Below are 101,440 nucleotides of genomic sequence, written 5' to 3'. Positions count from 1 at the left end.
CCTGTGCTGTTATGATACAGTACTACAATACCCAGCATGCAACAGTTGTGACGAGCATGCGCGGTAGCCCCTGGAAGTTGTTATTTTTTGTTTGTCTTTTTTATTTTTAAATTTCAACATTTACAAACAAACACACGAGAAACCCCAATCAAAAAAGGTACAAAAACAGTACAATAACAGTACAAAATAAAATAGCGCCAGGGGGTTGTAAAATTCTGCGATGAGATGGCAACTTATCCAGGGTATACCCGCCTTCCGCCCAATTGTTGCTGAGACAGGCACCAGCGCCACCCGCAACCCCAAAGGGAATAAGCGGTAGGAAATGGATGGATGGATGGGTTGTAAATTCAAAGTAACTAAAATAGAATACAAATATATATATATATATATATATATATATATATATATATATATATATATATATGTGTGTGTGTGTATAAATATATATATATATCTATATATATATATAAATATATATATATATATATATATATATATATATATATATATATATATATATATATATATATATATATATATATATATATATATATATTAGGGCAGCAAATCTTTCGATGTCCCACGATTCAATTCAATATCGATTCCTGGGGTAGCGATTTGATAATATATCGATTTTTCCGATTCAACGCGATTCTCGATTCAAAAACGATATTTTTCCAATTCAAAACGATTCTGTACTCATTCAATACATAGGATTTCAGCAGGATCTACCCCAGTCTGCTGACATGCAAGCAGAGTAGAAGATTTTTTTTTAAAAGCTTTTATAATTGTAAAAGACAATGTTTTATCAACTGATTGCAACAATGTAAATTTGTTTTAACTATTAAACGAACCAAAAATGTGACTTATTTTATCTTTGTGAAAACATTGGAGACAGTGTGTTGTCAAACTTATGAGATGCGATGCAAGTGTAAGCCACTGTGACACTATTGTTCTTTTTTTAAATTTTTATAAATGTCTAATGATAATGTCAATGAGGGATTTTTAATCACTGCTATGCTGAAATTATAAATAATATTGATACTGTTGTTGATTATATTCATTTTTGTTTCACTACTTTTGGTTTGTTCTGTGTCGTGTTTGTGCCTTGTTCTGTTTATTGCAGTTCCGAGTGTTGCTGGGTCAGGTTTGGTTTTGGAATTGGATTGCGTTGTTATGGTATTGCTGTGTAGTGGTTTGTTGTATTGATAAAAAAAAAATAGATAAAAAAAAAAAAATTTGAATCGATTCTGAATTGCAGAACGTATTTGATTCGATTTGTATTCGAATCGATTTTTTCACACACCCTTAATATATGTACAATATGAACAAAGTGAAAAAAACATTTGGCTCACTCAATTTCAGTAAATAACTTTAATTTGGTGATTGATTGATTGAAACTTTTATTAGTAGATTGCACAGTTCAGTACATATTCCGTACAATTGACCACTAAATGGTAACACCCGAAAAAGTTTTTGAACTTGTTTAAGTCGGGGTCCACGTTAATCATCTCACGTTAATCAATTCATTGGAACACAGCATCATCGTTTTCACTGCTTTTTTGTTTTTAGAGGTAGAGAGTGTTTTAATGTAGAGTTCTAAATCGTTTTTTAAAGGCACAAAAGACAGGTCGGGTATTGAGAAACTTACATTTATGAATATAAAATTTAGCTAATAGAATAATGAAGTTGCAAAGGTAAAATTCGTTTTCAGATTTTTGTTCATACAGTGTAAAACCAAATATCACATCTTTGAAACAAAACACAAATTTGTCATGAATATTGTCCAGGATGAAGCGACAGATGCCTTGCCATAGTGATCGAGTGCTTTCGGGAGTGTTGTTGTATATGTATGTGGCCGTGCAGGGAGCTAGCATGTGGTGAAAAGCACGCTGCGTGCGTAAACGTTAAGAACTCAGCCAACATGCCTGGTCTGCATTATTTACAAATAGACAGACAACACAGCCCCTACGTTTATATTTTTGATTCAAATTTCAGAATTTTAACTAGAATGAACGGAAGGTACACCAACCAAAAACACTTCAAACAAGTGTTTTTTTTTTTAATGTACTGATACAACCCATACATGAGAAACAGCGTCATCTGGTGTTTCGGGGCCCAGACATCCTTTTTTTTTTTTTTTTTTTTTTTTTTTTAAGCATTTATTTATAATTAGAGATGTCCGATAATTGCTTTTTTGCCGGTATTCCATACTTGCCAACCCTCACGGATTTTACAGGGAGACTCCCGAATTTCAGCACCTCTTCTGAAAACCTCCCGGAAGAAATTTTCTCCCGGAAATCTCCTGAAATTCACGCCCCCTCCAGCTCTATGCGGACATGAGTGGGGACAGCTGTTTTCACGTTCACTTTCCTGTTATATCAATCAATGTTTACTTATATAGCCCTAAATCACTAGTGTCTCAAAGGGCTGCACAAACCACTACGACATCCTCGGTAGGCCCACATAAGGGCAAGGAAAACTCACACCCAGTGGGACGTCGGTGACAATGATGACTATGAGAACCTTGGAGAGGAGGAAAGCAATGGATGTCGAGCGGGTCTAACATGATACTGTGAAAGTTCAATCCATAATGGATCCAACACAGTCGCAAGAGTCCAGTCCAAAGCGGATCCAACACAGCAGCGAGAGTCCCGTTCACAGCGGAGCCAGCAGGAAAACATCCCAAGCGGAGGCGGATCAGCAGCGCAGAGATGTCCCCAGCCGATACACAGGCGAGCAGTACATGGCCACCGGATCGGACCGGACCCCTTCCACAAGGGAGAGTGGGACATAGGAGAAAAAGAAAAGAAATGGCAGATCAATTGGTCTAAAAAGGGAGTCTATTTAAAGGCTAGAGTATACAAATGAGTTTTAAGGTGAGACTTAAATGCTTCTACTGAGGTGGCATCTCGAACTGTTGCCGGGAGGGCATTCCAGAGTACTGGAGCCCGAAATGAAAACGCTCTATAGCCCACAGACTTTTTTGGGGCTTTGGGAATCACTAATAAGCCGGAGTCCTTTGAACGCAGATTTCTTGCCGGGACATATGGTACAATACAATCGGCAAGATAGGATGGAGCTAGGCCGTGTAGTATTTTATACGTAAGTAGTAAAACCTTAAAGTCACATCTTAAGTGCACAGGAAGCCAGTGCAGGTGAGCCAGTACAGGCGTAATGTGATCAAACTTTCTAGTTCTTGTCAAAAGTCTAGCAGCCGCATTTTGTACCAACTGTAATCTTTTAATGCTAGACATGGGGAGACCCGACAATAATACGTTACAGTAATCGAGACGAGACGTAACAAACGCATGGATAATGATCTCAGCGTCTTTAGTGGACAGAATGGAGCGAATTTTAGCGATATTACGGAGATGAAAGAAGGCCGTTTTAGTAACGCTTTTAATGTGTGACTCAAAGGAGAGAGTTGGGTCGAAGATAATACCCAGATTCTTTACCGTGTCGCCTTGTTTAATTGTTTGGTTGTCAAATGTTAGAGTTGTATCATTAAATAGAGGTCGGTGTCTAGCAGGACCAAAAATCAGCATTTCCGTTTTTTTGGCGTTGAGTTGCAAAAAGTTAGCGGACATCCATTGTTTAATTTCATTAAGACACGCCTCCAGCTGACTACAGTCCGGCGTGTTGGTCAGCTTTAGGGGCATGTAGAGTTGGGTGTCATCAGCATAACAGTGAAAGCTAATACCGTATTTGCGCATGATGTCATCTTGCGGCAGCATGTAGATGCTGAAGAGTGCAGGGCCAAGGACCGAACCCTGGGGAACTCCACACATTACCTTAACGTAGTCCGAGGTCACATTGTTATGGGAGACGCACTGCATCCTATCAGTAAGATAAGAGTTAAACAAAGACAGGGCTAAGTCTGACGTACCAATTCGTGTTTTGATACGTTCTAATAAAATATTATGAGACGAAGTGGCTGGGGAGAGGGAAGTCTGGGTTTCCCTGCTTAGGCTTTTGCCCCCGCGACCCGACCTCGGATAAGCGGAAGATGATGGATGGATGGATGGATGGTATCGAAAGCAGCGCTAAGATCGAGGAGCAGCAACATGGATGACGCATCAGAATCCATCGTTAGCAATAGATCATTAGTCATTTTTGCGAGGGCTGTCTCCGTGGAGTGATTTGCCCTGAAACCGGATTGAAAGGTTTCACATAGATTGTTAGACGCTAAGTGTTCATTTAACTGCTCCGCAACAATTTTTTCGAGGATTTTTTTAAATAAAGGGAAGGTGAGACACCGGTCGGTAGTTTACCATGAGGTCAGGATCGAGGTTAGGTCTTTTAAGAAGAGGATGAATAACCGCTTTTTTGAATGCTAGGGGAACAGTGCCCGAGGAAAGTGATTAGTTTATAATATTTAGCACTGATGGACCTAATAATACAAAGAGCTCCTTGATCAGTTTCCCAGGAAGTGGGTCAAGTAAACGTGTTGTTTGTTTTATTCCATTTACACGTTGTAACAATTCCTCTAATGTTATTTCCTCAAAACGAGAGAAACTATTTTGGAGGGCAGTATCCGCCGTATATACAATCGTGTCAGTGTTAATAGAACCCCGTTGTAGCTGGGACGCATTGTCTTTAATCTCCTTTCTAATGACTTCAATTTTTTTACTAAAGAATTGCATAAAGTCATCAGCTGAGTGGGTGGAGCTACTGGAAGGAGTCCCTTGTTGGGTTAGCGATGCTACCGTACTAAACAAAAATTTAGGATCGTTTTTATTACGGTGAATGAGATTTGAGTAATATTTAGCTTTAGCTAAGGTAAGCATGTGTTTATAAGTTATTAAACCATCACTCCATGCTTGATGGTGCACCTCAAGTTTAGTCGTGCGCCATTTGCGTTCCAGCTTTCTACATAATAATTTCTGAGCTCTAGTTTCTTCTGTAAACCATGGGGTACGCTTTTTTGGAGCCTTCTTTAACTTTAGCGGTGCTATGTTATCAATGGTTTCGCGCAGGGCGTGGTTAAAGTTGTTAGTGAGGTTATCAATAGAGCCCACATACTTTGGGAATGGTGCCATTACCGAGGGCAGTAGGTCAGCAAGAGTTGTCGGTGTGGCCGTATTAATGTTGCGGCTGCTATAGCAGTTATTATTATTATTAGTTTGCCGAAAATGCGTCTGAACCTCGAATTTTATAAGGTAATGATCGGACAATACTTTAGTATACGGGAGTATCGTAACTTTGGAAGCGGTGATACCCCTGACAAGCACTAGGTCTATCGTATTACCGTTGCGATGCGTGGGTTCATTTATTATTTGTGTGAGACCACAGCTATCAATTATAGTCTGGAGCGCTACGCACGGTGGGTCCGATGGGGTATTCATATGGATATTAAAGTCCCCCATTATGATTATATTATCGGCGTGTGTCACTAGATCAGCAACGAACTCTGAGAATTCATTGATAAAGTCCGAATAGGGCCCTGGGGGGCGGTAGATAACAGCCAGGTGTAGAGGGAGCGGTGTGACAGACCTCATAGTAAGCACCTCAAACGATTTATATTTATTATTTATGTTAGGACTAAGGTTAAAGTTTTCGTTGTATATTAGTGCGACCCTCCCACCCCTTTTCAGAGGACGGGCAATATGCGCATGTATAAAGTTAGGAGGACATGCCTCGTTTAGCGCAAAAAAGTCGTTTGGTTTAAGCCAGGTTTCGCTGAGACCGATGACGTTAAGATTGTTGTCTCTGATGATATCATTAACTAACAACGTTTTGGGAGACAATGATCTTATGTTTAAAAAAACTATATTATAGGTAGTGGGCTGTTTTAGTAGCAATATTAATAATGTTGTGTTTATTATGCCAAGTGCATTTAGTATAATTACGACCATATCTAGGAATTGATACGACGGGAATTTTCCGATTGTTTGTTTGTTGCTTTGATAAACTGCACGCATCATAGTTAGCCACCTCAGTAAAACACATGTCCAACTCTGAAACACTCAAAGCAGAAATTTTTTTTTCTAATTTAACTGACTCCTTACCCAGACCAGTAGTCTCGCATCTTCCATTTAAATCCGGCTTCAGGATGGAGGGAAGTGGTGTTCTGTGGGCATTAGCCTTCTGCTTTGTTTTTAGCCCCGCTCGGCATCCGCGTTTCCGATCACACCACTGGCGTCTGCTCCGTAGACGGCCCCCGCTGCTACTATACTCATATACTGACTATATTATACACCCCCACCCACCTCAACCGACGCACGTAAGGGGGGGGTGGGGGGGGGGGGGGGTTTGGTGCTAGCGGGGTGTATAATATAGCCTGAAAGAGTCATGGATGCATAGCATTCTGGGTAATTGTTATGTTGCGTTTATAATGTGTTACAGTGCGGATGTTCTCCAGAAATGTGGTTGTCATTCTTGTTTGGTGTGGGTTCACAGTGTGGTTCATGTTAGTAAGAGTGTTAAAATTGTTTATATCACAACCTTCAGTGTACTCTGTGTCACCCAGTATGCCTTGCAGTCGTATACGTGTATCTGCGGAAGCCACATACAACATCTTCCTGTACTGGCAAGCTTTCTGTACATGTTGTAGAAGGCGACAAAGGCAATGGCTTCATGACACGCCCTTATTACTTTTATATGGGTGACCACCAACAGATATTCGCGAGAATGATTGCGGCTCCCTTTATCTTCTTTAATTTGTGAAATGTGTCAAAATGGCTCTTTGAGTGGTAAAGGTTGCCGAACCCCTAATATATATATATGAAATATATATGAAATACTCGAGTTGGTGAATTATACTCGTCCCCTCTTAACCACGCCCCCAACCAAGCCTCCTCCCCACCCCCGACCACACACACCCCACCTCCCGAAATCGGAAGTCTCAAGGTTTGCAAGTATGCGATATTCAATGTATCATTGTTTATTTGTATAGCCCTAAATCACACGTGTCTCAAAGGGCTGCACAAGCCACAACGACATCCGCGGTACAGAGCCCACAGAAGGGCAAGGAAAAACCCACCCCAGTGTGACGTCGATGACAATGACTATGAGAAACCTTGGAGAGGACCGCATATGTGGGCAACCAATGTGTTTATAAAGGTGTCTAGTAACATGTTCTAAAAAGTTGAAATTCAACTCCTGGGGGAAAGTTCGTAAAAAACTGCACAAAGTCGGGTACCATTAACCGATTTTCGAAATTGCGAAAATGCTTAATTTGGCCTTAAGTAACTTGCTAGGGGTCAAACTAGGGGTTCTTCAATATTCTGAGTTCATTGCAAGTATTTATTTTTCACCAAACCACTCCCTGGTGGAAAAATGGCCACACCTCCTTTCCCAGGTCGTTCAACCCGACAATGCCCCCCACTCACACATACCATGCAGGGTATATGTAAAAAATAATAATAATAATAATAAAATTATAAAATAAAAAAGATAATAGTTTATTTTTTAATGTTTGACATGATGAATGGGCCAAATCAGTGTTTAGTGATGGTTGCTGTAGTTGATTGGTATTTCAATGTGAGGACGTTATGAGTTTAACATTAGCACCAAACATGCTGGATTCATTTGGATCCCTTTTCTTTGTTGAACATGGGTGGACACAATATACTGCTTTTAATGTCAGCTATGTAAGTATTATTGAAATCTTTTTCTATCAATTTGAAATGTTTCACTTCACTGCATTGATTATAAGGTTAGAACTAAATGTTGTCATTACTAGTATTAATAATTCCCTAAGCTCTATGTTTAACAATTCTGTTTTAATCTGCTTTTTTCTAAGAAAGAGTGTCCCTTTGATTTCTAAACTGATGTGTTTTGAGGGTACAGTAGTTGATTGCTCATTTTGTTGCACCTGCAGTTAAATTGATTAGTGATTTTTTGCACCTGTACTAGGGAAGTTTTTGTCACTGTCATTCTTTCAGTTGTTGTGCAGAGAAAAGCAGCTTTATATACAGCTAAAATCATCACATATGCTGCATTACTTTTCAGTGTGTAATCGTCCATTAGAAGTAAGTGTTGTTTCTTTCCTTCTTTATGTAATTTGTTTGAATTTTAGTTATAATTAGCCTATTAAGAATGTGTTTGATGTTTAATTGAAACTGTGAAATTAATGTTACTAAATATTATATCTTTATTTTCATTCTACTTTGCTTGCTTATGATTGGGCTATAATTGCAGTACTATGGAGGAAAATGTTACTCCAGCTCTGCTCAAGTGTTTCATATGTGAAGTCCTGGAAACGCCAGCTGAGAGGCTTATTCCAGTAACTCCTAAAGGCTTTTCTACTTTATTGAGACATGCAGAAGCAGTTGAAAATGTTACAATTTTGGAGCGTATGAAAGAGGATGAAAAAGAAGTTAGACTTAGGAACCACAAAAAGTGTAAAGATTATTTGTACAACAAGTTTGTCGAGGTCACCAAAAAGTCAGCTCAAGCATCAAAAGCAGAGAAAGAGTCAGCAAAGCTGCAGAGAAGACGCAGTTCATCAACTGTGACCAGTACTACAAGAAGGTAGGCAAGGTCACTATAGTGACGTTCGATCTTCCGATATGGCTGAAGGCTGTGGATATTATTAGGCAGGCCAATCTACCCATCATTCCGAGGTTGGGCGGGTTTCATCTGCTGAAGTCCTACCTTGGATCCATTGGTAACATCATGGAGGATTCTGGACTACTAGAGCTGATCCAGCTGATTTATCCGGGGAGTACCACAGCTAGCCACATCCTGGATGGAGGGTGTTTTGACAAAGCAATTCGTGCTCACCTCCTCATTAGTGCAGCCATGTATCAGCACATCATGAAACATGCCTTCACTGAGGAAGAGCTTGTTGGAATGAGGACCTTTATGGAGATGGTAGCTGATGGGAAGATGGGAGCCAGTCACACAGAGCCAGTGGTAGTACTGTTTGAGCAGAGATTTGAAGAAACCTTCAAAAAACTCGCCAAAGGGGAACGAACACCTGCACTCTGGGTGCAGTACCACCACATGGTAAATGTTATTAAGATGTTCATCCGAACTGAGCGGCTTGCAGACCACAATGGGCACCTGTCCTGCATTGCTACCTGGATGCTGGACATCTTTGCAGCTGCAGGCCATCATCAGTATGCCAAAGGTGCACGACTGTACTGTCAACTGATGAAGGAACTGGAAACTTTTCCTGGTTACAAAGAGACCATCGAACGTTTCACTGCCTATGGGAACCATGTTGTCCGGTATTCCAGCCACGATTGGTCTGGCACCTGGTGTGACATCTGCATTGAGCAGACGTTAATGAAGGCAGCCAAATCAGAAGGTGGACTGAGCAGAGGGAGGATGAGAAGCTGTGATGCTGGCCACAAGTGGTGGGTGATCACCCTCAGCCACTTCTCTAATATCAACAAGCATATGAAGGAAGGTGTAAACCAACATGCTCCACCCCACCGAGACCTTGGGAAAACCCAGATGAAGCGTGATGCAGACGCAGTTAAACTTGCCCTCCAGTAGTTCGAGGAGAACAACACGTTCGACCACGAACGCAACAAAGAGATGCTTGTATCTTTCTCTACGGGATTCACAAGCACAGGAGATGACGCAGTCAATGCTGAGAGAGCAGCGAAAGTAGGGAGAGAGATGCAGAAAAAGCTGGATGGACAGTCAGCAACATCAACCATTGAGGTGAAGTCAAAGGTGCAAGCCCTCTCATCTCTGAGAAAGATTCTTAAGATCAATAAAAAGAAGATAAACCTGGACTCACTCAAGTTGTTCAACAGACTAATCATTTTTGCCCAACGGGATATGACGGTTGAGACAAGCTTGGAGTATGAGCTGACTCCTGTCCCATTGTCTCTACATCTACCATGGACCAGGTAGTACTCTGGGTGAAGTTCGATGCAACATCTTCTCACGTAAGGCAGCGGCTGGGCTGATCAAACCGGAGACTCTACCTCCAACAGAGGGTGCAGCAGCACAGCATTCACTCCGTGCCTACCTACAGACTCGGGACTGGTTCCTTCTACAGAGCATGTCTCAGGACCCCAGTGACTATGGATGGACAATAGGTGTTCTTGGTTATGAGCCAGTTCCAACTCTAGACCCCATGGCTCCTGAAGAGCTACTCCAGTTCACAAGCTGCAATTGCTATGGAGATTGCAGCAGCCGGCGATGCAGCTGCAAAAAGAATAGTGTCAAGTGCATCTCAGCTTGTGGAGTTTGTCAAGGCATTACCTGCAAGAATGCTATTCATGATGATGGCATTTATGATGAACACTCAGAGGCAGACATTGACTAATAAAGCATTCCACAAGGGGGATCACTTTTTGCTCTGACTAATGTGAAACAAATTGTAATAAATGCAACTTTATGTAAATGCAAAAAATGGTGTGGCAATTGTTCCACTAAGGAATAGTTGTAGTGAAAAACAAATGCTATAAATGAACTCAGGATCATAAAAAAAACCCTAGTTTGACCCCTCACAAGTTACTTAAGGCCAAATTAAGCATTTTAAAATTTTCAAAAATCAGGTATTGGTACCCCGTCTTTGTGCAGTTTTTTATGAGGTTTACCCCAGGAGTTGAATTTCAACTTTTTAGGACATGTTATTAGACACCTTTAGAAACCCATTGGTGAAGAGATTTCTTGGTAACGATTTAGTTCCCAGATTTTCAGACGCTTCCCTTACTAAACATACTGTAGTTGCCGCGATTAGCAGAGCTCATACTCTCATCATTTCCACGAAATGCAAGCTGCTGTTTGGCGAGGAAGCAGGTCGCATTGATGATATCTTTTAAAATCTCTCGTTTCTCTTTTACCTTAGAATTGTGGACACTGATGTTGAGTCGCCGCTGTTCATCTAAAGCCAATTCTATCCTCGTCATCCCAAACGCTTTCAGGGCAATCTAGCTTTAAATGTGAGCGGCCGACCACTCATGTTTGGTGAGGCTTCTTTGCAAATTCTTTTAGGCCACAAAATCCCATTTTAGTCCACACAGTTCCACAGGTTGAAAAAAGAAGGCAAGGAAAGCAGAAAAGGCGGTTACTAGCAGAACATCCACAAAGCCAGTCTTTTCACGTATACCACTCCGTTTGGAAAGAGCGAGTAAATTTCCGTCCTGCTGATTGAAACAAACCATTCAGCTCCGGCGTTGGTCATCCTTTAGTAATTATCTCCTGCTTCGCTTGAAAGTCCACTTTAGAAAACTGTGTAAGTAAGGAAATGTAGTCATACATGTTCAAAGTAGGGGTGCACAAGTCGGAAAAAATAAGTCGCTGCGGCACTTACTCGCTGAGGCCACCGTAGGTCTGGGATCATGAGCGCCCCGACCCTATCGTGAGGCACGAGAACTGTTTGCCTCACCTCAGACTTTTTTCTCTGCTGTTTTGATGGCTCAACCAACACACAAAACATGTTACTTGCTGCAGCTTACGTCACCGTATGTCTCTGATCATGAGCGCCCCTATGGTGAGACTATGGTGAGACACAAGAACTGTTTGCCTCACCTCAGACTTTTTTCTCTGCCGTTTTGAACGCTCAGCAACACACCAGACAAGGACGCGCTCTGGCCGCACGGCAGACAGAGAAGTTTACGAGGGATTGCAAAAATTCAGCGATTTTGAAGAAAAAAATCATCCAAATTGGTGAAGCTAAATGACAATTAAAAACTAATTACAATTATTTAATCATGATATATTTTATTTCTTTGCATGATCACAGGTGAGGCACTACCTCCCCTGCCTCCCCTGACCGCACGTCACTGGTCCAGTCCATAGTGGATCCAATATCATAGCGAGAGTCCCGTCCATATCCGATATTCCGATATTGTCCAACTCCTAATTACCGATTCCAATATCAACAGATACCGATATATACAGTTCAGTTCAGTTCAGTTTCAGTTTATTTCGAACTTGCATAAGATAGAATGTAATGCATCACACATTTCCAGTTGTTTCATTACAGCACGTCCGAAAAGAAGCAGAGTTTATTTAATCCTACCCCTTTTCATACCATAGCAATTTAATCCAATGTCCTGGTTCTCTGTAACAGAACAGCGAACAAATAAACAATAAATAATATGCCTTAGTAAACAAACAAATATATATCTGTATGTGGAATTCAATTATGGAATGGATTAACCAAAAAAATCAAACAAAGCACTAATATGATTCAGTTTAAAAGACTGTTCAAACTACAAGTGTTATAATAAACATCTTCAACCCTTTTTTTTTTCTATTGAGACTAAAATGATCTGCGTGGAATTAACACATTATTGTGCCTAATTTTGTTGTGATGCCCCGCTGGATGCATTAAACAAAGTAACAAGGTTTTCCAAAAAAAGGAGAACAACTTCAACTCAAGTTATGGAAAAAAAAAGTGCTAACATGGCACTGCCATATTTATTATTAAAGTCACAAAGTGCATTATTTTTTTTTAACATGCCTCAAAACAGCAGCTTGGAATTTGGGACATGCTCTCCCTGAGATAATCCTGATACCTACTACGACTATGGGAAATACAGTACTTTGACTTTCACAAAGTGCATTATTTTTTTAACATTTTTTAAACATGCCTCAAAACAACAGCTACAAAAACAATGAAGCCACACAGCTTCAGTCCAGAGTATACTAGAGTAATAAAGTAAACAATACCAAAGTCCTCCTTTAGTAGACTGCCTGGCATACTGTATAACAGGAAATTATAAACTGGGCTCAATCTGCCCTGCTCTAACATATTTGTATGAGTAACACAAAAGTGCTGCAAGCTAGTGGTGAGCGCTTGAAGTGGCCTACCAGTCAGCCAGAGCTTCTGAAATGCTGCGTTGAGACAGGGCACCTCTGTTCACTGCAAGCTGCTTTCGGTGTTTGCTTTTCATCCATCTTCCGCTTGTATTCATCGTGTGTCTCCGTATGATTCTTGAAGAGGTGGGAGATCAAATTGCTCACATTAAAAGAAGACGTCTTGGTTCCTCCTCGCAAAACCAACTTTTTGCAGTCATTGCAAATTGCCAGTTTTTTTATACATCAGACACACTTTGAAATAATCCCAAACCATAGACATGGTGTCGTTAGTCAGTCACCGAGCGAGCTCACTAGTTAACCACGGCTACAGCACCGGCGACAACACACTCTTGTTGTTATACTGCGCTCGCGGCGGTTTGAGGAGGTCATCAAGCGTCGCCAGTAAACCTCTAATGCCGCAGTCGTGCTGCAACTCCTGTGTTGTGTGTGAGAAAGGGGAGAGGAGAGAGGGTAGGGGCTGCTGACTGGAAGAAGCAACTGCTCTGTACTGCTCCCTACGTCCGTGTTTTACCGTACAGCGGCGTATTAAAAAGTCATTACTTTTCAATTTATTTTTTCCAATTTACTTTTTGAAACCAATACCGAGAATTTCCGATATTACATTTTAAAGCATTTATTGGCATCTCTATTTATAATATTCAATATTTACATACAATCAAATAAATAATAATAATCAAAACAAGTACAGAAACAGTAAAAAAAAAAAAAAAAACAGTACAAAGCAGCACCAGGGGGTTGTTAACTTAATAAAGCAACTAAAGAAAAATGCAAAAGATATATACTGTAAGTGCAAAGCCATAGGCTCACAGAAATTCCGTAAATAATCCAAATTTGGAGCACAGTATCATAGTTTTCACAGCTTTTTGGTTGTTAGAGGTAGAACGCGTTTTAACGTCTTAAGGCCCAAGCTATTTGTTTACATGCTTTTTTTAAATTTCTCTTTGTTATTTTGGTTTATTAGACCCTGATTAGAATAAAAACTAAAAATCATATTTTGATGGATAGACAGACGGACGGACGGACGGACAGAAGGAAGGATGGAGGGAGGGATGGATGGATGGATGGATGGATAGATAGATAGATGGATAGATAGACAGACAGACAGACAGACAGACAGACAGATAGATAGATAGATAGTACTTTATTGATTCTTTCAGGAGAGTTCCTTCAGGAAAATTATAATTAAAATTGTATGAGATAGGCTCCAGCGCCCCTGAAGGGAATAAGCGGTAGAAAATGGATGAATGGGTGATGTACTTAGTCCATAAGTACACAAACGTGTACTTCATGTGTAGTGACAAGATATTTCTAATTTTTACACTTTTTTTTTCCAAATTCCATTGTATGTTATACTCTTCTGAAACCACCAGATGGCAGTATAAGTGTCCACATAAGCGGCCAAAAGACCCCAATTCAGCAGAGCAGGGGTCTCAAACTCAATATACCTGGGGGCCACTGGATGCAGAAACTGAGTGAGGCTGGGCCGCAAGAAAAGATTTCTTTAAAAATCTAACATGCACCTTTTAATGTATTCACCTTCTTTGAATGGTTTTCCCGCCCACGCAACATACTTGCCATCCCTCCCGATGTTTCCGGGAGACTCCTGAATTTCAGTGCTCCTCCCGAATTTGTGCCGATTTTCACCCTTCCAACAATATTAAAGGCGGGCCGTGATAGCACTACTTTTAACGTCCTCTACAACATGTCATTGCGTCCACCTTTCCATCACACAAACAACGTGTCGGCCCAGCCACATGTTGTATGAGGCTTCTGCAGATTTGTGTAAGTGACTGCAAGGCATACTTGATCAACAGCGATACAGGTCACACTGAGGGTGGCTGTATAAACAACTTTATCGCTGTTACAAATATAGGCCAAACTATGAACCCACATCAAACAAGAATGACAAACACATTTCAGGAGAACATCTGCACCGTAACACAACATAAACACAACAGAACAAATACCCAGAACACCTAGCAGCCCTAACTCTTCCAGGCTACAATATACACCACCTCAACCAACACAAGGGTGTGGGGGGGGGGGGGGGGGGTTGGTAGTAGCGGACGTGTATATTGTAGCCTGGAAGAGTCAGAGTTGCATGAACATTGTTGATTGGTTGAATAAAATCGTCAAAAATTCAAGAGAATGGTTGCCCTGAAATTCGGTAGCCTGAGGCAAATATTATGCTGTCAAGCGCCATTCATATAAAACTTGCAGGCCGCTCTAAAATTAAATGTTCATATCAAGGTGTGGGCCGCAAACTAACGTCTCGCGGGCCGCAATTGGGCCGCGTGTCTGAGACCCCTGCAGTAGAGTACACAATTTTGGAAATAAGAGCTAAAAGGTGCTGTCCACGCATGTGGCCACTAAGGCCTTTAGAGGTTTTTAAAAATAAATTTATCATTTTTTTTTAAATGCACAAACACAGGTCGGGTATTGAGAAACTTCCATTTATGAATATAAATATAAGCCAATAGTATAATGGGGTTGCAAAGGTAACCTGAGCCAGGTGTTCGTGCAGGATCTGGCCGGGTGACGTCAGAGTCAACTCGCTCATTAAATGGCAATAAAATCTTCAAACGTGTTTGCGTCATGTACAAAACGGTGTCTCTACGTGCAAGTTACGTCATCACCAATGTCATTGTTGGGCATGGTTCCCCTGTCATAATAAATACTGCACTGCACTCACGGCGTGTGATTGGACGCCCAGGCGATCACGTGATATCTACAAGCCCCGCCCCCTCTCGATGTAAAAGCACTTCCGCCAAGATGGTCGTCGGCGCCTTCCCCATCGCCAAGCTCCTCTACCTCGGAGTGAAGCAGATGAGCAAGCCCATAGCGAACCGGATAAAAGCAGGAGCCCGGAGCAGCGAGTTCTTCCGAAGCTACGTTTGTTTGCCGCCAGCACAGCGTGAGTTAGTTGCCCGGTTTAAGGCGGCCTGGTGACCGCTAGCTTTCGGTGTCGGACACCCGGACCCAAGTTAACGAGGTCCTTCAAGGACCAATAAGATTACACTTGTGAAAATGTATTGTCCAATAGGCGTCGAGTATTCCCTTGACTGTCCAATCGTGGACGAGCATGGGTGTAGGGGGGCGGGACTAGGATGTCTCTTTTGCTAATGTTAACCTCTCAGGGCGAGCCTTCGAACACTCCACAATGACTTGAATAGTGATTATAATATCCATAATTATACACATAATATCTCGTTTAAGCTATTAAAAAGCCGCATGTTGTAACATGGACGCCGATGTCATATTAGTTGTTATCTAACTAATAGCGTACAAGTAAACAGTCTTAAACTGGAACGTAATCGTTCATTAACTGATAAGTACGGTGGCCGACAGCGGCCAATGCACAGCAACGGTCAAAAGGCAGAAATGATCTAATCAGCCTAAAACACACAAACATCATGAAACTAATGGAACGTTTCAAATTAACATTGCTGCGATGAGATGAAGTACTCCTTTTGCAAATGCCAAAAATACATAAATTAATAGTCAATTAGTTTTTTCCCCTTGAAACCAACACAAACAAACCCATCTGTCATTTCATTATTGTGTTTTAGGTTGTAAAATAAATAAATAGATTTTTTTTTCTTCGTTTTAAACATATACTTGTCCAGAGTCTACACAGCCTTCCGCCAGAATGCAGCTGAGATAGGCTCCAGCGACCCCAAAAGTGACAAGCGGTAGTGAATGAATGGATGATGAAGATGGGGCAGCACGCAGGTACAGGGGTTAGTGCATGTGCCTCCCAATACGAAGGTCCTGAGAAGTCCTGAGTTCAAACCCGGGCTCAGGATCTTTCTGTGTGGAGTTTGCATGTCTCCCCGTGACTGCGTGGGTTCCCTCCGAGTACTTCGGCTTCCTCCCACCTCCAAAGACATGCACCTGGGGATAGGTTGATGGTCAACACTAAATTGGCCCTAGTGTGTGAATGTGAGTGTGAATGTTGTCTGTCTGTGTGTGTTGGCCCTGTGATGAGGTGGCGACTTGTCCAGGGTCCAGCAACCCCCGCGACCCCAAAAAGGGACACGCGGTAGAAAATGGATTGATGATGAAGATTATAACAAGCGTGCAAACAAAATGTTTGCATCTTCCTTTGATGCACCAGTTTTATCCGGATGGAGTTTTACGTGGACTCAACAAACCTAGAAGAAGACAGAGGACATGACTAAGATTTAGATTGAAGTTATCCAGGATCTCGTCTTTGTTTTCCGTGTCAATCAGAACAAACCTTGACTATTTTTTCACGTTTGTGTACGTTTGCGCGTGTGTGTGTGTGTGTGTGTGTGTGTGTGTGTGTGTGTGTGTGCACGACCTCCCGTTCCACTACGCGAAACTCAGTGTCAAAATACACAAAATAAAGAAATTTGACTAACGCTAGCATACAAGTTGAAACATTTCAAAGGAGCAGCGACTTTAGTGACACACTTTACTTTTACTATGTGCTCACCAGTAATACGGCCCTGAATGCGGACTTGCAGGCACTAACAGGAGTCTATATTGGTCCCGAATGAGAGAAATAAAACACACCCACTAATTTATTTGGAATGAGGCATTTTTATATCTAAATATAAGAATGTTTCAAATTTTTGTTAAAATGTTATAATCAAAATTAATGGTGTTCTAAATTATTGACTTAAGGCAAATATTCCACTTTGAAATTTTTTTGGGGGGTGGGAATATTGCATATTTTTTGTTTTTGCCATTAACAAAAACAAAGTTTTCCATGACAAAAACACCAAGAAATAAAAAAGAAAAACATTGAAAAATAATACAAATTTGTTATTGAATTTTAGTGAGATTTTTTTTTTTTAGTTACAATTCAATAATTAATCAAAATTATGGGTTTTATGAATTATTGACGAATTTGAGGCACTAATTGATCAATCAAATATTCCACTTTGAAATATTTATGGGCCAAAACATTGCATATTTTTTGTTTTTGCCTTAAAAAACAAAAATAGCGTGGAATAAAAAAAAAACATTAAATAATACGTGTGACGTCACGGACTGTTAGGAAGTATGAGCGCTGCACACACACACAACTATAAGTCGTCTGCTGTAACGGCATAATTACACAGTATTTTGGAAATCTGTGTTGCTGAATCTTTTTCAATTGGTTCAATTAATATTGGAGAAGTCAAGGTAGAAAGATGGAGTTGGGAAGTTTTAGCCTTTAGCCACACAAACACACGGTGATTCCTTGTTTAAAATTCCCAGAAGTGAAACTTTACTATGGATCACAGCGAACATGGATCCCGACCGAATGTAAACCAGCAGGTTTCGGTGAGAAAATTGTGGTAAAAATTCGCTTCTTACTGGAGATCAGCTGAGCTTGTACTGCCCATAAAGCTGCCGTCGACTTCCCTGAGACACTGGCGTCAAGACACCCGTGGACATACACCTCTGACTATCAGGTACTGTTAAACTCACTAAAACACTAGCAACACAATAGAAAGATAAGGGATTTCCCAGAATGATCCTAGTAAAAACATCGGAATCCGTCCCAATGCAATCACGTTTTTTTTTTCCTTTTTTTTTTTTCCTCTAGTCCATCGCTATCAATATCCTCAAACAAGAATCTTTCTTCCTCGCTCAAATTAATGGGGAAGTTGTCGTTTTCTTGGTCCGAATAGCACTTTTTGTTGGAGGCTTCCATTAAAAAACAATGTGAGGATGTGATGAGCCATCAACATGTGACGTCATCGTCTGCGACTTCCGGTAAATGCAGGGCTTTTCTGTTAGCACCAAAAGTTGCGAACTTTATCGTCGATGTTCTCTACTAAATCCTTTCAGCAAAAATATGGCAAAATCGCAAAATGATCAAGTATGACACATAGAATGGACCTGCTATCCCCGTTTAAATAAGAAAATCTCATTTCAGTAGGCCTTTAAGACTGAAGCAATCGACCCTGTCAGGTTTGAAGTAACGTGACACAGGTCTTTCAAAACAGCATAAAAAAGCAGCTTACTGGGCTCCCTCCCATCAATTGATCAAATATTCCACTTATAAATATTTTTTAGGAAAATATAGCATATTTTTTGTTTTTGCCATTAAAAAAACAGGGTGTTTATCAAAGAGGACAGAAGACAAAAAATGTTTTTAACTTTTTATTGACGGATCTGAAGATGATCTAGAGATTTAGACGTTAAAAAAAGTTTATTCATGACTTTATTTCTCAACAAGACATGTTCCTGATGCCAAAGTTGAGGGGAGCCCAAAAAGATTTTAAAATATCAATATATTGTGTTGGTATTGAAAATGAAAAATCTCAAAATGGCCCCCGCCTACTCTGATTTTTCAGCGTGCCGCCCTCAGTGAAGACAGTCAGGACCCTCTGTGGTAGTGTTGTTGTAGCGCATAACCATGTGTATGTCCTCATTTCAGTTTACCACTGGATCGAGATGAGAACAAAGATGCGTATCATGGGCTTCCGGGGGTCCACCATAAAGCCGCTGAACGAGGAGGCGGCGGCGGAGCTGGGGGCGGAGCTGCTGGGAGAGACGGTGGTCTTCCTAGTGGGCGGCGGGTGCATGGTGCTGGAGTACAGCAGGCAGGCGGCCAACTCGCGCCGCAAGGAAGAGGAGCTCAGCGAGACCCTCAGTGGCCTCCAGACTCAAATAGCAGAGCTGACCTTCACCACAGAGACGCTGAGCGCTCAGCTGCGAGAAGTCAACAGGCAACTGCTCTCTTTCCCCACACCCACTAAAAAGTGATCTGGACACCTTCTCGCCACACTTAAAGCCTGATGTGATGGCGGCCACTCCGCTCACGGAATATTCTGTTTTCTTGTGGAGGGAAGATGGCTGCGTTTTGTAATCAAGTCACATGTGGAGCGACCACGTAGAACTGCTGTGATGTTCATGGTGTGTTCAGGGTCTCCATGTTGTTGAGGGTCTCCATGTTGCATGCTCACTACAAGATGGACTCTGTAACGCCTTCCAAAGTAATATATTTGATAACAGCGTTAACCTGAGGGGGCTTCATTTGTCTTTGAAGTTCAATGTTGTCCAATCTTTGATGTTCAATAATGTCCAATTATTGATGTTCAGTAATATCCAATTATTGACATTCAATGTTGTCCAATCATTGATGTTCAATATTGTCCAATCATTGACGTTCAATAGTGTCCAATCTTTGATGTTCAATATTGTCCAATCTTTGATGTTCAATATTGTCCAATCATTGATGTTCAATATTGTCCAATAATTAATATTACATTTTCCAATCATTGATGTTCAATATTGTCCAATCGTTAATGTTCAATGTTGTCCAATCGTTGATGTTTAATTTTGTCCAATCATTGATGTTCAATATTGTCCAATCATTGACGTTCAATATTGTTTAATCATTGACGTTCAATATTGTCTAATCATTGACGTTCAATGTTTTCCAATATCGGTATGAATTTCAGTCAAAATCACTGTTAACACCATGAAGGTTTAAGTGATCAATGAAAGATTATAGGTAATAGTGTAAGCTTTAATAAATGAAATCAAATATTTTTGAATACATAGTTTTTATTGTTTGATGCCTAAAAATGTTGACACAAAACTTATCAATTAGTTGTTTTTTTAATTGACCAAAAGATCACACAAACGATACAAAAGTCAACATCTTTATATTAACAAAACGTGTTAAAGTAAGAGATAATACAAATAGAATACAATAAAATGTATGTATGAATATCCATACATCTTCTTTTGCTTATCCAAAGTGCGGTCGCAGAGGCAACAGCCTAAGCAGAGGAGCCCAGACTTGTTCCCAGGCCAGCCGGGAGACTTAAAGTACTCTGGCTTCCTCCCACATCCAAAGACATGCACCTGGGGATAGGTTGATTGGCAACACTAAATTGGCCCTAGTGTGTGAATGTGAGTGTGAATGTTGTCTGTCTATCTGCGTTGGCCCTATGATGAGGTGGCGACTTGTCCAGGGTGTACACCGCCTTCCGCCCGATTGTAGCTGAGATAGGGGGGCGCTGGTGCCTATCTCAGCTACAATCAGGCGGAAGGCGGCGTACACCCTGGACAAGTCGCCACCTCATCGCAGGGCCAACAGAAAGACAACATCCACATTATATGTGTATGTATATGTGTATATATATATATATATATATATATATATAATTATGTATATAATATATATGTGTATATAATATGTATGTGTATAAATAATATATATATATCCATCCATGCATTATATTTATATATGTCTATGCATTTTATACCGCTTATTTCCTTTGGGGTCGCGGGGGGCGGTGGTGCCTATCTCAGCTACAATCGGGCGGAAGGTGGCGTACACCTTGGACAAGTCGCCACCTCATCGCAGGGCCAACACAGATAACAGACAACATCCACACTATATATATATATATATATATATATGTGTATAATATACATATATATGTATATCTATGTGTATATAATATATATGTATATAATATATGTATATATATATATATACAAAGGGAATAAGGTGGCGACTTGTCCAGGGTTTACACCGCCTTCCGCCCGATTGTAGCTGAGATAGGCGCCAGCGCCCCCCGTGACCCCAAAGGGAATAAGCGGTAGAAAATGGATGGATGGATGGGAATAAGCGGTAGGAAATGGATGGATGGATGGAAATGTAGATATATATATACATATGTGTGTGTGTGTGTATGTATATATATATATATATATATGTATATATATATATATATATATATTCGTGTGTGTGTATATATGTGTATATATGTACGTATTTATATATATCTTTTTGTATATATATATATGTATATATAAGTATGTATATATATACATACGTGTATATATATATATGTATATATATATAATATATATGCATGTATATGTGTATATATATAGGTACACTTCAACTGTGAGAGACAGAATGTGAAAAAAAAATCATCCAGGAATTCGCATTGTAGGAATTTTAAATTTATTTGTAAATTATGGTGGAAAATAGGTATATGGTCACTTAAAGCGAGGAAGATCTCTGGCCCTCACAGACCTGTAACTCCTTCTTAAGAAGCTCTTCTGTCCTCCACTCGTTACCTTTATTAAAGGAACCTGTTTGAACTCGTTATCTGCATAAAAGACACCTGTCCAGGGCCTCAAACAGTCATACTCCAAACTCCACTATGGCCAAGACCAAAGAGCTGTCGAACGACACCAGGAAAAGAATTGTAGACCTGCACTAGACTGGGAAAAGTGAATCCAAAATAGGCAAGCAGCTTGGTGTGAAAAAAATCAACCGTGGGAGCAATTATCAGAAAATGGAAGACATACAAGACCACTGATAATCTCCCTCGAGCTGGGACTCCTCGCAAGATCTCATCCCGTGGGTTCAAAATGATCATGAGAACGGTGAGCAAAAATCCCAGAACCACAATGGGGGACCTGGTGAATGACCTGCAGAGAGCTGGAACCAAAGTAACAAACGTTACCATCGGTAACACACTACGCCGACAGGGAATCAAATCCTGCAGTGCCAGACATGTCTCCCTGCTTAAACCAGTGCATGTACAGGCCCGTCTGAGGTTTGCCAGAGAGCACATGGATGATACAGCAGAGGTTTGGGAGAATGTCATGTGGTCAGATGAAACCAAAATAGAACTTTTGGGTATAAACTGTTTGGAGGAAGAAGAATACTGAGTTGCATCCCAAAAACACCATACCTACTGTGAAGAATGGTGGTGGAAACATCATGCTTTGGGGCTGTTTTTCAACTAAGGGGACAGGACGACTGATCCGTGTTAAGGAAAGAATGAATGGGGCCATGTATCGTGAGATTTTGAGCCGAAACCTCCTTCCATCAGTGAGAGCTTTGAAGATGAAACGTGGCTGGGTCTTCCAGCATGACAATGATCCCAACCACACCGCCCGGGCAACAAAGGAGCGGCTCCGTAAGAAACATTTGAAAGTCCTGGAGTGGCCTAGCCAGTCTCCAGACCTCAACCCCATAGAAAATCTGTGGAGAGAGTTGAAAGTCCGTGTTGCTCGGCGACAGCCCCAAAACATCACTGCTCTCGGGAAGATCTGCATAGAGGAATGGGCCAAAATACCAGCTACTGTGTGCGCAAAACTGGTAAAGACCTATAGTAATCGTTTGACCTCTGTTATTGCCAACAAAGGTTATATTACAAAGTATTGACTTAAATTATTGTTAATAACCAAATACTTATTTTCCACCATAATTTACAAATAAATTATTTAAAATTCCTAATATGTGAATTCCTGGATGTTTTTCTTCACATTATACTGTCTATATATATATATATATATATGTAAGTATATACACATATATATAAATGATAAATGGGTTGTACTTGTATAGCGCTTTTCTACTTTCAAGGTACTCAAAGCGCTTTGACACTAATTCCACATTTACCCATTCACACACACATTTACACACTGATGGAGGGAGCTGCCATGCAAGGCGCTAACTAGCACCCATCAGGAGCAAGGGTGAAGTGTCTTGCTCAGGACACAACGGAGTTGGTACTAGGTGGGGATTGAACCAGGGACCCTCGGGTTGCACACAGCCACTCCCCCACTGCGCCACGCCGTCCATATATACATATGTATACATATACACATATATATATATATATGTGTATATACTTATATGTACCTGTTATATATATATATATATATATATATATATATATATGTATATATATATATATACATGTATGTTTGTATATATATATACACATACATATTAGATTAGATTAGATAGTACTTTATTTATTCCGTCAGGAGAGTTCCTTCAGGAAAATTACAATTTTCAGCACAATCCCATTCAAGATCAGACAAACATTACAGGGAGACAGAACAGGATCGCTGACGGGTCTGCCGGCTTCCAGCGCACCTTACAAAAAAAACATGAGATACAGGTAAACAAGGGGGGAGAAAAAAATAGAAGATTAAAATAAAATAAAAAAATCGGTCTTAGCCTGGGCCCTGGAGAGGGGGTGCAGACTGAGGCCAAGGGGAAAAAAACAACAACTCATAGCCATAGTACACATCCCTCTTCCATGTGTGTAAGAGGGAAACATCAAAGAACACAGAGGACATTAAAGACTTTAAAGCAGCAGATACAACCAGACACTTCTACATACAGCTATGAATAAAAAGTAAAAGAAACATATCCACTGTGGTGGCCTCTGCGGTGTTCCACGCCATCGTCCGCTGGGGTGGAGGGAGCATGGCCAGAGACAGAAGCAGACCCAACAAAGCAACCAAGACAGCCGACTCCACTCTCGGCCAGTGTCCAGTCCGCATGGATGAGCGATGATCCGTCCAAGGTGACTGAGGTGTCCGACACCTGCTCACACAGCCAAGACACCGCGAAGCCTCTCCGTCCTAGCGCTATATATATACATGTATCTATTTTTATTATTAATAGTAAGCTATAGTAGATGAGTGGTGCCCAAAGTGCGTCCTTGGGGTCATTTCTTAACAGTTAAAATGTAAGAAAAAAAGAGCAATCAAATCAGTATTTATTGAGAAAAAGATTAAAATGTCATACTAATGATTAATAATGGTATATGTAAGTCCCTCTATAACTCTTAGTTGACACAAAGTTTCGTCTTAAAAGGCCTACTGAAATTAGATTTTCTTATTTAAACGTGTCATACTTGATCATTTCCCGATATTGTCATATTTTTGCTGAAAGGATTTAGTAGAGAACATCCACGATAAAATTCGCAACTTTTGGTCGTTAATAGAAAAACCCTGCCTTTACTGGAAGTCGCAGACGATGACGTCACATGATGACGGCTCCTCACATATTCACATTGTTTTTAATGGGAGCCTCCAACAAAAAGAGCTATTTGGACCGAGAAAACGACAATTTCCCCATTAATTTGAGCGAGGATGAAAGATTTGTGTTTGAGTATATTGATAACGACGGAATAGAAAAAAAATTAATAAACGCGATTGCATTGGGACGGATTCCGGACTTTTTTAGACACATTTACTAGGATAATTCTGGGAAATCCTTTATCTTTCTATTGTGTTGCTAGTGTTTTAGTGAGTTTAACAGTACCTGATAGTCGGAAGTGTACGTCCACGGGTGTTTTGACGCCCAGTGTCTTAGGGAAGTCGACGGCAGCTGTACGGACGGCACAAGCTCAGCTGATATCCGGTAAGAGGCGACTTTTTAACCACAATTTTCTCACCGAAACCTCCTGGTTGACATTCGGTAAGGATCCATGTCCGCTTGACCGCGCTCTGATCCATAGTAAACTTTCACCTCCGGGAATTTTAAACAAGGAATCACCGTGTGTTTGTGTGGCTAAAGGCTAAAGCTTCCCAACTCCATCTTTCTACTGTGACTTCTCCAATATTAATTGAACAAATTGCAAAAGATTCCAAAGTTGACCAATAAGAAATATAATACTTCTTACCATTAATGCATTTAGCTGTGTGTGTGCGCAGCGCTCATACTTCCTAAAAACCCGTGACGTCTTGCGTACACGTCATCATTACACAACGTTTCGAAGACGAAACTCCCGGGAAATTTAAAATTGTAATTTAGTAAACTAAAAAGACCGTATTGGCATGTGTCGCAATGTTAATATTTCATCATTGATATATAAACTATCAGACTGCGTGGTGGGTAGTAGTGGGTTTCAGTAGGCCTTTAAATATGTGTAATATCTTTTTGGAACATTTATTCCAGAAAAATGTGGAAAGCGAGCTCATGCGACATACTCCTGTGCAATAGGTGGCAGCGTGTCACTTTCCAAGTTACCCGCCAGCAAAAGTCAGAGAAGAAGAAAGACTTCCGGCGTGAAGGTCGCTGGCGGCAGGGGGCAGTAGTCGCTGTTCCATCTTTGCCCGCGAGACTCGCTGAGAAGAGAAGGTAGGCCCCGACTTTCAATTGTTTGCACTATTCGCAGAATAAACTTCTTATTGCGCACGCAAACAGTGCGACAAAGCAAGACTCGTCGGCAGTAAACAATGCATGTGTGCTAGAACGCTGAACTACTGTATTATACTTGCAATGTTCGCTAGCTAAGCCCTAAACAGGGCTAAGCTAGCTCGGCAAGTAGACGTGTGGATAACTTCACTCCCGTAATATCTTGCTCAAATAATGACACTTTTTTTGTTTCATAGCCGTTTTATGTACACTTTTCGTGGAGGTTTATAAGTGCGTCGCACACGCGTGTTTGATTTTATTGGACATGCTAGCTAAATTAGCCACTTAGCTTAGCGCCGCCGTGGGCGCGCAGAGACTTTGAGCGGAAAAAAAAATCAATAAATAAACGCAAACTTTCCCCCGTTTTTCTCGCTTACTCCCTGCAGCAAATTGCGCCGAAACGCTCGATCACAAGAACCGCCATGAGTTTGGACGTGAAGAAACTGAAAGTGAACGAGCTGAAGGATGAGCTCCAGCGGCGCGGCCTGGACACCAGAGGCCTCAAAGCGGACCTGGTGGAGCGGCTGAAGACGGCCATGGAGGAGGAGGAAGCCCTGGCGGACACCTCGGAACAAGGCGAGCACGGCGACGAGGGCGCCGAGTACATGGATGACGACGGCGGGGATGAAGCACTGGAGGATGGCGACGAAGCGCAAGAGCAACCAGGTAAACGCAACATTTAACACTTTATTTTTTTCCACCCCTCAAAGTTATCACTAGAGTGGCCGACATCTCCAAAATCTAACCGACTGTTTTTAACTCACTTAAACACTGCCAGATAAAAACAACAACAAAAAAAATGCTGCAATTTTATATATATAAAAAAAAAATCCCAGAAGTTCACAGAACAAAGTGGAAGTTAGCCGGGGCGCCAGACCCGAGGGATACGTTTTGTCTTGTCGCAAAAGATTCAGCAACACAGATGTCCAAAAAACTGTATAATTACGCCGTTAAAGCAGACGACATTTAGCTCTGTGTGTGCGCAGCACTCATACTTCCTAAAAACCCCTTGACGTCTTGCGTACACGTCATCATTACATGACGTTTAGAAGACAAAACTCCCGTGAAATTCAAAATTGTAATTTAGTAAACTAAAAAGGCCGTATTGGCATGTGTTGCAATGTTAATATTTCATCATTGATGTATAAACTATCAGACTGCGTGGTGGGTAGTAGTGGGTTTCAGTAGGCCTTTAACACTTTTTTTTTTCCACCCCTCAAAGTTATCACTACAGTGGCCGACAGCTCCAAAATGTAACTGACTGTTTTTTTACTCACTCAAACACTGCCAGATAAAAACAAAACGATAAAATGCTGCAATTTTATAAATAAAAAAAAATCCCAGAAGTTCACAGTTAGCCTGGGCGCCAGACCAGAGGGATACGTTTTGTCTTGTCGCAAAAGATTCAGCAACACAGATGTCCAAAAAACTGTATAATTACGCCGTTAAAGCAGACGACATTTAGCTGTGTGTGTGTGCAGCGCGCGTACTTCCTAAAAACCTGTGACGTCTTGCGTACACATCATTACACAACGTTTCGAAGACAAAACTCCCGGGAAATTTAAAATTGTAATTTAGTAAACTAAAAGGCCGTTTTGGCATGTGTTGCAATGTTAATATTTCATCATTGCTATATAAACTATCAGACTGCGTGGTGGGGAGTAGTGGGTTTCAGTAGGCCTTTAACACTTTTTTTCCCCCACCCCTCAGTTATCTATACAGTGGCCGACAGCTCCAAAATCTAACCGACTGTTTTTAACTCACTCAAACACTGCCAGATAAAAACAAAAGGAAAAGAAAATGTTGCAATTTTATAAAAAAAAAAAAAATCCCAGAAGTTCACAGAACAAAGTGGAAGTTAGCCGGGGCGCTAGACCCGAGGGATACATTTTGTCTTTTCTCAAAAGGGATACGTTTTGTCTTGTCGCAAAAGATTCAGCAACACAGATGTCCAAAAAACTGTATAATTACACCGTTAAAGCAGACGACATTTAGCTGTGTGTGTACGCAGCGCTCATACTTCCTAAAAATCCCTTGACGTCTTGCGTACACGTCATCATTACACGACGTTTCGAAGACGAAACTCCCGGGAAATTTAAAATTGTAATTTAGTAAACTAAAAAGGCCGTATTGGCATGTGTTTCAATGTTAATATTTCATCATTGATATATAAACTGTCAGACTGCGTGGTGGGTAGTAGTGGGTTTCAGTAGGCCTTTAACACTTTTTTTTTTCCACCCCTCAGTTATCTTTACAGTGGCCGACAGCTCCAAAATCTAACCGACTGTTTTTAACTCACTTAAATACTGCCGCATAAAAACAAAACGAAAAGAAAATGCTGCAATTTTATAAATAAATAAAAAATCCCAGAAGTTCACAGAACAAAGCGGAAGTTAGCCGGGGTGCCAGACCCTAGGGATACGTCTTGTCTTGTCTCATAGTATTGTTAGTGTACAGGAGTTTTTCTTGTTTTTGTTTATAGAGTATTGTTCTTGTATTATATTGTTTATGTTAAATGTGGAATAACGGAGAGAGGTTGGGGTATTATTAGGGTTGAGTATCGATTGGAACCGGGACTAACTTTCCGATTCTTCCGGAATCGTTCAAAAGTTTAAATTTCGTTTCCTAGTTTCGATACCCAGTCCGTTGACCCAGAAGAAGAAGGCGCTGAACACCAACGAAGAAGCGCCCACCGCCGGAAGTGTTAGCATAGTCGAGCCTATGTTGCCGAGCGAGTCAGTCAGGCATGGATAGCGGGCGTTGACGGTCGAAAGTGTGGCTTTATTTTACTAAATAAAATGAAATATCAGCGAAATGTAACACGTGCGACAGGACTTTTTCGTGCTTAGGTGGGTGCACGTCGAACATGATGAAGCACCTCCGAGTTCATGGAGTACAAATAAATGCGTGTCCCGTCTTCGACAGGAGACACTATCTGTCCAGAACGCTCACGCGTCCTGCCTGAGAAGGCGGATATGGTCATTTTCCTAAACAACAACTGTCTCTGATTTTATACTGTACCTGCTGCTAATCTGGACTGGGTTTTGCAAGTTGTTTCTTATTGTTTATTTGCTTTTCTGCACCAGGTTAGCCCCTCAGTGGGAGCACGGTAACATGTTTAAGTACCTAAAGCATCATACACTTGTGTGTGTAAATGTGTTTTCGTGAGGTTTTCAAAAATAATATTTATATTCAAGTTCATAGATTTGATATTTATATTCTAATTGAAAACAGCTCTGTGAGGAATTTATAGTAAAGTTCATAAAAAGTTAATAGAATTAAAATTTATGGAGAATGTCAGAGTATTTCATTCAGAAAGACTGTAGGTTAGCTAGCTCATTTAAAATATCCTAAACTATTTTTTGACCCTGCCTTTTCTTTTTTTTTTTTTTTAAGAAAGAATCGGAATCGAGAATAGTCAGGAATTGGAATCGAAACAAAGAATCGGAATCGTTCAAATTCAAACGATACCCAACCTTAGCTATTATAAGCATCTGCTTCATCCAACCCCTTTTCAAGCCTTGCATAAATATCTCTGCCAAAATGTAAAAAACATGTGTTTAATTGTACTGTGCAGGTTTAAAATAAATGTTTCAATTCATATTCATCTTCACGTAATTGAGCGGAATAGATAGATCAGTGGTTCTCAAATGGGGGTACGCGTACCCCTGGGGGTACTTGAAGGTATGCCAAGGGGTACGTGAGATTTTTTTAAATTTTCTAAAAAATAGCAACAATTCAAAAAACCTTTATAAGTATATTTATTGATTAAATGATAAATGGGTTGTACTTGTGTAGCGCTTTTCTACCTTCAAGGTACTCAAAGCGCTTTGACACTACTTCCACATTTACCCATTCACACACTGATGGGGGGAGCTGCCATGCAAGGCGCTAACCAGCACCCATCAGGAGCAAGGGTGAAGTGTCTTGCTCAGTAGACAACGGACGTGACGAGGTTGGTACTAGGTGGGATTGAACCAGGGACCCTCGGGTTGCGCACGGCCACTGCGCCATGCCGTACTTAAAGAAAATATTTATGTAAGTTCATAAACTGTGGAAAAAAAATACAACAATGCAATATTCAGTGTTGACAGCTAGATTTTTTTGTGGACATGTTCCATAAATATTGATGTTAAAGATTTCTTTTTTTTGTGCATAAATGTTTAGAATTAAGTTCATGAATCCAGATAGATCTCTATTAGGGATGTCCCGATCCAGGTTTTTGCACTTCCGATCCGATGCCGATACTGTTTTTGCACTTCCGATCCGGTACCGGCCGATACTGACCTATCCGAGCATGTATTTAAGTTTAAAGTTATTTAGCCTACTTAGTTGTCAGATTCATGCTGAAAAGGATTTTAGTACTTTTGATAACAACTAGCCAGCTGAATTAGGTGAGTTTGAATAATACACAATAGTTGGTATTCAAGGATAAACACAAAATATCAAAAATTATACATGACCAACAGAAATGGCATCATTAAACAGTAAAAAAGTGAACAGGATAAAGTGCAAATAATGCTGTAAACATTATTTTAAAAAAGCAAAACACACAAACAACCTGAGTGGGATAAAATGTCTATAACTCAGCATCAATACTTGCTCTTGAACAAGTGTAAACTTAAAAAATATATATATATATATATATATATCTACACACTCCTTTCAATTGTTTTCCCCAGTCAGGGGGGGGCAAACAATTGAAGTCCAAACATAATGGGGAGATTCTAACAAAGACGAGCACTTCAAGATGCTCAGGTGTCAGCCTGCTCCTGTGTTCATCTATGATGAATGCTAAAAAGCCTCTCACTCGCAAGAGTCATTAAAATGTCTTACAACTTTACCACCACGCTTGACTTTATTGTGGCATGTTTTACACTCCACCTCTTCATCTTTTTCGCTTTGTAGGGTAAAATAATCCCACACAGCTGACATTTTAACTGTAACTTTTAATTCACACGGCCGTCTGAACGGTTAGAACGCAGACCTGTGGATGTTTTGAAGGTGTTCTGGAAAATGCGGAATGGAGTTTAGGGAGCAGCAGAAGAGTGGAATGTATTATTTAAACCGGTGTGTTGGAAAACACGGACCAAGGTTTTTTTAAAAACTGGATCTGGATCGGCATTTTCCCATCCCTTGCCGATACGCATTTTTTGGTAAATATTGGCGGCCGATCCGATCCAAATATCGGATCTGGACAACCCTAATCTCTATTACAATCCCCAAAGGGGGAACTGTAAGTTGATTACTTCTATGTGTAGAAATCTTTATTTATAATTGAATCACTTTTTTATTTTTCAACAAGTTTTTAATTGTTTTTATATCTTTTTTTTCCAAATAGTTCAAGAAAGACCACTACAAATGAGCAATATTATGCACTTTTATACAATTTAATAAATCAGAAACTGACGACATAGAGCTGTATTTTACTTCTTTATCTCTTTTTTTCAACGAAAAATGCTTTGCTCTGATTAGGGGGTACTTGAATTAAAAAAATTTCACGGGGTACACCACTGAAAAAAGGTTGAGAACCACTTAGATAGATAGTAGAAGTGTAACGGTACACAAAAATTTCGGTTTGGTACGTACCTCGGTTCTGAGGTCACGGTTCGGTTCATTTTCGGTACAGTAAGAAAAAAACAAAATGTACATTTTTTGATTATTTATTCAAGAAATTTGCTAAATCTTCCACCAAAAATATTTTTCTCAGTGGAATATTTGATGCGAAGTAATGGGAAACTTGGATAGGTCAATAATTCATAATAACATTGATTTTGATTCAATGTTATGTTTTGAGCAATGACAGTTTTGTAACACTACGTGTTGGACATGATTTAAGCCTTTGTCATGTCCGGAAAATGACAGTTTGCCTTTTCTGTGGTATTAATGGGATTTAAAGGACTATTGTTAGTCCCATGTTGATGTGATAACACCTCTTTCTTGTTTGGAAGATACACGCAATTGTAACTGTTATTTCTTCCTGCACAAAACATATTTATAAAGTGTTTGTATGTATTCATCAATGTCAAATTTTAATTAAACATAATATTGACTGAAAATGTGATTCAACAGAATATTTTGATATTTACTAATCACATATTTTACTACAATACCTTTATGTACATTACATATATCAAAATCAAGTACCTACTGCACTGTTGTTGAAATAATCTTCAAATAAATTTTTGGCAGCAACAAAGCGGTCGCTTGGGTAGATATTTGCTCTAAAAGGGTATTTCAACCAGTAAACAGTAATGTAAGTACTTGATTTTGATATATGTAATGCCCATAAGGGTGTTCTAGTAAAATATGCAGAGATGTGTTAGTGGTCCTTGTCAGCCAGAGAACCTTAATTTTGTGGCAGCATCAATAAAGTTTAGATCCATGGAAGAAAGAAGAAAGTAAATGAATACTTATAACTGAATACATTTACATAAGCATAACCATTTGTTTTCTTTTGTATAATTTTTTAAATGAAATATGTAATGTTCATGACAACCTTTTTCCAAAACAATATATATGTTTGAATGTCGGATATATATCCGAGTTTGAATGTTGGATTTTCTCTTTGCCAACCATCACTTCTTTATTTGTGAGATATAACAGGATAATTCAGTGTTTCTCAAATGGGGTTACTTAAAGGTACGCCAAGGGGTATGTGAGATTTAAAAAAATATATATTTCTAAAAATAGCAACTATTCAAAAATCCTTTATAAATGTATTTATTGGATAATACTTCAACAAAATATGAATGTAAGTTCATAAACTGTGAAAAGAAATGCAACAATGCAATATTCAGTGTTTACAGCTAGATTTTTTGTGGACATGTTCCATAAATATTGATGTTAAAGATTTTTTTTTTTTGAAGAAATGTTTAGAATTAAGTTCATGAATCCAGATGGATCTCTATTACAATCCCCAAAGAGGGCACATTTAAGTTGATGATTACTTCTATGTTTAGAAATCTTTTTCTGTAATTGAATCACATGTTTATTTTTCAACAAGTTTTTAGTTATTTTTATATCTTTTTTTCCAAATAGTTCAAGAAAGACCACTACAAATGAGCAACATTTTGCACTGTTTTACAATTTAATAAATCAGAAACTTATGACATAGTGCTGTATTTTATATCAGTTATGTTTTGTTATCATCTTAGTCAACATGCATTTGTATTGATTCATTCTTAATTTCATGGAAGGATCTCCTAGTTTGTATTTGATTCATGTGCTGTAATGCCAAAGCAATCGTCAAATTCTGTACAATGTCTCTTGTTTACATCTGCAGAGGACTACGGTGAAGATGAAGGCCCTGCGCTTCTAGAGGAAGACGAGGGCAGAGATTCAGGTGGTTACTATGAGGAAGAGGAGGCGGACCAGGAGGCTGAAGTCGAGCCTCACGAGAGTCAGGCGGCGTCCGATGCTCCCAAACCCGTCGTGACCGCTGAGGAAACCAGCAAACCTGAAGTGAAGCCGAGCGTGGACATTAAACAAGGTGACTGATGGTTTAATTCCAGACCCACCCTGCCGTTTTTTTGTGGAAAGATCTTTTAGTTTCCTGCTTGATCTTGCAGTCGTCAGTTAACTTATTAGTAGACACCGTCTGTCCACGCTCACTTTTCTTCGCCGTCATTGCAGAAATTAAAGAGGATATTAAAACTGAAGATGACCCGGAGGCCGCTGGGGACGCCGGGCGGGAGGCCCGCGGGACAGAGCCACAGCGTGGCGCCGAAGTGAAGGTGGAGTCTGACAGGGGACACTACAGCCGAAAGAGACCGCACGAGGAGAGCAGAGGCTACAACTCCTATGAGCATCGTGAGGAGAAAAGGTACAGTAGAAGTCTATCTGTGTGGACTGCAATGTACCTGTGGCATTGGGTAATGAAAAAATACAGTACAGGCCAAAAGTTTGGACACACCTTCTCATTCAATGTGTTTTCTTTATTTTCATTACTATTTACATTGTAGATTGTCATATCAAAACTATGAATGAACACATGTGGAGTTATGTACTTAACAAAAAAAGGTGAAATAACTGAAAACATTAAAGTTAAAATGAAGTAAAGTACCAATGATTGTCAGACACACACTAGGCGTGGCGAAAGTATTCTCTGCATTTGACCCTTCACCCTTGATCACCCCCTGGAAGGTGAGGGGAGCAGTTGGCAGCAGCGATGCTGCGCCCGGGAATCATTTTTGGTGATTTAACCCCCAATTCCAACCCTTAATGCTGATTGCCAAGCAGGGAGATAATGGGTCCCATTTTTATAGTCTTTGGTATGACTCGGCCGGGGTTTGAACTCACGACCTACCGATCGCAGGGCGGACACTCTAACCACTAGGCCACATGTTTTATATTCTAGTTTCTTCAAAATAGCCACCCTTTGCCCCGATTACTTTTTGGCAAAATCTTGGCATTCTGTTGATGAGCTTCAAGATGTAGTCACCTGAAATGGTTTTCACTTCACAGGTGTCATAGTTTTGATGCCTTCAGTGACAATCTACAATGTAAATTGTCTTGAAAAGAAAGAAAACACATTGAATGAAAGTGTATTCATGTTGTTTCCTGGGCTCCGTTGTTTTCAAGATAATTCAAATTTCATTATACATCTGGTTTATAATTATATTCATGAATAGATGCGTCATTGTGCGCAACCAAGACACCTGTTGTATGTCTAGATGCAGGGTTACATTGCCAACAACTGTACAGAGTTTGAACAACAAGCCACACACACCATCCCATTATATATGCACATTTTTGCCTCCAAAAATAAATGAAACATGGGTAAAGACTGTCCTCTTATCAGAAAAGGTGTCTGTTTAAATCTGGTATACTTAATTATTGTGTCACCAGACAGAATTCAAACTGCTGATAGTCCCTCCCAGTCTCTTCCTCTCTGGAAGTGCAGCTCTACGTGCACACGTGTTGATAGTCTAAAGTTGCATGGAAGGATCCCCTAGTTGAGGGGTTGGCAACCCGTGGCTCCGGAGCCGCATGCGGCTCTTTGATCACTCTGATGTGGCTCAGCTGCTAATTTGCAGACCCCAACGATTATTCCGTGAGGTTTCCGGATTTTAGTGCCTCTCTCTCTCTCAGAAATCACCCTGGGATAACATTCTACAATTTTCACCTGGACTTCGATATTGAGGGTGTGCAGTGATAGCAATGCTTTTAACCTCCTCCACATGTCGTCGCACCCGCTTTTACACCACGCGATCTGCCTGCAGACTGATCACATTTTATATTCAGCCTCTGTTAACACACGAAAGCGACTGCAACGTGTACTTAATCAACAGCCATACAGGTTACACTGAGGGTTGTAATATAAACAACTTTAACACTCTTACTAATATGCGCCACACTGTGAACCTCCACCAAACAAGAATGACAAAAACATTTCGGGAGAACATCGGCACTTTAACACAACATAAACCCAAAAGAACAAATACCCAGAATCCCATGCATCCCCAACTATTCTGGGCTACATTATACACCCCCGCTAGCACCATCTCAACCAACGCATGGGGGGAGTGGGGGGATTTGGTGCAAGCGGGGGTATATAATGTAGCCCGGAAGAGTAGGGATGCATGGGATTCTGGGTATTTGTTCTTTTGTGTTACAGTGCCGATGTTCTCCCGAAATCTGTTTGTCATTCTTGTTTGGTGTGGGTTCACAGTGTGGCGCATATTAGTAACAGTGTTGAAGTTGTTTAAACGGGCACCCTCTGTGTGACCTATATGGCTGTTAAACAAGTATGGCTTGCAGTTGTTTGCGTGTATCTGCAGAAGCCTCATACGACATATGACTGGGCTGATTGAACGTGTTGTAGAGGGCTTCAAAGGTAGCGCCTTCGTAGGATGACCTTATTATTGTTGGTCGAGAGAAATCCTGTAAACATTCGTGAGACTAGTTGATCTGACACTGTAGTCTCTCTGAATATTCGGGATGGTTTTAAGTGTGATGCTGTCAAGTGGAATTTATATAAAACTCGCAGGACCCGCTATCATTACATTTTCATATTAAGGTGCGGGCCACGTGTCTGAGACCCCTGGTTTGTACATAGCACAAAGTAAAAAAAAAAAACCTCTTTAAGCAGTGTTATTTCATTTTAAATTTCAAACGAGTTTTGTGGCCCCTATTGTTTTCTTTATTTTGTGAAACGGGTCAAAATGGCTCTTTGAGTGGTAAAGGTTGCCGACCCCTACCCTAGTTAGTATTTTGTTGCAGTAACACACGTGGCTAAATGAAGCAGTAGATGACCTCTCCAGAAGGAAAACGGCCAATCAGGCATCCAAAGTTAGTCCAAGACTGGGCCGCAGTGTCTTCCATCTTTAATACGCCAGACCAATATTTATCCGGGTTTTGGCTCTTTTTTTGTTTTTTAGACGTGCAGCGTTTTTCTTTTCTTTCTCTGATTTATTTTTAATTTTTTTAGCAGTATATGATGTTACATCAAGCGCAGATATTGTGAACCTCCAGGTGGAAACAATTTTCACACGCTTCACAACATACCACCTTAGCCAACAAGGAGGCTCCTTAATCGTCTCTGCTCACCCCTCTTTTCTCTAAATCCTGTTGTTGGATCTGGAGGTATTTTACCATCATAGAGACACATTACATTGTCTTCCGGGATTTTATTTACTAAAATACTTAATTATAAGGCACAGACAGCACGCAGACGTACAACTTTTTTCAGAAATGATTACTGTTACGATAAACTGCAGAATGCTAATATGATTTTTTTAAAAATGTTAGAGTATAACTTAGGTACCCCAGCTTTAAGTCGACATACATAAGTTTAGTTAAAAAGTTAAAGTACCAATGATTGTCACACACACGCTAGGTGTGGCAAAATTGTTCTCTGCATTTGACGTATCACCCGTGATTACCCCCTGGGAGGTGAGGGGAGCAGTGGGCATGGTCAACATCCTTTGTAGACATCATTTAAGGACCAAAGTATTAATTTCTATTAAAAAAAAGTTAAAGAATATACCGTATTTCCTTGAATTGCCGTAGGGCATGTAGTTTGCGCCTGCCGGGTCAAACTCGCTTCCCAAAATAATTAGCGCATGCTTAGTATTACCGCCTGGTCAAACTCGTGACGTCACGAGTGACACTTCCCCTGTCATCATTTTCAAAATGGGGGAGGTTTATTTCAATACCGGTAATTTGAAATCGAATAAAGGGAAGAATATTAAGAGCTATTCAGTAAGATTCAAGGTCCAAGCTTACATCAAACTCAAATTTTTTACTGCATACCTTTGGTAAGTGCCGGAGTGAGAAGAGGTTTTAAAATAATTAGCGCATGCTTACTTTTACCGCATACCTTTGGTAAGCGCAGGAGTGAGAAGAGGTTTTAAATTAATTAGCGCCCCGGCGGCAATTCAAGGAAATACGGTAACTTGGGTACCCCAGCTTTAAGTCCGACATACATGGTCAACCTCCTTTGTACACATAATTTGAGAACCAAAGTCTTAATTTCTATAACATAAAATGTCAGTGTTACATGTTTAAAAGTTACAGGCTTTATCAGTAATGTTGCTGATCAATTTATTGAGTTTATTTTAAATTTTCAGTATCAACATTTTTAAGTCAGTCAAAAAATGGTTTTCGTTTTATGATTGCATTTTTATTTTCTGGCAAATTTATGCATTTTCAATATTTTCACTAAAAATTTTAGTTTTCCGTCGTAATTCGATTTAAAATGTGTTTCCTGGTAATATGTTATGTTAATAATGATACACTGTTATGCTGGTGTGTACTTACAACAATTTTATAGACAATTGATAGTATTTATGTATAGTTGCGGTGCAAAATGTGCACAATGCTACTTCCTGTTCAGTGCAAAATAAGTTTCAGAATAAAGTCATGGCAAAATTATTAAGATTATGCACCAATTCCAGAAAAGCATGCCAACAAGTTGCAGTAGGTTAAAACAAAACATTTTGTGCGCACAATGACTAGGGGCAGCATGGCTCATGCCATAGAGTATTTATCTACCAAACTGAAGGTTGCTGCTTCTTTATCAGTCTCTCTGTGACCATTTTGAAGTATCTTTGGGCAAGGCACAGTTGCTCCTGATGCTGACGTCGGTAGGTGAGTGCAGTAATGACTACCTTTAAGATAGAAACGCGGTATACAAGTAAACTCCATTTTCAAAACAGGTTCCATTGTGTTTTATCGTCATGCATACAGTTGTTTATATATTGTCTGACGGCACATTTCTTTTAAAAAAAAGTCCTGTTGATGTGTAACAATTGTCATAAAGTGGACTCACGTCAGTGCACAGCAATGATATTCAAAGTTGGGCACTGTCTTTGAACTTTGACCTCCTGGGCCAAACTACAGTGCTAAAGAGAGAAGGCTTGTTCATAACAGGTTGCTCGTGTCAAAGCAAGCCATAGCCCCATTCCACACCTGCCTGTCCTAAAACTGCACCTGGGCTGACTTCTCTGTGTGCTCTTTAGATCCCGCACTCCACAGCCACCCGCAGAAGACGAGGAAGAGAACATTGATGACACTCTGGTCACTATCGATACTTGTAAGTGTGACCACAACCCTACAAATGTCTTATACCATTTGCAGCTCAAGTTTTGTTGGCCCGCAGTAAATGGTTGAAATAAAATCAAACAAAACAAGTAACAATACAAAAAAAAACAGCAAAAAGACTTAATATAGTGAGGAAAAAGCTAAAATTTTAATACTAATAACTAGGTGGATATGATATCGATATCGATCCGATGCAAACAAAATATCAAATATTCTATTGGCGCAAACTCGACATACCGTATTTTTCGGACTATAAGCCGCAGTTTTTTTCATAGTTTGTCCGGGGGTGCAACATATACTCCGTAGCGATTTATGTGTGAAATTATTAACACATTACCATAAAATATCAAATAATATAATTTATCTCATTCGCGGAAAAGACTAATAAAATGTCAGGAATCGTCACACACACACGTCAGCAATCGTCACATACACGTCAACCAATAAGAATTCGGGGGTGTGGGGTCATGACAGAAGTACACTGTGGGTCATGGAATGCTATATGCTACTTCCGTAGCTATTAAAATGGATCATTTCATCGTTAGCGGTAACTTATGAAAACTGAGAAAGGCTTGAACAAAAATTGGACCGAAAAGTAAATGATGTACTGCAGATTACAAGCTGGATGTAGTGAAATATGCAGCAGAAAACGACAAGATGAAGCGGTGCATACCTTTGGAGTTGGCAGAGTTGTTTAGATGCGACATCGAGGAAGGAGATTTCATCGGATTTAGCGATTAGGAGTGACAGATTGTTTGGTAAACGTATAGCATGTTCTATATGTTATAGTTATTTGAATGACTCTTATTATAATATGTTACGTTAACATACCAGGCACGTTCTCCGTTGGTTATTTATGCGTCATATAACGTACACTTATTCAGCCTGTTGTTCACTAATTCTTTATTTTAAATTGCCTTTCAAATGTCTATTCTTGGTGTTGAATTTTATCAAATTTCCCCCAAAAATGCAATTTATACTCTAGTGCGATGTATATATGTTTTTTTCCTTCTTTATTATGCATTTTCGGCCGGTGTGACGTATACTCCGGAGCGATTTATAATCTGAAAAATACGATACATAATTAGTGTCCTTAAGTGACAAGAGCCAAGCACACACACTAGATATAGTGTCCTTAATTGAACAATATTACAGTCCAAAATACGACACTTGTCAATATAAACAAGTATGGAATATTGCTATATAAAGATTCAAAGTCTGCAAGTCAGCAGCGTATTAAAATTGTATCCAGTAACAAAGGTGTTCGCATAACTCCATTTACTAGGCCATGAGCCTAATAGATTATTGTGACCACTAGGTGTTGCCAAAACAAAAAACTATCACTTCACTTTAAATCAAAGACAGCATAAGTCTACTCCAGACGGTTGATAATAAATAGATACATGTTTTTCATACTGGCCATTGTTCTGTTTGATTAATTTCACATGATCAAACCTTTTCTAACATGCCACACTGGTAATACAAGTATGTGCCATTTGTACTGATATCGAATCAGATTAATCGTGGTCAAGAGTCTAATATTTGTATTGTAAAAGAATAATATTGTCACCTGTAATACAAAGCTGACAGTTATAGCTTTAAATATATATAATTTCTGTTTTTAGTATTTTTCTTACAGAAAAAAAATATCAAAATGGCCCTCGCGTGCTTTGACTTTTCAGTATGCGGCCCTTTGTAGAAAAGGTTTGGACACCCCTGTTCTATTTAGTGAAACTGTCATGTTCCTCAACAAACTGCATGGCTTTGCTTTCAGACAACTGCGACCTGCACTTCAAAGTGTCACGGGACCGCTACAGCGGCTATCCGCTCACCATCGAAGGCTTCGCTTACCTGTGGGCGGGGGCACGAGCCACTCATGGGGTCGCCGGTGGTCGCGTGTGCTATGAGATGAAGGTAAGTCATTTTACTTTTCATACAGCAAATGCTAGCCAGGTGTTTTCTAGAAAGCTAATAACTCCATCATTAATCATGACATCTGTCCACCATTCAGAAATTTACCCCTTCTTTGTCGTGAATGAACAATGTCACTTACAGAGAGATGGGCAGTGTATTCCATACGTCACCTTTGGGCACACTGCCCTTTGAACCAGTTGTTTGGGAGGTGTGGGAGGAAGTAGGGATGGGCGATATGACCCAAAAAAATGATCATCATGAATTAATTTTTTTCACATCATCTGATCTAGATTAATATCAGTTTTTTTTTAAATATATATATATTAAAGCGGAATGTCCCGTGCAGGATTGTAGCGAGCACCACGTTTACTACCGCAGTATCTTGTAACAGACATGTCCGCCATGTTTGATAGACGTCGTATATGCTAACAACTGCCATTTTGTTCATATGTAAACAGTACAGGTAACCCACGCTACGGTCCCTATCTGGTGAGCAGGGATGTCAAACATGTGGCCTGGATCAGACCTGTAAACAGTTTCAATACAGCCCGCAAGATGAGTTTGCCAGCCTACTCAGTGGCCGAGTGCAGTGTTTTTCAACCACTGTGCGCCGTGGGACATTATGTATTCATCCATTTTCTACCACTTGTCCCGTTAGGGGTCGCTGGAGCCTATCTCAGCTGCATTCGAATTTTACCTAATTGGGTTAAAATACTTTATGCAAATCAGTAATTATAATCCACAAATAATGTGCCGTTGTTGAGGGTCTGTACTGTCTAGAGCTCAGCATATTAGTAGGTGGCAGCAGGTAACAAAATTTTTTGTAGATGTCAGGAACGTGGTTTGTCGGGATCACAATATGCAGGAGGCAGGGTGCAGGTAAAAAGGTATTTATTGCTTAAACCAAAAATAAACAAAAGGCGAGTGCCGCTAAAAAAGGCATTGAAGCTTAGGGATGGCTATGCAAAACGAAAGTAAAACTGAACTGGCTGCAAAGTAAACCAAAACAGAATGCTGGACGACAGCAAAGTCTTACAACGTGTGGAGCACATGACGGCGTCCACAAAGTACATCTGTACATGACATGACAATCAACAACAAAATAGGAGCGCAAGACATGAACTAAAACACTGCACACAGGAAAACACCAAAAACCTCAAAATAAGTTGCGGCGTGTTGTGACAGTACACACAGGATCAATAAAGGTGGACTGTTCCATGCAGAATAATATAGAGCATTGTTGCTTCCTTATTGTTTACTACTGCGCTAACTTCTAACAGGCTTTTCCGCCATGTTTGATGATCATATAAGCTTGCTCAGTGTACAATCAGTACGTGTCCATGCACCCAATCAGTCCAATTTCTCAAATAGTTTGGCTCTAAATAAGCATTCTACTACCCATGGAAACACCTTCATCCCATTGTGTTTGGTTTCTGAAAAGTCGGTCTAACACCCCTGGATTATGAAACACTCCCTTGCTTTACAATAATGAATCCAAACTAAGAAAAATACCATTTAGAAAATATATATATATAAAATTAAAATGTAAATATATTTCTTTACTTTAAAACTTTTTTACTGACTAGTTTTTTAGTCCATTTGCCAGTCGGGTGGGACGCATGTGCAGTATGGGAAATTGCAAGTGCTCTATTTGCATGGGCATAATCAACGACTCACAACTGAGAATTGGTTCTCAACGATCCCTTAAAAGAGCCGTTCAAAAGACTTGATTTGTTCATGAACGTCACATCTCTGCTGTGGTTGTGTTTAGAAGATGCCTTGAGGGATAAATAGTACTGGTCTGCAATCGCACAATTCTAAAGTTTTCTTGACGCATGTTTATACTAGTTCTGTCAAATGATAATTTTTTTTAATCACACTTTTGAATTCTTATCATTTTGAATAATCGCAATAAATAATGTACATCATAAAAATAACTTTAAAAGGGACCTCAATATTTTGACACATATGCAATTTTATTGTTAGAATATTTTGCAAAAACATTTTTTAATGTTTTACTCGAATGCACTACATTTATTTGTTCAAAACTTCATAACAGTATAATCTTAAATCCTGTTGGGGTGTATTTTGAAGCACACCAGTCAGTCTGATGGGCGGCATAGCTCGGTTGGTAGAGTGGCCGTGCCAGCAACTTGAGGGTTGCAGGTTCGATTCCCGCTTCCGCCATCCTAGTCACTGCCGTTGTGTCCTTGGGCAAGACACTTTACCCACCTGCTCCCAGTGCCACCCACACTGGTTTAAATGTAACTTCGATATTGGGTTTCACTATCTAAAGCGCTTTGAGTCACTAGAGAAAAGCGCTATATAAATATAATTCACTCTGATGTATTCATTGATCTTAGTACTGACTCTATAGTAACCTTCAAGTTAGGGCTGGGCGATATGGCCTTTTTTTAATATTTCGATATTTTTAGGCCATACACGATATATATCTCTATTTTGCCATTAATGTATACCGTATTTTTCAGATTATAAATCGCTTCGGAGTATACGTCGCACCGGCCGAAAATGCATAATAAAGAATGAAAAAAACATATATACGTCGCACTGGAGTATAAGTCGCATTTTTGGGGGAAATCTATTTGATAAAATCCAACACCAAGAAAAGACATTTGGAAGGCAATTTAAAATAAATAAAGAATAGTGAACAATAGGCTGAATAAGTGTACATTAAATGACGCAAAAATAACCGGCAGAGAACGTGCCTGGTATGTTAACGTAACTTTATGGTAAGAGTCATTCAAATAACTATAACATATAGAACATGCTAAACGTTTACCAAACAATCTGTCACTCCTAATCGATAAATCCGATGAAATCGTTTTCCTCAATGTTTATTCTAAACAACTCTGCCAACTCCAAAGGTTGTCGTTTTTTGCTGCATATTTCACTACGTCCAGCTTGTACTCTGCAGTACATGATTTCTTTTTCGGTGCCAATTTTGGTCAGCCCTTCTCAGTTTTTATAAGTTACCGCCAACGATGAAATGATATATTTTGATAGCTACGGCAGTAGCATATAGCAGTTAGCATTCCATGACCCACAATGTACTTCTACAATGACCCCCCCCCCCCCCAAATTGTTATTCGTTGACGTGTATGTGAGAATTGCTGACGTGTGTGTAACGGTTGTTGACATTTTCTTCGTCTATTCCGCGAATGAGATAAATAATATTATTTGATATTTTACAGTAATGTGTTAATTTCACACAAGTCGCTCTGGAGTATATGCCAAACTGTGAAAAAAACTGCGACTTATAGTCTGAAAAATAGGGTACTCATTTTAAACTTTCATGCAGAGAAGGAAATCACAACTAAGTCAATTGACCAAAACAGTATTTATCAAACAGTTATTAGCAGGTGACTTTTCAAATTATGCTACATATTAGTAGTAATGCTACTTTTGGCAGCAACGCTTGTGCCCACACTTGATAAATTAAAGTTGCCTATTCGACATATTCCCGCTTGAAGCCGAACCACCGCCAGACGATGGACACCCCTGCTCTTTTTCTTGGGAATTAATTCTCCCTTCATTTGTTACCAGATTCGCACCTTCTTTCTCTCGTATTACCCCTCGCACGGCTCCGCTAGCATCACAGCTAGCATTACCCAGTCTGCTACCTCTCTGCTCCGAAAGGGCGTATACGTTTGTGACGTATCACGTGACAGTATGTTACGTATGTAAGAAAGTGCACTTACACTCTGTGAGGAGACACAAGAAGGAGTGGGAAGAGCCTGTAGTGTAATGCCCGCAGCTAAAAACAACTGCGTGAGAACGTATTCTCGAATATCACGATAGTCATTTTCTATATTGCACAGAGACAAACCCGCGATATATCGCCCAGCCCTACTTCAAGTAACCCTCCACAGATAATATAATGGAGCATGGGCAGTCAACGTTGTTATTAATCTGTGGTTCAACATGATAAATGTAATATTTTTGTGTGATTAATCGAATGTGTTAACCTAGTTTTATACTGTTCCCGCATGGGACACCAACAGTCCCTGATAAATAACATTTTCTCCTTCAGATCAATGAGGAAATTCCAGTGAAGCACCTGCCCAGCTCCGAACCAGACCCCCACGTCGTCCGAATTGGGTGGTCCCTTAACCACAGCAGCACACAACTCGGTAGGAGCAAGTAACTAAAACTAAAAAAAACCCTCTAATGTGGCCTCAGTCCCTTAAAACTATCTTCTTCATTTTTTTTAGGAGAGGAGCCCTTTTCTTATGGATACGGAGGAACCGGGAAAAAATCATCTGACTGTAAATTTGCCGACTTTGGGGAAAGATTTGGTGAAAACGACGTCATCGGATGTTACATCGTGAGTAACAGCGGCACCTTTAATTGGAATGGAATTGCACAAGAAGATTAAGACCAAAAGAGATCTGCTTAGATTATGCATGCGTTGTCCAAATGTGAAGCTAACGGCCATTTTGATGATGCCAGGACTTTGAGGGAGGAGATGAGGTAGAGATGTCGTTCTCCAAGAACGGAGTCCCACTGGGTGTGGCCTTCAAGGTGACCAAGGAAGACCTGGCGGGCCGCGCACTTTTCCCTCACGTGCTGGTGAAGAACTGCCACGTGGAGTTCAACTTTGGACAGAAGGAGTCTTACTTCCCCCCGCCAGAGGGCTTCACGTACATCCACAATGTGGCCCTGGAGGACAAGGTCCGAGGCACCAAGGGACCCGCCAACAAGACCGAATGCGAGGTAAAGAAGTGCTTTCTCCCCGGCACCTGAAAGTTGATTTACTCAACTACAGTTTCCGCGACAGCCCAGTCTCTGCAGATGACCTGACGCTAGAGTACGTTTTGGCCAACTTGTCTGTAATTTTGCTATCATTTAAATGTTTTTTTTATTTTCAATACTGATGGTCACGCGATGCATCAAAGAATCGATATATCGACACACCCCTATTGCTTAGCATATCTTGACCTACGTTTGCTCATTGTGGTGTTTAAATAAATGAACATGTGACAAATATCAAAGAGGGTTACAATATAAATTATGTACATTTGGCGGACAATACGGTGTCTGTAAATTATGACAGCAACAAGCGAACAAATGCGTCCTCAACACAATGTAGCATTCTTGCTAGGGGCTAACTTCCCTCCACAGTGCAAAGCCGCTTTTGAGTCAGATATATAACATTTTAGTGTGATTAATCGAATGTGTTAACCTTTTTTTATACTGTTGCCGCAACTGAAAATTACGCACTGATTTACTGCATATGTCAGCAGCTAAATTAGGAGTCTTTGTAACCTGTTTTGAAATGGTTTTAATATCAGCTACATAACACATGTTTTTTTTTCAAGAGACTGCAATATAGTACAGGCCAAAAGTTTGGACAAATCTCCTCATTCAATGCGTTTTCTTTTTTTTCATGACTATTTACATTTTAGATTGTCACTGAAGGCATAAAAACTATAAATAAACACGTGGAGTTATGTACTTGACAAAAAAAAGTGAAATAACTGAAAACATGTTTATATTGTAGTTTCTTCAAAATAGCCATCCTTTGCTCTTATTACTGCTTTGCACACTCTTGGCATCCTCTTGATGGGCTTCAATCACACCTGTGAAGTGAAAACCATTTCAGGTGACTACCTTTCGAAGCTCATCGAGAGAATGCCAAGAGTGTGCGGAAAAATAATCAGAGCAAGAGGTGGTTATTTTGAAGAAACTAGAATATAAAACATGTTTTCAGTTATTTCACCTTTTTTATTAAGTACATAACTACATAAATGATAAATGGGTTGTACTTGTATAGCGCTTTTCTACCTTCAAGGTACTCAAAGCGCTTTGACATTACTTCCACATTTACCCATTCACACACACATTCACACACTGATGGAGGGAGCTGCCATGCAAGGCGCCAACCAGCACCCATCAGGAGTAAGGGTGAAGTGTCTTGCTCAGGACACAACGGACGTGACGAGGTTGGTACTAAGTGGGAATTGAACCAGGGACCCTCGGGTTGCGCACGGCCACTCTCCCCACTGCACCACGCTGTCCCTATGGGTTCATAGTTTTGATGCCTTCAGTGACAATCTACAATGTAAATAGTCATGAAAATAAAGAAAACGCATAGAATGAGGTGTGTCCAAACTTTTGGCCTGTATTGTACATAACAAATAGTTTTTGCAGTAGACTGCAATATACTTAGCAATATAGATTTTAGGCCAGGCCTGGGCAATTATTTTGACTCGGGGGGCCACATTTAGCGAACAAAATGTGTCTAGGGGCCGGTTTATCTATTTTTATGAACACTAATACAAAACCTCACAATAATGTCTGATTGAATATTAAAAACGTTATGACAGACCGCCTTAAAAAACATAATGGAATTTTAAATTTTTCTCTGAAGAATATTGACAAAATATGAACGTCATACCTTTCGATCGACACATTTTACAATCAAGTGAAACGCAACAAAAAATGCAACAAACAGTGAAATATGAACACGAAGGGTACAAAATAAACCCACTTAGAATCTGATGTATCTGATACATAACTAAGCTTTAGAACTTTGATGTGAAAATATCCTTCCGCGGCTGTGGAAACGCTCCCCACCCATACAGCTTGGGGCCTCGTCTGAGCTGCTGTGACTTACATTACCATAGTAACTAATTAGATGACCATAGTAACTAGTATATCATCCTTAAGCTTAGATTCCAACCATTGAAATACTTTGTATAGATCAAGACTTACGGTCGTTAGAAAACATCCCTGCACATCATAATGACAGCTACACTTTCTATCTTAAAGATCTAAAAAAATTATTAGGGAATGTCCGGCGGGCCAGATTAAAAAGCTCAACGGGCCACATGTGGCCCCCGGGCCTTAATTTGCCCAGGTGTGTTTTAGGCCATCCCTAATATAAAAGTGGTCCCACACAGCCCTCAATCGTTTTAAATGTGGCCACTGTGGACAAGGTTGTGAAACCCCTGGTCTGAATGGAAGAAACCCCTTTTAAGTAGTTGGGTCAATGTTGTGTGTAGAACATCAGGATCAAGCAGTGTGTGTTGTCTCAGATGCTGGTGATGGTGGGCTTGCCCGCCTGTGGAAAGACCACCTGGGCTGTAAAGCACGCAGAGGCCAACCCTGAAAAGAAGTACAACATCCTGGGCACCAACGCCATCATGGACAAGATGAAGGTAGGTGCCACACACCAAACAGGGTTGGGGAAAAGACCCTGCTTGTTATTGTTTGCTCACAAGAGGGTCTGTCCCGCAGCTGATGGGTCTGCGGCGCCAAAGGAACTATGCGGGTCGCTGGGACGTTCTGATCAAACAGGCGACTCAGTGCCTGAACCGGCTGATCGAGATCGCCGCACGCAAGAGACGCAACTACATTTTGGACCAGGTAGCGTACAGGCGTCCTCGCACACTCGGACACACTCAGCACCGTCAGTCAATGATCACTCTCTCTAATGGACTATCTATTTATCTTTCAGGGGGGCTCTGTGTATTGTAGAAGTAGTAGAAGAAGCATTGATCACCCTCTTGTCACTTTGCTCTGTCTTGTATTGTAATCGATGAAAGTGACAGAAAATTTAATCCATGTTGTCATCCCTCGCTATACTCGCACTTGCTATCTCTTGTCATAATACACTATTGTTTGTCTTGTGAACTGCGACAATGTACAAGTAGACCGTGACTATGTAAAGATGTTGAGAAACAAGTAAGCTCTGACTCTGGTGAGTAAGAAAAACACCTTCTGTTGCTAAATCCTAAGAGAGAGCTTTTTTCCTTTAAAAGCTATTTTTTTTTACAAAAGTGAGATACATGGAACTTTTGAGTGTGTATTTTTATGAATTGACCCCCAAGGTAAGTAGCGACTAACCACCTTGAGCTTTTCAGGGCTTTGGCGATGGCCAACGTGGCAAAAAGGTAGGTGAGTCTTGACAGGGGCGTTGCCATGGATACGTGAGTATACACAGGTGAGTTGTATCTGTGTTGTTGTGTCAAGTGGGACGAGAGCACTTTCGAAAACCAGGTAAGTTCAGGTAAGTATCGGGGGAGGGGCCCCATTTTGTTGATTTAGTAGGCAGATAACATAAATTAGCATCCCGACTTTACTGTCTAATCAGTTTATCAAACTAATACGACTTCATCGCACTTTGCCACCACTAACTTTTTATCACAAATATTTCATGACGAGCGATCCCGTGTGGGGTCAGTAGTGGGGGTGGGCACAGTATAAGTGGTTTAAATCCGTTATTTTATGACCCATTGACGATAAGGACCTGAAGAAAAATATAAATGTAAACATTTTTTAAAAATGTAACCTTCCTTTGAGCTATCAAGGCACACACTTAACCAATGTAAACACAATTCTAAAATCAAGAAGTGCAAAAATAGGGAAATGTAAATAATGCCTAATTACGTGTAGCAAAAACATTGCAAAGTGTGCAAATGTAAACAGAGAAACCTGAGAAGAACTGTTTTCTAGGTGGTGTGGTATTACCGATCTCAACGGTCTGACTACGGTCCGTTTATAAAATTTAAAAAATCCATAGAAGTGCCATACTTCTGTGACTTTTGTTCTTTTATCCACATTTTATAATTTTTACTTTCTCTTCGCACTCCTTACAAGGAATCAACTGCGAGACAAGATGGCAAAAAAAAACTTGGTAGTTGAAACTGTTACCCAATTGGCTCACCAACCGAGCAACGCACACCTTTGTTCATGCAACCAACCTTGCGTCGCAACTTCCTGCTATTTCCGATTCCTGCTATTTCCGAAGAAGACAGTAAATATGTTTATATTGAACGTATTATCGAATCCATTTTTTATTGATAGTGTATATTACGTGATTACGTGTATCGCGATATGTATCGATATCGTTTTATCGCCCATCCCTAGTCTGTGGCTATTTCAGAATCCGGCCTTTGTCTTCACAGTCGTAGTAAATTAATTGAATTGAAGTATTTATTTAAAAATGGCGAGGAAAATGTGACATATAAAACACAAAGCAGCTCGTTGCTGAGAAGTTTAGCCGTTCTGTAAGAAACCTTTCCACAGTGTACGTTCATGTACGCCAGTGCCTGTTTGAACCTTGCTTGTTGTGTCCATCGCCTGATTGCGTTGCCAGTCTCAGACCACGCTAAATATAATACAACTAATGACAGACTTAGACCATTTCTTTTTTAGCATTTGCTGAGCGCGCCAACAACAATCTGCCAAAAGTGATGACACTGGAACCTTGATTTATGAACTTGATTGGTCCTTGAGCAGGGTTGGGAAATCAAAGTTTCATATACCGTAGTAAAGCAAATGTGTCCATACGAAAACAATGTAAATATGAATAATGGGTTCCAGTCTTGAAAAAAGTCCATATTTTAGTGAAGGTTTGTGCAATTTGAACACAATATAATACTCTGTATATCAAACAAACATAACCAAGTGATGAATGAACGATATCTTTATTAACAAGCTAAATTGACGACAAGGTGCTGTCTGTATGCACTGCTCTGCCAAGACGCGCTAGTCCCTTTGGTTACCTTCACAAACAATAAAAAATCCTTAACTTTAACAACTTTATTGCTACGATAATAAACATTTGAAGAAGTAAAATCCATTTACAGTACATTAAGCTGATTCTGTTAACATCTGAAAAATACTCTCGTTAGCTGCTCCTTATGAAAACACCCCCCTTATACAGGGGGGTGTTTTCCGTTTTGGCATCTTTTTCCAGAAAAGTGTGTTGTCGTCACAAATAAAAACAAAAACTGTTTTCAATACAAGTAAGCACTAAATGGCTGCCAGCTTGACACAAAAAGAATGCATGAAGCATTTTTACACAGAAACATGCTACGTAAGCCAAAAAGTTGGCAAATAGAGGGGTTCGTAAATCGAGGTTCCACTGTGTGAAAGCAACTGTAATTTTCATGCCAAACCGCTTGTTGGCGATGTCACCGTGTAAAAGTTGACGCCCGTTGACAAAAACGAGCTTGTCCTAAACTTGTTACACGTTTATAATTTTGTCTTGTGCCCACCAAGCGTCCAGTAAATGTAGAAGCGTTGCGCAACATGCACAGAGGTTTTCTGTTTTCATAATTTTCGTAATTTAAAACATTAACACTGTGGTGTGATTGTACACTGAAGGGATGCATACATTTGTACCGTACGTGCTTTTTCAGATTAACTCATTCGCTTCCTACAAATATATCTGCTCAGTTTTGTGTTCAAGCAGAGTTCAAGCTTCTCAAAATTAAAACAATTACAGCAAAATAATGTTAGAATACCACCAAAGGCTAAGATAGCGTTTTCAAAGAGCGGCCTTAACAAATGCTTCACCATTAGAAGTTAAACTTTGTCCAAAAATCCAATTGCGGTCGAAACTGCCTGCTTTTCCAAACTCTGCTTTTGTAACAACGCTATCCTTTTGTTGTATTAGTGGCACCGAGCTTACATGGTTTAACCAGGAGGAGAGCGGGATATCCTGTATGTGGCGCATTTGAACACATGTGTCCCCTAGGCAACCACGTATTAAAATATACAACAACTACAAGTACGGTTGGCTTTTGATCATCTGGTACCAGTTTTGACACTGCTCACACCGTTCCTGAACCGCTACTCTAAAAAAGGAAGGCTATTTTTATGACATACAAGTTGAACAAAGTACCGTATTTTCCAGACTATAAAGCACACCAGTATATAGGCTGCACCCACAAAATTTTAGAAGGAGAAAAAAATCCCATATATTAGCCTCGGATATGTTGTGAATGAGTTATTTACCTAATAAGTTTTTGTAAATGTTTATTTACATACCTTAATTGTTTCCGCACGGTGTCTGTAAAACAGCTGATAAAACAATACGTACGTCATTGTCATGGACCCACTAGCTGCGCAAGTTAGCTTTCCAGCTAAACAGACTCAATAACTCCACAGTGACATTTTGGTGAAGTTACTGAGGCATTTGTGAGACTGAAAGAATGCCATTGTAAGTTAGTAATACTAACACAGACACCTGTAAACATTTTAGCATATTAGTTCATGCGAACAACGCTAGCTTGATTACATTACGATAGCACGTACAAACGCATGAAAACACTGCTACAGACATCACTCGTGGGACGTTTTAGTAAGTATAAGTATTTTAGTTTTATTGTAAAACTTACAAACGTTGCTTGGCGTGATGATTGAAGAATCCATATGAATAGAAACAATATGGACAATAAGTAGACCAAAGGCACTTCAACTTCTGGTTGAACGCTTTAAACAGCAGGAGTTCACAAATACCCAGCAGCACCTGCAGTGCGCAAACTCTTCCAAAAGATAGCACCGTGGCACAAACAATAACTCACCGTTTCAGTTACATGAAAACTATTTGCTGTATGGTTGTCGGCAGAGAACAATCAATTATCCACAGTGTTCCAAGCGTCCAGAATTTATGGAAATAGATATATATTACTATAATATAAATAAATGTATAAATTCACCCAAAAAATAATCCAAAACACAAGTCCTAGAGAACACAGGCATGTGCAGAAAAGAAAAAACTTTGTTTTAATTCAAGTGCATAGATTTGGAGCAGAAACTAAATGTTTATACACAACTATAGATGTATTACTAGCATTATGTGTTTACTAGTTGATCTTTCCTACAAGAGTCGCTTATTATTTAATCAAAATTACAAGACGTTACCTCATTTCCATGCTACGGAGTGCACCGATAAATAAAAGACACAACTACCTAATTTTTGTAAATGTACAAGTCTGAAACATGAAATATTAACATAGTTCATTCACAAAGTTAACAATAGACCACGCCTGTAACACGACAGTAGTAGCCTCTGTACAGCACTGTCTTTGTACTCCTTTGCGCTGCAGCCTTTCAGGGCCTGGATTTCTGTTCTGTGTGGCGGGGTTTTCCTTTTTTGATGACCAGAGTTGATAGTCTTGAGCTTTGGTGTTGCGTCGTCTGCATTCGGTCGTTTTGTTCTCAGTGACGAGGGTGAGTGCATATAGGCTAAATGGCCGACTGAACGATTGTGTGAGTGCGTTTGTTTATGTGAATGGGAATCATTTCGTTGGTCTGATGTGACGAGGTTAAATATATTGGTGCCATGTGAATCTCTTTAACCCGGAAAAAAAACATAAATTAGGCGCAGTGTTGTATGATATGATACAGGGTTTCCGCACATAATTAAAAAGCATTGTCATTAAATGGGTTTTGAAAAAAATGTGGCCTTTAAGGGCTTTAAAAAGCATTAATTACAATGTCTAGATGCATTGAAAACTGTCACACAATTGTAGGTTTGGCCCAAAGGGTTGATTAATTGAACGATACATGAACTTGATAACTTTGCTAGCATCGCTAGTCTGTGTGTTTAATTTCTTCCTCTCTGGCTTTCAAATGAAACGAAGTTTCACTATGTGCATCGCTCTCGGCACCCGATAACGTTTATTTGACAGTAGACCTAAATGAGTGCAGTGAAACCTCCAGTCAGTTGTTTTTCTATGAGCAGGCAGGACCGCGAGCTCACACACACAGAATACATAGACCTGGCCTCGCTAGTAAGAAGCACTGCTCATTAAGTAGCTAAAGTTAGGAGGAAAAACCATGAATACATAGCCAACTGTTTGGAACTGAATGAGAAACAGGAGCCCATCGGGGAGGCATGGATGTCACCAGCAAATTGAGGGTTCTATATGCTTATGCCATACTAACCGCGGCTGTTGTCTTGGGCAATCTCATTGGAACTTTCCTGGGTTAATTAATAAGGGTAAAAAAAAATCAGAACCGATGAACGAGCAAGTATTTTATGACATTGGCAGCAAAAAAAAATACAACGGAACAATCCACCTGATCCAGCTTTTCCAACTGTGGGCAAAAAAAGTGCACTTCATATAGTCAATATTCATTGAAGTGCAGTTTTTGCTTGAAGATTATTTTTCTGTTTACCTATTTAAGATAATTCAGTTATTGCCCTTACAATGATAAACAAATACTACAGTAATTAAAAATAATGGTATGTTTATTGCGTTTGAAAGGGTTACTTGCATTATGTGATTGCATTAGTTACCACAGATAATGTTTCTACTATTCAAATGTATCATTGTCAAAAGCTCACAATTTTCTCTGTCCATGCAAGCTTTTGCTAACCTGACTCTCGCCAAATCCTTGTAGTTCGCTGAGCTCCACACAAGGATCTGGGCTCGAGGGCAAAGAAAATCCTTCAAGATAGCAAAAAAAAATGAACCAATCATGATCGCCGAGCGGGATTTCAAACAACAATGGCGTCATGCAGCAAGGAGTCGTGTACTGACATTGATTCTGCTATTGCAACTGTTTCGTAGAATCTATTGAATATGAATTATTTAAAAGATGAACAGAGAACTTTTTGCTCTGTCGTTATCCAATATGTCGGTTCTTCTGTTTTTGATTTCCCAGCGTCGCTCTCATCAGCGTCACGGCTTGATTTCGATGTGAGTGATTGAAGTAGCACGTCATTCAAGATAATGACTAGTGATGCACCAGAAATTTGGCTTAAAAAAAAAAACTTAATTTGATCAACGGAACAGCGCTGCGGAAACGGAATGTTGTGATGACATAAGCCATACGCACAGGTTGTTTGGATCGGAAGCAGCATGTCCACGATCTGGACGTACTTTAATATAGCTCAGATATTCCCGCGAACAGCGATTCTCAAAATTTAAGATGACACTGGCGGCTTTTTAAGGAGAGAGAGGCTCCCAAGAGCACGGATTAAGTGTGACATCAGGCATAAATGGAGTCTCTAAACACGAGTACATTCTACAATAACACCTGAAATAGATGCTAATATGTTGCCAGTCGTTTTGATAAAGAAAGAGTGACTTAAATGTTTGGAGAAATCTAATTAAAAAACTATTGTCAGCAAAGTATGTTGTATAATAAGCAGCAACAATTGAAAAATAGCCAAACAATTGAAAAGTAGCTAAAACCATGTTATGTAAGATGGTTTTGGCTTTACTATGTTTAATGTAATATGTTAGTACTATAATTAGTAACAGATTTGTTTTGAATTTACACACCGCATTTCCATATAAGTTGGGCAATTGTCTTAGATGTAAATATAAACGGAATACAATGATTTGCAAATCCTTTGCAACCCATATTCAATTGAATGCACTACAAAGACAAGATATTTGATGTTCAAACTCAAAAACTTTATTTTTTTTTGCAAACAGTAAAAACCTTAGAATTTCATGGCTGCGACACGTGCCAAAGTAGTTGGGAAAGGGCATGTTCACCACTGTGTTACATCACGTTTTCTTTTAACAACACTCAAGAAACGTTTGGGAACTGATGAAACTAATTGTTGAAGCTTTAAAGTGGAATTATTTCCCATTCTGGTTTTATGTAGAGCTTCAATCGTTCAACAGTCCGGGGTCTCCGCTGTCGTATTTTACGCTTCATAATGCGTCACACATTTTCGATGGGAGACAGGTCTGGACTGCAGGCGGGCCAGGAAAGTACCCGCACTCTTTTTTTTTTTTACGAAGCCACGCTGTTGAAACGTGCTGAATGTGGCTTTGCATTTTCTTGCTGAAATAAGCAGGGGCGCCCATGAAAAAGACGGCGCTTAGATGGCAGCATATGTTGTTCCAAAACCTGTATGTACCTTTCAGCATTAATGTTGCCTTCACAGATGTGTACGTTACCCATGCCTTGGGCACTAATGCACCCCCATACCATCACAGATGCTGGCTTTAGAACTTTGCGTCGACAACAGTCTAGATGGGTCGCTTCCCCTTTGGTCCGGATGACACGATGTCGAATATTTCCAAAAACAATTTGAAATGTGGACTCGTCAGACCACAGAACACTTTTCCACTTTGCATCAGTCCATCTTAGATGATCTTGGGCCCAGAGAAGCCGGCGGCGTTTCTGGATGTTGTTGATAAATGGCTTTTGCTTTGCATAGTAGAGCTTTAACTTGCACTTATAGATGTAGCGACCAACTGTATTTAGTAACAGTGGTTTTCAAAAGTGTTCTTGAACCCATGTGGTGATATCCTTTAGAGATTGATGTCGGTTTTTGGTACAGTGCCTTCTTAGGGATCGAATCTCATGGTCATTCAATGTTGGTTTCCGGCCATGCCGCTTAATTTGGGTGATTTCTACAGATTCTCTAAACCTTTTGATGATATTATGGACCGTAGATGTTGAAATCCATAAATTTCTTGCAATTGCACTTTGAGAAACGTTGTTCTTAAACTGTTTGACTATTTACTCACGCAGTTGTGGACAAAGGGGTGTACCTCGCCCCATCCTTTCTTGTGAAAGACTGAGCATTTTTTGGAAAGCTGTTTTTATACCCAATCATGGCACCCACCTGTTCCCAATTATTCTGCACACATGTGGGATGTTCCAAATAAGTGTTGAGTATTCCTCAACTTTATCAGTATTTATTGCCACCTTTCCCAACTTTTTTGTCTCATGTTGCTGGCATCAAATTCTAAAGTTAATGATTATTTGCTAAAAAAAATAAAAAATGTTTATCAGTTTAAACATCAATTATGTTGTCTTTGTAGCATATTCAACTGAATATGGGTTGAAAAATATTTGCAAATCATTGTATTCCGTTAATATTTACATCTAACACAATTTCCCAACTCATATGGAAACGGGGTTTGAATGTGTTGTTCACTTTTACACAATATACACATCATAGCAATTAATGTGATGTCATTGCCCCTAGCAACACCCCCACCGCCACATGTATCTTGGTAATCTAGGGGAAACCCTGTTTTGACCATAACAACAATCTTCAGTAGGACATTGACTTAATTTTAAGTTGCATTTAAAAAGAAGTTCATTTGATTTGCTCATACCTGCGGAAACCTTTTGGAGTTCCAGTGTGGGGGAAAGGTAGTGGCGCATAGAAAGGAATTGACAGTCCAGTACTTATCCTCCATCACCTTCAAGCACTTGTTCAACGTTGCCGAGTCTGCAGCTTTTGATGTAAAGTACAAGGAAACCTCGATCACATCAAAGTTGAAAAATGTTTATTTTTTTCAATCACATGGCCTCGAGGGACATCTGGGCACTTCCGGGTTTCAGGCAGGGATCCAGAGCCCTATTAGTCTACTGCTAATTTACCCTAGTCAGTGCATATTTTGGCGTATTTTGAAAAGTTTACACGCAAATATAAAAGCGATCATGAAAAAATATTCTAAATGGGATGTAGTGGATTTTTACACTCTTAAGAAAAATATATTTTTAAACCATTTATCATCAACAAAATGTTACTGCTAGCTACAACCTCATTTCATTTGACACAGTACTTAAAGAAGAAAAGATTGGAGGCACATCATGTCTTTACATCTGAGGGGTCCACCAATTAGGCATTAATCGGTCAAAGTTGTATTTATTCATGCATCGCTAAGTAACGTAATTGATTGACATAACGAGTTTGTTGCTGCTGTGGTTGTGATGCTAATGAGAAAAAATATCAGTATGTTTGCAGTTGATTTCCTGCTACACATATCAGTCTCACTACGATTCTAGTCTGCAGTTGTTTTTATGCTGTGAAGTATATTTTGTCTCATTATTTAGCTATAGATGTCCCTATTGTTCAGCAATGTTTGCTAGTGATATCAAGATTTATTAATTTACTTTATTAATACTATTAAGGATATTTTCTTGATGCTAACAAATAACACCAAAGGCGCTGTAATTGGGTCATCCGTGTCGAATAAAGCACTTGGCTTTCCTGCACAACAACAACTAAGCTTTTAGTTTATGTTATGAAAATGGACAATGAAAATACGATGGATTGGACCAACAATCAAAATATTTGTAACTAGGACTTAACATGATGTTGGTTTATTTGCACAAGCAGTCTTCTAGTTATATTTTGGCATAGCAACCACAAAAGAACACAAACTAATGCCATCTCTTGTCCTTTCTTTACGTTTAGTTCGGCTCTGAAACACTACTAAAATTGTAGGGAAAGAACTCGATTGCGTCACAGAAAGTTTCTCAAACAATTCAAATGTTCAAACAGACATTTTACAAAATGATCTTTGCAGACACGAAAGTATTCCACAAATAGATTTAAGTGACATTTTTATGAGCCATTTCCTTCCACGCACTTTCCTTTTTACCTGATTATTACCTTTACGAGCCACTTCTTTAGGGACTCTGTGAAAGTTATTTCCTATCTCTCTATTTGAACGACTGGAACACCCAAGAACGAAACAGCAATACGACAGTTTCTGCTCAAACTCTACACTCTGACTTGTTTTAATGCTATGTTCAAGCTGCTCGACCATAGGGCGCACCGGATTAAAAGGCACACCGCTAAAGAATGGTCTATATTTGATCTTTTTTCATATATTAGGCGCACCGGAGTATATGGCGCAATAAAGTAGTCAAATTATTATGATCTTTTGTAAATGTAAAATCCTTCCTTGTGGTCTACTCAACATTTAGTGGTGGTTCTTTGGTCAAAATGTTGCATAGATGATGTTTTACAGATCATCTTCAAGTCGCTTCCTGACAGTCGCTTCCGGAATGCGCAGTTTTGTGAGCGGTCTTATTTACGTGACTCACCTTCGGCAGCGTCTTCTCCCCGTCACTTTTTTTGTTTTAGCGGTGTAGCGTGCAAGGACGAGAGTGGAAGAAGTGTCAAATGATGGAGCTAACTGTTTTAATGACATTCAGACTTTACTTGAATCAACAACGAAGCAGCTTCTCCTCATCCAGAAACAACACCGGAAATGTGGCCCATTAAAAAACATCCGATCGGAACTCTAAATAAAGTTCCTTGGGTGAATACTATAAACTTACTATACCGGTACGTTTTAGCGCTTTCATGGTGAATTTACTTAAAGATATAAGTAAGGACTTTACACTACTTTATATTAGAAATGGCAACAGCAGAGGTTGAATGTCCCACAACAAAAAGATAAAGACGTTTTTTGACTATGTCGTTGGCGCGGACGCACACAATTTTTCAGGACTAATACATAACAGCAGGTACCAGAATGTAAGAAAAGTTGCTTCTGCATAATATTGCGACACAAAACGCCAGATATGTCTTACCTTATACACATACCATAATAATAATTGTATGTTTAATGCCCCGACAATCTTTCAAGCGGTGCGGCTTCATAGCTCACCAAAGTCATACTAAAACATTTTGATAGATTTTTGAGTGCCGTGGTAATGTTCTATATTTTCAATGGAACATTTAAAATGTTGGTGTTTACTTGGGTCATATTGCCCTCAAAGTGCAGCCTACACTTATCTCTTATGTTTGATTGCCATCTACTGGTCACACTAATCATCACACCATGCACCAAATACAGTAGCTTCAAGGTGGGTAAGCTCAACCAAACTTATTCCTTGCATTAGGCGCACCGCGTTATAAGGTGCACTGTTGAGTTTGGAGGCAAAAAGGATTTTAAGTGCACCTTGTTGTCTGGAAAATACGGTACATATTCACTGCACCAAAGGATAAAATACAACCGTTTATGGCGAGAGACCGAAAGTGTGTGGAACAGTTTGATTGTTTTGTTTCTAATGTTAAATATGACGATATATTGTCACACTTTTAAGAGAATGACTGTTAACTTGTTCAACCTCTGCTAACATTAAAGCAACTGCTAGCTTCAATGTCATGTTTGTAACAGCAGACATGTTTGCATGCTGTCACCTCTGAGTAGCCAATCAGCACCGCTTACATTGCTTTGATTCGACACACGGCAGAAATCGATGGTTCATTTTGGGTGACACCCTCCCCCGTCAGTGCACACTGCCTGCCCAGCAGCCGGCCCGCTGACGTCCAGGTGAGTGTGCGAGTGACGAGGCCTTTTATAGCAGCTGAGCTAACGCGTAGTCTGCCATCCAACCCCAAAAAACCTCTGTCACTTGATGATTGCAGGGTTCCAGCTTCCCTTTTCCAGTGGAACGCCTTTGCAAGTAAACAATAACAAACAAGCTTCTACCTCTTTCTTGTCACCATTGCTAGACAAATGTTTATGGATCAGCCAGGAGACGAAAAATGCGTCCTTTTGAAGGTTTTCAACGCAAGGCTATTGTAATTTGTCCCACGGACGAGGATTTTAAAGAGCGAACATTAAAGCAAACCAATGAGCAGGGGAAGGATGTGCCCGATCATGCTGTGTTAGAAATGAAAGGTAGGAACGCTGTGGATTCAAGCAACTCAACACCAGATCTACTTTTTGTTCTTTTATTTTTGAAACTTTTTCTATGTTGTCTCTATAAAAAAAAAAAAAAAAAATCAAATCTGAAAGACGCCTCCTTTCCCCGCCCCCCTGTCATCCCCCCACCATTAGACCGTTATCAGACCTGGACTTTATTTCTTTTGAAAGCAGTCCCCATGATTCTTTTATTTGCCCTGTCTTCATGCACTGCAAACTGAGGCCGTGTGCTAGCACCATCCTAACGCTAGGTATTCGCTGTCCTTGGTTTGCAGTGCTTTTTTACCAACCGCCCCCTCCCTCCCCCCCTCCTGTGTCTGCTTACGCAAATGTTGCTTCTACGGAGGAAACGTTTGTTGTAAATGCGTCATCTTTCTGCTCTTAAGTTTTTCCTCCTCCTCTGCGCGACACTAATTGCTGTCTTTTTTTGTCTTCTGGTGGTGTGACCGCTCTGGTCCTCACTACTCCCCCCTCCCCTCCCTCCCTTTCTCTCCCTCTTTCTCCACCCTGGCTCGCCCTCCCAAAGCCAACTACACCCTCCCGGAGGTGTGCGACTTCCTGGAGGACGTGAGCTTCGGCGAGCTGCAACGCGAGGACGCTGAGAAGCTGCTGAAGCAGTACAACGAGGAGGGCCGCAAGTCAGCCCCGCCCCCCAAAAATCGCTTCGAAGACAGGCAGGCTGGGTTCCGTGGCCGCGGCAGCTTCCAGCGCTACGACAGCCGCGACGCCCCTCGCGGCGGGTACCAGAACCGCAGCGGCGACTCTGGAGGTTACAGAGGTGAGTCGACGCTCTCTTATCTTTGCCACATTTCAAGAAAAAGTCAGTACTGTAGAGCACAAGTAGCAGCACCCACTAAATTTTAGAAGGAAAAAATATTTTTCCATATATTAGCCGAACCAACCTATAAACCGCAGATATATATGTTGTAGAATGAGTTATTTCCATAGAAATGTTTATTTACATACCTTAATTGTTTCAAAACGGTGTCTGTAAAATGGATGATCAAACAAAACATAAGTTGTCATCATAGGCCGACTATCTGTGCAAACTCACTCTCCAATCGGCTAAATAGACGCAATAACTCCACGGTGGTGTTTTGGTAAATATACTGAGGAATTTGTGAAACGGAAACAATACAAAAAGAGTGCCTTTGTAAGTTAATGCCAACACAGACACTATTAGATAATGCTAACGACGCTAGCTTGAGTACATTACTATAGCACTTATAAAAATGTATGAAAACACTCCTACAGACATCACACATGGGACAGTTTAGTAAGTAAGTATTAATTGTTATATTGTAAAACTTACAAACGTTCGTTGGAGTGATGAATGAAGAACCCATACAAGTAGAAACGCTGTGGGCGGTGAGAAAACAGAAAGGCACTTTTACTTCCAGTTCAAAGTTCCATAAACAGAAGGGCAATGTAGCTGCTGCAGTGGGCAAACTTGTCCGAGAGATGGCGCTATAACACAAACAATAACACACCTTTTCAGTCTCTTTGCTTTGTTTTTGTCTTTTTAACCATTTGTATTATGGTAGTCAGTGAAGAAAAATCCTGATTAGCCTCACCGGGCAATAAGCCACATACATATATGTATGTTGTGAAATGAGTTATTTACACAGAAATATTCTGTAAATGTTTATTTACATACCTTAATTGTTTCCAAACGGTGTCTGTAGCATGGCAGTAAAATGGCTGATCAAACAAAACAGAAGTCATGGTCATGGACCCACGAGCTGTGGAAGCTAGCTCTTCAATCAGCTAAACAGACTCCATAACTCCACGGTGAAGTTTTGGTGAATTTACTGAGGAATTTGTGAAACTGAAACAATACAAAAAGAATGCCATTGTATGTTGTTAATACTAACACGCACTTGTAAACATGTTAGCGTATAAGCTAATGCCAACCACGCTAGGTTGATTACGATAGCACGTACAAATATGTATGAAAACACTCCTACAGACATCACACATGGTACACTATAGTCAGTAAGAACTTACAAATGTTGCTTGGTGTGATAATTGAAGAATCCATATTAGTAGAAAGGCTATGTACATGTTGGAAACGGAAATGAGTTTAAACAGAAGGGCAATGCAGCGCCCGCTGTAAGTGAATTTGTCCAAAAGATGGCACCATAGCACAAAAACATCTATTCAGTGTCTTTGCTTGATTGTTTAACCATTTACATTATGGCCATCAGCAAAAAAATATATAAATAAATTATCCACGCCGTTTCATAAGCCGCAGGGTGCTAAACGTAGGAAAAAAGTTTGCGGAATTAAAACTGTTTTTACCGGAATTTACGGTATTTTATTTGACGCTATCTGGCCAGCGAGTATTTTAACCTGCTAACATTAGCATGCCACATTATTTAGCAGATTGTGCGGGTATACGCCTCGGTCAATTTTTTATTTTTTATTTAACATGTTAGTATGAAAGCGTTTATTTTTTATTTTTATTTTGCTTATTTTATGTAAACCCAAGATGCTAACTGTTAGAATTTCAGTTCAACTTCGGCATTCCATTATTCACACACATTTTCTAGTTAAAAAGGTTACTTTTGCATCATGGCAGACCTTAAACATCGGGTTTTGGTTGTGCTGGCAGGCTACAATCGTGGCAGCTACAACCAGAGCCGCTGGAGCAACAACAGCAACAGCAACAACTACCGTGATGGAGGCTCCGACTCGCGCTCTGGATACCGCAGCCAGTCGTCTGCATCCACCTACAGCAGGCCGGCTTCTTACAACAAGGGAGGATACAACCAAGTGAGTCCAACTTGGTGCTCTCGTGGCAGGCCTAGTCCTTCCTGTAGACTCACACGCGCTCCTCCGCTCCCCCAGCAGGGCTACGGCCAGAACTACAACCAGGGCGCCTACAACCAAGCAGGCTACTCCCCGAGCAGCTACAACCAGAGTTACTATGGCAACTACAGCCAGTACCCCGGCTACAGTCAGAGCTACAGCCAGCCAGCCGCCACCGCGCAGACCTACCAGCAGCCCCTGCCTCAGCATCAGCCCCCCGCTCAGCAGCCGCAACAGCAGCAGACCCAGCAGAGCTACAACCAGCAGTATCAGCAGGTAATTATTATCTTTGCATAATAACCAATCTGTAGCAACATTATTGTGAGAGCAAACACTGAGGAACTATTTGTCTAGTGTACTAACACATCAGTGTGCTCCGGTATTAGCCGTAAAAGCTAACTACGCCAAGAGATAAGCTAACTAGTACTACAAAACGAAATGCGTTAGTTTGTAATACACAACACTGATAGAACACCAATATGTACTGAGTGAAAAACATGAACAATCATATTACAGTATCTGTAAAGTATTATTTCATGTTTTGTTCGTACTGTAGTTGTACTAACACACATGACGTGGTGCATGTATCATCAATATAAAGTGTGGCTCCCTCCGTGGATAGTTGTCTGTTTGATCCAGCTGGCCAGAGATGTTTTTTTCCTGTGTATTTTGGGTAAGCAATCCATTGATGTCGAAATAACTTGGCTCCCAGATCCATATTCATAGCGTCAAAATCACTTTCACCACACTCCCAGCTTCCGTCTGCTCCAACGTCTCACTCTTCCTTCGTGCTTGCGTCTTGAAGCAGTAGTTCATCTTCAGTATATTCAGCTTCAAAAATATAAGGTTGTGAAATCTCATTTGACCAAAAATAGTCGTCTTCGTTGTTTATTACCAAATCTGCCATGATTAGTACACACACGTGTTTGATTCTGGAAGTAGGAACACACTTCAGTTGCAAGAAGTCAGGCGTACGTTGCTATGGAAACAGAAATAAATGCGCCGAAAAAGTCAAAATACGGTAAATTGTACATATTACATATTGTTATGAAGGTGTCTGTTACATTATATATATACTTGAAGTGTGTATACTGTACATATTACATATTGTTATGAAGGTGTCTGTTACTACATTATATATCTATACAAACCCCGTTTCCATATCAATCAATCAATCAATGTTTACTTATATAGCCCTAAATCACTAGTGTCTCTAAGGGCTGCACAAACCACAACACATAACCACTACCACATCCACGGTAGGCCCACATAAGGGCAAGGAAAACTCACACCCAGTGGGACGTCGGTGACAATGATGACTATGAGAACCTTGGAGAGGAGGAAAGCAATGGATGTCGAGCGGGTCTAACATGATACTGTGAAAGTTAGATCCATAATGGATCCAACACAGTCGCAAGAGTCCAGTCCAAAGCGGATCCAACACAGCAGCGAGAGTCCCGTTCACAGCGGAGCCAGCAGGAAAACATCCCAAGCGGAGGCGGATCAGCAGCGCAGAGATGTCCCCAGCCGATACACAGGCGAGCAGTACATGGCCACCGGATCGGACCGGACCCCCTCCACAAGGGAGAGTGGGACATAGGAGAAAAAGAAAAGAAACGGCAGATCAACTGGTCTAAAAAGGGAGTCTATTTAAAGGCTAGAGTATACAAATGAGTTTTAAGGTGAGACTTAAATGCTTCTACTGAGGTGGCATCTCAAACTTTTACTGGGAGGGCATTCCAGAGTACTGGAGCCCGAAATGAAAACGCTCTATAGCCCGCAGACTTTTTTTGGGCTTTGGGAATCACTAATAAGCCGGAGTCCTTTGAACGCAGATTTTTTGCCGGGACATATGGTACAATACAATCGGCAAGATAGGATGGAGCTAGACCGTTTAGTATTTTATAAGTAAGTAGTAAAACATTAAAGTCACATCTTAAGTGCACAGGAAGCCAGTGCAGGTGAGCCAGTATAGGCGTAATGTGATCAAACTTTGTTGTTCTTGTCAAAAGTCTAGCAGACGCATTTTGTACCAACTGTAATCTTTTAATGCTAGACATGGGGAGACCAGTTGGGAAATTGTGTTAGATGTAAATATAAACGGAATACAATGATTTGCAAATCATTTTCAACCCATATTCAGTTGAATATGCTACAAAGACAACATATTTGATGTTCAAACTGATAAACATTTTTTTTTTTTGCAAATAATCATTAACTTTAGAATTTGATGCCAGCAACACGTGACAAAGAAGTTGGGAAAGGTGGCAAGAAATACTGATAAAGTTGAGGAATGCTCATCAAACACTTATTTGGAACATCCCACGGGTGTGCAGGCTAATTGGGAACAGGTGGGTGCCATGATTGGGTATAAAAGCAGCTTCCATGAAATGCTAAGTAATTCCCAAACAAGGATGGGGCGAGGGTCACCAATTTGTAAGCAAATTGTCAAACAGTTTTAGAACAACATTTCTCAACGAGCTAATGCAAGGAATTTAGGGCGTTTACCATCTACCTTTCGTAAAATCATCAAAAGGTTCAGAGAATCTGGAGAAATCACTGCATGTAAGCGATATTGCAGACCTTTGATCCCTCAGGCGGTACTGCATCAAAAACAGACATCAGTGTGTAAAGGATATCACCAGATGGCCTCAGGAACACTTCATAAAACCACTGTCAGTAACTACAGTTGGTCGCTACATCTGTAAGTGCTAGTTAAATCTCTACTATGCAAAGCGAAAGCCATTTATCAACAACACCGAGGAACGCCGCTGGCTTCGCTGGGCCCGAGCTCATCTAAGATGGACTGATGGAAAGTGGAAAAGTGTTCTGTTGTCTGACGAGTCCACATTTCAAATTATATTTGGAAACTGTGGACGTGGTGTCCTCCGGAACAAAGAGAAAAATAACCATCCGGATTGTTATAGGCGCAAAGTTGAAAAGCCAGCATCTGTGATGGTATGGGGGTGTATTAGTGCCTAAGGCATGGGTAACTTACACATCTGTGAAGGCACCATTAATGCTGAATGGTCCATACAGGTTTTGGAGCAACGTATGTTGTCATCCAAGCAACGTTATCATGGATGCCCCTGCTTATTTCAGCAAAACAATGCTAAGCCGCGTGTTACAACAGTGTGGTTTCGTAGTAAAATAGTGCGGGTACTTTCCTGGCCCGCCTGCAGTCCAGACCTGTCTCCCATCGAAAATGTGTGGCGCATTATGAAGCATAAAATACGTCAACAAGACCCCAGACTGTTGAACAACTTAAGCTGTACATCAAGCAAGAATGGTAAAGAATTCCACTTTTCAAAGCTTTAACAATTAGTTTCCTCAGTTCCCAAACGTTTGAGTGTTGTTAAAAGAAAAGGTGATGTAACACAGTGGTGAACATGCCCTTTCCCAACTACTTTGGCACGTGTTTGCTGGCATCAAATTCTAAAGTTAATGATTTTTTGCAAAAAAAAAAATGTTTTTCAGTTTTAACATCAAATATGTTGTCTTTGTAGCATATTCAACTGAATATGTGTTGAAAATGATTTGCAAATCATTGTATTCCGTTTATATTTACATCTAACACAATTTCCCAACTCATATGGAAACAGGGTTTGTACTTGCAGTGTGTATATTGTACATATTACATATTGTTATGAAGGTGTCTGTTACTACATCATATGTATACTTGCAGTGTGTATATAAAACATTGATAAAGGGTTTTGAAAGCTACAACGGTGACTCTTATTAGCCAAATCTTCCAAGCGTTTTTTTTCTATCTTTAAAATCTTTAAAAAATAAATATAATGTGTGTTCTTGTCTCTTATGATTGTGAACCATAGGCAAAGTTACCCCAAAAAAGTGCAGTTCCCTTTTAAAAATGTTTTTTTTATTAAAGTAAAATTAAAAGATTTCTGAAAATTATGACTTGGTTTAAAATCGGAATGAATAATAATTGGGATTCGGATGTGAATTGATTTCATTTTGTGGACTACAAATAAATACGCTGTCATTGTGATTTTATTGCTGATGAAGTCAATACTCTAAAAAAAAACAATCATTGTTTCTCTTTCAGTACGCTCAGCAGTGGCAGCAGTACTACCAGAACCAGAACCAGTGGAACCAGTATTACAGCCAGTATGGGGGCTACCCAGGACAGGGCAGCCAAGGCTCCTCTGGCACCCAGTAGCCCCTCCCCCTTCAGGTCCACCAACCCCCACTCCCCAACACTTCCTGGTGTGGCCTGCCAGCTCGAAGGAGTGGAGTCCCAACATTCATTCCTTCAGGTGTCCTTTCTTCTTTTTCCCCCTAAATCAGTCTTATGTGACGCGGTGGCGGCGAGGTGATAGATGCTAGCTAGCTAGATGCTAACCTGACAAAGCAGAGAGATTGAGTGTGAGAAAAGTCCACACTAGAGATACATCCACAGCGTGGGCGGGGCGGAGAACAAAAGCATGCCTTTAACTTTCATTTAAACTTCTTTTTCGGTTATGGTAAGCGAGATCATTTACTCCTGCAACATTTTAAGTGTTCATAATGCCACTTTTTCAGTAGATGTATAATGCTTCTTTTTTTTAATCCCCTTGTGCTTGTTGTAGTTCAAAAACTTTTTTTTTTTTTTGTACCAGTGTGGTAAAAACGTAATAACCCGAGCTGTTTCTTGTCTTTATACAATAAAAGCCGTTGTCTACACCTGGACCAAACCTCACAGCCTCTTCTTCAACATTTAGCCTATTTTTTTTTTTATCACAGAGACATTTCTACAGTAGGGAACGGATTCATTTGGATCTCGCGTGAGATGAATGCAGTCTGCTGAAAATGACGGAAAACGCCACTCGACGTAGCAACTGACGCTGGAGTCCATGTTGGAATTGCCACAAAACACATTTTAAGATATGCAACTAGGACTGGGCCCATAAAACAATATCTATCAAAGTATATTTATATATCCCTTCATCACAGATGTCTAAAAGGGCTGCACAAGCCACAACGACATATCGCTATGAACACGTAATCGATATCAATAAAAAATGCGTTCCATTAAACGTTCTGTATGTATGTATATATATATATATATATATATATATATATATATATATATACCATATTTTTTGGACCATAGGGTGCACAGGAATAAATGACGCACTGCCGATGAGCGGGTCTATTCAGGTCTTTTTTCATACAAAAGGCTCACTGGGTTAGAAGGCCTATTAAAGGAGTCATATTATTATGATTTTTTTCTGAATATAAAATACTTTATTGTGGTCTACATTACATGTAATGGTGGTTCTTTGGTCAAAATGTTGCATAGATGATGTTTTACAGATCAATCAATCAATCAATGTTTATTTCTATAGCCCTAAATCACAAATGTCTCAAAGGGCTGCACAAGCCACAACGACATCCTCAGTTAAGAGCCCACATCAGGGCAAGGAAAAACTTAACCCAGTGGGATGACAATGAGAAACTTTGAAGAGGACCGCAGATGTGGGGCACCCCCCGCCCCCTAGGGCGATTGGTGCAATGGACGTCGAGTGGATCTAACCTAACAGTAAGAGCCCAGTCCATTGTGGATCTAATATAATAGAGTCCAGTCCACAGTGGATCTAACATAATAGTGAGAGTCCAGTCCTTAATGGCTCTAACATAATAGTAAGAGTCCAGTCCATTGTGGATCTAATATATTAGTGAGAGTCCAGTCCTTAATGGCTCTAACATAATAGTAAGAGTCCAGTCCATTGTGGATCTAATATATTAGTGAGAGTCCAGTCCTTAATGGCTCTAACATAATAGTAAGAGTCCAGTCCATTGTGGATCTAATATATTAGTGAGAGTCCAGTCCATAGTGGATCTAACATAATAGTGAGAGTCCAGTCCTTAATGGCTCTAACATAATTGTAAGAGTCCAGTCCATTGTGGATCTAATATTATTGTGAGAGTGCAGTCCATAGTGGATCTAACATAATAGTGAGAGTCCAGTCCCTTGTGGATCTAAAATAATAGTGAGAGTCCAGTCCATAGTGGATCGAACATAATAGTGAGAGTCAAGTCCATAGTGGATCTAACGTAATACTGAGAGTCCAGTCCTTAGTTTATCTAACATAATAGTGAAAGTCCAGTCCTTAGTTTATCTAACATAATAGTGGAAGTCCAGTCCTTAGTGGATCTAACATAATATTGAGAGTCCAGTCCATAGTGAATCTAACATAATAGTGAGAGTCCAGTCCATAGTGGATCTAACATTATAGTGAGAGTCCAGTCCATAGTGGATCTAACATAATAGTGAGAGTCCAGTCCATAGTGGATCTAACATAACAGTGTGAGTCCAGTTCATAGTGGATCTAACATAATAGTGAGAGTCCAGTCCATAGTGGATCTAACATAATAGTGAGAGTCCAGTCCATTGTGGATCTAACATAATAGTGAGAGTCCAGTCCATTGTGAATCTAATAGTGAGAGTCCAGTCCTTAGTGGATCTAGCATAATAGTGAGAGTCCAGTCCATAGTGCATCTAACATAAGAGTGAGAGTCCAGTCCTTAGTGGATCTAACATAATATTGAGAGTCCAGTCCATAGTGGATCTAACATAATAGTGAAAGTCCAGTCCTTAGTGGATCTAACATAATAGTGAGAGTCCAGTCCATAGTGGATCTAACATAATAGTGAGAGTCCAGTCCTTAGTGGATCCAACATAATAGTGAGAGTCCAGTCCATAGTGGATCTAACATAATAGTGAAAGTCCAGTCCTTAGTGGATCTAACATAATAGTGAGAGTCCAGTCCACAGGGGCCAGCAGGAGACCATCCTGAGAGGAGACAGGTGAGCAGCGCAGAGATGTCCCCAACCGATGCACAGGCGAGCGGTCCACCCCGGGCCACGAATCTGGACAACCAGCACTTCATCCATGGCCACCGAACCTGTGCGCCCCCTCCCCTCGCCTCCACAAGGGAAAGGGGGGCAGAGTAGAAAACAAAAGAAGAGATCATCTTCCAGCGGCTTTCTGACAGTCGCTTCAGGATGCACCATTTTGTGGGCGGTCTTAGTTACGTGCCTCCACTTCGACAGCGTCTTCTCCCCGTCATCTTTGTTGTAGCGGTGTAGCGTGCAAGGACGGGAGTGGAAGTAGTGTCCAAAGATGGAGCTAAATGTTTTAATGTCATTCAGACTTTACTTCAATCAATAACATAGCAGCATTTCCTCATCCGTGAAAAACCGTCTGACCGGATTGCTCTAATAACTAAAGATCCTTGGGTGAATAATGTCGACTCACTACACCGGTTTGTTTTAGCGCTTTGATGGTGAGTTTACTGACAGATATAAGTAAGAACTTAACACTACTTTATATTAGAAATGGCAACAGCAGAGGGTGAATGTCCCACAACAAGAACATAGTGAAAAAAAAGTTTATCGACTAAGGTGTTGGCACACACTACAGTGCGCACATTTTCAGGACTTATGCAGATCTCCAGTACTCATCAGCAGGTACCAGAAGGAAAGAAAAGTTGGTTTTGCATAACATTGTGAAACAAAACGCGAGATAATATGTCTGCTAATGGGTGCCATTGTGCAGTCCTTATACACACACCATAGTAATACTTGTATCTCTGACTATGGAAGTCGTAATGGGCCAACAATCCATCAAGCGGTGCAGCTTCAAAGTCCTACTAAAACATTTTGACAGATTTGTGAGCGCCGTTTGAAATATTCTTTTTCAATGGAACATTTAAAGTTTTGTTGTTTACTGGCGTCATATTGCAGTCTACACGTATCTCTAATTTGTGACTGCCATCATATTGCAGTTTACATATAGCTCTTATGAGTCTCTGCCATCATATTGCTGTCTACACATATCTCTGTGTCTGATATTATATTGCAGTCTACAGTACATGTCTTCTTGTGTGTGACTGCCATCTTATTGCAGTCTACATGTATCTCATATGTGTGTCTGCCATTGTATTGCAGTCTACACGTATCTCTTATGTGTGTCTGCCATCATATTGCAGTTTACACGTGTCTCTTATGTGTGACTGCCATATTGCAGTCCCACTTCTCTGTGAGCGCTTTGAGTATCTAACAATAGAAAAGCGCGATATAAATCTAATCCATTATTATTATTATTATTTATTGCAGTCTACATGTATCTTTTATGTGTGTCTGCCATCATATTGCAGTCTACACATATCTATGTCTGCTATTATATTGCAGTCTACATGTCTTGTGTGTGAGTGCCATCTTATTGCAGTCTACATGTATCTCTTATGTGTGACTGCCATCATATTGCAGTCTACATGTATCTCTTATGTGTCTGCCATCATATTGCAGTCTACATGTATCTCTTGTGTGTCTGCCATCATATTGCAGTCTACACGTATCTCTTGTGTGTCTGCCATCATATTGCAGTCTACATGTATCTCTTGTGTGTGACTGCCATCATATTGCAGTTTACATGTATCTCTTATGTGTCTGCCATCATATTGCAGTCTACACGTATCTCTTGTGTCTGCCATCATATTGCAGTCTACACGTATCTCTTGTGTGTCTGCCATCATATTGCAGTCTACACGTATCTCTTGTGTGTCTGCCATCATATTGCAGTCTACATGTATCTCTTGTGTGTCTGCCATCATATTGCAGTCTACACGTATCTCTTGTGTGTCTGCCATCATATTGCAGTCTACATGTATCTCTTGTGTGTCTGCCATCATATTGCAGTCTACACGTAACTCTTGTGTGTCTGCCATCATATTGCAGTCTACACGTATCTCTTGTGTGTCTGCCATCATATTGCAGTCTACATGTATCTCTTGTGTGTCTGTCATCATATTGCAGTCTACATGTATCTCTTGTGTGTCTGCCATCATATTGCAGTCTACACGTATCTCTTGTGTGTCTGCCATCATATTGCAGTCTACACGTATCTCTTGTGTGTCTGCCATCATATTGCAGTCTACACGTATCTCTTGTGTGTCTGCCATCATATTGCAGTCTACATGTATCTCTTGTGTGTCTGCCATCATATTGCAGTCTACACGTAACTCTTGTGTGTCTGCCATCATATTGCAGTCTACACGTATCTCTTGTGTGTCTGCCATCATATTGCAGTCTACATGTATCTCTTGTGTGTCTGTCATCATATTGCAGTCTACATGTATCTCTTGTGTGTCTGCCATCATATTGCAGTCTACACGTATCTCTTGTGTGTCTGCCATCATATTGCAGTCTACACGTATCTCTTGTGTGTCTGCCATCATATTGCAGTCTACACGTATCTCTTGTGTGTCTGCCATCATATTGCAGTCTACATGTATCTCTTGTGTGTCTGCCATCATATTGCAGTCTACGTGTATCTCTTGTGTGTCTGCCATCATATTGCAGTCTACACGTATCTCTTGTGTGTCTGCCATCATATTGCAATCTACATGTATCTCTTGTGTGTCTGCCATCATATTGCAGTCTACACGTATCTCTTGTGTGACTGCCATCATATTGCAGTCTACATGTATCTCTTGTGTGTCTGCCATCATATTGCAGTCTACACGTATCTCTTGTGTGACTGCCATCATATTGCAGTCTACATGTATCTCTTGTGTGTCTGCCATCATATTGCAGTCTACACGTATCTCTTGTGTGTCTGCCATCATATTGCAGTCTACATGTATCTCTTGTGTCTGCCATCATATTGCAGTCTACACGTATCTCTTGTGTGTCTGCCATCATATTGCAGTCTACACGTATCTCTTGTGTGTCTGCCATCATATTGCAGTCTACACGTATCTCTTGTGTGTCTGCCATCATATTGCAGTCTACACGTATCTCTTGTGTGTGTCTGCCATCATATTGCAGTCTATACGTATCTCTTGTGTGTGTCGGCCATCATATTGCAGTCTACATGTATCTCTTGTGTGTCGGCCATCATATTGCAGTCTACACGTATCTCTTGTGTGTGTCTGCCATCATATTGCAGTCTACACGTATCTCTTGTGTGTGTCTGCCATCATATTGCAGTCTACACGTATCTCTTGTGTGTCTGCCATCATATTGCAGTCTACATGTATCTCTTGTGTGTCTGCCATCATATTGCAGTCTACACGTATCTCTTGTGTGTCTGCCATCATGTTGCAGTCTACACGTATCTCTTGTGTGTCTGCCATCATATTGCAGTCTACATGTATCTCTTGTGTGTCTGCCATCATATTGCAGTCTACACGTATCTCTTGTGTGTCTGCCATCATATTGCAGTCTACACGTATCTCTTGTGTGTCTGCCATCATATTGCAGTCTACATGTATCTCTTGTGTGTCTGCCATCATATTGCAGTTTACATGTATCTCTTATGTGTCTGCCATCATATTGCAGTCTACACGTATCTCTTGTGTCTGCCATCATATTGCAGTCTACACGTATCTCTTGTGTGTCTGCCATCATATTGCAGTCTACATGTATCTCTTGTGTGTCTGCCATCATATTGCAGTCTACACGTATCTCTTGTGTGTCTGCCATCATATTGCAGTCTACATGTATCTCTTGTGTGTCTGCCATCATATTGCAGTCTACACGTAACTCTTGTGTGTCTGCCATCATATTGCAGTCTACACGTATCTCTTGTGTGTCTGCCATCATATTGCAGTCTACATGTATCTCTTGTGTGTCTGTCATCATATTGCAGTCTACATGTATCTCTTGTGTGTCTGCCATCATATTGCAGTCTACACGTAACTCTTGTGTGTCTGCCATCATATTGCAGTCTACACGTATCTCTTGTGTGTCTGCCATCATATTGCAGTCTACACGTATCTCTTGTGTGTCTGCCATCATATTGCAGTCTACATGTATCTCTTGTGTGTCTGTCATCATATTGCAGTCTACACGTATCTCTTGTGTGTCTGCCATCATATTGCAGTCTACACGTATCTCTTGTGTGTCTGCCATCATATTGCAGTCTACACGTATCTCTTGTGTGTCTGCCATCATATTGCAGTCTACACGTAACTCTTGTGTGTCTGCCATCATATTGCAGTCTACACGTATCTCTTGTGTGTCTGCCATCATATTGCAGTCTACACGTATCTCTTGTGTGTCTGCCATCATATTGCAGTCTACATGTATCTCTTGTGTGTCTGTCATCATATTGCAGTCTACATGTATCTCTTGTGTGTCTGCCATCATATTGCAGTCTACATGTATCTCTTGTGTGTCTGTCATCATATTGCAGTCTACATGTATCTCTTGTGTGTCTGCCATCATATTGCAGTCTACACGTATCTCTTGTGTGTCTGCCATCATATTGCAGTCTACACGTATCTCTTGTGTGTCTGCCATCATATTGCAGTCTACACGTATCTCTTGTGTGTCTGCCATCATATTGCAGTCTACATGTATCTCTTGTGTGTCTGCCATCATATTGCAGTCTACGTGTATCTCTTGTGTGTCTGCCATCATATTGCAGTCTACACGTATCTCTTGTGTGTCTGCCATCATATTGCAATCTACATGTATCTCTTGTGTGTCTGCCATCATATTGCAGTCTACACGTATCTCTTGTGTGACTGCCATCATATTGCAGTCTACATGTATCTCTTGTGTGTCTGCCATCATATTGCAGTCTACACGTATCTCTTGTGTGACTGCCATCATATTGCAGTCTACATGTATCTCTTGTGTGTCTGCCATCATATTGCAGTCTACACGTATCTCTTGTGTGTCTGCCATCATATTGCAGTCTACATGTATCTCTTGTGTGTCTGCCATCATATTGCAGTCTACACGTATCTCTTGTGTGTCTGCCATCATATTGCAGTCTACACGTATCTCTTGTGTGTCTGCCATCATATTGCAGTCTACACGTATCTCTTGTGTGTCTGCCATCATATTGCAGTCTACACGTATCTCTTGTGTGTGTCTGCCATCATATTGCAGTCTATACGTATCTCTTGTGTGTGTCGGCCATCATATTGCAGTCTACATGTATCTCTTGTGTGTCTGCCATCATATTGCAGTCTACACGTATCTCTTGTGTGTGTCTGCCATCATATTGCAGTCTACACGTATCTCTTGTGTGTGTCTGCCATCATATTGCAGTCTACACGTATCTCTTGTGTGTCTGCCATCATATTGCAGTCTACATGTATCTCTTGTGTGTCTGCCATCATATTGCAGTCTACACGTATCTCTTGTGTGTCTGCCATCATATTGCAGTCTACACGTATCTCTTGTGTGTCTGCCATCATATTGCAGTCTACATGTATCTCTTGTGTGTCTGCCATCATATTGCAGTCTACACGTATCTCTTGTGTGTCTGCCATCATATTGCAGTCTACACGTATCTCTTGTGTGTCTGCCATCATATTGCAGTCTACATGTATCTCTTGTGTGTCTGCCATCATATTGCAGTCTACACGTATCTCTTGTGTGTCTGCCATCATATTGCAGTCTACATGTATCTCTTGTGTGTCTGCCATCATATTGCAGTCTACACGTATCTCTTGTGTGTCTGCCATCATATTGCAGTCTACACGTATCTCTTGTGTGTCTGCCATCATATTGCAGTCTACATGTATCTCTTGTGTGACTGCCATCATATTGCAGTCTACATGTATCTCTTGTGTGTCTGCCATCATATTGCAGTCTACATGTATCTCTTGTGTGTCTGCCATCATATTGCAGTCTACATGTATCTCTTGTGTGTCTGCCATCATATTGCAGTCTACACGTATCTCTTGTGTGTCTGCCATCATATTGCAGTCTACATGTATCTCTTGTGTGTCTGCCATCATATTGCAGTCTACACGTATCTCTTGTGTGTCTGCCATCATATTGCAGTCTACACGTATCTCTTGTGTGTCTGCCATCATATCGCAGTCTACACGTAACTCTTGTGTGTCTGCCATCATATTGCAGTCTACACGTATCTCTTGTGTGTCTGCCATCATATTGCAGTCTACACGTATCTCTTGTGTGACTGCCATCATATTGCAGTCTACATGTATCTCTTGTGTGTCTGCCATCATATTGCAGTCTACACGTATCTCTTGTGTGTCTGCCATTATATTGCAGTCTACACGTATCTCTTGTGTGACTGCCATCATATTGCAGTCTACATGTATCTCTTGTGTCTGCCATCATATTGCAGTCTACACGTATCTCTTGTGTGTCTGCCATCATATTGCAGTCTACACGTATCTCTTGTGTCTGCCATCATATTGCAGTCTACACGTATCTCTTGTGTGTCTGCCATCATATTGCAGTCTACACGTATCTCTTGTGTGTCTGCCATCATATTGCAGTCTACATGTATCTCTTGTGTGTCTGCCATCATATTGCAGTCTATATGTATCTCTTGTGTGACTGCCATCATATTGCAGTCTACATGTATCTCTTATGTGACTGCCATCATATTGCAGTCTACACGTATCTCTTGTGTGTCTGCCATCATATTGCAGTCTACATGTATCTCTTGTGTGTCTGCCATCATATTGCAGTCTACATGTATCTCTTGTGTGTCTGCCATCATATTGCAGTCTACACGTATCTCTTGTGTCTGCCATCATATTGCAGTCTACACGTATCTCTTGTGTGTCTGCCATCATATTGCAGTCTACATGTATCTCTTGTGTGTCTGCCATCATATTGCAGTCTACATGTATCTCTTGTGTGTCTGCCATCATATTGCAGTCTATATGTATCTCTTGTGTGACTGCCATCATATTGCAGTCTACATGTATCTCTTATGTGACTGCCATCATATTGCAGTCTACACGTATCTCTTGTGTGTCTGCCATCATATTGCAGTCTACATGTATCTCTTGTGTGTCTGCCATCATATTGCAGTCTACATGTATCTCTTATGTGACTGCCATCATATTGCAGTCTACACGTATCTCTTGTGTGTCTGCCATCATATTGCAGTCTACACGTATCTCTTGTGTCTGCCATCATATTGCAGTCTACATGTATCTCTTGTGTGTCTGCCATCATATTGCAGTCTACATGTATCTCTTGTGTCTGCCATCATATTGCAGTCTACACGTATCTCTTGTGTGTCTGCCATCATATTGCAGTCTACACGTATCTCTTGTGTCTGCCATCATATTGCAGTCTACACGTATCTCTTGTGTGTCTGCCATCATATTGCAGTCTACACGTATCTCTTGTGTGTCTGCCATCATATTGCAGTCTACATGTATCTCTTGTGTGTCTGCCATCATATTGCAGTCTATACGTATCTCTTGTGTGTCTGCCATCATATTGCAGTCTACACGTATCTCTTGTGTCTGCCATCATATTGCAGTCTACACGTATCTCTTGTGTGTCTGCCATCATATTGCAGTCTACACGTATCTCTTGTGTGTCTGCCATCATATTGCAGTCTACATGTATCTCTTGTGTGTCTGCCATCATATTGCAGTCTATATGTATCTCTTGTGTGACTGCCATCATATTGCAGTCTACACGTATCTCTTGTGTGTCTGCCATCATATTGCAGTCTACACGTATCTCTTGTGTCTGCCATCATATTGCAGTTTACACGTATCTCTTGTGTCTGCCATCATATTGCAGTCTACACGTATCTCTTGTGTGTCTGCCATCATATTGCAGTCTACACGTATCTCTTGTGTGTCTGCCATCATATTGCAGTCTACATGTATCTCTTGTGTGTCTGCCATCATATTCCAGTCTACATGTATCTCTTATGTGACTGCCATCATATTGCAGTCTACGCGTATCTCTTGTGTGTCTGCCATCCTATTGCAGTCTACATGTATCTCTTGTGTGTCTGCCATCATATTGCAGTCTACATGTATGTCTTGTGTGTCTGCCATCATATTGCAGTCTACATGTATCTCTTGTGTGTCTGCCATCATATTGCAGTCTACATGTATCTCTTATGTGACTGCCATCATATTGCAGTCTACGCGTATCTCTTGTGTGTCTGCCATCATATTGCAGTCTACATGTATCTCTTGTGTGTCTGCCATCATATTGCAGTCTACATGTATGTCTTGTGTGTCTGCCATCATATTGCAGTCTACATGTATCTCTTGTGTGTCTGCCATCATATTGCAGTCTACATGTATGTCTTGTGTGTCTGCCATCATATTGCAGTCTACATGTATGTCTTGTGTGTCTGCCATCATATTGACGTCTACATGTATCTCTTATGTGACTGCCATCATATTGCAGTCTACACGTATCTCTTGTGTCTGCCATCATATTGCAGTCTACACGTATCTCTTGTGTCTGCCATCATATTGCAGTCTACACGTATCTCTTGTGTCTGCCATCATATTGCAGTCTACACGTATCTCTTGTGTGTCTGCCATCATATTGCAGTCTACACGTATCTCTTGTGTGTCTGCCATCATATTGCAGTCTACACGTATCTCTTGTGTGTCTGCCATCATATTGCAGTCTACACGTATCTCTTGTGTGTCTGCCATCATATTGCAGTCTACATGTATCTCTTGTGTGTCTGCCATCATATTGCAGTCTACACGTATCTCTTGTGTGTCTGCCATCATATTGCAGTCTACATGTATCTCTTGTGTGTCTGCCATCATATTGCAGTCTACATGTATCTCTTGTGTGACTGCCATCATATTGCAGTCTACATGTATCTCTTGTGTGTCTGCCATCATATTGCAGTCTACACGTATCTCTTGTGTGTCTGCCATCATATTGCAGTCTACATGTATCTCTTGTGTGTCTGCCATCATATTGCAGTCTACATGTATCTCTTGTGTGTCTGCCATCATATTGCAGTCTACATGTATCTCTTATGTGACTGCCATCATATTGCAGTCTACACGTATCTCTTGTGTCTGCCATCATATTGCAGTCTACACGTATCTCTTGTGTCTGCCATCATATTGCAGTCTACACGTATCTCTTGTGTGTCTGCCATCATATTGCAGTCTACACGTATCTCTTGTGTGTCTGCCATCATATTGCAGTCTACACGTATCTCTTGTGTGTCTGCCATCATATTGCAGTCTACACGTATCTCTTGTGTGTCTGCCATCATATTGCAGTCTACATGTATCTCTTGTGTGTCTGCCATCATATTGCAGTCTACACGTATCTCTTGTGTCTGCCATCATATTGCAGTCTACATGTATCTCTTGTGTGTCTGCCATCATATTGCAGTCTACATGTATCTCTTGTGTGTCTGCCATCATATTGCAGTCTACGCGTATCTCTTGTGTGTCTGCCATCATATTGCAGTCTACACGTATCTCTTGTGTCTGCCATCATATTGCAGTCTACATGTATCTCTTGTGTGACTGCCATCATATTGCAGTCTACATGTATCTCTTATGTGACTGCCATCATATTGCAGTCTACATGTATCTCTTGTGTGTCTGCCATCATATTGCAGTCTATATGTATCTCTTGTGTGACTGCCATCATATTGCAGTCTACATGTATCTCTTATGTGACTGCCATCATATTGCAGTCTACACGTATCTCTTGTGTGACTGCCATCATATTGCAGTCTACATGTATCTCTTGTGTGTCTGCCATCATATTGCAGTCTACATGTATCTCTTGTGTCTGCCATCATATTTCAGTCTACACGTATCTCTTGTGTGTCTGCCATCATATTGCAGTCTACACGTATCTCTTGTGTCTGCCATCATATTGCAGTCTACACGTATCTCTTGTGTGTCTGCCATCATATTGCAGTCTACACGTATCTCTTGTGTCTGCCATCATATTGCAGTCTACATGTATCTCTTGTGTGTCTGCCATCATATTGCAGTCTATATGTATCTCTTGTGTGACTGCCATCATATTGCAGTCTACATGTATCTCTTATGTGACTGCCATCATATTGCAGTCTACACGTATCTCTTGTGTGTCTGCCATCATATTGCAGTCTACACGTATCTCTTGTGTGTCTGCCATCATATTGCAGTCTACACGTATCTCTTGTGTGTCTGCCATCATATTGCAGTCTACACGTATCTCTTGTGTGTCTGCCATCATATTGCAGTCTACATGTATCTCTTGTGTGTCTGCCATCATATTGCAGTCTACATGTATCTCTTATGTGACTGCCATCATATTGCAGTCTACGCGTATCTCTTGTGTGTCTGCCATCATATTGCAGTCTACACGTATCTCTTGTGTGTCTGCCATCATATTGCAGTCTACATGTATCTCTCGTGTGTCTGCCATCATATTGCAGTCTACATGTATCTCTTGTGTGTCTGCCATCATATTGCAGTCTACACGTATCTCTTGTGTGTCTGCCATCATATTGCAGTCTACATGTATCTCTTGTGTGTCTGCCATCATATTGCAGTCTACATGTATCTCTTATGTGACTGCCATCATATTGCAGTCCACGCGTATCTCTTGTGTGACTGCCATCATATTGCAGTCTACATGTATCTCTTGTGTGACTGCCATCATATTGCAGTCTACATGTATCTCTTATGTGACTGCCATCATATTGCAGTCTACACGTATCTCTTGTGTCTGCCATCATATTGCAGTCTACACGTATCTCTTGTGTCTGCCATCATATTGCAGTCTACACGTATCTCTTGTGTGTCTGCCATCATATTGCAGTCTACACGTATCTCTTGTGTGTCTGCCATCATATTGCAGTCTACACGTATCTCTTGTGTGTCTGCCATCATATTGCAGTCTACACGTATCTCTTGTGTGTCTGCCATCATATTGCAGTCTACATGTATCTCTTGTGTGTCTGCCATCATATTGCAGTCTACACGTATGTCTTGTGTGTCTGCCATCATATTGCAATCTACATGTATCTCTTGTGTGTCTGCCATCATATTGCAGTCTACATGTATCTCTTGTGTGTCTGCCATCATATTGCAGTCTACATGTATCTCTTGTGTGTCTGCCATCATATTGCAGTCTACACGTATCTCTTGTGTCTGCCATCATATTGCAGTCTACATGTATCTCTTGTGTGACTGCCATCATATTGCAGTCTACATGTATCTCTTATGTGACTGCCATCATATTGCAGTCTACATGTATCTCTTGTGTGACTGCCATCATATTGCAGTCTACATGTATCTCTTGTGTGTCTGCCATCAATTTGCAGTCTCCATGTATCTCTTGTGTGACTGCCATCATATTGCAGTCTACATGTATCTTTTATGTGACTGCCATCATATTGCAGTCTACACGTATCTCTTGTGTGTCTGCCATCATATTGCAGTCTACATGTATCTCTTGTGTGACTGCCATCATATTGCAGTCTACATGTATCTCTTGTGTGACTGCCATCATATTGCAGTCTACATGTATCTCTTGTGTGACTGCCATCATATTGCAGTCTACATGTATCTCTTATGTGACTGCCATCATATTGCAGTCTACACGTATCTCTTGTGTCTGCCATCATATTGCAGTCTACACGTATCTCTTGTGTCTGCCATCATATTGCAGTCTACACGTATCTCTTGTGTGTCTGCCATCATATTGCAGTCTACACGTATCTCTTGTGTGTCTGCCATCATATTGCAGTCTACACGTATCTCTTGTGTGTCTGCCATCATATTGCAGTCTACACGTATCTCTTGTGTGTCTGCCATCATATTGCAGTCTACATGTATCTCTTGTGTGTCTGCCATCATATTGCAGTCTACACGTATGTCTTGTGTGTCTGCCATCATATTGCAATCTACATGTATCTCTTGTGTGTCTGCCATCATATTGCAGTCTACATGTATCTCTTGTGTGTCTGCCATCATATTGCAGTCTACATGTATCTCTTGTGTGTCTGCCATCATATTGCAGTCTACACGTATCTCTTGTGTCTGCCATCATATTGCAGTCTACATGTATCTCTTGTGTGACTGCCATCATATTGCAGTCTACATGTATCTCTTATGTGACTGCCATCATATTGCAGTCTACATGTATCTCTTGTGTGACTGCCATCATATTGCAGTCTACATGTATCTCTTGTGTGTCTGCCATCAATTTGCAGTCTCCATGTATCTCTTGTGTGACTGCCATCATATTGCAGTCTACATGTATCTTTTATGTGACTGCCATCATATTGCAGTCTACACGTATCTCTTGTGTGTCTGCCATCATATTGCAGTCTACATGTATCTCTTGTGTGACTGCCATCATATTGCAGTCTACATGTATCTCTTGTGTGACTGCCATCATATTGCAGTCTACACGTATCTCTTGTGTGTCTGCCATCATATTGCAGTCTACATGTATCTCTTATGTGACTGCCATCATATAGCAGTCTACATGTATCTCTTGTGTGACTGCCATCATATTGCAGTCTACACGTATCTCTTGTGTGTCTACCATCATATTGCAGTCTACACGTATCTCTTGTGTGTCTGCCATCATATTGCAGTCTACATATATCTCTGTCTGCTATTATATTGCAGTCTACATGTCTTGTGTGTGACTGCCATCTTATTGCAGTCTCTACATGTATCTCTTATGTGTGTCTGCCATCATATTGCAGTCTACACGTATCTCTTGTGTGACTGCCATCATATTGCAGTCTACATGTATCTCTTGTGTGACTGCCATCATATTGCAGTCTACACATATCTCTTATGTGTGTCTGCCCTCATATTGCAGTCTGTATGTATATGTTATGTGTGTCTGCCATAATATTGCAGTCTACATGTATCTCTTATGTGTGTCTGCCATCATATTGCAGTCTACATGTATATCTTGTATATCTTCCATCATATTGCAGTCTACACATATCTATGTGTGACTGCCATCTACTGGTCACACTTATCATTACACCATGTACCAAATAAAATTGCTTCGCAGTCGGTAAGCACAACCAGAATGATTCCGTACATTAGGAGCACCAGGTTATAAAGCGACTGTCGATTCGTGAGAAAATTAAAGCATTTTAAGTGCGCCTTATAGTCCGAAAAATACAGTCAATATATTCTGTTGTACCATGTTTCCATCTACACTTCGGTTCATATATATATAAACCACTTATTATTCTCTTGTTTGGATACTTTACAAACGTTGTGTGTGATACCGCACATTTGGGTATCAATACCAGGTGGATACAGGGGTAGTATGCTGATAATGATATTTGATATTTGAAAGATTATTGACCTTCATCACATTTGTATATGAGTCAGACAAAAACACTGGATGGCAGTATAACAATATAAATACATTATTCACGTTTTCACACTATTGGCTTTGAACACAATCCAATACTGTAAATTCATACTTTTTTTTACGCTTTGAACCCTGCAGCTTATAAAACAGTGCAGCTAATATGTGCATTTTTCTTTGGCGTAATGCAAATAGTTCAAATAAAACCAATCAGAGACACGGAAATGTTATTGTTTGTGCTACGGCGCCCTCTTTTGTTCGAGTTTTCTCACTGCAGGTGCTCTTCTGTTTAGAACTTTGAACCGGAAGTACACGTGCCGTTCCGTCTTCTGGCCGTCCATAGCGTTTCTACTCACATGAATCCTTCATTCATCACTCCAAGCAACGTTTGTAAGTTTTACAATATAACTAAAACAATTCTTACTTACTAAAGCGTCCCATGTTTGATATGTGTAGGAGTGTTTTCATGCATATTTGTAACTGCTAACACATACTCAGTGGCCTAATGCTTCGAGGGTCCTCCCTGAGATTGGTAGGTCGTGAGTTTAAACCCCGGGCGAGTCATACCAAAGACTATCAAAATGTGACCCATTACCTCCCTGCTTGGAATTGGGGGTTAAATCACCAAAAATGATACCCAGGCATGGCCACCGCTGTTTCCCACTGCTCCCCTCACCTCCCAGTGGGTGAAGAAGGGGATGGGTCAAATGCAGAGAACATATCTCACCCCACCTAGTGTGTGTGACTATCATTGGTACTTTAACCTAACACGCTTACATGTGTGTGTTAGTATTATTAACTTGCAATGGCATTCTTGATGTATTGTTTCACTTTTACAAATTCCTCAGTTAATTCAGCCAAAACATTCAGTATATTATTGAGTATAATAATGAGTCTGTTTAGCTAATGGGTTGCTCAGCTAGTGGGTCCATGATCATGACTTCTGTTTTGTTTGATCAGCCGTTTTACTGCCCTGTCACAGACACTGTTAGGAAACAAGGTATGTAAATAAATATTTCTGTGTAAATAACTCATTTCACAACATATATATCTGTGACTTATAGTCTTGTTCAGATATTATATGGAAAAATTAAAAATTCTACACTAAAATTTAGTGGGTGTGGCTTATATATTGGTGTGCTCTATAGTCCCAAGAAATCCAATATTTTTTCCCTCAAATTCATCCTGTGGCCAGGGACTTTTTTTCCTGAGTTCATAAACAATAACAAAGGTGACAAAAGATTTAGTCATAATAAAAAATACAAATAAAATCGCTGTTGATGACTGTACTATCGACTATATGACTCTTATACTTGGCATCCATATGTGGATATTTGTATAGATTCACCCATTTGTTTACATCCAGGCGCCCTACCATGTTTAGTTAGCATATCCATGTGTAACATTCCTCGTCCACCAGTGATAATAATACTTGCACTTGACCATTTCACACACTTCAAAGTACTTACACGTTTTCTTTTAATTGGCTTTGTTGTGCTTGAACACGATAACGCGAGCAAAAGTCACTTGAGGTGCTGAATTGGCTCTGAAATCCAAAAGTTTGAAGGCAAAATGATTTGATTGAAGTTCCCATCGGACAAAAAGTCAACTTCTTTAAGGAGCCTTGTGGACTTAGCTGCCAAACAGAGTGGATGCCAACTCAGCTGCAGGTTTTAGTGTTCATTTCCCTCCATGGACTGGTCCTGGATCAGGAAAGCGCTCACCTGACCTCCCCCAAGATTCTTAGCACCAGAAAGTACGCGAGGAATGGAAAGAAAAGTCCCTCGCTGGAAACAGTCCCACGTGGACGCTTGCGGCCACAAACGATTAAGGCGTCCTTTGACATCTGCAAAGATTGTCCCTTTTTGAGGGTGAACGGGGGACGGCTCAGTCTGGCTCACGGCTCTTTTCCTTGCAGAGATGCATCTCCTCCAGCTTCTCCTGCAGGAAGGAGACGGGCATGGAGCAGCCTCGACTCCTATGAGAAGGCAACGTGTTGGCCTGCAACACAAACACCATTATTTTCAGCTAAATACCCCAAATAGTACTGTTATTCATACGGTAACTAGATGGTGTGAATGCTCCAATGCTAAAGTTGAACTGATTTTTTTACAACACACAATTTCCAAACAGGCTGAATATTTTGAAGTTGGAACAGTTTGAATCGGATTAAAATGTGGCAGTTGTGGAACTTGGAAAAATGTCCTATTCAGTTCAATAGGAATTTCAGAAACATTTGGGAATTTTGTGAAAATTTGAATTTTTTTTTTGAAAATGGTAAAAAAATGTGAATGGTCTGGATGAGTTGAAAGGGTTTGTGGTGGAATTTTTTTAAACGGTCGCGAAATGTTGAATTGAGAAATGGTGTTACAGAATTCCTGGAATTTGGGGAAAACGGGGAATTTTTCCAGTTCGAAAAACAACTTTGTTTTTTTGTCCTGATCAAGAGGAATGTTTTTGACGATGGAACAGTTGAAATTCGTTGAAAAATGTGGAAGGTGTAGTCGCCAGAAAAAAGGGTGGAAATAGGGGTCCGTAAAAGAAAGAAATCTGGAAAATCCTGGAATTTTTTTAAACTTTGGGGTTGGTGGGGTAATTTGAATTTCCAGGACGGTGGAATATGTTGAAGGTGGAATGGTTTGAATTGGTGGAAAAATGTGAAAATAGTGGAAGTTTGAAAAATGGCCAATTCATTTTAAATGGGGAAAAATGTCCTGAAAAAACCTGGATTTGTGGGAGTTTGTCAAGGGAAAGCCTGCAATTCCCGAATAGGCTGAACGGTTTGAAGTTCAAACGGTTTGAATCGGATGACAAATGTGGAAGATAGCGCGCGCCAAAATCTGGAAAGGAAGAATAACTAAAAGAGGCAATTCCTGAAGGAATTGTATGCTGAAGTTGAAGTGAAATGCTGACAGAATGTAGCATGAATGTAAGAATACTTTGAATGTTTGAACGGTTTGAATTTTTCAGGTAAAACAGAATTCGGTTTGGAACTTGGGAAAGTGTTAGGGGCGGTATAGCTCGGTTGGTAGAGCGGCCGTGCCAGTAACTTGAGGGGTACAGGTTCGATCCCCGCTTCCGCCATCCTAGTCACTGCCGTTGTGTCCTTGGGCAAGACACTTTACCCACCTGCTCCCAGTGCCACCCACACTGCTTTAAATGTAACTTAGATATTGGGTTTCACTATGTTAAGCGCTTTGAGTCATTAGAGAAAAAGTGCTATATAAATATACTTCACTTAGTCTGAATGTCCAGAATGAGTGGAATGTGTTAATGTTGGAATGGTTGGAGGTTGAAAAATGTGGGAATTGTGCAACTTGGAAAAAATTTCCATTCATTTCAATGAGAACTTCTTGGAAATTTGGGGAAAGCGGGATTTCTTGGAAAATGATTAGGAGCATGAATGAGCTGAATTGGTCGGTGTTGGAATTGTTTAAATCAGGCAAGAAATGTTGACGTAGTAAATGGTATGAGGGAATTTCTGGAACATTTTGAATTTTTTGGAAAATGGTAGAAAACTTGAATGTTGTGAATGAGTTGAAATAGTTGGCGTTGGAATTTTTTAAATGGGTGGAGAAATGTGGAAGTGGTAACATGTTGAATTGAGATATGGTATTACGGAATTTCGGGAAAACTGGGAATTTTTCCGGTTCAAAAAACAGCTTGGTTTTTTTGTCCTGATTAAGAGGAATGTTTGGACGGTGAAACGGTTGAAGTGGGTTGAAAATGTGGAAGAAGTAGTCGCCAGAAAAAAGGGTGGGAATAGGGCTCTGGAAAGCCAGGAATTCTGGAAAATCCTGCAATTTTTTTGAACTTGGAAAAATGGTAGTTTAAATTTACAGAATGGTGGAATGTGTTGATGGTGGAATGATTTGAATCGGTTGAAAAATGGTGGAAGTTTGAATAGGGAAAAATGACCCAGAAAACTGAAATTCTGGGAAATCCTGGAATTTTTTTTTTTACTTGGAAAAAAGGTCATTTGAATATACAAGATAGTGGTATGGTTTGAAGGTGGAATGGTTTGAATAGGTTGAAAATGGCCAATTCAATTTGAATGGGGAAAAATGTCCAGGAAAACCTGGAATTCTGGGAAATCTTGGAATTTTTTTAATTAATAATGGAGAAAGCCCGCAATTCCCAAATAGGCTGAACAATTTGAAGTTGGATTGCTTTGAATCGGATGAAAATGTGGAAGGAGTAGTCGCCAGAAAAAAGGGTGGGAATAGGGCTCTGGAAAGCCAGGAATTCTGGAAAATCCTACAATTTCTTTGAACTTGCAAAAATGGTAGTTTAAATTTACAGAATGGAGGAATGTGTTGAAGGTGGAATGGTTTGAATAGGTTGAAAAATGACTCGGAAAACCTGGAATTCTGGGAAATCCTGCAATTTTTTTGAACTTGGAAAAAGGGTAATTTAAATTTACAAGATGGTGGAATATGTTAAAGGTGGAATGGTTTGAATAGGTTGAAAAATGGCCAATTTGATTAGAATGGGGAAAAATGTCCCGGAAAACCAAAAATTCTGGGAAATCCTGGAATTTTTTTGAACTTGGAAAAATGTCATTTGAATACACAAGATGGTGGAATATGTTGAAGGTGGAATGGTTTGAATAGGTTGAAAAATGGCCAATTCAATTTGTATGGGGAAAAATGTCCCGGAAAACCTGGAATTCTTGGAAACCCTGCAATTTTTTTGAACTTGGAAAAAGGGTCATTTTAATTTACAAGATGGTGGAATATGTTGGAGGTTGAATGATTTGAATAGGTTGAAAAATGGCCAATTCAATTTGAATGGGGAAAAATGTCCTGGAAAACACGGAATTCTGGGAAATCCTGCAATTTTTTGAACTTGGAAAAAAGGTCATTTGAATATACAAGATAGTGTGGTATGGTTTGAAGGTGGAATGGTTTGAATAGGTTGAAAATGGCCAATTCAATTTGAATGGGGAAAAATGTCCAGGAAAACCTGGAATTCTGGGAAATCTGGGAATTTGTTTAAATCAATAATGGAGAAAGCCCGCGATTCCCAAATAGGCTGAACAGTTTGAAGTTGGAACGCTTTGAATGGGATGAAAAATGCGGAAGGTAGAGCACGCCCAAATCTGAAGAAGAAGAAATAAATGAATGTTGGTGTAGAAAAGCATGAGTGAATGTTTGTAGCGTTCCCACTAGGAGAAAATAGACTTCAAAAAACCCCACTACATTACTAAAATCATGATCGTGCTTAGAAAAGCCCTACAAAACATGCTCATTAATCCCGACTTCTTTATGTTCATTTGAAAAAATCCGCCAGAAGAAATGTTTTATTCATTTTTGTTTTGTAGGTTAAAATGCTCAAGGATCCGACAATATTTGTAGGATTTTTATTTTTTGTTTTAATTTCAGGCAAATCACTTTCTGTTAGACTAAAAACTATTAATAAAGTTACTGTTTGTTGTAAGTTGATGTACTTTTTTTTTTTCTCATGTTAATTTAGATACATTGTTTTGCAGAGGTGTACTTAGAACAATTTTATAGACAAGTAATACTATTTACACTCTATTGGTAGGTTGTGAGTTCAAACCCCGGCCGAGTCATACCAAAGACTATAAAAATGGAACCCATTACCTCCCTGCTTGGCACTCAGCATCAAGGGTTGGAATTGGGGGTTAAATCACCAAAAATGATTCCCGGGCGCGCCCACCGCTGCTGCTCACTGCTCCCCTCACTTCCCAGGGCGTGATCAAGGCAGAGAATAATTTGGCCACACCTCGTGTGTGTGTGTGTGTGACAATCATTGGTACTTTAACTTTTAGCATTTGGGTATCCCCCAAATGTGATGAGTGTCAAAGGCCCCGGGGCCCCGAAAGGATTTCAGCCCCAAAAAAATCTTAAAAATGAGTCAGTTTTTTTTTTTTTTACTTTCAATTATTAAAATATTAGATCAACTTAGAGATAACCCTTGTTATAATTATATATTTTTTGTTAATTCCGACTTCCTTATTTTGATTTTAAAAAATACGCAAAAAAATGTTTTATTCATTTTTGTTTTGTAGGTTAAAATGTTCAGGGGTCCGAAAATATTTGTAGTTTAAATCACTTTCTGTTACATACTAAAACATTATTAATAAAGTTATTATTTCTTGTAAGTTGATCTATTTTTCTTTTATGTTGATAAAGATACATTGTTATGCTGAGGTGTACTTAGAACAATTGTATAGACAAATTATACTATTTACACATTTTGCACATTTTTTGGTGGTCCTTATAAGTGGGACATAACAGAAAATAATTGAAAGGCACTGCTTTAAACCCCAAAAGGGACAAGCGGTAGAAAATAGATGTATGGATGGGTGACGAGTGTCAAAGGTCCCGGGGCCCCAAAAGGATTTCAGCCAAAAAAGTCTTAAAAATGCGTCATATATATATATATATATATATATATATATATATATTTATTTTTTTTCAACGATTAAAATGCTGGATCAACTTAGATATTGCAGTCTATATAATTTTTTGTTTATTTTATGCCATTTTTGTAAAGAACCACATTTTTATGGCAATATTTGTGCACGCACGCACAATATTTTGGTAAGCACATCCACACAATTCTTACGTCACTAGCAACTCACCAACATGACATAGAAGTTGTTGGGAGATTTAAAGTAATGCTACTCTGGCGGCATCTAGTGGTTGAGGGCTCAAATTACACCAATAGTATTTGTACATTCAAAGGGATTAATTTGTTTTGTTTTTTATATAGAAAAAGTATGATAAAATGAGAAGCTTACAGTGTATGGAAAAACGGCCTTTATAAAGGGAGTCAATATGGTCCAAAACGGTCCAGGGGAACTCCAATGTATACTCAACAGCGCGTGCTAAAAAAAATAATCTGGCATCTCAAATCACTAGAATTTTATTGTAAAATATACAATGTTTTTTTTTACAACTAAAAACCGTACCACTGTTTTTTACGGGAAAAACCGCCGAAATTTTACTGTAAAATTGATGGTGGGTTTTACAACATATTGCTGTATTTGGAAAAATAGTACCACTAACAACCTAGCTGTCGGGTTTTTATCGTAAAAATAAATAAATGTGTCGTTTTTTTCCATTAACAGCGGGGGTGTCCAAAGTATGGTCTGCAGAACAAATGTGAACTTTCTAATATTAGCATGCTAGTTGTTTTTTTTTACTTATTTTGCAGGTACACACCTCTGCGTCAAATATTTTATTACTTGACAAATTATATCTGTTAGCATGCTAACATTATTATGCTAGCTTTTTTGACCATTTTTTTTTTAGGTATAGACCTAGGCTATATATTGGTACTTAATGAATGTAAATGTTGGCAGGCTAACAATTTAAATAGATTTTTCAAATCCACATTTCGAAGTAAAATATTTTGGTACTTGATGTGTTACAGTTAGCATTTTAGCATGCTGGATTTTTTGCTAATTTAGCAGGTATACATATCAGTCAAAGTGTCAAGTATTTTAGTATCTCACTAATGCTTACTGTAAGAATGTTATTATTAGTATTTTAGCATAGTACTGTTAGCATGCAAGTTGATTTTGTTTTTTTAGCTCATTTTGCTATTATTTATTTTTACTTGAAGCTATTTGGCCAACGTGCTGACTGGTAGCATATATCTATTAACGTGATAACATCATTATGTTAGCTTTTTTAAGCCATTTGTTTTCGGTATGGACCTCAGTCATATATTGGTACTTAGTGCATGTTAACGTTGGCAGGCTAGCAATTCAAATAAATTTTTCTAATCCACATTTCAGAGTAAAATACTTTGGCTCTTGACGTGTTACAGTTAGCATTTTAGCATGTTAGATTTTTCGCTAATTTACCACGTAAACACCTCAGTTAAAGTATCAAGTATTTTAGTATTTCACTAATGCTATCTGGAAAAATGCTATTCTTTACATTTTAGCATAGTATTGTTAACATGCAAGAGTATTTTATTTTTGCTCATCTTGCAGGTATACACCTCTGCGTCAAATATTTTGTTGACAAATTATATCTGTTAGCATGCTAACATTATTATGCTAGCTTTTTTTTAGCTATTTTTTTTGGTATAGACCTTGGTAATATATGGGTACTTAATGCATGTTAACGTTGGCAGGCTAGCAATGTAAATATATTTTTCAAATCCACATTTCAGAGTAAAATATTTTGGTACTTGATGTGTTACAGTTAGCATTTTAGCATGCTGGATTTTTTTGTCAATTTAGCAGGTATACACATCAGTCAAAGTATCAAGTGTTTTAGTAATTCACTAATGCTATCTGGAAAAATGCTATTATTAGCATTTTAGCATAGTATTGTTAACATGTTTAGGTTGTTTTTTTTTTGCTCATTTTGCAGGTATATACTGTGCCTCCGTGTCAAACATTTTGTTGACAAATTATATATGTTAGTAGCATGCTAACATTATTATGCTAGCTTTTTTAAGCTATTTTTTTAGGTATAGACCTCGGTCATATATGGGTACTTAATCCATGTTAACGTTTGCGGGCTAGCAATTTAAATACATTTTTCAAATCCACATTTCAGAGTAAAATATTTTGGTACTTGACGTGTTACAGTTAGCATTTTAGCATGCTAGACTTTAAACTAATATAGCAGATATACACCTCCAGTCAAAGTGTCAGGTATTTTAGTATTTCTCTAACGCTAACTGTAAGAATGCTATTATTACCATTTTAGCATAGTACTGTTGGCATGCAAGGTTTTTTTTTGTGCTCATTTTGCAAATATTTTTAATCGACGCTATCTGGCCAGCGTGCTAACTAATGCGCATTTCAATTTTCTTCAGCTTTTACACAGAATTTTTATAGAAATTGCATTTTCTAGTTATTTTTAATACATAAATAAATACTGGTTTTGAAGGTGAAAACTACAAAAATGGCCGCCACATCCTTTGATTTGTCAGCCTGAGACCCGTCAGTGGAAAATTCTGTAAAAACCACCGTGAGTTTTTACCGTAAAATATCTCGTCAATTTTACAGTGTACAATTTGATGGATAACTTGCATCAACAAACATATGTCAAGCCGATATTTAGGTATTTATTTTTGTTTTTACTAAAATAATTATTTGGAAATATGATAATATAGTACTTGGATGCTATCAATGTTTAAAAGGTATGTCATTTGTACATTATGTAATTTTTTTCTGTAAATATGGGGAAATGTATACAGTTACAGTCATATGGCCCCATCGTTTTTTTGTTTTTTTTTGCGGTTTACCTGACACATGAAACGTGACAAATTTGAGGGGTTGGATTATCCAATTTAGCAGCCAGTAAAATGTATTTTAAGAGGTATTAAAGAAGGTAATGGTTAATAAAGGAAGGTCATATCCCAGTAGAAGTGGTCTTGACCTGTCCAGGAGCGCCGTGGTTGTAAATCCTGCGCTCCTTCTTCTCGGGCGTCCACACTCCAGGCTCCGTCTGAGTGGAACAGTCGTACAGTGCCGAGTCGGCGGTCTTCCTCAAGGCCGCACCCTTGTTGTTCTCCCCATCGTTGCCGTGGGGGAAGACAAAGGCCTCTTCCTCAGAACCTGATGGACGCCAGACAACACCAGACCGTGAGCGCTTCACGCGCCATAGATGGAAGTCTGAAAACCGTGGGCTGGACTTACTCCACAGCGTCCCCTTGGCCCGGGAGTCCGGGGCAGGTGTGCACGGACAGGAGCTGCTGTTGTTTTTGTGTTTCTTCACACACTCCATTCCCACCAGGTCTCTGCAGTGCTTGTGGCAGTTCATCCCGCAGTCTGATTGGACGAGGACGGGTCACATGACAAAAACAAACTACTGTTTACCAATGCATCGTTCTAATAACAAAGTTGAAAAACGACAATACACAATTTTATAAAATGGTGACATAATTTGACATTAAAATATTATATTTTGACATAAAATATTAATGTAATCGATAAATTAATAAATAAAAATGATAGAGTAAGAAAGGTTTTGCTTGTCAAATCACTTCCGTGTTTTCAACCGCCAAAACGGGCAAATCTCAGACCAAATCTCGCGGGATTTTCGGTGTAAAAGAAAGAGGGAGAAAGGGGTCATGGCGGAAGTAGAGGTAAAACACTATAGACATCTTATGAATAAACACAGCATCGAGCGCTTAGGAAGTATCACTCGTTACGTCACGAGTGACACTTCCACTGTCATCATTTTCAAAATTGAGGAGGCTGATTTCAATACCGGTAATTTGAAATCGCATACAGGAAAGAAGATTAAGAGCTATTCCGTAGGATTTAAGGTCCAAGCTTACATCACACTCACATTTTTACCGCATGCCTTTGGTAAGTGCCGGAGTGAGAAGAGGTTTTAAAATAATTAGCGCATGCTTACTTTTACCGCATGCCTTTGGTAAGCGCAGGAGTGAGAAGAGGTTTTAAATTAATTAGCGCCCCGGCGGCAATTCAAGGAAATACGGTATCTTATAGACTGTATCTCTGTTGCTGCAGCAGCGGAGAGTTTACTCTGTCTTGACACTTTGTATTGATATTTTCTATTACATTCTTCCCTTAAATGATCATGTTTACAATGATTGTTTTATATGTATTTTTTATGTATGTCGCTTTGGATAAAAGTGTCTGCTAAATACTTAAACATAAATATATACAAATACCTGAAAGTCTTAATATCAGCTAAAACCACCAATCTGTTTCACTGGATTCAGAATAAAACCAAATTCTGTCTTACCCAACAATATTGGTATTTGAATATTGTTACTTAAAGACTAATTCCTGGTTACAATTATATTGTTAAGAAAGTATTGTCTTATACTTTTCCTAAAACGAGAATGCATCAAAATCAGTGGCGGCTGGTGAATTTTGTTTCAGGTGGGGCTGAAAGTTTGTAAACCAAACCCCTGTAAGGGGGTCATCCTCCCCCGGAAGAATTATTTGTGATTTTCACATACAAATGAAGCATTACAGTGCATTCTGACAAATTAATGAAGACAAAATTGAACATTTCATAGGTTTGCAGAGAACTACATACATTGGGGCAAAAAAAGTATTTAGTCAGCCACCGATTGTGCAAGTTCTCCCACTTAAAATGATGACAGAGGTCTGTAGTTTTCATCATAGGTACACTTCAACTGTGAGAGACAGAATGTGAAAAAAAAATCCAGGAATTCACATTGTAGGAATTTTAAATAATTATTTTGTAAATTATGATGGAACATAAGTATTTGCTCAACCATTCAAAGCTCTCACTGATGGAAGGAGGTTTTGGCTCAAAATCTCACGATACATGGCCCCATTCATTCTTTCCTTAACACGGATCAATCGTCCTGTCCCCTTAGCAGAAAAACAGCCCCAAAGCATGATGTTTCCACCCCCATGCTTCACAGTAGGTGTGGTGTTCTTGGGATGCAACTCAGTATTCTTCTTCCTCCAAACATGACAAGTTGAGTTTATACCAAAAAGTTCTATTTTTGTTTAATCTGACCACATGACATTCTCGTAATCCTCTGCTGTATCATCCATGTATCCATTTTGGTATTAACTCAACTCGTCGTGTTTGGAGGAAGAAGAATACTGAGTTGCATCCCGAGAACACCATATATACTGTGAAGCATGGGGGTGGAAACATCATGATTTGGGGCTGTTTTTCTGCTAAAAGGACAAGACGATTGATCCGTGTTAAGGAAAGAATGAATGGGGCCATATATCGTGAGATTTTGAGCCAAAACCTCCTTCCATCAGAGAGATGGAATGGTTGGCCAAATAATTATTTTCCACCATAATTTACAAATAGATTATTTAAAATTCCTACAATGTGAATTCCTGGATATTTTTTTCACATTCTGTCTCTCACAGTTGAAGTGTACCTATGATGAAAATTACAGACTTCTGTCATCATTTTAAGTGGGAGAACTTGCACAATCGGTGGCTGCCTAAATGCTTTTTTGGCCCACTGTACAATATTCACACTGAAGGCTTGATGCCACCATAGGTTTGCAGAGAACTTTACACAATCTGGACTGTGGTCCTAACTTTTACCCCAGTTGGCTTTTACAATCTTTATCTTCATCATGTATTTCAACGTTATGTTATTCAAGTATGACATTGTTAAATTTAATTAATTTCATTGACAAGCAATTCTATGATGTCATACTCTTGTTTGCTAGCGGCTAGGATTTCAGTACTATTGAAGATCTTTGCTTCTTAACTCTGTGGTAATATTATTTTCACAAAATACAGCCAATAGTGCGTTAATGTTAAATCTTACTTGTGAAAAGTAATCCCCCGATCCCTATTTTCAGCAGTCTGCTCATTTGAGAAGGAAAACGCTGAACACATCTTTGTTTTCTACCTGTCAACTCTCAGTTTAGGCGGCTAGCTGGCTCCTCATCACCACTTCAAGATGGGGGCCGAATTTCTCGCGGCACAACAGTCAATGTTGTGTCTACTCATAACATGTCTATGTAGAACACGTCCCGAATCTCCCGTAAATTCGGCTACAATTTTTTTCATCGACGCTATTATGCAGAGGTCGATTAAAATGTACATGTAACCCATATTATTCCTCAAAACAAACTACTGTTTACAAATACATCGTTGGAATAAAGTTGAAAAATGACATTACATAATTTTCTCAAATGGTGACATAATTCGACATAAAATATTATATATCACTTCCAACGTCAATGTAATCGATAAATGAATAAATAAAAAAGATAGAAAAAAGAAGAATTTGCGTGTCGAATCACTTCCGTCTTTTCAACCGCCAAAACAGGCAAGTCTCGGAACAAACCTCGCGGGATTTTCGGCGTAATCAGAAAAAGGGAGACCGGTGTCATGGCGGAAGTAGAGGTAGAACACCTCCCGAAAAATCTCCCGTGTGTTCGGCTACATTTTTTAAAATGTGTTTATCTAGTAATAAGATTAATGTCAGTATCAATCAATCAATCAATGTTTATTTATATAGCCCCAAATCACAAATGTCTCAAAGGACTGCACAAATCATTACGACTACAACATCCTCGGAAGAACCCACAAAAGGGCAAGGAAAACTCACACCCAGTGGGCAGGGAGAATTCACATCCAGTGGGACGCCAGTGACAATGCTGACTATGAGAAACCTTGGAGAGGACCTACAGATGTGTATGGTGTTATAATAAACAAACAACTTCAATTATGTAAACACGATTTACTGATAGCTTCTGGCCGAGCAAAGTATCACAATGATAATGCTAAGAGATTTTTAGCTATCAAACGCTGTTAATCATTCATGTCTTTACATGTTTGCACTTGAGACATGTTGGCACAGTTCGTACACATAAGTGGTTAAAAAAAAAAAAAAGTGACAGTAAAAAAAGAGTTGTAGTGGCCTACTGAAACCCACTACTACCCACCACACAGTCTGATAGTTTATATATCAATGATGAAATATTAACATTGCAACACATGCCAATACGGCCTTTTTATTTTAATAAACTACAATTTTAAATTTCCCTGGAGTTTCGTCTTCAAAATGTCGTGTAATGATGACGTGTACGCAAGACGTCACAGGTTTTTAGGAAGTATGAGCGCTGCACACACACACAGCTAAAAGTTGTCTGCTTTAACGGCATAATTACACAGTATTTTGGACATCTGTGTTGCTGAATATTTTGCAATTTGTTCAATTAATATTGGAGAAGTCACAGTAGAAAAATGGAGTTGGGAAGCTTTAACCTTTAGCCACACAAACACACTGTGATTCCTTTTTTAAAATTCCTGGAGGTGAAACTTTACTATGGATCAGAGCACGGTCAAGCAGACATGGATCCCGACCAAATGTCAACCAGCAGTTTTCGGGTAGAAAATTGTGGTTAAAAAGTCAGTTCTTACAGGAGGAAAGCTGAGCTTGTGCCGTCCATAGCTGCTGTCGACTCCCCTGAGACATTGCGCGTCAAGACACCCGTGAAGACACCCTTCCGACTATCAGGTAATATTAAACTCACTAAAACACTGGCAACACAATAGAAAGATAAGGGATTTCCCAGAATTATCCTAGTAAATGTGTCTAAAAACATCGGAATTCGTCCCACTGCAACCGCGTTTTTTGGGGGGGGGGTTTTCTAGTCCGTCGCTATCAATATCCTCAAACACAAATCTTTCATCCTCGCTCAAATTAATGGGGAAATTGTCCTTTTCTCGGTACGAATAGCACTTTTTTCTCCCATTAAAAACAATGTGAGGATGTGAGGAGCCATCACACGGGTGACGTCATCGTCTGCAACTTCCGGTAGAGGCAGGGCATTTCTCTTAGCACCGAAAGTTGCAAACTTTATCGTGGATGTTCTCTTCTAAATCCTTTCAGCAAAAATATGGCAATATCGCGACATGATCAAGTATGACACATAGAATGGACCTGCTATCCCCGTTTGAATATAAAAATCTCATTTCAGTAGGCCTTTAAAGGGGAATTGCACTCTTTTGGAATGTTGCCTATCATTCACAATCCTTATGAAAGACAAGAACACGATTTCTTTAAAGTAATAAAATAAGAAAGCATTCTAACGCGTAAATAAACTCTAGCAAAAGTCATCTAACAATTTAATTATGTCTATATCGCCTTTAAAGCCCTCTAAAAAAATGCCCACTATATTCCATATTAGGGGTGTAACGATACACAAAAATTTCGGTTCGCAACGTACCTTGGTTCAGAGGTCACGGTTCGGTTCATTTTCGGTACAGTGAGAAAAAAACTAAATGTACATGTTTTGATTATTTATTCAACAAATTTGCTAAATCTTCCACCAAAAATAATTTTCTCAGTGGAATATTTGATGTGAAGTAATCGGAAACTTGGATAGGTCAATAATTCATAATAACATTGATTTTGACTCAATATTATGTTTTGAGCAATGACAGTTTGAAAGAAAAAAAACAGCTTTGTTTTATTAGTCAACGTTGCAACTTTTTCCAAATTACATTTAGCCTTTAAGCTTTTTTATTTCACTTTTGTTTATGTTTTTGTTTATTTTAATAGTATTTTTAGAATGTGCCGTGGGCCTTTAAAACATTAGCTGTGGGCCGCAAATGGCCTCTGGGGCACACTTTTGACACCTCTGCTATAGATAATAAAAAATAAAATCTGATTAATCAATGGATAAAAATCAGAGCCTGGCGACGCATGCGCATTTATCATAACTCTCTCGCTGTCTCTGTCCCTGCCCCGCCCTCACGAATGTTAACGCTGCGTGCACCACTTTTTGTTTTTGTTTTTAACCCCTTCTTAACCCTGAAGGTACATTGACAATACACGCAACCCTAACTTAAAATGCCGGACATTCGAGGCTTTTAAGAAACTCCACCTGGACGGCCCCGCAAAAGAGGACATGTCCGGTGAAAAGAGGAGGTGTGGTCAGTCTATTATAGCCCAGTTGTTGCTAGCATGCCGTGTGCTGTTGTTTTTTCGATTGTATGAAACTTTTATTAGTAGTTTGCACAGTACAGTACATATTCCGTACAATAACCACTAAATGGTAACACCCCAATAAGTTTTTTAACTTTTTTAAGTCGGGGTCCATGTTAATAAGTTCATGGTGCCTCGGTGTGCATTGTTTACACAACGTGCCGTGCGCTACTTATTATGTCCTTGTCGTTCGATACACCTCCGAACCGAACCAAAACCCCCGTACCGAAACGGTTTAATACAAATAATAGTACCGTTACACCCCTACTCCATATACATGTTGTAATCTGAAGATGAACAAAGTATCAGCGATATTGTTATTGCTATATTGACATATTGAGCTGCTGCATCGCCTCCAAGTTGGTGAAAGTTAATTCTAGATGATAAATCGTACCTCTCACCTGGATAGGTGTTGGACATCAAATAAGAAGTTAGTAGTTGTTGTTGAAGGGAAAAGGGAATGTAATGATGTGTTTGTGAAATTAATACGCCACCCTATGCTTAAAATGTGCAAAATATGTCAATGCTACATGTATAAATGATGTGGCGGGGCACATTAAATGATTTAGCGTGCCACTTAAAATAATGTGGTGGGCCCATCCATCCATCCATTTTCTACCGCTTATTCCCTTTGGGGTCGTGGGGGGCGCTGGTGCCTATCTCAGCTACAATCGGACGGAAGGCGGTGTACACCCTGGACAAGTCGCCACCTCATCACAGGGCCAACACAGATAGACAGACAACAATCACACTCACATTCACACACTAGGGCCAATTTAGTGTTGCCAATCAACCTATCCCCAGGTGCATGTCTTTGGAAGTGGGAGGAATCCGGAGTACCCGGAGGGAACCCACGCATTCACGGGGAGATCATCCAAACTCCACACAGATAGATCCCGAGCCCGGGATTGATCCCTGACTACTCAGGACCTTTGTATTGTGAGGCAGACGCACTAACCCCTCCTCCACCGTGAAGCCCATGAAAGAATGTGGTGGACTAACTTAAATGATGTGGCGGGTTGTGTAAAATGATGTGGTGGACCATGGAAAATGTGGTGGTCCACATCATCTAATGTGGCGGGCCACATAAAATAAAGTGCAGGACCATAAAAAATGTGGCAGACCATATGAAATAATCTGGCAGGCCAGATTAGATGATGTGGCGGGCAACGTAAAAAACGTGGTCGACCACTTTAAATGACGTGGCGGGCCTCGTAAAATGATGCGGACCCTGTAAAATAATGTGGCGGACCACATAAAATGATTTGGCAGACCACAATAAATGATTTTGCGTGCCAATTAAAATAATGTGGCGGACCATATGAAAGAATGTGGTGGGCTACATAAAATAATGTGGTGGACTACATTAAATGATGTAGCGGGCTGCGTAAAATGATGTGGTGGACCATGTAAAATGTGGTGGACCACGTCATCTAATGTGGCGGGCCACTTTAAAAAATCCGGTGGACCAAAAGAAATGTAATAGACCATATTAATTAATCTGGCTGGCCAAAAATTAGATGATGTGGCGGGCCAAATAAAATAAAGTGGTCGACCACCTTAAATGATGTGGCGGGCCACATAAAACGATGTTGTGGACCATGTACAAACCCCTTTTCCATATGAGTTGGGAAACTGTGTTAAATGTAAATATAAACGGAATACAATGATTTGAAAATCATTTTCAACCCATATTCAGTTGAATGCGCTACAAAGACAATATATTTTCAATTTTCAATAAGTTTTTTTATAACTTCCATCCGTCCATTTCCTACCGCTTATTCCCTTTTGGGGTCGCGGGGGGCGCTGAACTTATATACAATTATTCAGACAATTTTGTTATTATTGTTAATATCATATGGAATCAATTATTGGTCGCTGAAAGTGGCAAATTGGGTACTTTTTAGCTCTAAAAAGGGTATTTCAACAAGTAAACAGTACAGTAGGTACTTGATTTTGATAGATGTAATGCTCATAATGCTCATAGGGACTGCGTGGCGTAGTGGTAGAGTGGCCGTGCGCAACCCGAGGGTCCCTGGTTCAATCCCCACCTAGTACCATCTTCGTCACGTCCGTTCTGTCCTGAGCAAGGCACTTCACCCTTGCTCCTGATGGGTGCTGGGTAGCGCCTTGCATGGCAGCTCCCTCCATCAGTGTGTGAATGTGTGTGTGAATGGGTAAATGTGGAAATAATGTCAAAGCGCTTTGAGTACCTTGAAGGTAGAAAAGCGCTATACAAGTAAAACCCATTTATTTATTTATATTTGATGTTCAAACTCATAAACTTAATTTATTTTTGCAAATAATAATTACCTCAGAATTTCATGGCTGCAACACGTGCCAAAGTAGTTGGGAAAGGGCATGTTCACTACTGTGTTACATCACCTTTTCTTTTAACAACACTCAATAAACGTTTGGGAACTGAGGAAAGTAATTGTTGAAGCTTTGAAAGTGGAATTCTTTCCCTTTCTTGTTTTATGTAGAGCTTCAGTCTCCGCTGTCATATTTTATGCTTCATAATGCGCCACACATTTTCGATGGGAGACAGGTCTGGACTACAAAACCACGCTGTTGTAACATGTGGCCTGGCATTGTCTTGCTGAAATAAGCAGGGGCGTCCATGATAACGTTGCTTGGATGACAACATATGTTGCTCCAAAACCTGTATGGACCATTCAGCATTAATGGTGCCTTCACAAATGAGTAAGTTACCCATGCCTTGGGCACTAATACACCCCCATACCATCACAGATGCTGGCTTTTGAACTTTGCGCCTATAATAACCCGGATGGTTATTTTCCTCTTTGTTCCGGAGGACACCACGTCCACAGTTTCCAAATATAATTTGAAATGTGGACTCGTCAGACCACAAAACACCTTTCCACTTTGCATCAGTCCATCTTAGATGAACTCGGGCCCAGCGAAGCCAGCGGCGTTCCTTGGTGTTGTTGATAAATGGGTTTGGCTTTGCATAGCAGAGTTTTAACTTGCACTTACAGATGTAGCGACCAACTGTAGTTACTGACAGTGGTTTTATGAAGTGTTCCTGAGCCCATGTGGTGATATCCTTTACACACTGATGTCAGTTTTTGATGCAGTACCGCCTGAGGGGTCAACGGTCCGTAATATCATCGCTTACGTGCAGTGATTTCTCCAAATTCTCTGAACCTTTTGATGATTTTACGTACCGTAGATGGTAAAATCCCTAAATTCCTTGCAATAGCTCGTTGAGAAATGTTGTTCTAAAACTGTTCGACAATTTGCTTACAAAGTGGTGACTCTCGCCCCATCCTTGTTTGTGAATTACTTAGCATTTCATGGAAGCTGCTTTTATACCCAATCATGGCACCCACCTGTTCCCAATTAGCCTGCACACCTGTGTGATGTTCCAAATAAGTGTTTGATGCGAATTTCTCAACTTTATCAGTATTTATTGCCCCCTTTCCCAACTTCTTTGTCACGTGTTGCTAGCATCAAATTCTAAAGTTAATGATTATTTGCAAAGAAAAAAATGTTTATCAGTTTGAACATCAACTATGTTGTCTTTGTAGCATATTCAACTGAATATGGGTTGAAAAGGATTAGCAAATCATTGTATTCTGTTTATATTTACATCTAACACAATTTCCCAACTTATATGAACACAGGGTTTGTAAAATAATGTGGCAGAACACGTAAAATGATGTGGCGGGCCATATAAAATAAAGTGGTGGACCACATAAAATAATGTGACTGGGTACATAAAATAATATGGTGGACCACATAAAATAATGTGGCGGGCCACATAAAAT

The 101,440-nt window shown here is 39.9% G+C and overlaps 3 protein-coding genes across 7 annotated transcripts in view; 2 read left to right on the top strand and 1 right to left on the bottom strand.

Moving 5' to 3' along the window:
• Nucleotides 1-15,447: 15,447 nt before the first annotated feature.
• On the top strand, nucleotides 15,448-20,258 carry opa3 (outer mitochondrial membrane lipid metabolism regulator OPA3). The gene is made up of 2 exons (XM_061877913.1): nucleotides 15,448-15,652; nucleotides 19,136-20,258. Exons 1-2 carry the CDS (start codon nucleotides 15,511-15,513, stop codon nucleotides 19,462-19,464), a joined length of 471 nt encoding a protein of 156 aa, XP_061733897.1. The 5' UTR covers nucleotides 15,448-15,510; the 3' UTR covers nucleotides 19,465-20,258.
• A 5,221-nt stretch (nucleotides 20,259-25,479) lies between these two features.
• On the top strand, nucleotides 25,480-66,827 carry hnrnpul1 (heterogeneous nuclear ribonucleoprotein U-like 1). Of its 2 annotated transcripts, none has more exons than XM_061877912.1 (16): nucleotides 25,480-25,618; nucleotides 26,062-26,341; nucleotides 32,961-33,167; nucleotides 33,311-33,500; nucleotides 38,140-38,213; nucleotides 39,996-40,135; nucleotides 44,187-44,286; nucleotides 44,368-44,480; nucleotides 44,606-44,869; nucleotides 47,194-47,316; nucleotides 47,396-47,524; nucleotides 59,130-59,298; nucleotides 59,849-60,100; nucleotides 61,937-62,097; nucleotides 62,176-62,409; nucleotides 66,200-66,827. In XM_061877912.1, the coding sequence occupies exons 2-16, from the start codon at nucleotides 26,098-26,100 to the stop codon at nucleotides 66,311-66,313; spliced, it is 2,514 nt and encodes an 837-aa protein (XP_061733896.1). In that variant the 5' UTR covers nucleotides 25,480-25,618; nucleotides 26,062-26,097; the 3' UTR covers nucleotides 66,314-66,827. The 2 variants fall into 2 exon arrangements, with proteins under 2 accessions (XP_061733896.1, XP_061733895.1); XM_061877911.1 differs by having other exon boundaries at nucleotides 62,173-62,409.
• Nucleotides 66,828-83,682: 16,855 nt separating this feature from the next.
• The window catches only part of rasgrp4 (RAS guanyl releasing protein 4), a 65,593-nt gene continuing 47,835 nt past the window's right edge, over nucleotides 83,683-101,440 (bottom strand). For all 4 annotated transcript variants that reach the window (XM_061877910.1, XM_061877909.1, XM_061877908.1 and 1 more), the window contains 3 exons: nucleotides 91,862-91,993; nucleotides 91,602-91,780; nucleotides 83,683-84,228 (listed from right to left, as the gene is read on the bottom strand). In XM_061877910.1, coding sequence (XP_061733894.1) covers nucleotides 84,115-84,228; nucleotides 91,602-91,780; nucleotides 91,862-91,993 — 425 coding nt within the window. In that variant the 3' untranslated portion in view covers nucleotides 83,683-84,114. The remainder of the gene's footprint in view (nucleotides 84,229-91,601; nucleotides 91,781-91,861; nucleotides 91,994-101,440) is intronic.

The sequence above is a fragment of the Nerophis ophidion genome, linkage group LG18 (assembly GCF_033978795.1).
Source record: "Nerophis ophidion isolate RoL-2023_Sa linkage group LG18, RoL_Noph_v1.0, whole genome shotgun sequence".
Taxonomy (NCBI): domain Eukaryota; kingdom Metazoa; phylum Chordata; class Actinopteri; order Syngnathiformes; family Syngnathidae; genus Nerophis; species Nerophis ophidion.
Note: the sequence above shows the minus strand (reverse complement) of the source record. Positions and strands in the feature narration are given on the sequence as shown.

Bases quoted from the DNA above. Each gene is read 5' to 3' on its own strand.
- opa3 (XM_061877913.1), top strand. From the start codon at position 15,511: ATGGTCGTCGGCGCCTTCCCCATCGCCAAGCTCCTCTACCTCGGAGTG. The intron at 15,653-19,135 runs GTGAGTTAGTTG...TCCTCATTTCAG, and splicing joins TTGTTTGCCGCCAGCACAGC to TTTACCACTGGATCGAGATG.
- hnrnpul1 (XM_061877911.1), top strand. From the start codon at position 26,098: ATGAGTTTGGACGTGAAGAAACTGAAAGTGAACGAGCTGAAGGATGAG. The intron at 44,287-44,367 runs GTAGGAGCAAGT...CATTTTTTTTAG, and splicing joins CCACAGCAGCACACAACTCG to GAGAGGAGCCCTTTTCTTAT. The intron at 47,525-59,129 runs GTAGCGTACAGG...CACCATTGCTAG, and splicing joins GCAACTACATTTTGGACCAG to ACAAATGTTTATGGATCAGC.